Source organism: Chionomys nivalis, chromosome 16 (assembly GCF_950005125.1).
Source record: "Chionomys nivalis chromosome 16, mChiNiv1.1, whole genome shotgun sequence".
Taxonomy (NCBI): Eukaryota; Metazoa; Chordata; class Mammalia; order Rodentia; family Cricetidae; genus Chionomys; species Chionomys nivalis.
In genome coordinates, this window is record NC_080101.1 from 8,007,649 (window position 1) to 8,151,827 (window position 144,179).

General features: G+C 42.2%; 1 protein-coding gene across 1 annotated transcript; it reads right to left on the reverse strand.

Moving 5' to 3' along the window:
- Window positions 1-12,112: 12,112 nt before the first annotated feature.
- Rab2a (RAB2A, member RAS oncogene family) lies at window positions 12,113-83,159 on the reverse strand. Its single transcript, XM_057790952.1, has 8 exons — window positions 82,853-83,159; window positions 61,630-61,701; window positions 53,129-53,196; window positions 42,108-42,190; window positions 41,599-41,691; window positions 32,773-32,884; window positions 15,287-15,355; window positions 12,113-13,406 (listed from the first exon to the last, which is right to left on the reverse strand). The coding sequence occupies exons 1-8, from the start codon at window positions 82,896-82,898 to the stop codon at window positions 13,311-13,313; spliced, it is 639 nt and encodes a 212-aa protein (XP_057646935.1). The 5' UTR covers window positions 82,899-83,159; the 3' UTR covers window positions 12,113-13,310.
- Between the last annotated feature and the right edge of the window lie 61,020 nt (window positions 83,160-144,179).

Genomic DNA, 144,179 nt, shown 5'->3' on the forward strand with positions numbered 1-144,179 from the left:
GGCAAGGAGAACCTGAAACAGCTCATGACATCTGCCATCAAGAGCAGATACTGAGTAAAAACATGCTCACTCACGTTCAACTCTTTCCTTACTCCTAATAGTATAGAATCTTCTGCTTAGGGAATGGTGCCGCCCACACAGGATGGGCCCTCTCTCTTCAATTAATATAACCAAGACAGGCTCCCCCAGGCCTACCTGATCCAGACAGTCCCTCACCGAGACTCTTTTCAGGTGATTCAAAACGGTATCAAATTGATAATTAAAACTTGCCATACAACTCCGCACCTTGTCTGCTTGTTACACAGATGTTTCTTTAATCCATAAGCCACCTCCACTCTCTCCCATCCCGAAATCTCATATTTCTCTCCTAATGTAAAATACAGTCCAACTTCAAAAGTCCCCATAGTCTTTACATATTCCAGCACCTAAAGATGATAAAATCTCGGAGCCTGGAGAGAGACCTCAGGGTTCAGAGCCTTGCTGCTCTTACAAAGGACCAGAGTTTGGTTCCTAACACCCACCTTGTGTATAACCACATGTAACTCCAGCTCCAGGTTGTGTCTGACTCCCTTTTCTGGTCTCTGAGGGTACCTGCAGATACTTAGACACACACATGCACATAAATAAAAAGCAATTGTTAGAAAATTCTTAACTGCAAGGACCTATAAAATGAAAAGTGACACAATTTCAACATATAAGGGCACAGAGGAAACTTTCTTGTTCCAAAAGGGAAGAACTTGACATAAAACAGTCATGTCACAGCAAAACCAAAACCAAGCAAGGTAAACACAAATCCTAACATTCCATGTCCAGCATCTGGGGCATGTGATCTAACTGGCTGGGCTCTATGAGGCTTTGACAAAAGGCAGTCCCAACTCTCTGTTGCTGCTACGTAAAGCACACACAATTTCTCTCTTAGGCCTCAGCCAGCTCCATGCCAAACTTGCTGCTCTCCTTGTTAACGTCCATGAGTCCTAAGAGCTCCAGTAGTCTGCTGTCTCCAACCGGAGGTCAAGCTTCCCCTTTAGGGCTTCATACATGGCAGGGATCTAAATCAAGTGTCTGTCCCAAGCTGTGCTCTGTGACCGTCCCCCCCCCCCCCCCCCCCCCCGCCTCAGTCTTGCATCTTTAGTGCCTTCGAAACCACGTGGGCAATGTTTATGGCATTGCCAGGTTCAGCTGTCTGCTGAACATGTAGCCTGGTCCCCTTAGGCCACCGTGGTATTAACTTCTGCTGTGGGCCCCGAGAAAACACTTCCCCAGGCAGCTGATTTTGAGGAGCAGGAAGCTCCTTCAGCTTAGACTTCATCCCATCCGAAGCGGCGCTTTGGTGGGGCTGTCAGGACATCCCTCCTCCCATCCCAGTGCACTGCAGGAGGCTTCACCACAGGATGCTGAGCTCTTCATCAGTTACAGCTGCTTCTTATGAACCAGCCTGGAAACCATCCTGTCTTAAAACTTCCTCTGTAGACCAGGCTGGCCTCTAACTCACTCTGTAGACCAGGTTGGCCTCTAACTCAGTGATCTGCTTGCCTCTGCCCCCTGAGCACTGAGAATAAAGGCCTGTGTCTCTACTACTTAGCCAACCCAGAGCTCCACGGTAAGATGAAAAAGCATAAGGCAAAAGTCACAGTCAGTACATGTGACCTGCTGGTCACCAGAGTTCTTCTAGTTAACTTTCTGTTGCTGGGATAAAACACCCATGACCAAGGCAGCTTATGAAGAAAGAGCTGTTTGGGTTTTGCTTTTCTTTTAAATTTCCTTTTGTGTTTTGGCACGGGGGAGGGGGTTAAAAGGGCAGGGAGTGGATGTGAGGGGACAGGGAGAGGAGTGGGATTGTAATACATGATGTGAAATCCACAAAGAATCAATAAAAGTAAAAAAAAAAAGAAGAAGAAAAGAGTTTCTTTGGAATTCTGGTTGCAGAGGGCCAGGAGTCTATCATGGTGGGAACTCACGGCAGCAACGGCAGGCACTGAGGATTCAGGTTCGCGTCATCAGATGATTTTCTCTCGAGATCCCCTGCTAGCTTTGAGGACTGCAGTTGATTCAAGACTCAAGTTGTCCTTTCCAGCCTTCGTGTGTTTAAGTAGATCAAATCAAATCCTTTAACTGGTATTTACATGTAAGCATGCTTTTCCCGAACAGTGCACAGACATATGCTCCTGAAAGTTCAGTGAATTAATATTGGTAATATTAAAATGCAAACTATTTAACCATGTAATGCAATCTCTTCATTAGTAGCAAGTCCCCCCCCCCCTTGTTTTATGGCAAGTAAAAAGATTTACTGGGACATGTCCTTTCACTCTCTCTCCTTTCCCGTTGTAAACTGGAAAATGAAGATGGTGGGGAGCTGGGGTGGTGAGTTTTCTACCACGTGATTCCACCGTCTGTGTTTTGGATGTGTGTGTGGGGGGGGGGACTGACTTCTCCCAGCCCTGCCTTATGTTTCCCTTGCTCCAGCAGCGCATTTTCTGTAATTGCCTTTCCATATTTGCCAGGAGTCTCTTTCCTTTTAACATTCAACATGTTTGACAGAAGTCCCGTACGGTTCCAAAAATAATAAAGCCAGTCCCAGGAATAAAATGGCAAGCGGCACATTGGTTTGTTTGGGTTTTGGGGGGGTGCCGACAGTATGGCTTTGGTTTTGTCAAACTCTTTAAAACTGTTTTTAGTGTCACATCATGTGGTATAAACAAAAATATTTTCTCCACAGTAGCATGAGCAGAGATGTGATCGTTGGGTTGTGCAGGAGTGGCAGAGGAGGGCGTCTGTCCCTGGAGGGTGGTGGAGGGTGGCTGGCGTGGGCAGTCACATGGTCTGCAGGAGACTCTCTCAGTGTGGAGTGGAGAGGTGATTACACAGACTCCGGGGTCCCGGGAGGAATGAGAGTTTCCCCATGTGTGATGGATCACAAGAACTGTTTGGAATCCAGTGAAATCCATTTCTCTCCTTGTCAGACAGGAACATAAAAAGCAACATTCAATTATCTTTTTATCTTACCCGATGTCACTCCTAGCAAAACAGTCAAATTGTCCCGACAATAAATTTCTGGGCTTTAGTAATTAGATGTTGACAAGTTAAACAGATTAGGCTTCCTTTAACAATGTTGTTTCATCAGAACATCGCAATTAAAGCGTTACTAAGTGTTCAGGGTGTCTGGGCGCTTTCACCAGCACAGAGAGAGGCTGGGAAGCAGGTAACTGGGGAACTACCAGCAAAATCTTTATGTTTTTGTGTGAAATATTTTTAAACCTTCTTTCAGTAGTAAATTGGAGTTAAAAAAAAATCTGATGAAGGAATGTGCCCCTTAGGCACTGTTAGGAAGCATCCCTAGCCAGTGAGAGTCCGTCAGCTGATCCACACTGCAGCAGCTTTGCCCCAGACCCGTCCCCAGATGAGCAGGACCAGGATGTGGAGTGACAGCCTGACCCAGAAGCAGGCGCAGTCACACAATCGCAGTCTCCGACCTTCTTAACCAGAGGGTACATCTTTTTCTTTGTCTGATTTTCCAGACAGGGTTTCTCTGGTTACAGCCCTGGCTGTCCTGAAACTTGCTTTGTAGACCAGGTTGGCCTTAAACTCACAGAGATCCGCCTGCCTCTGCCTACAGACTGCTGGGAATTAAAGGTGTGCGCCGCCACACCATGCCTGAGTGTACATCTTAAGGAGATACAGGGGCTGGTGAGCACACCATGGTGAGGATGCAGGCAGCCCTGTCCTGTGAGGGGATGGCAGCCCTGTCCTGTGAGGGGATGGTAATCCTGTCCTGTGAGGTGATGGAGCCCCTGTCCCCCTGTGTGGTGATGGCAGCCCTGTCCCCCTGTGTGGTGATGGCAGCCCTGTCCTCCTGTGAGGGGATGGCAGCCCTGTCCTCCTGTGAGGGGATGGCAGCCCTGTCCTCCTGTGAGGGGATGGCAGCCCTGTCCTGTGAGAGGATGGAGCCCCTGTCCTGTGAGGTGATGGTCGTCCTGCCCACGATGTCTTCTTAAGAGGAAACTACATTGGATGGCTTTACAGGCAAGGAGTTTTGCCACATAAGGTCACATGGCACAGTATGGAGATTGGGACATCAGTATGTCCTTATGGTGAGCACAGCTCAACCCTTAAGAAAATTCTCTTCTGGTCTCTACAGTGAACTTCCACACATTCTTACCAATTATAGGGAGAGCAAGCAAACTAGTGATCTTAGAGAAAATAGTCCCTAACTCCATGTGAGACTTGAGGAGCTAGATGTGGGCAACGGGCTTCTGGTTCCCAGACACCAGCTTCCATTCAGAACCCATGGCCCCAGGATGTCACCCACCAAGTGACAGGCACCCAGAGATGCAGTTTCCCTTGAACCCATGACACGGACATCAGGATACGTGGCAATCCCCAACCCTGGGCATTAGGATGCAAGAGCGGCCGCCAACACTCCCCAGCCCTCAACCCTGGTCCAGCACGCTTCAAATATCCATGTGGACAAGCGATTAGAGGACGTGAGAAAATGAGAGCAAAGGTGCAGGGAAGGAGGAGTTGTTGTTGGGTTCAGTGTCATGAGGGACACTTACCTTTATGAAGTCATACACTAATAAACCCTCATCAGATCATGAGAGCCAAGTGCATGTAAGCCACCCGATTCAGTGCTTTGGAACTTGGGAAATTGAACAAATGTAGGATATTAATATTGGATTTTTTGTCCTTGCCAGTCATTCATAAGGAACTGGGATTGGTAAAATACTCAGGCTCCAGTGGTCTTTTACCCAGAACATGGAGCTCGGAGAGAACAAAGTGCCAAGGGTGGCCTCTGGGCAGGCTTGCTAGAGGGGTTCAGCTTTTCTGCAGATTCCTGGGGCTCCTTCCATGTTGCAGCTGTGGGAGCCCTCTGCTCTGTGGGTCTGTGTCTCGGACAGGCCCAACTCAGAAGACCGCAGGGCTCAGCAGGCTCTGCAATCGCTCCGCTCATCTTGCTTTGGTTGGTCCTGTGACACAAGCCCATGATCATCTATCATTACACATTTCCTTAGGAAAGATCCGAGGAAGAAGGTTTCTGCCTACAGCCTTTGGCAGAAGCGTCAGTGGTTACAGTCCTTAGGAATGCTCACACTATCAATCCCCAAAGACAGTGTGAAAATGACGGCTTCCACACACAGCACCCACCAATTGAGGGCACGATTGGAAGGGAAGGATTATGCCTCAGACCCAGACTGTCCCCAGTTGGTATCAGTCTGCAAGGGGGCGGTTGATGGTTGGTTGTGTGATCGTTCACTGTATTCCATAGTGTGAATTCTCTGCAGCACGCTCTCTCTGCGGGATGGTAATGTGGCTATTTTAATTTAAAATTAATTGACAAACGTAAGACTGCATTGGCCTTCTCCAAGGTAGTTATCTCCACTCTTGTCATTAATGCCTGTGACTACTTAGCAGTATTTGAATCACCCCAAAGGAAGTCAGGATCTCAAATAAGAAACATGACATGCTTAGCCCACAACCTCTTACCATTCGTTCATACTCCTTTATTCCTGCCCCGGGATTGAAATAACTTCTCCATTGTCAATGTTATTTTCCTCATACTCACGTGCATTTTACACTGTGCCTTACAGTCATAAAAAAAATAATGCCAGGCGGTGATGGCACATGCTTTTAATCTCAGGAGGCAGAGGCAGGCGGATCTCTGTGAGTTCAAGGCCAGCCTGGTCTACAAGAGCTAGTTCCAGGACAGGCTCCAAAGCTACAGAGAAACCCTGTCTTGAAAAACCAATAAACAAACAAACAAATACTAAATAATAAATGCTGGTGAGGATATGGACAAAAGGAAGCCCTTCTACACTGCTGATGGAGATGTCAACCAGTCTAGCAGAGGTCAGGAGAAGGTTTCTTTAAAAAATGAACAACAGCGACCATACTCCAACCCACAACCCTGACTGAAACCCCCTGCTTTACCAGAGACCATGCCGTACCCAGAACCCCAGGTAACCCTATGCTGGCTGACCACAAACACCCTCAGAGCCTGACCAACCTTCCCCCAACAGTACCCCCTCTTCTCATCATCATATCCCAGCCCAAATTCTGGATCATCCAAGAGTGACCCCCAACCACAAAATCTTTGTCCTAGCTACAATCTGTCCTGCCTGCAAGACGTGCTGGGGCAAAGGGGGAGCAGAACTTGTGGGAGTGACCAATTCATGACTGGTCCAACTTGAGGCCCATGCCATGAGAGGGAGTCCATGTTGGATACTGCCTGGACAGCCAGTCCCAGAGTCCATGTCGGACACTGCCTGGACAGCCAGTCCCAGAGGCGGGACAGTGCAAAGACCCAGAATAGAGCCAAACATGAATGGAAAAAAGGTCAATGAAATGATTCCTAATGATTTATCCTGCTATACTGATAGGTCAGAGACTAGCCCAATTGTCTTCGGAGGGATGACGTCCAGCAACCAATGGGAGCAGATGCAGAGACCCATAGCTAAACACTAGTCAGAGCCAGGGGAACCCTGCAGAAGATGGGGAGGTAGGGGTCAAGGACACCATGAGAACATGATCCATAGAATCAGGAAACATAGTGGCTCATAGGAGCTTACAGAAACTGAAGTGACCAACCCTGATGGGTCTGAGCCAGGTCCCCTGCATATACCTTATGGTTGTATAGCTTGGTGTTCTTGGGAGACTCTCAACAATGGGAGTAGGGATTGTCTCCAACTCTTCTGCCTCCGCTTGGGGCCCTTTTCCACCTACTGGGTTGCCATGTCCAGCCATGAAATGAGAGTTTGTGTCTAATTTTGTTGTGTCTTGTTAGGTCATGTTCAGGGATATCTCTGGGAGTCCTGCTCTTCTTATTGTTGTTGTTTTGAAGGGGAAAAGGGGAGTTGATTCTGGGGAGAGGAGAGGTGGGAGGAGGACTAGGAAGAGGGAAGGGAGGGAAACTGCAGCACTATTAACTATAGGGAAGCCATGGAACCAGCCTAGGTGCCCATCAAGTGAAGAGCGGACAGAGAAAACATTTGCTTTTTATACAGAATGGTAATTTTTTTTTTCAGTCATAAAGAATGGAAAAAATGAGACTAGAGATGCCCGTGAACATGAATTAAACCAGTTCTGGAAAAATGTCAGGTTTTTGGTTGCACCACCAAATAGGCCATGTTTAGCAGGTCCTAAGGACTTCCCTCCAGGTCTTTGCGGGTGTTCACAAAGTGAGCAGGGAATGGTCATCACGGCTCAGGGGTTGGTTCAGCAGGACATCAAGATGATGACCATGACGGGTCTGCAGTGGCCGCAGCTGCACCAGTGTGGTGGACTGTTCTCGGCTGTGATGCTGCAGCTCCACCTCCATGACAAGCTGCTCTCTCTAGTTACTGTCAACTTTCTGGTTCCGTGTTCTTGCTGGCATTGCATCAAAGGCATACATACACACACACACACAGCCATATTTGTGCATATGTATGTGTGTGAAATGTATTACTATGTCTCTTTTTCAGTATTAGGGATTAAATCTAGGACTCTGTACATGACAGAGAAGCACTCTCTCACTTAGCTACATTGCAGACTCACCTTTAAACTCCATTGGAAGCAAGGTCTCAGTCACTTAAGTACCCAGCTGACCTTGAAGTAACTCCGTGGTTTAAAAACTCATACTTGATATTCTCCTGCTTCAACCTCCCAAGCAACCATGATTACATGCTTGTGTCAGTGGCCAGCTAAGTTCAACTTATCTCAAAAGGTATTTATCAAGGAATCATGTGTGTGTTGGTTTAGGGGATCCCACCCAGAGCCTGTGTATATTCGACAAGTACTATGCCAGTGAGCTATATACCTCAAGCCCCAAGTTCAGCTGTTTCTGCTGTTGTTCATAGACAGACTCTTGACAGGGAACCCAGGCTGTCCTTGATTTCACCATCTACTTCTGCCTCCTGAGTGTTGATCACAGGCATACATCACCCTGCCTGGATCAAGTTTAAGTTTTAATTATGCAAATATATTTGATGATACAAACTGCAGAGTAGCTGCCTAATTTAATTACAGAGGTCTATAAAACGTTTTCTGTTTTGATCTTTCTTATACCCAACAGAAGTTACTCATTAATTTTATGTGTATGGGTAAATACTTTGCTTGCATGCATGTTTGTGCACTGTGTGGTGGCAGTGGCCATCAAGGCCAGAAGAGGGTGTCAGATCCCCTGGGACTAGAGTTACAGATGGGAGTCACCATGTGAGTTCTGAGAAGGGCTTTGAATCCCTGAGTCAGGGGTTCTCAACCTTCTTAATGTTGCAGCTCTTTAACAGTGGTCCTCAGGCTCCCTCATGCTGAGACCCTTTAATAAAATTCTTTGTGTTGTGGTGGCCCCCAATTATAACATTTTAACTGCTACTTCATAACTGCAGTCACTCCCAGCACCACAGGGTATCTTGTGCACACAAGCTTCTGTATTGCTATCAAGGTGGGGTCTCAGAAGAGATCTGAATTGCTGCTACAATAGCAATATAAGGGGGCTTTATTATCCAAGTGATCCATGGACATCTTGTGGGATTAGTTCTTGCCTTCCACCATGTGCAATCTGGGATTGAATTTAAAATGGCAAGCTTGGTGATAGGTTCCTGATGTGGAATATTATTTTAACTGGGCAAGGATGTGTTACATTTGTTTATGTTGCGCTCTCTTTAACTGTGAAAAGGTGTGTTGCATTTGTTTATTTATGCAAAGATGTGTTGCTGTTTTACCTTGCCTGCCTAAGGCACTTGACTGATCTAACAAAGAGTGAAATGGCCAGTGGCTAGTCAGAGAAAGGATAGGTGGGGCACATTGGCAGAAAGAAAAAGCAGGAGAGGAAAGTTAAAGAATGAGAAGAGAGGAGAGGAGGAGGGAGATGCCTGGGGCCAGCCGACATAGAGTAGGACATAAAGACAAAAAGCCCCAAGGCAAAATGTAGATAAATAGTTAAAATAAATCTGAGCATTCATAACTAATAAGAAGTCTCCATAACATGATTTGGGAGCCTGCTATACGTGCCTTTACAAGATGAACCATTTTATTGGTCCTCTATCTGAATTAAAAAAAACAAAAACTCAATCTTGTGTAATAAGGTATACAATGTACGGAAGCTTGAACGTAATTGGATCCCATAATCTCATCGGGAGTGGCACTATTAGGAGGTGTGGCTTTGTTGGAATGGGTATGACCTTGCTGGAGGAAGTGTGTCACTGTGGGAGATGGTTTTGAGGTTTCCTATACTCAGAATACTGCCCAGTGTCTCAGTTAATTAATTTCCTGTTGCCTGCAAGCCAAGATGTAGAACACTTGGCTACTTCTCCAGAACCATGTCTGCCTGCATGCTGCCATGATCCCTGCCATAATGGACTGAAGCTCGGAACTGTGAAAGCCACCCCAAATACATGTTTTCTTTCTTTTTTTTTTTTTTTTTTTTTTTTGATTTTTCGAGACAGGGTTTCTCCGTAGTTTTTGGTTCCTGTCCTGGAACTAGCTCTTGTGGACCAGACTGGCCTCGAACTCACAGCGATCCGCCTGCCTCTGCCTCCCGAGTGCTGGGATTAAAGGCGTGCACCACCACCGCCCGGCTGTACATGTTTTCTTGTAAGAGCTGCCATGGTCATGGTGTCTCTTCATAGCACTAGAAACCCTCAGATACAAAGCTAGTAGGGTAAAAATATTAATATGAAGTAAATCAACACACCCATTAACTTACTTTATATTTAAAAACATTTTTTTGGGGGGGGGGTTACCAGGGACGAAACTCAGGCCTCACATTTACTAGGCAGGAGCTGTATCACTGAGCTACATACTAGACTCCATGTTTGCATTTAAAGTTATATAAAATTAAATTTAAATAAATTATTGTTACTTTTCAAGACAGGCTTTGTGTGTGTGTGTGTGTGTGTGTGTGTGTGTGTGTGTGTAGCTTTGGCTGTCCTGGAACTGTCTGTAGACCATGCCTGACTGCCTCCTGAGTGCTGGGATTAAAGGCATGAGCCATCACTGCCTGAGTTAAACTTTCTAAAAAAGATTTTTTTATATGTGTAAGTGTTTTGTTGGTATGTATTTATGTGCACCACTATGTGCCCACAGAGGTCAAAAGAGAGTATCAGATCCTCTGGAACTGGAGTTACAAATGGTTGTGAGGGGCCTTACGGGTGCTGGAGTGGAGCAGTAAGCACTCTTAACTGGTGAGCCATTTCCCCTCACCCCCACGTTCACATTTAAAAGGTATACAATTTCCTTTATGAATTATCAAATTTCATTTTTTTCTCAGATTTTTGGTTCTTTGCCCTTTAATATTTAGGAGCAAGCCTCATGTCTACAAAAATAATGAATACTACTATGTATTCTGGCATTTCAAGTAAAGTTGCATAATCATGACTTCAAACAAGTCAGTAATGTTTTCTATTATATGGCAAAGGCAGGAGCCATGCTGGGCTGGCTCTATTAATCCCAAAGCCCATCTAAACTGCTTGCCTATCTACCTCAGTTCAAAGAGATTGTTCCTAAGCCAGGAAAAATCATTTTCCCGAGGAATCAGACCCATTGTGGTATGGTTTACCCCACTACCTGACCCTTTCATGAACATGATTACTTTCCTGTTTTACAGTTCTGTTTTAGTTTTATTTGCTGAGAGATGATGGCAGGCACATGCAGCTCACACTGCATGTGCAGAGAACAGGGGATAACTTTGGGGGAGTGCATGTCTTTTCTTTCCACCTGTTGAGGTGGTCTCACTTGTGTGTTACACGCTAGACAGAACATAAATGCCCAGGCAATTCTCTGGAACTGAACAAATGGCAAGCAATTTTGTTTATGAATTTATTTTACTGACCCACATTTTCTGTTAACTGGTTATTTTAGAATGTCCTTAAAAGCAAATAGGAAATGCCAGCTGGCTATGGGTACACACAACTGTAATTCTAGCTAGCCAGGAGACAGGTTGTGAGTTAACAGCTAGCCCGAGATGCAGAGAGAGAGAGAGAGGTTTCAAACAAAACTGAAACACAGACTCAGCTGGACAGCACCTCTATTGTATGGGACTCCTTCATCCAACTGACTCAAGTCAGAGGAAAAACGGCCACAAGGTCTTCATTGAAGACTCTAATTTTGGATGCTACGTGCTGACCACTAGAGTTGCATTTGTTTCCATGCCTGATTCTTGTTATTAAAATATAACCATATATGCTATAAAAATTGATCAAAAACCAAACAAAAGCACAACTATAGTTTGAGTCAACAGGGTCCCAATACTACATTAGTTGTAATAGGCACAGAAGGCTAGCCAAGAGTGCAGAGCACAGACAACACTTCCTGTGAGTCACGAAGTGCTCGGGTCATACTCATTCCTTGGTGGTCGGCAGAGAAAGGCAGCAGTCCATCAGGTGCTACTGCCTCTGCCTCTGGCAGGGACTAGAATACATGAAATACCAAGTCTTGTTTACAGCCATCGTATCACATTTGATTTAGGAAAGAATCGTGGTTAGAGAAGGGATGTAAAAAAGCACCTCAATTTCTGACAAGTTAACAAAGCTGTCAATACATCCGAGGGCCCGTGGAATACAGTGGGCTTTTGCTATGCAACAGTAATGAGAAAGCAGCACCGTCAGTAGACTGCTATGCCCACTCTGAGGGGAAAGAGCTCAAATAAAAAATGCTCATAAAACTACAGATCCTCGTGGCATAGTGGTATATGCCTTTCATCCCAGCACTTGGAAGGCGGATCTCAGTAAGTCTGAGGCCAGCGTAGTCTACAGAGAGAGAGTTCTAGGACAGTCAGAGCAGCACAGAGATACCCTGTCTTGGTCAACAAAAAAACAAACAAACCCTACAAGTTCTTGCTCCCTTCTCTGTGCCACACAACAGCATTTTAGCAGCATCTGGTGATTCCCCATGAGAGCAAGGACAAGCCAGGACAGGGCTGTTGGATCTCTAGGGAAAGCCAGCAGGAGGTAGGAGCGCAGGGTCTCACTCCGAGCTTAAGTTCTACGGGCACACATGCTCTTTTGTCCTACCAGTGAGGCCTTCTACACTTTCACAAGGGTTACACATTCCAACCTTCTAGGAAAATATGCGGGAACTCATGTAAAAGGTGTTAATGAACTATCAAATATATTTAAAAACGTGCTCATCATGAAAAGGACACTTTTATACACAGGATTTTATTTTGCACTGCTGAAACAATTCCATTCTAGACCAAGGGAGAAAAAGAAAGGATAAAACCACCACAGAGAGTAAACGACTAAAGCTTTTCTACTTGAACAGGATTTCCATCTGTAGATTTATTTTCATCACATCCCCTCAGAACAGACAGTAAGCTTACCATAGTTGAAATATTATAGATAGGTTGCCACTGAAAAGAAAAATTTTACACAGTCACTGTACATCAAGGCTGACAAACTGTCCTGCGTGAAAAATATCCTTAGAATTGTGTGACTGGAAGGGAACATGATGTGTCTAAGGGAAGGTAAAGTGGCATGGCGCACCCTCTCCATGGACTCATCTCGGAGTCGCTTAGTGTTGGGATTTCTGCTTCTGCCCTTCCCACCCACCACACTGTTTTTACCCAATAGCACTCATTAAGGCAAACAAATCCTTCTGTGAAGCCGTCTCAAGAAATTGTGGACAAATAGCAAACTTTTGGCATTAAAACAGGTTAACACACACAGCCTTTAGTAATACAATAAGCTTATTTTTCTTGGACTAGTGACAAGAAGAGATGAGCATGCTCATTAGCGATGTCAAAAAGTTTACAAGTCAGTGTCCAAGCAATTCCTAACAATGCTTCTGTAGCTTCAAGCTCCGAACAGTGTAGGGTTTATGCAAATGCATTAGACTTCAAGCTTGGCAAATCACACCCAAGCAGGTTATTAAACTATATATACAGAAAGCAAATGATAAATACAGAATTCAAAGAGTCCTTCTGCTTTTCCTTATATCCTTGAACTGACAGACCTTCTGAGGACAGTCCTAGCATATTAAACATTAGGTAACCACAGATGTTGGGAAACCTAACTACACAAACTGATTTAAAATACTCACCATGACTTGTAGTGTTTAATACAATTCAGCTCGTAGTCAAGGGCACAAGACAACATTTAACAAAAATAATCACATCAATTGACCTAGAAATCAAATGCAAATAGATATGAATACAATCTCCAAAATCTGTCTTTTTAAGTGAACATTAACCATTTATTCAAAGTTATACAAGAATCTGAAGGATTAAAGTCTCCTGTGACATAAAGCCATTTCAGATAGTTTCATGTCTCAGCTGGGCACGAGGAAAGAGGGGGACAGAGTGCGTGGCTCCACTGGGCAGCTAGCCGGTGACAACGGACTCAACAGCAGCCTCCCCCCGCCTGCTGTCCGCCTTGGTTGCCTGCATGTGTTGCATTGGTAGCAGCGTGCTGAGGGCCAATTTTAATGCCATTTGCCTAAAGTAAAAGAGAACAGGACCATAAATAAAATCAGACCCATCCAGGAAGTAGACTAAGTAGATTTTTCTAAAAAATTCACCTAATTCAGAGTGATTTAATTTTGCCAAACAACTCTAAAACATATTTCAAGTAGATTTTTGAAACCAGGTGGTTCCTTGTTGTGAAAAGAAGACAGAGGAAGGAGGCCTGAGAAGAGTTTGTTACAGTACCAGTCAGTGGAGCCCAGATAACGCTGCCTGTCAGAGTTTCATAATGAAGACATGGAATAATTAGTACAGGGGATGATTATTAAAGGGTAAAAGTATCCAAAGTCTTTGCTGCCTGGAGGACGTAAAATCTTCCCTCTAGACAGCATTCTGCTCCATGCTGAATCAGCTGTGCAGGCTCAGGGGACATGAGTGTTCTGTGTCGTCAGTAATTTCTATGAGCCCCGAAGACATGGCACGTTGCCAAGAACCCACACACAGAGTGGTTCTTTCATTCATCAAACTCACACCTATGTCTCAACCCTCACTCCCTCAAGTGGATTTTACCTAAAAATACAACACTTTGAGAAAAGTAATACAGTAGCTCCAGAAATTAAGCTGTTAAGGAAACTTTGCGTCACAGTAAATCTCAGATTTATGGTGTTTGGCAGTTACTCTGCAGCAGTAGCAGCCTTGGGGCTTCTGGCACTGGCTCCATATTGACAGCGGCTGATGTGGTTTCTTTTCGCTCTTTTGACTCCTCTTTAATAAAAAGCATGCCCCATGGCTCATTGGTTCTGCCCCCTCTGGGCTGCTAGCAACTTCTTGAGGAATCAAGAAGTCAATCTTGGCATCAGGCCAAATACATAGCATGGCCTGTTGGCTCCTGACAGCACATTACAGTCAAAGCCACAGAAGACACAGCAAAGCAGTCAGCTCCTCTAGGAAACCAGACAGAAACAACATGTGTGCCCTGTAAACAGAGGCCCAGTTACTGTTCAGTTTATAGGGCATTAGTCTCTGAATGGTGTCACCTTTAAATTAACTCAAGAAGTATTGCCATGTAAGTCTAAAGAAAAGATTTAAACCTGTGCTATTCCTCATTAAAAACATTAAGTACTTTTTGGAAAGCTAAGGCGTGCAGCTGATTGCCTCGTGAAGTACAGGCCAAGAGCATCTCTTAGATGTCGTGATACAAAGTAACACAATGCTTATGTGAAAGTAACAACATGCTCTATTTGCATAAACATTCCGAAACAAGGATAAACGCAGAGAGGGAGGGGAGTTTAAGTGAAAATGACAGCTAGAGGACATTGTCAGTCATCTAAAATGTCACACTTTATCCTAATCATGTTGACCAAATTATGCTCAAAATAACACTAGCGAAAGCCATGCCAACTATTAATTAATTATATGCATTTATTTGGTCTCCTGAAAAATGTGTTTTGCTTTAATAGTCATTTCCAAATTGGGAACTGCCTTCTTTCCGGCTAGAAGAGAGAAGGCTGCACCAGTCCACAGGACATGGAGTTACACGCTAGGACGGCATTCCCCAAAGCGTAAGCACATTTGGATAAATGCAGGTTTTCTTTACAACTAAGGGAATTTACATTATTTTTCATTGTTTGCAATGAATAGTCAGGGCCATTTCCTTTAATCAAATTTCATGAAGCCACCCTCTACTAGAACATGTACATGTAACTGCTGAACTATGCACATAAGGTAACATAAGCACCTGCCTACTGTAATGCATGTCCCAGGCTTCTAGCTACAGGATTGCTATAACTAATGTGGCAATGAGTGATCAATGCACCCATTTTAGGAAAATTAAACAAACAAACAAAGGCTTCAATACTAAGTAGAAGTCAACTCAAAATTAATGTTTGGTCAACAATATTTGCATGTACATACCTCATTATTAATGTCAAAGACCCCTTCTTGGATTTTTTCATAAATTTCTTTTGCTGTGTTAATAAATGCCTGAAAAATAAAGTAGAGAAATAGGTCTGTATGATTCAAAATCACAACAGTAAAAGAACATTGTATGAAAACTCTATGGGGACTGAAGAGAAAGCTCATGGGTTTAAGAAGCTTGCTGCTTTTCCAAAAACACTTTTGGTTCCAGAACCCATACTGGGTTGTTCACAACCACTTGTAACTCCAACTCCATGGGATCTGATGCCCTGCATGGGCACCCTGCTCTAACCATGCTGATGATGGTGATGAAGAACTCTATAGGACTAGAGCTGGCTTAGAGGGTAAAAGTACTTGACATAAAAACTTGACAAACTAAGTCTGATTCCTAAAGTGAGAGAACAAACTGCTGGAAATACTTTCCGAACTCTATAGACAAGCGTGTGTGCATGTGCAAGTGTCCGCGCAAACACGCATGTGCGCGCGCGCGCGCACACACACACAATGTTCTTGACACTACATAACATTGGCACACGAAATTATTTCATATCCTTAATACATGGCAAAAACCATGATCATCTTAATATAACAAGATAACACAGCGGTCCTCAGCGTCCCTAACGCTGAGACCTTTAACACAGTGGTTCTCAGCCTCCCTAATGCTAAGGACACTTTAATGCAGTTCTTTGTGTTGTGGTGACCCCTAACTACAAAATTATTTTGTTGCTACTTCATAACTGTAATTCTGCTACTGTTATGAATTGTAATGTAAATATTTGTCATGCATCTCCAAAGGGTCATGATCCCCAACTGCTGATCTAAGACAAGGCACATCTGACAGCATCCTCACTGGTGAAGATTGCAAGTTTTTCCTCTAACCTGAGGGAAGCAAGGATGCATGCCAAACCTCATTTGCATCATTAGCTCTGTTGTTCATAACAGCCAGAATACAAGAACAACATGAGCTTTCACCCACAAGTGAGTGGAAACTAAAACGTGGGCTAGTGAAATGGGGTTGAATTATATGTGTTTTACGCAGCATGTTTTCAAGGGTCCCCCATATTGTAGCCCAAACTTTTGTCCTTTAGATGGCTAAGTGTCTGTTATATCACTAGCCCACGTTTCCAAGTCAACAAGGTATCTTACACGTGCCAGCATGTTTGCACTAGCTGACTTTAGAGGCACTGCTTCTGCCAGACTATAGAGCCTGAACGACAGAGTCAGAGGCAGGCCAGGAGATGGTGCAGCAGGACAGAGTGTTTGTCAGAAAGACTAAGCACCTGAGCTCAGTCCTGGGAATATAGTTCAAAACCCAGATGTGGTGGCCCAGCACTCCAACAGTGAGACCAAAGGGAGGGCGCATCACCTGGGAGCTAATGTATGCAGCACAGTGGCAGAAACTCACACATTCTCTCTCACACATTCTCTCTCAATAAATCTTTAAAAGAAAGAGGAAAAGAAGGCGATTCAGATGGCAAAGGCATACTGTTGGTGTGGAACAGCTCTGCTCTCTCCTACCCAGTTCACTACTATACTATATTCAGGAAATTAGTGTGAGGAACTATTCACAAAATTAAGTCTGTAAACTACTCACAAGTATCCTATGTTTATGTAGACTATTTAAGGTATTTTATGTAAATATTACCAGTGCTACAGAGGGCATACAAATTCTGGTAGGGTCTAAACTATCAGATTTGAGAGAAAAATAGATTAGAGTATTAATCAGTATTCTGCAGGAAGGCATCTTCAAGTGGCATCTGATGAAAATTCATAGGTTTCTTCCTGAACCACCAGTACAGATTTGACGGAAAAGCCGAGAAGCTAAGCGCTCATGGAGAGAACAAATCATAACTCCCCTCTTTTCAACACTGGAAACATTTGACTGCTGAAGTTGCTATCATAGCTTTTGTTTCCCAATTAACAGGACTGATACATTTTCACCTTTAAAAGCCTCACCACTCCCTGGAGTAATCAATCTACTACAGCTCAATTACTGTACCAAGCACACCCCAGTCAGCAAAGGAGATCGGAATGACTGTGGCAGAACACAGAGGTATGAATATGCATAAATTCTAAGTGGCTGTGTGAATCATCACAGAGGGTCATGAGAATTTGCTGCAAAATGAGAAGGATTAATCACTAATGATCCACAGGCACTTAGGACGTCAGCCTGCTTTTCACGTGTGTTCTGGCATTGCAGTGGTGGGAGAAATCGCCTTTCAGTCAACTAAGAACTGATTCGTTTTCTTCAAAACTAATGATATCCCTATCCCTATAAAAAAGTAAAACCTGAACTTTATTTCTAATAGCAAGCCAATTACAATAATGGCCTCAGAAACCTGGCTAACTGAATCAAGAGACAAAGACTCGTGAGGCTGCAACCCCTTCTATAGAGCACTATGCATGTGCATGCCACCAATGCCAGACTGATTACAAGGTCCCATGTATGTAGGGTACCATGTGTGTAAATGCTAACACTGCCAGACAGACTACAAGGCCTTATATATGTAGGGCACCCACGTGATGATGGAAGTTACAAAATAATCCCACACTAGTTCAAAATTACGTATAATAAAGGGTTATTTATTTGGGGAGACTCACAGATCACTGTCCTAGATCACAGTCCTCTGCACGAATGGGGAACAGGAACAGTCTAGCAGCCGGAAGCGAGAGTGAATGCAAGCTTTATAGCAGCATTTATAGTATAAGAGACCACGCCCAAGTGGGCTGCTATCTTAGGGGCTACTGGCTGAAGGAGCGGAAGGTGCTCCCACAGCACCCATGTGTGCATGCTAACGTAATTCCAGACAGACTACAAGGTCCCACTATGAAGGGCACCATGTGTGAGAATGCAGTATTAGTATTGCTAGACTGAACTATGTGGTCCTGCATATGTGTTGTAACTTCATAGAAACAAACAACTCTAACCCTAACCTAGTATACAAAGACTCACTGAGGTTAAGCGAATTGTTGTTTTATCAACTCAATGAGAAATCATTTAAAAACTGACATAAGAAAGCTATGCTATGTAAAATTTATCATTACCATATTAACTTTATTCCCTAAGCAGTATTTACTACCTTATTAAGCACTTTTAAGAACATAGTTGTAACACATATTTGAGATGTATTTTATATCTGGGAGGCATGAAATTAATTTTCTTTGAACTGAAATATATAGATGGTTATGGTTTTTCATTATAATTCAGCCTGTAAATGGAGCAGTCTTTGGATAATGCCACCTTTACTCTGTAATTCTGATTCCACACTGAAGACACTAAAATGTTTTCTACCTTTCTGAGTACAATATAGAGAATACTTTTAGATACTTCAAATAAAAAATATAACATTTACTGTATATTATTAGGCAACTACTAAGTGGTTTTAATGATTCCTTACAATGTGGAATCCAGCATGACAAATGCAGACATCAGCACACCCATTTTAAACTACACAGCTACAGGCTAAAGTGGGAGATTCCCCAAATACAATGAAAATTAAGCCAACACTATTAAGGCTCATTGGTGGTCAGTTAATAGCACTGGGATCACAGATAAAATCTATCCTTTCAATATATAAAAATTTCAGTAATAAGAAATAGACAGTGATTTCATAATAATCTGGCTGGGATTAAAATGGTAATTTTAATGGAGATGGTTCAATTCTCAGAACCTACATGGCAGCTCACAACTGTTTGTAACTTCTAATTCCAGGGAATCCAGTGTCCTCTTCTGTCCTCTGCAGGTATCAGGCACAGACACGGTAAACATATACACATACATGCAAAACACTCATACACTTAAGAATAAATATATGTTGAAAAATTCTAATTTTACTCTTCATTCCACTTCAGTTGTCTTGGGTATTTTCCAAGTGTTGGTTCATATTGTCAATCTGACAAGATTTAAAATTACCCAGGAGACAAACCTCTGGGCAGGCCTGTGAGGGATAATCTGGATCAGGTTAGACTCTGGGCTGGCCTGTGAGGAGTTATGTAGAGTAGTTTAGGCCCTGGGCAGGCTGAGAGGGGTCATCTAGATTAGGTAGCTGAGGTGGGAAGAGCCACCATGACCTGGGCAGCACCATTTTACAGCTATTGTTGTGAACTGGATAGAGGAAAGGACATACAGCTGCAGACTGATTCTCAGTGAGCACCAGGATTGAGCTTATAGAGTGGCAGGGCTGCCTCAAGATTCTGTCCCCTAACACCCCTGCGAGAATGCACTTTCACACTGTGTGCCCGAATAAACCCTTCCTTCCTTAAGTTGCTTTTGTAAGGCAGTTTTTCCTAGCAACACAGGAAGTAACTACAAATATAAACACCGTTTTTGGCTTTGTTCTGTGAGTCAGGGTCCCACTAGGCAGCCTTGCTTGTCTCCTACTCGTGATTCTCTGTCTAGTCTCCTGGGACTACATTCAAATGGCACAGTGCCTGGCTGAACTGTATGTCTCTTTGAGGGAAAATTCGTTTAAGAACTTACTAAGAAGAAAGGGTCAAACAACAAGGAAAAACTGATATTGCTATTGGGCAAAGATTAGCTGAGAAAATGATGACAGATTCACTCTCTGTAAACCAGTGCTCTGCACATACGTGCTTATGAACACAGACAACGTCTTATAGCCAGTGGATTTGGAAATCCGTGGCTCCCGTGCAGAGCACCCGGATTCAGCACTGGAATCTTGAACGTTCTCCATCACCAGTCTTTGACTAATTGCTACAATCAGTCCGTTACATTCATTTTCTTGTCTTCTACTTCAGGCACTAATCTTTCAACCCTTGGCAGCAGTTAGCTGAGTGGTTTGCCTAGAATAAGGCAAATGTTCAAGGATTGTACAGCCAGCACAAATTAAACATATAAACCACAGAACATGATGGATGCAGGGGTGTGGTGTGGCAGTTGGGAAGAAGCATGCCTAGCGTACACACTACCCTGGGTCTGATCCTCAGCACCACATACACTGGGTACGGTGGTCCCTTTAATCCCAGCACACTGGTGGTGGAGGCAGGGGGATTAGGAGCGGAAAGCCATCCTTGGCTTTAGAGCCACTATAAATGAGGCCTAGGGTCAGGTACAAGCTCAGCTAACACACAAGCTGAGCACTGCACACATCACTGACAAGGGCATCTGGTAAGTGTCGAGCACAAGATACAAACAAGAAAGGACATAGTTTCTGATGGTTGGGAGAATCTGAGCACAAGAGCTCACAGTTTAGGCCAAAGCAGTTAAGAAAAGGGGCTTCCTGCATTAACTGACAGAAGCTGAGTGTTGGGTGGCAATGGGTCCTAGCAGACAACATGCAAAACATTCTGAGAGCTGACTGGAGAGAGGCAGGGACGTACAGCATATTTTTATTATGGCTTTACAGCTTTTAAGTTAAAACACTGAAAATAAAGTGTCTTCAGCAGACTAACATTGATTTCCTGTGTACCATACTGCCACCTGGTGGCAGGACAGAAATGACATCATCTGCTAAGTCTGACTTCAGAAAAACTCTTCAAGTACCCTGAGCAAATGCTAGAGAACAAGGTGTACTGCAAGCAAATGACCTGTAGTGTTCCCTTTGAGCTGGGAAACATGATGTAACCAAAACTGTTGTTTAATTTTCTTCTCAAATGCTAAAAGCAACTACATGTATCAAATTGCCTGTGCTAATAACCAATAATTATGAAGTGCTTACTATGGGTCACTACACTGAGTATTTTATATTGTATAATATATTTAGCTTTATATTGTTTCCTAAAAGAAATTCAAGTTATGTCTAGAAAAATTTAAAATTTAAATTTCTTTGAAGAAAGCTTATGGATTTGGGATGTAATTACGCCTCTGAAACTAGTATACCACGGACAGCAGAACCAGGCTCTTCTGGTTCAAACTTCAGCACCATCCCTCACTAGTGTGTGGCTTGAGATGCACTGCTCTACAGAAGAAACCCTGCAAGTACTGCAGAGTAAGTGAGTGGTGGGCAATGCTCTTCAGCCAATTAAATACCTTGATTAACTACAACAAACATTAAAAAGTGAATTAGCTGCAAATCATGCATAATGTGAGCCCTAAAGGGTAAGACACACTGAGACAGGACAAACAGACATTGACAGGGTAGTCCTATAAAAACACCGGGCAAATTTTACTATTATGAAGCTTAAATAGAGACCTCCTATGAATTCTGTAACTTCATCTGGATCCTGTATAATTTACTCCAAGAGGACTCAGAACACCGTGGCTTTCAAACCCTAGCAAAGGCAGTGCTGCTGGGGCCACTCTGGGATGAGGTAGAGGACGGACAACCACTGGAGGCTAGAGCCAACCCGCCTTAGCTTCTTCTGGCTTCCTGCTCTTTCCACAGTGGCCACAGTACTCTACATTCCAAGCAGCAGTGGAAAGGATCTTTTCTTCACTAGCATTTGCTCCATCTGTGTCATGAAGATCAAGACAGAGCACGTAAGTCAAGGTGCTCCTTTCCACAACTCTAAGGGTTTCCCTGTTTTTCTAATTTCTAATTTTCTAGGTAAAATGAATATATGGGAGAAAAAGAACTAACAAGTAGTAAAAAGACTAAGAAGAAAACTGGGCAGTGGTGGCACTTGGGAGGCAGAGGCAGGTGGATCTCTAAGTTCGAGGTCAGCCTGTCTACAGAGTGAGTTCTAGGACAGCTAGGACTACACAGGGAAACCCTGTCTCAAAAAACGGAGGAGAGAAGAAGAAGAAAAATTAAAACTTCTCGGAGACTCCCAACCCTCCCCAGCTGAAGTGCCTAATCCTAAGAAAGCCAAAGGCAACACACACTGGTGATGTGGGGAGGAGAAGCCTTACCTACCGCTGGCGGGCAGGGGAACTAGACGGCTCCTGTGAAACTATTATTGGAGGTTTCTCAATACGCTAAAAACAACAAAGATGTGACCCAGGCAAAGGACTCCTGGGCACATCGCAAGGTCAGATGTACTTACTTACTCGTATGAACGCTTTGCCTACATGTATGATGTGCACCACATGCCTGCCTGGTGTCCAGAGAGCTCAGGAAAGGGCATCAGATTGCCTGCTGCTAGATCACAAATCACTTAGGCCAGCATGTGGGTGTTGGAAATAGAATCCAAGACATCTCTCTGCAAGAGCATAAGTGTTCTTAGTCACTGAGCCATTTCCCTGGCCTCCAAAGAATGTTCAAGTTCTACCAGAGACACCTGCACACCAGTGTTTATGCCGCACTGTTCACAACAGCCAGGTAATGGACCGCCTTAGATGTCCACCAACAGAAGAATAAATGAAGAAAATCTGATAAACAAATGAAGTTTTACTCAACTATAAAGAAAAATAAAATCATGACATCTGCAGGATACAAATGCTGCTTATATAAAATATTTGAATGCTCATATATTTCACCAGGAGGTAGAACTCTTCGACAGGATTAGAATAAGTAAGGTATGTCCTTGCTGGAGGAAATGTGTTATCGGGGGTGGGCTTTGAGGTTTCAAAACCCCATTATCAGGCCCAATCTCTCTCTCCTGCTGCCTGCAGATCAGAAACCAGAACTCTCAGCTACTTCTCCAACACTATGTCTGCCTGCCATGTTCCCCACCATGACGACAATGGACTAAGCCTCTGAAACTGTAAGCTAGGCCCCAATTAAATGCTTTCCTTTTAGGAGAGCCTTGGTCATGGTGTCTCTTCACAGCACTAGAACAGTGACTAAGACAGACTGTAAACCTTCGTCTTTTTATAGCCAATGCACTTCCTCCCATGCAACACCCTCCTGGGCTCTGGTAGTGACTCATCTGTTCTAGGGACTCTAATTTCATCACCTCAAGGGAAGAGGGCAGGAGGAATCACAGTGTACTAGGCTTGGTGTTTGACTTCAGTGAGCTCAGGTGCCCGGAGGTTCATCCAGTATTTTCATATATCAACAGTTTTTCCCATTTTATTTTTTAGTAAGGAAGTTTTCTTAGACCCAAAGGTACCAGGTTATTTCTACCTTGGGACTATTATGAATAAAGCTGTTATGAATACCAATCTCTGGTTTTCTGTGTAGATACTTTCTCCTGAGTAAGTGCCCAGGGGTATGACTGTTAGGTTGCTTGGTAACTCCATACTAATGTAGACTGCTACAATGTTTTCTAGGGTGGCCATGTCACTCAGTCCCACCAGCCACGTGTGAGTCATGCAGAGTCTCCGTTCGTTCCCCACCGGCATTTGGGGCTGTCACTCTCTCACTTGGGCTATTGGTAGGTGTAGTGCTATCTCCTCGAGGACAAGGTCTCATTATGGAGCATTATCAGACCAGGAACTCACTCTGTAGACCAGGTTGGCCTTGATTCAGAGATCCGCCTGCTTCTGCTTCCTGAGTGCTGGAACAAGGGTGTGAGCCACCACCATCCAGCTGAGATTTTAATTTTCATAGTGTAGATTATATAATCTTTTATCACGTCTGGGCTTAAAGAGTGCTTTCTCTTGGTGTACAGAGCTGATTTTTTTTTATCTCCTTAAGAATCTTTTACAGATAGCAAGTTCTGGATGGTCAATTTATTAATTTTTCCTTTTAAGAATTATTCCTATGAGAGTGAGATTATTCCTTTGGAGGCAAGTATGCCTAGGTACCAAGTGTCCTGCCTTTCTCTGTTTATCTTTTGATACAGCTGAAGATTTTATACTTGATTTACTGTCCGCTCCCAGGACTTGCCTTCAGCCTCAGCAGTGCCCTTTGTTATAGGAGGTCTCATCACTGATGTGCCCTGCGCCTTTGTTAAGTCAGCTGAATCTGTGAGATTTCTAAGCTGCAGAGGTTTAGTCCATTGTAACCATGGTGGAGAACATGAGGGTACACTGGCAGACATGGTGTCAGAGAGTACTGAGTGCTACACCCAGATCTGCAGGCAGCAGGAAGATAGATACTGGGCCTGGTGTGAGAGCCTGAAACCTCAAAGTCTACCTCCAGAGACGCGAGTCCTCCAAAAAGGCCACACCTACTCCAACAAGGCCATGAGTCCTAATTCTTTCAAATAATGTCACTCCCTATGAGATTACAGGGGCCATTTTCTTTTTTTTCTTTTATATTGTTTTTATTGAGCTATATATTTTTATCTGCTGCCCTTTCTTCCTCCCTCCTCTTCTGCCCTCTCCCATGATCCCCACGCTCCCAATTTACTCAAGAGATTCTGTCTTTTTCTACTTCTACGGGGGGGGGGGGGGTGAGGGCATTTTCATTCAAACAACCACAGTTATCACTAAGAAGCTAAATATTTCCAACAAGGATCACACTATGTTTCTCCATCTATTTAGATCTTTTACTTTTTTAGTTTTTGAGGTTTTACACACACACACATTTAGTTTTGTGTGTTTGGTAATATGCACATATGGGTACATGTGAGTGTAGGTGTCATCACCCTCAGCTGCTTTTCCACCTTAGTTTTTAAGCTTTTTTCTTTTCTTCCTCTTCTCCCCCTCCCCTCCCCTCCCTTTCTCTCCCCCCCTCCTTTCTTTTTGAGATGGGATTTCTCTACGAAGCCCTGGCTGTCCTGGTGTTGGCTATGTAAACCAGACTGGCGTGAAACTCAGAGATCCTCCTGCCTCTGCCTCCCACGTGCTGGGAGTTAAGGTGTGTGCCACCATGCCCAGCTCCATCTTATTTTTTTTGAGACAGTATCTCTCACTGAGCCCAGTGCTCAATGATTTGGCTAGATTAGCTGGCTCCTGGGATCTGCCTCTTTTTATGCCCTCTCCAGCCCCCAAAACTGGGGTTGCAGGCATGTTTGACAGTGTCTGACTTTTCTATAGGTCACACTATTCACACTCAGGCCTTCTGTTTGCCAAGTCAAGGCACTTTACCCACTGAGCCATATGCCAAACCTGCTATACAGACTTTCAGGTTTACATCTTTGTGTAACTATAGGCAGTACTTCAATTTAAAGTTCATGTTTCCATTGCTAGTATTTAAGAGAAATATAATTGATTTTTGTGTTTATCGTGAATCCGCCAACCCTGCTAAACTACCTTAATAATTCTAGACTTTTACCTTGCAACTTTCTGGAGATTTTCCCACTGATGTAATACAGTTTTATTTGTTCTGTTCTGAGCTGCACATCTTCATTTTTTTCTAATAATAGTGTGCAGGCTAGGCCTTCCGTCAACATGTTCAGTAGAGCAGAAACAAGTATTTTTTTCCCGTTTCTGAACTAAGGGGCATGACATTCGGTTTTTTTTTTGTAATGAAGGATACCATCAGCTTTAGTTGTATGTGATGTGTGTGTGTACGCACTCTTTAATGATTTGAAGAGATTCTCTTCAATATTATTTTCTGAGATTCCCTCCCCCTGCAAAAAAAAAAAGGGAAAAAAAAGAAAAAAGAAAGAAAAGAAAAAAATAAAATGCATGGGTGAGTGATTAGTTTTATCAAATGCTTTCTCTGCATCAATTGCTATGATCAGGTTATATGATTCAATTTTGGATGCCGAGCAAGCACCAATTGTTTTAGAGAAATTCATTTGGCCATGATCGTATACATTTTATAAATATGCACATACATGTATACACACTGAAATTCTACTTGCTGGAATTCTGTTGAGGACTTTTGTCTATGTCTGTAGAAAGTATTAGTCTGTATTTTTCCTTTACTTGTATTGTCTTTGGTTTGGTGTAAGAGCAATGTTATTTTCATAAAATAAAAAGCAAAGTTTTACTTTCTGCTTTCTGGAAGACAGTCTAGAACTGGTATTTCTTTCTTTCTTTAAACATTTAGAATTCTCCAAACAAAACAAAGCAATCTGGCCATACAGATTTCTTCTGAGGAAGTCTTTTTTGTTTGTCGATACAGGGTCTCTCCCTGGCTGTCCTAGAACTCACTATATAGACAGGGACTTCAAACTCACATAGTTCCACCTGCTTCTGTCTCCTAAGTACTGGGATTAAAGGTGTGGGTCACCACACTTGGCTCCGAGGAAGCTTTTAAATTATGAATTCAATGTCCTTAACAGTTTAAAGGACTACTCAAATTAGTTACTTCAAGAGCTTCTGCAGTGCTGAGCACATGAAGTTCCTGGATTCTGGTGGCGGTTTCTACCTTTCCCTAGACTTTGAGCTATACACTTCTGCATCTACCGCACCGGTTTCCCTAACAAATAATTCCACGTTTTTGTTAAGTTAATCATAGTGAAAAATATGCAGTCAAGAAACTGTAGCTGTGGCAAGGACTACCCACAGTTCAACAATTCCTGCTAGCACTCACCCCAGCACAGCTCTGTATCCCACAAGGGAGTCAGAAGTCTGTACTGGCTCAGTGGTTCCTACGTTCTGGGTTTCCCAAGACCATATTTAAACCTCTCAATGTCACCAAACTACTGTGGGATATTTAAGTTCTGTTAGATATGATCACAAGGCTGAGGATACAAGGACTGAAGAGAGGAACAGGATAGAGAGGAACTGGTTCTTAATGATGCTGCTGGGCTGCTGAATCGTGGCCAGGAACCACTCTATCTGAATTTACAGGAATGGGTGGGTTGAGATGGTTTGCTTAAAGAGAAACTGGTTCACTTCATCTGTGTTGTCATCTCTATGTGGTATGACTATTTACAGCACTCTTTTATCTTTTGTACCTCAAGATCTACAGTAAGCCAGTCTTCTGTTTGTTACAAATGCTGGTAGCTTTGTGTCTCCTGGACAGTCTTGCCAGAAGCTTGTTAATTTTATTGATGCTTTAAAAAAATCCAGCTGTTTGCTTCACTGATTTTTGTTTTCAATAAGATTTTGTTTCTCCCTCCCCTTCATATAAGATTATACTACACACCTGAGACTGGCCTTGAAATGATTATCCTCCTGCCTCAGTTAGGGAGGCATTTGCCTACTTTTGTATCTTTATTTTCTTTCTCTCTTATCTTGCACTGAGCTCTTAAGGATCAAGCTTTGAGACCTTTCCTCCTTATGTGTGCATTTATGGTACACATCATCTCCTACAGGGCTGCTTCAACAGTTTGCCCCAAATTACCACACTACAGTTGTATTCACATTTAGTTCATTATGTTTTTGTATTTGGAGAGCTCCTCTTTGCTCTTTGACTCATAGATTAGAGCCATACTTCATTCATTTACAAGTGTTTCCAGCTATGTGCTTTTGAGTTCTAGTTAAATTCTACTGTGATTAGAAATTATATTACATGGCTTTAGTACTTTAAATTCTATTTTTTATTTTATGACCTAGTATTTTGTCTACAGTCTGAAGGCCCTGTAAGGAGCTTATATTTTCTAACATTAACATGAACATGACTAGCTCTCCTTTCAGTTGTACCGTTTCTGTTTTAGGTATCTTAAGCTATGCCTGGTAAATATAGAAACGTCTATGTCTTCCTGATGAGCTGACTTATTATGGAGTATATCCCCCTTTGTCTCTGGCAAATATTATTTTTTGATCTTATCTTTACTTCATCTGTTACTAATATAGCCACTTCCACTTCCTTTCCTTCCTCCCCAAGCCCCCAAGACAGGGTTTCTCTGTGTAGCCATGGTTGTCCTGGAACTCACTCTGTAAACCAGGTTGGTCTGGAACTCACAGAGATCTGACTGCCTGTGCCTCCCTGTGCTGGGATTAAAGGTGTGTGTCACCACTGCTCAGCTTCCACTTTCTGTTATTAATTTCTAAATATAATTTTCTCAATTACTTCAGTTTCAGTCTCCCTATAATGTTATATCTGAAGTTTCTTGTAGATGCTTTGTAGCTGAAATATATTTCTTAATTCTCTCCGCTTATCTCTCTTTTGATTAAGTTTTCTATTACATATTATTGACATATAAAGTCCAAATCTATCACCTGCCCCCGACCCCTTCTCTCCTTTCCATGTTTCCTGTGTGTATGTGTTTAACCAGGGCTCATTACATTAGGCAAGAAATTCTACCATTATGCCAGTTCTCTGAAAACCCTTTATTTTGAAATAGTGCCTCCCCTAAATTATCCGAATTGACTGTGATCATCTTGTGTTAGCCTCCCAAGAAGCTGGGATTATAGGAATGCATGACCACATCCAACTTCCCTGCTTCCTTTTGATTTAAACATTTGTTAGACTTAAATTTGATTTATATATTGTTTCTGGTGTCTCTTTATAAAATCTTTCAAGTACAGCACAAGGTATTATACCATACAAACATAATTAACCATTATCTACTAGGGCCTTTGTTTTACCAAACCTAGTAAAGTTTAGAGACCTTACTTTCTATAATGTCCCTTCATTATCTATGGGCTAAGAGTTGTTTTTTTTTTTTGGGGGGGGGATTTCGAGACAGGGTTTCTCGTAGCTTTTGGTTCCTGTCCTGGAACTAGCTCTTGTAGACCAGGCTGGCCTCGAACTCACAGAGATCCGCCTGCCTCTGCCTCCTGAGTGCTAGGATTAAAGGCGTGTGCCACCACCACTCGGCAGGCTAAGAGATTTCTACTTGCCTACACTGATAACTACACTGAGCAGGCAGGGTTGCTTCAACCATCAGACACACTTTATAACACTCAACAGTGTGTCATATTCAGCTTTATTTTTTACTATGTTTTTCTTTCATTACAATGCTCTGAGATAGTTTTTCTTTTATCGTTTCATTTTCTATAGACATTCTTCTACAGTAGATCTGCAGTTGACAAACTTATTTATCTGACAATGCCTTGATTTTTATTTCATTCCTAAAAGTCATTTGTGGTAGGTAAAGTATTCTAGGTTAACAATTCTTTTTATTTAGTTCTTCAAAAATATGTCACTTTCTTTTGGTTCCCAGGAGTTCTTCTGAAAAAAATCTTATGTATATGAGTGTTCTGCCTGCATGTACACATGTGGACCACATATGTGCAATACTCATAGAGGCCAGATAAGGGAGTGGGAACCCCCTGGAACTGGAGTCACAGATGGTCGTGAGCTGCCACATAAGTGACAGGAACTGAACCCTAGTCCTCTGCAAGAGCGGCAAGTGGTCAGAACCTTGGAGGGCTTCTGATGAGAAATCTGCCTCTGAACTGTTGTGTCCCATACTCCAAACAACCTGCCATATTGTCTCTCATTGTTTTAAAGTTTTCTTTTTCTTTTACTTTCAAGACATTTGACAATTCAGAGCTTTCTTTGATAGGGATTTATTTGGTGTTATTCTGTTTGGGTCGGCTTGGCTTGATTCTGTATGTTCCTGGCCCCTACAGTGTTTTTTTGTTTTGTTTTGTTTTTTGAGTATCTTTTCAGAGACACATTCTTTTCCTTCTTCTTTTAGGACTAGTGATACATGACTACTTTTGTTATAATCCCACATGTCTATTTGGTACTATTCATCTTTACCCTCAGCCTATTCTTTTCCTGCAGTTTCGAAGCCTCTTTAGAACTTATTTTTTGGGATGCCAGGGTTCAAAGCCATGCGAGGTGAATGCTATATACTACGAAGCCACATCTCTGGTCTATCTCTGAAGTTTAAACTGGATACTTTATATTGTTTAAAAAAGATTTGTTTCTATGTTATGTATAGGTGCTTTGCCTATTGTAAGCCTATATGCAACATGCATGCACTATGTACAAAGGCCAGAAGAGGGCAGCACATTCTCTGGAAATGGAGTTAAAAGAAGGTTGTTAGCTGCTACATGGATGCTGGGGATGGAATTCAAGTCTTCTAGAAGAGCAGCGAGTTCTTGTCACCCCTGAGCCACCTCCCCAGCACGAGCTTCTGTTGTTTAATCATGCCATTGCTATTTCTTTTCTTAATCACACCCCTATCAGACTTACTAATTTCAATTACTATACTCTTAGGTTCTAAAACTGTTTAGTTTTCGGTGGTCATATCTCAGGCTTACTTATGGAAGCAGCATGTACCCTGGCTTCATGCAGGCAGCAGTCCTGGGTGACACCAGTCCTCTATCCACGTACAGAGTCTTCAAGTGACTAAGACTGAGCAGGAACCAAGAATGCTGGTAATTCGTGCTTCTCAGGTGTGGGTGGGTGATGCAGGCATGCTGACTGAGCTTATGACTGATAACCTGGGGAGTCTAAGAGCTTTAGCACCCCCGTGGGCTTTATGAGACACACATCTTATGCCCTTGTTGGCCTGTACCTCCGTTAGCTATTCTTCCTTACACTCTTGGCGTATGCATATTCCTCAGGAACTCAGGGTCCACCTCAGTAATTCTATCTTTTCCACCTCAGTGGTCTTTTGCTTTTGTTTCAGGCAGGGTGTTACTCTGTATCCTATGCTAGCTTGGAACTCACTCACCAGTTCACACTGGCGATCACAGAAACTCTATTTCAGTCTGCCGAGCACTGCAATCACAGGTGTAAACCACCACACCCAACCTCTCTTGCTCATCTAGCATAAGACCTTCCTGGTCTAGGTATACAGAGAACCTTCTACTAGAACCTAGGCATTTGAGGACTATGTTGTGAGACTTGGGACTACATTTAGGCTTCTACTTTGGTGGGCTTCCTCTGACACTGCTCTAAGTGGGAAATGGTGGTACCATGTCTTCACTGTTAGTAATGCTAGGAAAATCTCAGTCTAGTGCAGGTGGATACGGCACCTCTTTTTTTCTGTAACATAGATATCTGGGTAGTGAATTTTGTCCCCCCCAAAGATCTATTTACTTATGTACTTTATGTATATGGTGTTTTGATGCATGTACAATTGCACACCAGAAGAAGCATCAGATCCCATGGTTACAGATGGTTGTGACCTGCCATGTAGGTCCTGGGAATTGAATTCAGCACTTGGAAAAGCAGCCAGTGCTCTCCATTTCTCTGGCCTCCTCTTGTTTGTTTTTGAAATAGGGACTCACTATGTAGCAGACTGGCCTGATGAACTGGTATTACAAGTGGATGTCACCACTGACTTCTCTCCCTCCCTCTTCCTTTCTTTCCTAGCAGTACTGGGGATCTAGCCCAGGCCCTGTGCAAATCAGACAAGCACTTTATCATGCCCTAGCCTAGAACAGCACCCTACGGCCCACAAACCCCTAAGAACTCTCTGTTGCATCAAGGTGCCCCTTTCCTGGGACTCTGGCTTCTTTTTCAGTTGCACTTGGCAGCAGGAAAGATTAAGCTGGTCTATCTTCTCAGTAGCTGAAGTTAGACACGAGGTCAGTCTCAGACTCAGGCAATTCTGAGTCAGGCTTCGAGTGCTGGGATTACAGGCATTAGTCACTATGCCCCAATAGAGTCCACATTTTTAGATCACAATATAGTCACCATCTTAAAGTACTTCATCATAGTATGCTTAGCTTTTGGAAGGCAAATTAGTTTTCATTGTTAAGGAAAATGTCATTCTTATAAGTAAGGCAAATTCTTGCTCAGATAAAATTTAAACAATTAGTCTATAAATCATATAGATTTTTTTGTGCTGCTCATCTACTCCAGGAACACAGCATTTATTTAAATTCTCAACCAACAGGACAACAGCAATTTACTACAATGGACATTGTTTGTTAATTAAGAAAAAAGTACACAAAGACATTAGAGACAGAATTAGAAGTCTAAACTTTTCGCATAAATCAAAGCCTTGTTATGTGACCTCATGGTGTGATTCTTCATTAATGCAGATATGCTTCAGATATCTTGAAATCCTACCCCACCAAAGACTCGCCTTTATGATTTCAAATACAATACCACTTGAAAGGGATAGCTTCAGATATATGTGTGTATTTCTACTGGAAGACACAGAAAAGGGTGGAAGAGATTTCTCACCAGTGTTCTGTGTGAAGGGAAGAAGTATGTTACCAAGCTGTAAACACTGTCCCTAACAAGCACCTGGAGGAAACACATTTAGAATCATCACAGGGTATCTCACCAAGTATAAATAAGTGTATCTTACCAAGGAAGATGTCTTCATTGAATAAACCAGTGCCACAGAATTACTATAGTTAATTTCTGAATTCAAGGCTTAATCAGAAGAGCACCAATTATTAATATTTACTACTGAGATACTATGTTTAAAGTGCTATGCTAGCTGATGCACAGACCCTTCCCTTGGCTATACTTAAAACAATGAGCTTTTCCAGACACTGTTTTCCTGGGTCTCTTTCATTTTTATAATTTTTTTACACAGGAGGCAGAACTTCAGCATTACTTCAAGTAAACTTCTTTCTTAGTCTCAAATTTCCTCTTTTGATAAAATACAGACTATAGTAATTCTGTTCGTCTATGTATAGATGTATATCCAAATGATATAGCATAAAAATGTGTCCAGAAAACTAACAGTTCAGACTGATTAGCTCAATAAAAAATATGAGGTAATGTAATTTTCACCCATTAAAGACAGCAGGATTCTCACACAGTGCTCAGAGATATTCTGGCACATGCAGGCTACAGGGCTTCAGAAGACAATGCAAGAGCCGGGCAGAAAATACACATCATAAAGAATTTCAAAGAAAACCAATTGTTCTATTTTATTATTTTCAACAACTACTAGAAACTTAAGCTCACAAAATAAAGACCAGTAAATGCAATGTTGAGGATTATGGAATACAAAGCCTGCAGGCAAATGGAGGCCCCTCACTTACTTACCTCTTCTACATTGGAAGCAGTCTTGGCAGAAGTTTCCATGAAGATAAGTCCATGCTCTCGTGCAAAAGCTTCACCTTCTTCTTTTTTCACTTCTCTCCTGGATTCTAAGTCACTGAACACAGGAGAGAAGGAGTCAGATTAGTAACTAACCCAGTGCAAAGAGGAATCAGTCAGCAGAAAATGCATCATGGGACTTGACAGTGACCACTTCGTCAACAACTGCACGCATACATAAAAAGCTCATAATTAGCTGCATTATTCATGATGTTGTGAAGGTCAAAGTGCTTGAAGCACACTGCCTACTTTCAAGTGACTGAATTCCGGCAGAAAAGTATTCCAAGTCAGAGTTCCAGAGCATTAATGCTGAGCGCAGGAGTGGGAAAGCAGCGAGAGGACAGTGCTCCATTCTCAATGCAGTGGTTACCAGAGCAGAAGGTCACGTGGCTAAGAGTAAGTTTCAACAAGAAAGGCTAACCTAATCTCCTCATCCACCAGCCACAGTGTCGCAGTTTCTAATGGAACCAAAACATCTGCCATTCAATTTCCCCCATTTATAGGACACTTTGTAAAAGCAAAAGTGTTAAAGAAATATGAATTAGATTATTTATCTTGGTTTAATTCTCACAGCAAAATCACTGGGAGATGGGTAGGGACAGAAAGAGATCTAAGCTATGAGGCTGGTGTCTTCTTGCAGGTTTTTTTTAATATGTAAAGGAAGGAAGTTTGTTTTTTTTTTTATTTTTTTTATTTTTCGAGACAGGGTTTCTCCATGGCTTTTGGTTCCTGTCCTGGAACTACCTCTTCTAGACCAGGCTGGCCTCGAACTCACAGAGATCCGCCTGCCTCTGCCTCCCGAGTGCTGGGATTAAAGGTGTGCGCCACCACCGCCCGGCAGGAAGGAGTTTCTTTAAGCATAGTTTATCATAAAAGTTCAAAACTGTTACTAGCACTGTCTATGTAAATGCATGCACATGGTTAGCTGGTTACCTGCACTGTCTATGTAAACGCATGCACGTGGTTAGCTGGTTGACCTGCTTTACGGCCTTTCACTCAGCATAATTATTCTGAGTATATATCAATAGTTCATTCCTCTTTATTAATGAGTTACATTCCTGGTTTTACTTCTGGGCTACCTCACAGTGACTAGTTTTTTTGTTTGTTTTGCTAACAGCTTCTGCCACAGTGTAGTTAAGAGCTACTGCATTGCTGTAGACCCAAAGAGAGAGCACCAAGCAATCTAATGGAACTTTTTCTCACTTGAATTGGATTTTCAGTCAGGCATTTTCTCATAATAACAATAAGAGATGACTAAAGTACTAATGTGATTTATAGGAGCCTTGCTATAACCCTTGCTGGGCAGGGTGGCACATACCTACAGTCCCGCATTAGGGAAACTGGCAGAGGCTCACTGAAGTTCAAGGATAGCATGTTGTCTATAGAGTAAGTTCTAGCCCAACTATAGAGACTTTGTGAAAAAACAAAACAAAAACAAACAACCAGACAACAGCCCATTCAACAACACATAACAACAAAAATCTTAAAATCTCTATTAGTAAGACCAGTAGATCTTCCATTTTGTTGGAACTATGTCAAAGTTGCTATGGTTAGATTATATTTTCACATTAAAAAAAATTCTAAAAACAGATTGTAACTAAACCCCTTAAAAATCACAAAATTTTGGTTGTGGTTAGAATAACTTCTAAGACAAATGTTGAGTATGGTGGCTCATGCTTGTGTTCCCAGCATCTGCAGGGTGGAGAGAGGAGAGTAGGAGTCATTCTTGGCTACAGAGTGAGTGTGAAGCCTTCTTGAGTGTGGTGGTTTGAAAGAAAATGGCTCCCAAAGGGAGCGGTACTATTAAGAGATGTGGGCTTTGTTGGAATATGTATGGCTTTGTTAGAGGAAGTGTGTTACTGTGGAAGTGGGCTTTGAGGTCTCATATATGCTTAAGATACCGCCCAGTGTGACCTACCACTTCCTCAGCACCTTCTCCAGCACAACGTCTGCCTGCACACTGCAGCCTTTGAGCAGACATGCTTCCCGCCGTAATGATAATGGATTGAACCTCTGAAACCCTAAACTGCTACCTGAATTAAATGTTTTCCTTATAAGAGTTGCTGTGGTCATGGTGTTTCTTCACAACAATAGAAACCCTAATAACTAAGACAGTGAGGTACACAAAACTTGGCTACAAGACCCGTGAATGTGCAAAACAGTTACAGGTAGATCTGTAGCAATGTTACAGTTTAATTTCTGATTCTGATAATGTGGTGCTTATCTATTTTACTTATTTTCCAAAAATTAGTTTTTGGAGCCATGCATGATGGTTTACTCCTGTAATCTTATTACTAGGAAAGTTGAGACAGGAGGATTGCCAGTTACATGGTAAAAACCTTGTTCTCAAACTCCCCAAACAAAACCACTAGCTTTCAATGTCAATGTTTGCCTTTTCTTTCTTATGTTAGTGTTTGTTTTAAAACAGGGTTTCACTGTGTAACCTGGAGTGGCATAGGCTGGTGATCCTACCACTTCAGCCTTCTGCAGACGGGGACTGTAGGCACATACCACCACACTCACCCAGGTTCTCACTTTGATAAAAAGATATGATTCCCCCCTAATATATACATTTAGTGTTATAATCTCCCTCTATTGTCACCATATTTCACATTTTTCAGACTGCAGAGACAGAGGTTTATTTGTGGAAATGAATAATAACACAATAGTTGCAATGTTGGAGGCGTGAACTACAGTTATCAGCCCGTGAATAGTCTTCACGGTTCATCTGTCTGTAAATTCATCTGGTGGCATTCCTTATCTGACTAGCTTAGTACTCTGAGTTCTCTTTTAAACTGGACCTATATCTAAATGGTTTCTTCACTAATTAATGAAATAAAAGCTTTAACAAGCTTGTTATTAAATGAGTTAATTTTTTTCTTTTCTAAATATTCTATTTGCTTACAGGATATACTTTGAAACAAGAACAAACTGCAGATTCTCACCGTTCCCCCTCCTCCAAATCCAATCCTCTAGTCTCATCCCTAGCTCTGCAGACCACCTGCCGAGGCCACCTACCCCTTCTACCCCTATCTCCAGTGGATCACACGGATCTCCCTCCAAAGCACCCTCTCCTCATGCACTGCTTTATCGCAGCCCCCAATGCCAGGAGGCTTCCTGGGAAGGCACAGGCCTCCAGCAAGGGAAGCAGGCGCCTACCTGCAGCTCTTCACCCCTCCCTTTACTCTCAGACTCCAGCCCCCGGTCAGCAGCAGACCATCTGTTGCAGCCTTCCCTCCGTTCAGCTCCACTCCCAAGCAATGGTGGAACACCCTACTTTCCTTTCTCCTGTGGACCCCTTCAGTCCTCCACTAGCCCATCCCCATTCCTAAGTGTCAGGTCACAATACCTAGAAAGACATTTTACTTAGAACCTACAGCGGCTACATCTAGCAGGACCCCATAGGTATGGCAACACACAGCCACCACACTTTTCTAAGAACCAGAGAGGGAAACAGAAACCAAGGAATAAAAAAAAAAAAAAACCCACCAAAACAAAGACAAGAGCAGATATCAGCACCTATGATTATAGTCTTATCAAACCCAGGCACACAGACCCTAGCATAAAAACACAATAATAGCCATGCCAGTATGTGACCACTAGAGCCCAGCAACTCTACCACAGCAGACCTTGAATATTCCAACATAGGTGAAACAGACACAAAGACCTTTAAAAGGCTTTTATGAATATGATAGAGGTCCTTAAAGAAGAAATGAATAAATCTCTTTAAAAAAATCTATGAACACACAAAGAGTTGGAGTAAATAAGTAAAACTGTTCAAGACATGGACATCAAAATAGAACCAATAAAGAAAACCCAAACTGAGGGAATTCTGGAAATAAAAAATGTAGGAACTCAAACAGGAATCTCAGAGACAAATCTCCCCAACAGAATGCAAGACATGGAAGAGAGAATCTCAGACACTGAAGACACAACAGAAGAAATGGGTATCTATGTCTAAGAAAAATTTAAATCTAAAAAACTCCTAGGAACAAAACTTCCAGAAATCTGGGACACTATAGAAAGAATCCAAATCTGAAAATAATAGGAATGGAGGAAGGAAAAAAGACCTATACGTCAAAGGCACAGAAAATAATTTCAGCAAAATGATAGAATAAAATTTTTCCTAACCTAAAGAAGAACATGCCTATAAAAGTACAAGAAATATACAGAACACAAAATAGGCTGAACCAGAAAAGAAAGTGCCCTTGGCACATAATAATAAAAATATCGTATATACAGAACAAAGAAAGAACATTAAAAGCTGCAGGGGAAAAAAGACCAAGTAACATATCAAGGCAGACCTAACAGAATTAAACTTGACTTCTCAATCTTAATGGAGAGTGTAAAAGCCAGAAGGTCTCTAACAATTTTAAGAGATCCCAATGCCAGCCCACACTGCTAAACCCAGCAACACTTTCATTCACAATAGATGGAGAAAATATACGTTCCATGATAAAACTAAAGTTAAGCATTATCTGTCTACAAATCCAGCCCTACAGAAGGTGCTAGAAGAAAAACTCCAACTTAAAGAGGTTAACCACACCTAAGAAAACACAAGGAAGAAAGACTGAGACCAGTAAATCAAATGAGGGGAAACTTACTTCTGTCTGTCTGTCTGTCTGTCTGTCTGTCTGTCTCTCTCAATATCAATGGTGTCAATCCCCAAATAAAGAGACACAGACTAACAGAAGAGATGCGAAAACAGGATTCATCCTGTTGCTGCATACAAGAAACACACCTTAATATCAAAGACAGACAGCACCTCAGGGTGAAAGGATGGAAAACAAGACTCCAAGCAAATGGACCTAAGAAGCAAGCTCATGTAGCCATTTTAATATCTGATAAAACAGACTTCAAAACAAAACTAATCTGAAAAGATGGGGAAAGATACTATATAAAGGAAAAATCTATCAAGAGGACATTGCAATTCTCAGTATCAATGCACCAAACACAAGGGCACCCAAGTTTGTAAAATAAACACTACTATAGTTCAAATAACATAGTGACCCTCACTCCCACCAACAGACAGGCCGGACAAAAACTAAACAGAGAAACGTGCTGTGGGAAAATGCTCTTGTATACTATAAAGATTTGTCACTCATATTGGTATAATAAAACACTGACTGGCCAATAGCCAGGCAGGAAGTATAGGCGAGGCAACCAGACTAGGAGAATTCGGGGAAGAGGAAAGGCAGAGTCCATTGCCAGCAAGTCGCAGAGGAAACAAGATAATGCCTCACTGAAAAAAGTACCAAGCCACATGGCTAAACATAGAGAAGAATTAAGGGTTAGTTATAAGAGTCTAGTTAGTAATAAGCCTGAGCAATGGGTCAAACAATTTATAATTAATATAAGCCTCTGTGTGTTTATTTGAGACTGAATGGTTGCAGGACCAGGCAGGAAAAAACTTCAGTCTACAGAAATGCTTGAGCTAATTGATGTTATAAACCAAATATACCTAACAGGTATTTATAGAACATTTCACCCAAATACAACAGAATACACCTCCTTCTCAGCACCTCACAGAACAAAATTGACCACATATTCCATCACAAAGCAAGTATCAACAGATAGAATAAAATTGAAATAACACCCTGCATCCTATCTGACCACAGATTAAAGCTGGATATCAACAACAACAGAAACAACACAAAGTTTACAAACTCATGGAAACTGAACAACTCTCTCCTGAATTAATAAAATGGGCCGGGCAGTGGTGGTGCACGCCTTTAATCCCAGCACTTGGGAGGCAGAGGCAGGCGGATCTCTGTGAGTTCGAGACCAGCCTGGTCTACAAGAGCTAGTTCCAGGACAGGCTCCAAAAAAAACCACAGAGAAACCCTGTCTCGAAAAAACAAACAAACAAAAAAAAAATAAAAATAAAATGGGTCAAGACAGAAATAAACAATTAAGTTAAAAAAATAAACACTTCCTAGAAGTGAATGAAAATGAATGCACAATATACCCAAATTCATGGGACACAATGAAGGTAATTCTAAGAGGCAAGTTCATAGCACTACATTCCTACATTAAAAAAAAAATTACCCTAGAGATCTCTTACTGGTAATTTAATAGCACATCTGAAAGTGCTAGAACAAACAAACAAAACCACACCCTAAATGAGTAGATGGCAAGAAATAAACTCAGGCTGGAATCAATACCATACAAATAATAACAGAAAATAAATCAATTAAAAAAAATCAATGAAATAAAAGAGTTGTTTTTTTGAGTAAATCATTGAGAAAACCCTTATATAAATTAACTAAAAGAAGATTACCCAAATAAACATAATTAGAAATGAAAGTGGTGCTATAACAATAGATACTGGGGAAATCTAGGATCATTAAGGACATATTTTAAAAACTTGTACTCCATAAAATTAGAAAATCTAAAAAACAAATGGACAATTTTCTCAATATTTACCAAAGTTAAATTAAGATCAGATGTGCAATTTAAAGAGATTTATAACCTTTAGTAAAATAGAAGCAGTCATTAAAAGTCCCCCAAACAAAAAAAGTCCAGGGCCAGATAGATGGTTTTAGAATTGAATTCTCCCAGAGTTTCAAGGAAGAGTTAATATTAATAATCCTCAAATTATTCAACAAAGTAGAAACAGAAGGAACACTGCCCAATTGTTTTATGAGGTCACAGTTATCTTGATATTCAACCACATAAAGACATTAACAAAGACAAAGGCCAATTTCCCTTATGAATATAGATGAAAAAAACTTCTTAAAAAAATATTATTTATTTATTTATTTATTATGTATACAATATTGTGTCTGTGTGTATGCCAGCAGGCCAGAAGAGGGCACCAGACCCCATTACAGATGGTTGTGAGCTACCATGTGGTTGCTGGGAATTGAACTCAGGACCTTTGGAAGAGCAGGCAATGCTCTTAACCTCTGAGCCATCTCTCCAGCCCCCAAAAACTTTTAATAAAACACTTGTAAACCAAATCCAAGAACACCTCAAAAAGATCATCTAGCATGATCATGTAGGTTTCACCCCAGAGATGCAGGGGTGGTTCAACATATGTACATCGATAAATGTAATCCACCATATAAACAAACAGAAAGACAAAAACCATGTGGTCATCTAGTTAGATACAGTGATTTACAACAAGTCCATGCTAATACCAACTTTAAGTCAAGAGAAATTCAAAGCAGTTCCACTAAAATGAGAAACAAGACAAGGCTGTCCACTCTTTCCATACCTGTTCAATACAGTATTTGAAGTCTTAGTGCAATAAGACAACTGAAGAAGATCAGGGGATAGAAATGGGAAAGGAAGAAGTCAAAATAGCTTTACTGGTAGATAAGACAGCACATATGAGTGACTGTCTGAAGGTTTCAATTGCTGTGAAGAGACACCATGACCGCAGCAACTTTTATAAAGGAAAACATTTAATTTCAGTGGTCCATAGTTTCACAGATTTAGACCATTATCATTATGGAGGGAATCATGGCGGCATGCAGGCAGACACGATGCTGGAGAAGGAGCTCAGAGTTCTGCATCTTGATCCACAAGCAGCAGAAGTGAACTGTGATACACTGGAAATAGCTTGAGCATAAGAGACCTTAAAGCCTACCCTCACAGTGACACACTTCCTCTAATAAGTGCTACTACCTTTGGGGATATCTTTTTCAAACCACTATGACTAAAAATTCCACCGGGGAACTCCAACAGTTAATAAACACTTTCAGAAAAGTAGCTAGATACAAAATTAACTTAGAAAAACCAGTAGTCCTCCTATATACAAATGTCAAACAGAGAAAGAAATCAGGGAAATAGTACCACCTGTCATAATAGCATCAAGTATTATAAAAAATATCTTAGGGTAACTCTAAACAAGAAAGTGAAAGACTCATACATTTACTGAATAATACTATTAGCGCTTTAGGACTTAAGAAATACATCTAACTAATCTACTAATTACTGTACTAACAGATATGATGACTATTATTAAAACAAGAACTATTTTTCTGAATTCTGTACAGACACTTATTTCTATTTTTAACTATTTTAAATGAATGGGATAATACAATTATGAACATGTTATTTTTCAAGTGTTTTGGAAACAGGGTCATGCTATGGAATGATTACTGCTTCAGCCTCTCAGATTACTGCTATGAGCCATCACACCCAGCCTAGTTTGAATACCTTAATAGCTACTTGTCCTCCCAACAAATCACTGGGTTTTATTTTATTTTGTTTTTTTGAGGTAGAGTCTCACTAAGCAGACTAGGCTGGACTAAACAGAATTCAGAGATATGCCTACCTTTGTTGAGTGCAAGAATTCAGGAAATTCCTGGGGCTGTTTTTAAAATGTGTACCTTTGAATAAATCATATCTTAAATAATAATAATAAAAACAACTGCAATAATAGTAAATTTGGGGACTGGAGAGATAGTTCAGAGGTTCAGAACAATTGTTGGCTCTTCCGAGGTCTTGGACTCAATTCCCAGCATGAACATGGTAGCTCACAGCCACAGTTCTAGGGGACTGATGCCTTCCCCTGACCACCTTGGGCACACACATGGTGCATGTAAACACATTCAGGCGAAACACCCATACATATAAAATAAATTAACTACTAAATAGCTAAACATAATGGTAATATCTAAAGAAATATCTTAGGATATAAATGAAACTTTAAACTTAAGAAGCTAGTACCTTCATGCAGACAAATCTACAAGAGAAGCAGTCACATCTGTAAGCACAATGTTCACCATGATTGCAAGTTAAGCTCTAGGTCAGTTCTTTTACCTTTTATTTCCAATAAGCATGATGACCATATTGGAATTGGAATGCTGACGGGCATCTTCTAACCAGGTTGTCAAGTGGTTGAACGTGTCTCTCCTAAACATAATGAATGGTATGTGATTTCAGTTTTCAGTATTTCTCTTCAAAGTGCACAATGAACAGCATACACACCCCCAACATTAACCATGTTAGCCATAGCCACTTACACTATGAGAACCATACTTAAAGCAGGAAATTTGGGTTTAGAGCTCACTGATTACATTTCAGTTAGGATAAACACAACTGTTAGTATAGTTTAGAAAGTTCCAGTGACTATGTAATACTACCAAGTTGGTCAATACGGGGGATTATTTAAATTGAGCTGCAGACTTTGAGAATAAATTTAAATTTGATTCAAGATAGAGTTTTAAGGGTGAGTAGCTAGAGCATAAAGGTATATACCATTATTACAGGTAACCACACTTATTTAAAGTACTCTCCTTGTACTGAGACGAAAACATGACAATACTCACCTTGTAATATCATACACTAGTAAAGCCCCTGCTGCACCTCTGTAATATGACCTTGTGATAGAGCGAAAGGACTCCTGCCCTGCCTGTGAAGAACAAAAGGTTGAGAAGTTTCCTTAAAACAAATATCCTTTACATTTTCATATCACACCTACACTGCGCACGGAGAAAAGGAGGTCATGAAGAGAGGAGAAAACTTCATCAGTCTTAGGAAAAAGTCACAGAACAGCACCAGTGCCAGTCACCAGGATGCACAGGCAGCCATTCCCACTATCCTCCTACCCCCAAACAAGACCCCTAACCCTTTTTGGCAATCCCTGACAACCCAATTTACTGAATGGCTTCACAATACATGAATCATTATTAGAGCACAGAATGGACTCCTAGCAACTAAGCTCTGAAGACAAATTTGAAAGGAAGCAAATAACCCAGAGCCTCACATTTGAATTCAGTAACCCACTCCCCAGGGCAGCTGTTGACACTAGAATAAATAAAGCCCATTGTAAATAAATGATGAATGACATCTTTACGCCCACCATCTGCTGGTGGAAAGGTTGTCAGAAGGCCAAGGATGCAGATCTGATCAGTTACACCATAAACTGCAGTGGGCTTTCAACAGCTTCAGGATGGAATTCTTTGAGCAATCATTTTATGAAAAACAGAAAAAGGTTCTGAATTGAATTTATATAATTTTTCTTCATACAATCAATTTTCTCGGCATTTGATATACAATGCCTGTCAAGAGGCAACCAGATGTAAAAGTCATCTTTATATCTTGTGAAACAGGCACCAGAGATTATGTCATATTCAATAATTTTCTATCTTGCGGTATTAACATTCTACTAAGAAAGGCTGGGGAAGACTATGAGTATAGCAGTAATTTTGTACTTAAAATATATTAACTTGAAAATTTTTCAGAGTTTCCATGTTCCTAGTCCTGATTTTCTGATGTAAATATAAAATCTGTCATATTTTGCTTTGTTCTAAAATACAGTCAGTATGTTCCAGTATCTTCTCTTATTGACCCTCCAAGAAAATTCTCCTTCTCTAATATCACCCACTCTTAGTGCCTACAACTGGGTCTTGGTATTCATGTGGCACTCAGAGAAGTCTGTCAAACTGTATAACCTCGTGTCTCAGCTACACGCACAAAATGGTTAGTATTCCACTGCACACACCAGACACACTTCTCATTCAATGACAGTAACTCCCAGATCTAAGTTAACAAGTCTTCTCCCAGGAGCCAGTTCTAATAGTTAAATGTTTTATGCTGAATGAGAGGACAAAAGCCATTGCACGATAAAAAAACAACAAAAAAAACCAAACCAACAAAAAACAACTTGTACAAACAGCCTGTTCCTTTCCATAGTCTGAGGTTAAAAACAACAAAACAAAATCTAGAAAATAAGCCAGTTACAGGGGTTCATGCTGTTATCCCAACACCTGGGAGGCTGAGGTAGGAGGAGGGCTATGAGTTTAGGCTAGCCTCAGCTATGTAGGAGGGCATGTCTCAAACATAACAAAAACAAAATAAAACATAACAAAAAGATCCTAGATGGGCTTACAGGTGCATTTACTGAGATGTGTGTTTCAACTCTATTTAACAATGAAACTGGGAAATCTCTTCAATTGCTTAGCATGGGAAAACTAATTATGTCTTTAAAACATTCATTTTATTGTGAATCATGTATACCGTGAAAGAAGTGTATGGCAAATACAAAAATGATACGTATTACAATTTCAAAACAAAAGTTGTGTGGCTAGTGACAGCTTAGAAGTGTGAAGACCAGAGTTCAGATACCCAGCACCCACACGAGCTGACAGACTGCCTATAAGCCCAGTTGTTGGTAGGAAAAGACAAGGGGATTCCCAGGGCAAGCTGGCTAGCTAGATTAATTGCATCCAGCTCCCAGTTCGGCAAGAACCTTGCCTCAGTAAAGAAAGCAGAGAGCCATCAAGGAAGACATTCAACATCAACCCTTGGCATCTTCATGCACACATGTAGGCACATGGATGCTCCAACATAGGCACCTATTCAAGCATGCATTCAAAAACCGCAGGCAAATACACATGTAAAAATAAAGTCCCATTTAAAACAGCAAAGAAAAGCATTCTTGAAAACAGTGGTTCTCAACCTGAGGGTCACAACCCCTTTGGGGACACAAATGACCCCTTCACAGAAATCCGGCATATCAGATATTTACATTACGATTCATAAGAGTAGCAAAATTACAGCTATAAAGTAGCAATGGAATAACTTTATTTTAGGGGTCACCAATACATGAGGAACTATATTAAAGGGTCTCAGTACTGGGAAGGTTGAGAACCACTAGCTTTAGAATGATTTCTTTGGAACATTCTGTGGAATGAATAAAGATAAACATATTGATAGAAAAATATTACTATAAGCAAAATGGTCAAACTTCAGCTTAGGCAAGATACAGTCAAAAGGAAATAAAATTAAGCATGAAAGCAAACTTCTATAAATTATCCCCATTCCTCTCAAATTGCTTTGCAAACAACGGGTTCTCAACAGTAGTTGATGTAGGTTGATGGAGGAAGGTCATTGGTTAAAAAATAAAGAAACTGCTTGGCCCTCATAGGTTAGAACATAGGTGGGTGAAGTAAACAGAAGAGAATGCTGGGAGGAAGAGGAAGTGAGCTCAGACTTCATGCCTCTGCTCTCCAGGTCAGACATGCTGAATCTTTCCCGGTAAGACTGGTGCAACACAGATTATTAGAGATAGGTTGATCAGGATATGAGAATTAGCCAGTAAGGGCTAGAGCTAATGGGCCAAGCAGTGTTTAAAAGAATACAGTTTGTGTGTTGTTATTTCGGGGCATAAGCTAGCCAGGCCGGGAGCTGGGTGGCAGGAACGCAGCCTGCAGCTCCCACTACAGTAGGTGGGTCTTCTTTCTATGTGTTGCTTTCATTGGTTAATTAATAAAGAAACTGCTTGGCAGGATAGGTCAGAACATAGGTGGGTGGAGTAGACAGAACAGAATGCTGGGAAGAAGGGAAGTGAGGCAGAGGCCATGCTTCTCCTACTCAATACGGACAGTGGTTAGAATCTTCCTGGTAAGCCACCACTTCGTGGTGATACACAGATTATTAGAAATGGGTTAATCAAGATGTGAGAGTTAGCCAATAAGAGGCCATAGATAATGGGCCAGGCAGTGTTTAAAAGAATACAATTTGGGTGTTGTTATTTTGGGTATAAAGCTAGCCGTGCGGTAACCGGGCAGGACGAAAAGCAGATCGGCTCACCTCATCACTACAAGTAGTAACTTGTATAATTTGCCATTTCACACTGAAGTCACACAAACAAGAAAACACATCATACTCAAAGACTACCAATACATCTTTGTACTTTATCATGTTCTAATAAGCAATTCTTATCTTGTAAGTTTTTTGAGTTTTGATACCTGACTCACAACAGAAAAGTCTGAGAACACTCTGACATGATCTCTGGAAATGGCATTAGCAGCTGTAAAATACATGTGGCCTCAAGTGTCTTATTATGGCTTTTCCAATTATAAACAAACATACATACATTAATGGCATAAAACTAGCCCAATGGTTAGTTCTCTTGATCCTATTAAAGCAAAGTAATCTAGTTTTAAAAAGTAGTTTAATACTTAACAGTCTAAATTCTAAGTGAACTAGGAAATACACGTCCTCTTCATAACTAAATAGGCCAGAAGTTTTTTGTAGTAAGGGATTCATGATAGGTAAAACTATAAAAGGGAATGACAATTTAATCAATCATTTACCACTCGCTAAGTGAACTGCACCACCAAAAAGCAAAACCCAGTCACATGGGTTAGATATGGGGACTAAAGACCAGGAGTTTCAATTAGTTCACAAAGCAGCTGACTTAAAAAACAATCAAACAAAACAGCCAAATATCTAACTATGTAGGAGGGGCAGAGAAATGCAGGATAAAGTAGGAGCAAAGGGAAAGTCAGCCAGACCTGATACTTGATAAGCTAATTCAAAACTAAAACATAGCTAAAGAGATTGCTTGTCTGGTAAAGGCATTTGTGACACAAGTCTAAGATTTGAGTTTGATCCCCAGAATCTACAAAAAACAAGACTTGGTGGCTTGTGTTTGCAACTCCCACAACAAGTGCCTGGAAGCTCACAAGACGGCTAGCCTGGAGTACATAGCAAGTTCCAGGTCAGCCAGGGCTACAGGGTGAGACCCGTCTCAAAAGATTTCATAAAGTTGAAAAGAGGCATTCTGCATGAGTAAATAAAAGTGTCCTATTCAGAAGCCACATGTTACTAGGCAAAAAACCCAGTGCCAGGAGTGGCCCACCTCCAAAGGAACTGTTGGTCAGAGAAGCCCCTGAAAGAAGACAAGCTATTGCCACAGCTGTTGGCTACCCAACATAACTAGATGGCAAAACCATCTACTGCTAAAGATACCACATGCTTCTACTGTAGGACACAGAGAAGCTGCCTCTCTACTGGCTGGCCCAGTAGCAGAAGGTGCTATCTATCATCCCCTTCAATGTTTGGGAAAACTGCAGACGATGGGGAGGGAAGAATATCAGAGCTGGAGGAAGGGGTGGAGTGCTGTGTGTACCTTCTCTGGATGTGGCACTGCACTCCCGAACTCTCAGCAGCTGTGGCTGTCAGCACATGGCTACAAAGACTGAACCCACTACTATATAGAGTGGGTAGGATTCACAAGGCCCCATCTGTCACTTAGGATATAAATGTAGTCAGTGGTTGCTACAAAGAGAGACAATTTCTTCACTGGTATAGCTACTGTTAAGATGCTCATGCTCCTGTAAACAGATCCTTACTCCGGCTCCTGCCAGCAACCTCTATTAAACTCAGGGTGCACCCTGCTTCCCTCTCCCTCACACACATAAATGGAGATACTCAACTACAGGGGAGGGTGAATCCAATAGAGCAAGCCTAATTTCTTGAAGAAAAAAAAAAGAGAGAAAGAAAGAAAAAAAAAGAGAGAGACACTATGATTAAGGCAACTCATGTAGAAGAAGGAGTTTATTGGGGTTAGGGTAAGAGCACTAGTTCATGTCCATTACAGTGAAGAGCATAGCAGCAGGCATTCAGGCAAGGCACTGAAGGAGTAGCTGAGAGCTCCCATGTCGAGACAACAACCATGAAGGAAAGAGAAAGAACTAACTGGGAATAGCATGGGCCTTTGAGATGCTAAAGCTTACTCCCAGTGACACACCTCCTCCAACAAGGCCACACCTCCTAATCCTTCCCAAACAGTTCTATCAACTGGGGCAAAGCAATTAAATACATGAGCCTACGGGGGCCATTCTCACTCAAGCTACAGTGATGTTTTGTGGGAAGAGCACAATCATGGACGCTTGCACACAAAGAAATTCCACAGCTGCTTCTTTCATGAGAGGATTGCTAACCCAAAGAAGCTTGACCCTATGCTCCATTAAAAATTCTCTCAGGGGGCTGGAGAGATGACTCAGAGGTTAAGAGCACTGACTGCTCTTCCAGAGGTCCTGTGATGGAGGTGGGTCTTGTATTAATCTGTTGCTTTCATTGGTTAATTAATAAAGAAACTGCCTAGGCCCATTTGATAGGCCAACCCTTAGGTGGGTGGAGTAAACAGAAGAGAATGCTGGGAGAAAGAAACCGAGTCAGGAGTCACCATGATTCTCCCACTCCAGACAGACGCAGGTTAATATTCTGTGCTACACAGAATATTAGAAATGGGTTAGATAAATATGTAAGAGCTAGCCAATAAGAGGCTGGAACTAATGGGCCAAGCAGTGTAATTATTTCGGGGCATAAGCTAGCCATGTGGGCGGCTGGGTGCTGGGGACGCAGCCCTGCCGCTCTTATTACAACAGTCCTGAGTTCAATTCCCAGCAACCCACCATCTATAATGGTGCCCTCTTCTGGCCTGCAGGCATACATGGAAGCTGAACACTGTGTACATAATAAATAAATAAATCTTTAAAAAAAAATTCTCTCATAAGCTGGGTGGTGATGACACACACCTTTAATACCAGTTCTCAGGATGGGCAGAGGCAGGCGGATCTCTTTGAGGCCAGCCTGGTCTACAGAATGAGTTCCAGGACAACCAGAGATACAGAGAAACCCTGTTTCAAATGAAAAAGAAAATCAAAAAACAAAACAACCAAACCCAACCAACCAAACAAACAAACAAAAACACCTTCCTTACAATACTCAAATACTCCCCAGAATAGGCTTTCCCATGTGTCTGAGTCTTCCTGTTGACACCAATTTTGTAGTAACCAGGATGCCCACGGTGGCAAATTTAGCAGCCTTTCCTCTACTGAGTCTGTGAAATAAAACTTTATATGCGTTATGATACCATTTAAAGATTCATAATAACTCAAAGCTCTTGAGAGTCTGACATCCAGTGGTCCCTTTGTTTTCTTGTTCAATGTCTTACAGCTGGGTGTGGTGCTGACGACCTGAATCCCAGCTTCAGAGCCTAACACCCAGTGTGGTCTTTTTTCCCAAGTTCAATCAATGTCTTACAGCTGAGTGTGGTGGTGAAGGCCTGCAGTCCCAGCTTTTGGAGAAGGGGCTAAGGTAAAAGGAGTGTAAGGCCAGTGAGATGTCTCAAAAACACAAGCTGAATGAATGGACACACACACACACACACACTTGCTCTGGCTCACAAAGCCAATTTCTTCCTACTGGTATCATCACCAATATTCTGAATATCCCTGACTTTGTTTCTCTGGTTAATTTCCTTCCTAAAAATCCATTCCCCTCCACCTATCCATCTACTTTCTGTTTCCTCAGAGCAGCAGATCGAAGCGTCCAGGTTTGCACAAAGCTGAGGGAGGGACCTGTCTACTCCACTCCACACGTCAGTCTTTCTCCTCACGTTTGAAAGCCTGCCCATGTGGTTCCGCTCAACACTGTCGATGAAATGAGATGGACACAGTATGCAAATATACTTTCCTGAGTCCCATCAGGACTAACCCACCTTTATTTATAGCAGACACTTGAATGTGTTATTTTGTTTCCAAAGAGCTATCCATTCAAAATGTTATGTTTATGAGAGTCAATGTTACAGTAATACTTATCTCTGATTGTTAGCCATTCATCTAACAATGAAACTTTGGCAATGTAAAACAAAAACAAAATTAAAAGAGAAAGTAAAAAGGACAGAAGGCAGACATGTAAATTTTGTAGGGACAAGTTATTTTTAAAGTTTGGGAGGCTAGAATGGACATATACCGAACAACATCCTAACACTAGGTGACTTGAACATGGTGCGCAGACAGAACAATTTCTTTTTATTTTGAGTCTCCCATAGCCCAGACTGACCTTGCACTCCTGATGCTCCTGCTCAGCTTCCTGCATGTTGATTATAGGTGTAATCACCAGTAAGTAGAGCAGGATATTAACTTTTTAAGATTGACAAAACAATGCACAGCCTTTACTTTTCCACAGATCACTCCAGTTTTGAAATTATTCTGGATAAGAAAGACAGGGCTCTAACCACTACAAATATAGCAAGTTATCCAAATAAACAGATGCACTAAGAAACATTTATGACAGGGAAAGCCTTGTTTCACTCAGTTAAGTGTGGGATCACTCTTTTTTCTTATATCATTCACTGAATATTTTTGCAATTCAAGTATGAAAGAAAGAAAAAAATCATAAAATAAGAGGAAAAGACTGACTGGGAACTAGCTCAGTGGTGGAGCACTTGCCTAGTATGCACAAGGTCCTGAGTGTAGTCAAGTAAGAGGCACTGGGGGTGGGGACACACAAAGACACTGAGGTATTAAGAGTATCTGTAAGGCAAAACCTAAACAGACAACATATAGGCTTATTACACTTATTAATTTAGTGTGCAATGGGTGGGCGTGGGCATGCACTGGCACATATGAGGTCAGTGGACAACCGCAGCAGTAGCTTCTCTCCTTTCACTATGTGGGTGATAGCCATCAAACTTAGGTTGCTGAGCATGGTAGTGAGGGCCTCCATCTACTAAGCCGTCTAGCCAGTCTTTCCCCACTTTTTGAGTGGGTCTCATTATGAAGCTCAGGCTGGTCTTGAACTCTTCATTTCCTTGCCCTGAGGTCCCTGGGTGCTGCTGGATGATTTTAGCCAGGTGAGTCAATACCACATTTGGCTAAGTTATACATTCAAAAACAAATTAATGAGCTTTCAACTTTGGAATTCTTTCTTAATGCTTATGATGTCTCCAAGGCATCAGACTCCCTTGTGAAAACAGAGGGAGCAGACTAGCCCTCTGTCCTGCTGGAGGAAGTGGAAACACAGGGTTTCTTCTATTTTCCTTTCTTCCTTAAGGTATGAGGGCATGCTTAGGAAATATAGCAGTAATCAGTCTAGCTCACACTAGACTGATGAACAATGTATGTCATTAAAGATAGGTGTGGAGGCCCACAGATGTGGCTCTGTTCCACCTTGACATAAGGTCAGAGAGTTTGAGCCTATTATTGACCTGAATGTACAGACCAGTTGGCTGGACTAAGACAGTTATGTAAGCACCCTACTTTGTGTAATGCTTTAAAAGCAGAAGTAAATACTTTCTTTTGGTTGGACTTCATGCTTTTAAGTCTCTAGGAGAGATCTTTATCGTGCTTTTTTCCTTCCTACCCCCCCCCCTTTTTTTTAAAGGCATAAGGGGTGGGACCCAGTTCTTATGCATGCTAGGCAAGCACTTGATCTATGAATTAGACTTTCAGGCCCTTCTTCCATGTAGGTTTTTGTTTGGTTCTGAGACAAAGTCTAATGTAGTCCACCACTAGCCTCTAGTTCACCATACAGCTGAAGATGATCTTCAGTTCCTGATCTTCCCACGTTCACCCCTGCCCAAGTGCTGGGATGGCAGGTGTGTGCCACTGTGCCCAGGCTTTCCTAGCAGTTTTGATTGAAGTTATGTTGCCCAAGAAAAATCTAAATCAAAGTGTTGGGCCAGTAACCCAACTCAGCTGGTAAGGTGCCTGTCACACCAAGTAAGAGGAGCTGAGCTCAGATACCCAGTCCTCATGTACAAAACTGGGTATGGCGCTATGTTTATGACAATGGTACTTTAGGGGTAGAGGGAGATGTGGACAGTAGAGCCCTGGATCTCACTGGCCAGCCTAGTACAACTGACGAGCTCCAGACTCTGACACAAAAAGAAACCAATGTGGACCATGACCAAGAAAAACACATGGCAATGACCTCTAGCATCCCCCAAAACACACATGTACATCAACATGTACATATATCATATGCAGCGCTAAGACTCTTTAGGCTCATAGAGGAAAGTCTTAAGAAATAGATAAGCGGCCGGGCAGTGGTGGCGCACACCTTTAATCCCAGCACTCGGGAGGCAAAGGCAGAGGCAGGCGGATCTCTGTGAGTTCGAGGCCAGCCTGGTCTACAAGAGCTAGTTCCAGGACAGGCTCCAAAGCTACAGAGAAACCCTGTCTCGAAAAACAAAAACAAAAACAAAACAAACAAAAAAAAGAAATAGATAAGCCAGCTCTCCACTGATGAGGGGTGAGAAGGTCTAAGAATGCACAGTCCCAGGGAACTCTAAGACGGAGCAGATAGAGTTAGTGTTTATCATATGAAGGACAGCTGTGGTACACATGGGAAAAAACAGGAAATCAAAATCCCGCGACCACCTTCAGCAACTCGCTTGGTCTCGACGATGCAGACTTAGACTGGTATCAATTTCTCAATAGCTTCTGCACTCTCAAGTGAGAAACTAGAACTAAGTGAATAGAAGAAAACAGACATGGGTATATGATAATTACATCCCCTGTATTTCATAAAGTCTTGTGCCAACTTGTGATTTAGCCATTTACTTGCATGAAACTTCAGCTAAACACATGTCACACTTGATGCAGAAGGAGACTAGGGACTCCAGTATGCTGTACTAAGCAAATAGAGAAATGTTCAAAACTTAACACTATATCAATCTTTTCACTAAAAAAAATAGCTGATTATTTTTGCTTTGGGAAAGTAAGATTAATATTCACAAGTGCTGTATTGTTTATCCTAATTAATAAACAGCTTATTAATACTATTTTAAGACGAGGACATAGCTCAGTGGTAGACACTTGCCTAATATACATAAAGTCTTACAAGCAATGAAAGCAAAAAGCCCGAGTATTTAGTAAGTTTCCAATTTCCACTTTAATGTAGCACTAACTATACTGATGCTTCATAAAAGTTAAGTGCTCTGTGCTCCTTTTTAAGTATATAGGGGTCTGAAAATTGCTGCCTTTATGGCATCCACTGTAACTTCATTTCATGCATCTAAAAAAAATTCACTCATAAAAAATTTTTAAGAAGGAAAACCAGGTTACTGAGTATACTACAAGAGGGCTCACAAAGCTGGGCAGTAACCAGACTAGTGTTTGCAGTTTCAAATCATCTGCTTATTCTGAGTTCATATTAGGAAACATCATTTCAAACTATCTAGATGACATGTAATATTTGCTCATCAAATGGGGATAGTGATGGAAATAGGATATTAAGTTAGGAGACTTCAAGTGATCAGGATGAATCAAACTTAAATTAGTAAATGAAGTTTCCAGAATAAATAGCTATATAATTGTGGTATTTTTATTTTACATCACATTTACTTTTTTTTATTTAGTTCGGTGATTATTTTTTTAAAAAATATAATTTCTGGGGTTGAGAGTAATTGCTGCTCTTATAGAGGACCCTGAGTTTGGTTCCCAAACTCTACTTGTTCTAGGGCAGCCAATGCCCTATTCTAGCCTCCACGGGTGTATACTGCATGTGGGCGGTGTACAAGTACTCATGCAAATTCACAGAGACGCACATGCATCAGAAAGCATGTAAAAGCGCACTACTAGCCGACCACAAAGGAGTCGCTCAGACTGTCTACCAATCCTCAGTTCTTGCAAGCACATCCACATAGCGAAATCACTAAATAAGAAAAATCTTATCTAGTCCATGTCATTTCAGGGCTGTAGAAATTCTATGTCTAATATATTTAACATTAAATAAGCATGCAAGGTATTTTTATAAACGCTACACTTACGGTATCCCAGATCTGGAGTTTTATCTGTTTCCCATCAATCGTTATCATTCGAGCACCAAACTCTACACCTGAATAGAACAGAAAATAGTATGTTAAGGGACTAGTGAAATACTTTACATTCAGCTACTAAAACACAAATGTTTGTTCAGGATATGTGATAAACAAGCTGCTAACCTTGGAAAATATAGAAGCTGAGTCAGAGGTACTATGTGAACTTCCTATCACTTAACTGGAGTCACCTGACTCTAGATAGTTCAACACAGGTCAGGAGTGACACTCAGGCCTGTATTCCCAGCACCTGCTGTGAGTTTGAGGCCATTTTTAATTGGATCATTTGAAGTGGGAGATCTACTTCTGATCTGGATATTTAAGGTGTAACACACACCTTTAATCCAGATCTTCTGAAATATGAAGATCCACCTTTAACCTGGACCACATCTTCTGCTGGAAGCCTATTTAAGGACAAAGAAGGAAGCCTTGCTCTTGCCTTTGCTAGCAAGCCCATTTCCTTACTGGCATCAGAGCCTACTTCTTCAGTATTCCAGCGTATACTTAGGATCGGCTGAGACCCCCAGCCTCGTGGACTGAACAACTACTGAATTCTTGGACCTTCCGTTCATAGCCACCCATCTGATGGATGAGCTGGATCACAGCCTGTAAGTCATTCTAATAACTGCCCTTTATATATATATATATGTGGAGATTCATTCTAAAGAACTCTGACTAATAAGCTAACCCAATATTTTATTTCCTAATTCCCTAATATTTTACTTTCTTTCTTCTATCATTTAATATTTAACAAAAGGATGATTTGTGTGTGAATGTGTGGGTATATGAGTGTATGTAGTATATATGCAGATGTGCATGCCTGTGTAGGCATGGAGGTTCAAAGACAGTATCAGACCCCTCAGAGCTGGAGTTTCAGGTGTCTGTGGGTACTGGGATCGAGCTCTGGTCCTCATGACTGTACAGCAAGTACTCTTAACAATGGAACCACCCCTCAAGACCTCTAGCATTTAACACTTTCTTGGTTACAGTCTTAGTTACTGTTCTATTGCTGTGAAGAGACAGAATGAGCACAGTACCTCTTACTAAAGAAAACATTTGACTGGGGGTGTGCTTACAGTTTCAGAGGGTTAGTCCATGATCATCATAGTAGAAAGCAGATAGCCATGGCTCAGGAGCAGTAGCTGAGAACTTTACATCCTGATCCAAAGGCAGCAGGCAGAGAGAGAAAGACTGGGCCTGGTGTGGGCTTTTGAAACCCAAAGGCCATCTCCAGGGAAATACCACTCCAACAAAGCCACACCTCCTAGTCCTTCTAATCAAACAGCTCTACTTTCTGGTGACTAAGCATTCAAATATATGAGCCTACGGGGACCGTTCTTATTCAAACCAGCAAAGTTCAGTCCAAGCTTAAATAAGTCATTATCTATGCATGAGGCAAAGGCAAGTACACAACAGAGTGAAGACACTTAGCAAACTCTGCAATCCACTGAATGTAGTTTCCCTGAATACAGTAGGTAAAAGTCGAAATGCCCACATTCATCTTCCATAAGATTTATGCTGGCTTTTTAGGGGAAAACAATTCTGATCATAAAGTTTTAAAGCATGACTTATTCACTCACCACCTAGGTTTCAAAAGCCCTCTCCAGGATTAATCTCTCTCTTTTCTCAACTTTCAAATTGGTATGAAACTCTTAGTGGCAGATCAAATACCATGTCTGCCTGTCTGCCACCATGCTCCCAACTGTAGTGTGAGTGGCGGGGCTGCGTTCCTGCCACCCAGCTCCCGGCCGCCTGGCTAGCTTATGCCCTGAAATAACAACACACAAACTGTATCCATATAAACACTGCTTGGCCCGTTTCTATTAATGTGTGTAGCACCACGAGGTGGTGACTTACCAGGAAGATTCTAGCCTATGTCCACCTTGGGTTGGAGCTTCATCACGTCTGCCCCAGAGAGGAGTGGCATGGTGTCTGCCTCACTTCCCTTCTTCCCAGCATTCTATTCTGTCTACTCCACCCACCTATATTCTGACCTATCAGGCCAAGCAGTTTCTTTATTAATTAACCAATGAAAGCAACAGATAGAGAAATGACCTTCCCACATCACCCAACAATGATGATCATGAACTTACCCTCTGAAACTGTTAAGTAAGCCCCCAATTAAATGCTTTACTTTTCTTTCTTATGCTGTTTTGTTTTTGAGAAGGGCCTTACTATGTAGCTCTGGTTGTTGTGGAACTCATTTTGTATACTAGGCTGGCCTTGAACTCACAGAGATCAGTCTGCCTCTGCTTTCCAAATGCTGGTATTAAAGATGTGTGCCATTAAACCCCTGTGGTGGTCTGAAAGAAAATGCCCCCAAAGAGAGTGGCACTATTAGGAGGTGTGGCCTTATTGGAGTAGGTGTAGTCTTGTTGGAAGTGTGTCCCCATGAGGGATCAGCTTTAGTTTTTGTTTTTCTCAAGCTTCACTCAGTGTGACAGTCAGTTGACTTCCTATTGCCTGCAAGATGTAGGACATTTGGCTATTTCTCCAGCACCATGCCTGCCTGCTGCCATATTCCCTGCCATGATGACAATGGACAGAACCTCTGAACTGTAAGTGAGCTACAATTAAATGTTTCCTTTATAAGAGTTGCCGGGTCATGGTGTCTCTTCACTGAAATAGTAACCCTAACTAAGTAAGACAACCCCACTAAATAAATTTTATTTTATAAATTGCTTTAGTCATGGTGTCTCTTCACAGCAATAGAAAAGACAACTAGCTAACATTTAATGCTTAGGGAATTATGATGGTAATTACATGACTATGCATCTAAATCTCCACCACCAGGACAGAGTTGGTAAGAAAAGCAAGCTGATCCCAGGCCTATGGTATGAGCTGACCCACATCTGTAGTTCCCAGTTAATAAGAGCTATTCAGTGGGTCCCTCTACCAAACTGAGGCAATGTTTCCCAAAGAACTTGGCTTTACATTTATAAAAACCTTTAATCTTCTGAACAATACAACTTTGGAGCTGTTCATTGTTAACTATTTCTTGCCACAGAAACAGGAAAAACAAAAACAAACAAACAAACAAACAGAAAAACCACTGGGAATAGGCAGAGAGAAGCATAAAGTGGGCATGAGGAGAACGGGTGGTGTAGAAGCAGAAGTTCCCACCTCCTTAAAAGCTTTATGGCCCTCTTCTGGCCTGCCCCCAGTTTCTCTGGTACACAAAAGAATACTTAAAGCAATAAAGTCTCAATTTTGCTTAATCTGTGAGGTGGATTTTGCTGCATAAGATGAAGTCTGAAAATCCCCAGGACCGACAACTCTGCACCCTGAGGTGCCAAGGCACACAGAACAACACGAGCTGTTGCTGTTGCTCTAGGATGCCCACCAAACTTCAAGAGCCAGATCTGATTACTCAGACATCAGATACTTTGGTGACAGGACATGACCTGGAGGCTTCCTTCCTGCTGACTGGCTCTCACAGTGCCAAAGGTGCTACGAAAGCTGCTCAGGAGAAGTTATCAAAATCTGAGCCAGCTGTGATTACTGCGAACTACAAAAATCCACTGGCTGACAAGATATGCCCACTGACAAAATAGTGTCATGAATATCTGTGGAAAATCAAATGAGGAAATTCCTGCCTGGTATTGTAAACCTGGCCAAGAACATATGCCAAGGGAAATCATGGGCCATAAAGGAGAACCAACTATTATTATTTTGTTAAGTAGACATAATATCAAACTCTCTCCTAAATATTTACATTTATACCTATAGAATGGTGCAGCTTTCAGCCAGTCCCTAATAGAGAAGGTTCTTTTTGCAGTGCATAGGTTAAGACAGGGACTCCCCACTGATTCAAGGGCAGAGAACAAATGACCTTCAGAGGGACCTATATACCACACCACTTATAAGCCCCAGGGAACACTCTGGACGGGGTCCGGAGAAGACTGCACTGTAGCAGAGTGCTGGAAAGAGTATTTTCTGGACATGAGACAGCTCATAGACTCATGAACTAACTGCAGCTGTGCTTACTTGTGTAAGACTGAGCCCATCAAATTTCTATCAGGGAAGAAGGAAGGGCTCAGGAGGCCCCAACCCTCCCGTAAGGGCAATAATGGTGGCTGGAGGCAGGGGTGTCACATTCTTAAGTTTAATCACTGATAAGCTGCCCCAGTTCCAGTAAATAACCTCCCACCCATGCTTATGCAGGCAACTTTATTTAAACCCAGTGGGCTGATTACACATAAAAAGAAAAAAGATATGAAAGTAAGAGGGGCTGGCTGAGAAGGGTTTCAACAAGAGAAGAGGAATTAAATGGATTACGGTCAACAAAGACTAAAATTCATCATACACACACACACACACATCTATCCATCCATACGTACATACGTACATACATACGTACATACACCTATCAAAGAATAAAAAACAACTTTTAAAAAAAGTAGAAAAACAATTGTGAAAGTTAGATGTGAAAAGGAAGGTACACTAACCAGAGTCTTAGTCAAAAGTGCCTAGTGTACAGACTTGGTTCCAACATAGGAGGAACCAAAAAAGAGGTAGGAACTTGGCTCAGAGATGAGGCACAGCAGGAACCTGCTGCTGTTTCTTGACCAGGACACAGGGAGAGATTGTAGTCAGAGCTCAGGAGCCACACACTCAGTGGCTTGCCAGGCAAGGGACAGGAGCTGGAGTAATGGAGAATAAAAGTCAACCGAGGCTAAGAGTGAAGTACAAAAAGATCCCTGACTGTTCTTTTCTTCTAACCTCCAAGCTCCCAGCATCTCCCATAAGCGACAACCCAGAGTGAAGCCTGCAGCATCTGTACTCTCTTCACAAGCTGTGCGCTCATGCACAACAGAGTGTACTTCTGACAAGTCAGGGTCATTTGCTTTGGGGCACACTGCAGCAATTAAGATATTTATGCATAGGACTCAATGAAAAGCAACAACAGTTTTTTAGAAAACCTCTTAGAAACAATAATTTAGGGAGTCATTTTAGGACATACTCCTTTCCAACAATTGGCTACCAAGGTTTCAAATTCATTGAGCAAAGCAGAGCAATGAGGGGGAAGTCATGGAACTAGATTTAAGCAGTACTACCAGTTTCATCATTGTAGAGACTTGAAACTATCAAAACTTGCTATAAGGCTTTTCTGTTGTGTAGGTCTGAAGGAGAATGGCCTCCACATGCTCATATGTGAATACTTGGTCACTAGGGGTATAACTGGGATGGATTAGGAAACATGGCTTTGCTGGAGGTGTATTACTAGAAGTGGGCTTTGAGATTTCAAAAGACTTGTGCCATTCCTAGTGTACTCTCCACCTCCTGCTTGTGGTTCAAGGGATGAACTCTGAACTGTTCTTGCTATCATGCCTCCATCCACCATCAGGGATTAGAACCTTCTGAAACCATAAGCCCACTCAAAGGCTTTCCTCAATAAGCTGCCTTGGGTACGATGTTTTATCACAGTAACAGAAAAAGCAACTAGTACATCATTATAAAAATGTTTATTTATTCTTTGATAATTTCATACATGTAAACAATGTTTCATGATCATATGCACCCCCAATTCTCTTTCCCCACTACCAAACACATCATCCCCATTTCAGATACATGTCCTTTTTTTAAAAAAAAACTTCTGACTGAGTTCAATTACTTTAATGCTGCCTATTGGAATGCTGACTAGTCTTGTTTGCTTGAACTTATGTAGGTCACCACGGCTGCAGGGAGTTCAGGAGAGAAATGGCCAAGTCATGTCCGTCTAGGAGATTACTGCCTCCTAGCAATCCTCTTCACCTCCCAATTCTAACATTCTTTTCTACCCCCTCTTTTATCTAAAGAGGGTGGGGACAGGGTGTGTGATACAGATGTAACATCGAGGGGTAAGCACTGAGAGCCACTATTTTCTGGGCTTTGACTAGTCATGAGGCTCAGCATTAGCTGTCAAGGGCAACACTAATCTATCTGTATAACTATTTAGACAGCTTGACACTATGTTCATCTAACAAGAGAACAGTAATATGCCCTAAGGGGTCTAGGGCTTATGACCTCCCTAGCCATGGGCTTCTGACCAAGTTTATAGTATCAGCTATGAATTCTCTCCTGTGGAGCAGGCCTCAAATCTAATCCCAAAGTATATAGTTATCACCAAAACCCTTGTGCCACTGCTGTACGTATAGGCACAACTTCCTGGAGAAAGAACATTAGGACATGCAGGGTTTGCTGCTGGTTAATAGCACCGATAGCTTATTTCTTCCAGAGGCTTGTATAGCATCTTCCAGCTATGAAATTAACCAACAGGTAAGAAGCTCTCAAATCTGTTCCAATTTGATTTTTTTTTTTAATGTCCTGCAACAAAAGTGAGTTGTGTCTTTAGTAGCGGGGTAGTCATACATTTGATAAGTATTTTAAAAATCCCTGCTAGTGGGTCCGTTCACCGATGCAATAAGTCAAATCCAGTTGAATTATAAACTCAGGTTTTATAAACAGAATAAAGTAAAACAGAGGGAAACAACTCCTGGTTAACTCTCAGGAAGGCAGGAGAGAGAGCGCAGTAAGGTAGATCTAGTAACCAGGTCTTGAGTAGCTGGGAGGAGAGGGGAGGACACACCCTTGGGAGAGGAGCAAGGTCTGGAATGGGAGGACTGCGGGCTGGGATCCCAAGGAATGTCTGAGGGGAGGGGGGCTGGAATGTGGAAGAGTGAGGCTGGAGCAGAGCTTCCAATTAAACACTATTAAGTTTTGGTGGGCAACCAAGAACAACGGCAATACCTCTGGAGCCTCCTTGACCAAAACATAACTCACAGGGAAGTATTCTATGCCTGATACTAAGATTTTCATTTAATCACCCAGATCTTCTAGAGAAGGCATTGTCTGCCCGTGGAGGATACCAGTGCTTAAACTCCTTAAAGAGCAGAGAAACAACAACAATAAAAACTTTACTGGGGCTGGAGAGATGGCTCAGAGGTTAAGAGCATTGCCTGCTCTGCCAAAGGTCCTGAGTTCAATTCCCAGCAACCACATGGTGGCTCACAGCCATCTGTAATGAGGTCTGGTGCCCTCTTCTAGCCTTCAGGCATACACACAGACAGAATATTGTATACATAATAAATAAATAAATAAATAAATAAATAAATAAATAAATATTTAAAAAAAAACTTTACAAAGTAGTGGGTTTCTAAAAGAGTTTTTCATACAACCTTAGTTTTGGCTGAACTCCTCTTGTTTGTTTGAGACAGGGCTTCCTGTTGTCTAGACTAGACTCAAACTCACTACTAGATGAGACTGGTTGGCTTTGACTCCTAGATCCTCCTGCATTTACTGTTAACAAAGCACGGATCAGTAAAGTAACAGAATCTATGACTTAAAGGACTGGGTGTGGTAGAACACAACTGTAACCCCAGAATTCAGGAGGTGAAGGCAGAAGGCAAATTCAAGGGCCACCTTGAACTACATCTTGAGATCTGTCTTAAACAAACAATAACAAAACAAACCCAGCTCCCAAATAGAAATGGATTTTCAACTACTCCTTTGATATGCAGGATATCTGATATGCATCCCCTGTGAAAGGGTCCTTTGACCACCAAAGGGGTCAGAACCCATTGGTTGAGAACTGCTGCTCTAGATTATCTGTCTGTCTGTCTGTCTGTCTGTCTGTCTGTCTGTCTGTCTGTCTATCTATCTATCTATCATTTTTTTGTAAGAGACATCTTGCTACATAGCCCTGCCTGGCCTGGAACTCACTATGATGACCATGCTAGCTCTGAACTTGTGGTGAACCTCTTGCCTGTTTCTCAAGCACCGGGTTTACAGGAGCATGCCATCATGCCTGGCCATCAATGTATTTTTTCAAACAAACTGTGACTCTCTAAAATTCTTAGTTTTTTTTACTCATTTTAAATTTGCAGTTTTGTATACTGACAAAATAGTAGTAGTAACACTATGCAAAATAACAATAATTAACACTGGATGTCTACTTGTTACTAGTACCTACCTCATTTACAACTCATACTCTGCTGACGGTCCTGGTTAATAATTACAGCAAGCATGCTGGATTTGCCACACTGCAGGGCACTGTTCCTATGCTTTACACTTACTGTTCATTTCCTGATCACAGTAACTTGGTGGAATTCTTAGTGTTACTCTCACTGTAGAGACAGCAAGGCTGAAAATACGGAGAGGTGAAGCAGTTTGCTCAGTTACTGATAGACCTGATTTAATTCCCAATGAGTTCCTACTATGGTGCAGTACTGTCTCTTAACAGTATGATTCATAATCAAATCTAATTAAAATCTTAAGTACTAATGTCTTTTGCATTTTAACCCTGTATAAAAAGTTAGTTAATATCTATTTTTACTATATGTATCTCTAAAATGTAACAGAGACTAAATTTTGCACAACAAATCTAGTTTCACTGCTTTTCTACAGTGGACCCACTAGCACACAGCACAAAAGCTATTGAAAACTTTAAATGTCTTATTCTTTTCTAAACTTACCAATTGTGAGGTCATGCACTGGCTGGAACCTCTTGTCTGTAAACTGTAGCAATAAGCACGATTTACCAACACCTAGAAATTAAAAAAATGAACAAATAATCAGAGGAAAATAAAACCACAGAAATTAAGACTGACCTTACAAAAGCACAGAAGAGCGGCAGCAAGGGTTTCTGCTGCTGACATCCAGTCAGCCACTATTTACAGTTCTCCAATTTTTAAAATAACCCTTTTGCCCTTCCTTATTCATCAGTTTTTCATGCAAAGGAGGCTGGCACATAAACTCCTAGAATAGAAATTAGGTCTTAGCAGTTCCCACCAAAGCACCACCCAGGAAGCTGGAGAAGACGTGTGTCCTTTCTGTCATTTACAAAATGTGGATTAGAATGCATCCGTGTCACAGGGCAGGGAGAATTAAATCAGCTAAATTATAAAGTACTCAGGACACAGAGTAACTTTAGAACTCATTTATTATTCTATTTAACTAAAAAGTCAAAATCCAACAGATTTTTACAACACTTCACCTCTTCTCTCTAAGCTCCCTCTTAGCTGTGCCACCTGAGTCCTTTCAGCACCACAGCAGTGTCCCTTTCCTTTAAAGGTCGGGCTCAGCCTTTGCTGTAGGTCCTGAGAACTAGCCAGCCCTTTTCAGCTCATGCTTATGCTTCTCTATGTATCAGATCCTCTTCTTCAGTGGGCAAATTTTCAAGAATCTCACATTCAAAACATACCGGTGCCTTTTAAAGAATTTAAAGACTAAGTTCTTTACAAAAAATTTAGTCTGGTTCAGCAAACTCAGAGCTCCCACATGTAGCAGTAAGCTAACCTTCAACCTCAGCTTTGTCTGAGACGGCTTCAGAAAAAGGGAAAAGTCTAGAACAGCAGGACTTTGAGAGTGCAGAAAGGATGGGTGCGTTCAGAAGGCAAAGACACTGCTTTCCTTAGCAACAAAACACTACTGCCCCCTCCCACCGCTCCCTGAGCTCTGTGGAGCCAATCACCTCCATTCACAAAGGCCTTTCTTCCATTAGCTGGATGTGATCTGTAATGGACTTACTTTTATTTCTGGAAAGGCATTTATTACTAACATTAATGTCTACTATCGTTATTTAAATGTCTATTTTTATCATTTTTATAAACAAAGTTCCTTGGGGACAAGATCTGAAATGTATTCATCTTTTCTTCCTCCAAAGCACCTGATGTGGTAAACACTACTGTGCTGTGTATGTGCACACACGTGAAATGTGTGTCATGGCATATGTGTGCTACAGCAGGGCAGCTTGCAGAAGTCCCCTTTCTGCTCCCTCCCACCATGAGGGTCTGAGACATCAAACGGAGGTTAGCAGGCTTGGTGGAAGGTTAACACCTGCTGAGTGTTAACTGGATAATCAATCCTACACCTTCAGGCCTTGAGTTAGGCATCACCTCCTCTCTCCATTTAACACAAATGATACATCTAGCAGTGCTGCTACCATCAAGTCTGTTTCTTCTCTTTCCCTGCCCTGGCTTATGTAGCACAGGTTGGGCTTAAACTCAAAATAATCCTCCAACCTCAGCCTTTTACTTTTCTCTTTTTTAAACCCAGGGTTCAAGTCTGTTCCCTCTGTAGGACATAGTACTGTGAGAACAGAGTACCTAAAGACTATGTCAGTAGCAAATACTTAGCATCTAGGCATGCTAAAAATCAGAATCCTGAATCTCCACTGCAGAAAATCTGTAGGTTAACCTACTTAGTCCTCTAGAGATTTTTAGGAAGGAATCCTTTGCAAAGAACAGGGGAATAACTCCTAAGACCCCAATGAGTCATTTTAGGACTCTGGTAATCTCAAGATTCTTAAAAATTGGTGAGAATTCTATTTTTTGTAATTCAAACAATTTTTAAGGGGGGGGGAGTCAAGGGTATGGGAAGTACCAGTGCCAACTGCTAACTAGAGAAGAGGTGCCAACAACTATGGTTCTACAGGAGAGAAGAAAGAAACGAAAGAGTGGCGCATGGAAACACTCCTGTGAATGAGCAGTCTAGCCTGGGCTTAACTTTGTTTGATTTTGGCCTCGAATTCACAGAGATCCATGTGCCTCTGGCTCTCCAGTGCTGGGATTAAAGGCGTGTGCCACCACTACCTAGCTCAGACAAAACCTTTTTTAGGGACAATCTCACTCTATATAGCTTCGTTATATTAAGTATTCATTATTCTTTCCTTTTAATTTAATTTTAATTAATTTTTTAAGTTTTTAACTCAATTCTTGAACAACAACAAAAAAAGGTGTAGAAATTGAGCTCAATTTTCCTGTCTCTAAAATGAGAAAAGAACACTGCATCAGGGCTATGATTTGGTGGCGCAGTGGTAAAGCACTTTCCAATATGCATTAAGCCCTTGATTTGCTCGCCAATAACATGAACATATACCTGCGTGCATGCACAGACAGAGAAAGAGAAAGAAATCTAAAAAGAGAAAACAGTGCTCCCCCTCAAAGGAGTACCACAAGGTCCAATAACAAAATGTAAGAGTATGCTGAAAATTTAACACTTGCACTAAACTCAAAAATTCTTCAAGATGAAGATTGCTAGGACAAAAAAATTTCTTCCCAAATTTATCTGACGCAATCAAAGTTTAGGCTTATTTAAGAATTTCTTTTAAAAAAGTGTCAATGTTGGTGTCCCTGAAAACTATTTTATTTCTATTTTTCTTATTTTTAATAAAAATATTCTATTTCTATTTTTTATTTATTTTTAATTTTTTTCTCTTTTTTTCTTTTTTGGTTTTTCAAGACAGGGTTTCACTGTTTAGCTCTGGCTCTCCTAGAGCTCACTCTGTAGACCAGGCTGGTTTTCAACTCACAGAGATCTGCTTAAATCTGCCTCCAGAGTGCTGGGATGTGCCACTCCCACCCCCACTTGACTTTACTGCTCAAAGTTAAGATGAGTACTGCTTATACATATTTCTGAGCCCTAGGTTAATATGTAAAATGCCCCTTATTTTGTGCCTTGTCTAAAGGAACCTTGGAAGAACTGGCGAGATGGCTCAGTCAGTAAAGTACTTGCAGTGCAGACAGGAGAGCCTGAGTTCAATCTCCATCACACACGTAAAAAGGCCAAGTATGCTGGCATGTGCTTGTAAACCCAGCACTGGAGAGGCAGAGACAGGAAGAGCTCTGGAGCTGCCTCACTGGCCTACCAGCCTTGTCTAATCAATTCCAAGCTAATAAAAGATCCTTTATCAAAAAACAAGGGTGGTTCCCATGGAATGACACCCAAAATTACCATCTGACCTACACACACACCCCGACAGATGCTGTGCGGTTTTGAAACGGCAGCTTCTTGGTTCATGCTAGTTGCAGGAACAGTTCTGGCTCTTTCAGGGGATTGAGCATTTAAATGGGGTTTGTGAGTAAAGTGCTACAACTTGCTTAATGGCAACACAGACCTACTGTGTGCCTAGAAATGGGGCTTGCAGAGCTGGCATTAAACAAACCTCTGCCATGTTGGACTGGTCAGAGCCAAAAGGCAAAGCACCCTTAGTCCTAGTCACACTGCTTAGTATTTTAAGAAGCGCTCTTGGACAGAAAAGGATTACATATACACAATAGGACAGATTCAGACATAAAAGACCTCTAAATGAGACACAAGAGTGTTTAAAAAATGTATGTAGGTTTGGGAAAGAAAAAAAAAAGAGTATAGAGAGTTATTTTTAAAAAGTAAATCATTTTTTAAAAAGATAAAACAGTCTTTAAAGAGACAGAATATAGACAGTCATAAATTAAAGGAGTAAAAATATAAGCCACATAAAAATGAGATATACATAGAAAGTCTAGATTATGTATATTATTGTGTTTTCTTTAAAGTTTTTGACTTTAAATGAGCTAAGTACAGAGAGACATTTCATTGTATGGGCTGCTAAGCTAAAACAATATATACATACATACATACATACATACATATATATATATGTATATATATATATATATTTTTTTTTAAAGATATCTTGACCTCAAGATTTGGGTCTAATGACATGTTGCTTTGGAAAAGAGGTTCTGCTTTTGTTTCTACAGAGGATGAGAACCTGTGGATTCCTTCCAGGCTAAGGTGGTTTAATGTACTAAGACCCCCCCCAAAAGGTCTCCACAACCCCAAAATTATTCCAGCCAACAAAAAGCATTTTGGACAAAACTATGTCCAAATTTCCAAAATTGTTTAAAATTTTTTGTTTACATTTAAAGGGGGATATGCTATAGAGATGAATACTTTGCATTGGTATGGATTTTGGTTTACTGATACAAATTTAATGTCAATTTTGTTATATTTATAGCTCTGCTCTTGATTAAGGCATTGTGTTTATCCAGCTCATTTAAAAATGTAATGTATAATTAACAAATACAGGTTAATAGGTAGTCATCTATAATAGTCAAGCTTGTAGTCATGTTAGTTAGGTTTTCTAGATGTATAAAGATATATTTCAGATAGATAAGTAGTCTTTAAACCTTTCAAACACTAACAGAATAAAGCATTTAAAATGTTTTAAGAACTTAGGACTTTTCATGACAATGAGACACATCTGCTCCTGGCAGCACCAATCTACTTCAAGAGGATGATGGGCATCAAAGAGGCTTCTTATGGAGTTTGTTAGCCATTTGGACAAGAAACTGTTCTTGCCTGGCCTGCTTGACGTTATGTTGTATGAACTGGACATGCAGGACTCACAGAAAACTGACTGCTGAACTTACCTAAAGGTGAGACAGTCCTTCAGGATTCCTGCTTCATGAAAGAGTCTGCCAGACATTCTACAGAACCCAGAAGAAAGTGACTGACAAACTGCCGGTATAGGCAGAACTGTCTTTGAAATTTTTTGTCTCATGAAAAAGTCTGCCAAATGCTATGGGCCTGCTGTAGGCTGCAGATGGATGCCCCAATGTTTCAGAAGAATTTTAGGTGACTGTCCAGGCAGCAAGATGTCTCTGTCAATTCTAGCGTTTCAGAAGTTGCTTACAATGCACTTCCTGTTAGGTAAAATTATATCCTTCTGGAGTCTTTGATGAAATTGAATAGATTGTTATAATTATAGTTTTTCTTAGTTATGATAAAAGATAAAGTAGATATAAATATTGTAACTATAATTCTTGTTTGATAACTGCTTTGTTATATGTAATTTTACTATGTTAAAGTTAAAACCTTCCTATTTAATTGGACAGAAAAGGGGAGGTGATGTGGGATTCCCCTCTGTTTGATGTTAAAATGTTTATTGCAATTGGTTAATAAAGAAGCTGCTTTCAGCCAAGGGTTTAACAGAGTAATGCCAGGCGGAAACTCCAGAGATGTACAAGACAGTAGATGGCGTCAGAGAGACACTACGTAGCCACCAAAGGAAAAAGATGTTTGTGTGCCAGTACTGGTAAACCATGACCCTTGTGATAATATATAAAATAATAGAAATGGGTTAATTTAAGATGTAAGTGTTAGCTAGAAATATGCTTAAGCTATTGGTCAAACAGTATTGAAATTAAAATAGTTTCTGTGTGATTATTTCGGGTCTGGATGGCCAGGAAACGAATGAACAGCCTCAGCCAAGAACTGACCACCCTGGAAATAAAAAAAAAAAAATTCAACGCATAGCTAATCAAAGATGCCATCCATACTATTTTTGCTATGATTCATGATAAAATAAATCGGTCATGAGGAATCTACAACACTTCTCTTTTTCTTAACTGAAACATCAGTTGGGCAGCATAAGTGTCACTTCCTGTAAGCCCAATACCTGGGAGGCCAAGGCAGCAAAACTGCAAGTTTGAAATCTGCCAGACTACATAGTGAAATCATATCTCAAAAATAATAGAACAGAAAAAAAAGTGTGTTCTACTATAGATCTCTTAAATAAAAACTAACAGAGTTAAGAAATAAAGCAAAGGAAACAACAAAAAGTGTGTTCAGCTGGAACCTCCCCTTGACCTCACTCCTCCCCTATTCCAAACTCCATCCTTCTCAGAAAGCCCTCCAAGCAGTGGTTCTTCCCCTGGAGTTGCTCGTGACCATGCCAATAGGGAGGGTATTTAAGCTCTAGTCCTTAGACCTGCTATGTGATTTCTCCTCCTCCCTCCCATGCCTCAATTCTGAGGAGCCTGAGAGTCACCTAGGGGCAGTTCTCTCATTAAACCTTGTCTTTTTGATTTGGCTTGATCTGGCCTATTGCATCAGTGGAGAAACCCACTACCAGGGATCCAAAAATACTTTTCCACTACTGAGGATCCAAAAATACTTATCAAAGTGGATGTGAAGTTCCATTCCTGTAATCTCAGAACACAAGAGACAGGGTAGAAAGGATCATTAAGGTCTCAAGGTCAGCCTGGGCTACACAGAAAGACACTGTCTTAAAAGTAGTTTAAATAAAAATTTTTTCCATGATGCTATGGAAAAAAGGTAGATATATATGTGCAATATTATTATTATTATTAAATTATTATTATTATTAACAAAATCTACTGCACATGACCTATAAAAATGTTACGTCATAAGTAGTTTGTCACAAAATTAAAAGCTGTAAGCAAAGTAAACTATTTCATGTAATTGACAGATTAGGCTAATAAAAAGCAAAAGAGTAACAAAACAAATTGCTGAATTAGGAAAACACAGACTAGGTAACTTTTTCTTTTTTTTTTTTGGTACCTGTCCTGGAACTAGCTCTTGTAGACCAGGCTAGCCTCAAACTCAGAGAGATCCATCTGTCTCTGCCTCCCGAGTGCTGGAATGAAAGGCTGTGAAAAGGTTCAACCACTGCCAGGCTGAAAAGAACCTTTTCAAGTTTACTGAGTACAAAAGATATCAAGACCAAAAAAACTACTATTTTGTGATTAACATGTGATCTTGTTTTCTTAAATTTAAGTGGTTTGAAATCAGCGAACTAAATAACCTTTTTGAATAGGAACCCCCCCCTCCAATTTAATTCTAGGAAGCTCAATGAAGGGGACAATTAGCTTTAAGTACCATTATTAGTAAACCACTTTGTCGTTTATAAGGCACCTGTACATAGTTTTACATCAAGCTCAAAAAACAAAACAAAACAAACTAGTAAAGTCAGCTAAGCCTGGCATTACATGAGAAAACAGAAGATGAAGAGGTCATACAATGGAGACACCATACCAATCAAAATCTTCTAATTATAAATAGAGACTCTTGGAAAATGTTCAAGAGTGAGGTCTAGGTCAAAATAATCCAAGATGGACTTGTGATACCATTTGACTTCTAGATGCATAGTAATTATTGCTAAAAATGAACTAAAGCCAAAGTCTTCTACAAATTTTATTTAATTAATAGTAATTAATTCATTTTGAGATAAGGTCTTAATATATTCAGGCTTGCTTGGAACTTCCTATACACCCCAAGATGACTTCTAACTCATAATCTTCCTGTATCAGCTTCTTAGATGTTGAAACCACAGGCACATGTCAACATACTAAGCATGAACATACTACTTACACTAGCACACCAGCAGTAAATAAATAGCACACTTAACTGCCACCTGAATTTCAAATACCACTGTGAAGGTAGAGAAGAAATGGGTGTTTGAACAAGCACTTGGCAGACATTATACCAATTTTAGAGAGAACTGAGAAATGTAATGATTTAATTCCACAAGCAGTAGCTGTATCAATGTTCCATAATGCACAGGTGACAACACATCTTGGGAAATTTGGCATTCACATTGCTTCTTATGTGGGATGTGCCTCTATAAAGGCTCAAGATGGGCATGCTTGTTTGTCATCTATGTCTTGATCCTTTCCTATCTGACTTAGCCAAATGGAACCTAATGGCAGAAATAAATTCAAATTCTTCAATGATTGCAATATATATGAAAACACTAAAATTTTCAAATTATAAACTCAAAATGAATTTTAAAATATTCGCAATAGATTATACTAAAATTACATATAGGAATTCATAACTAGTCAAAATGTAAAGAACTGATCATGAAGTAAGTACCCAGCCCCAACTGATACAACTACAACATAATCCCTATTGCTAAGGCTCAGGGGTCATCACCAAAAAAGGGAGCAGAAAGACTGGTAAGAGCTAGAGACAAAAATGTCTGCTGGGAGACACTGTCTTCTATATATAACAGGAGCTAATCCATAAATTTTTTTTTTTTTTTTTTTTTTTTCGAGACAGGGTTTCTCTGTGGTTTTGGAGCCTGTCCTGGAACTAGCTCTTGTAGATCAGGCTGGTCTCGAACTCACAGAGATCCACCTGCCTCTGCCTCCCAAGTGCTGGGATTAAAGGCGTGCGCCACCACCGCCCGGCTAATCCATAAAATTTTAACTATTTGTTGACTAAACAGGATCCGAATAATACCGCCAGCTGAAATGCAAACGAAGATGAGAACATTCTCACAAGACTCATTTACCCTTAAGATGAAGGAAACTAATGGTGAGAGAGAGAGTAAGTCTTCTCCAAGGACAAGCCTAATTGGTTATCTAACACCAAGTGCTCAGCTCTAAATACATACACTGGAGCAAAACTATATGGATCCAGCAGGTTGTACATATATTTATGTATGCATATAAAATGTAATGAAAGTAATTAAATATAAAGTCTGAATCTGAAAGGGAGTTGGGGGCACAGAAGGAATTAGAGAGGAGAGGAGGGGTGGAAATGATATATGTTAATACTGAACTCATGTATTCATAAATTTTACTTAAATCATATGTATACACACACACACACACATTCTATTTTTAAAAGATATGCTTTGACATCACCACCCCTGACTTGAAGCTATACTACAGAGCTATAGTAATAAAAAGAGCTTGGTATTGGCATAAAAACAGAAATGTGGATCAATGGAATCAAATCAAAGACCTTGACAATCCACACACCCATGAATCCCTGATTTTTGACAAAGAAGTCAAAATTATACAACGGAAAAAAGAAAGCATCTTCAACAAATAGTGTTGGTATAACTGGATGTCAACATGCAGAAGAACACATAGATCTCTATCTATTACCATGCAAAAAACTCCAGTCCAAGTGGATCAAACATAAATCCAGTTACACTGAACCTTACAGAAAAGTAAGTGGAAGTAGCCTTGAAAGCATTGACACAGGAAACTACTTCCTAAATAAAACATCAGTAGCACAGACGCTGAGAGCAACAATTAATAAATGGAACCTCCTAAAACTGAGAAGCTTCTATAAAGCAAAGGACATGGTCAACAAGACAAAATGGCTGCCTACAGAATGGGAAAAGATCACCACTAACCACACATCTGACAGAGGGCTGATCTCCCAAAATATATACAGAACTCAGGAAATTAGGCATCCAAAACCAAAGATTCCAATTAAAAAATGGGGTACAGATCTAAAGAGACTTCTCAGCAGAAGAAACTCAAATGGCCAAAAGACATTTGAGGAAATGCTCAACATCCTTAGCCATCGGAGAAATGCAAATCAAAACAACTCTGAGATACCTTCTTACAGCAGTCAGAATGACTAAGATCAAAAACAGTGATGACTGATAGCTTATGCTGGAGAGGATGTGGAGTAAGGGGAGCACTCTTCCACTGTTGGTGGGAATGTAAACTTGTACAGCCACTTTGAAGATTAGTATGGCGGTTTCTCAGAAAATTGGGAATCAACCTACTGCAAGACCCAGAAATACCATTCTTAGGCATATACCTAAAGGAAGCACACTCATACCACAAAGACATTTGCTCAACTATGTTCATAGCAGCATTATTTGTAATAGCCAGAACTTGGATACAACCTAGATGCCCCTCACTTGAGGAAGGATAAAAAACATGGTAACTTTACACAATAGATCATTACTTGGCAATAAAAACAGTGGCATCTTGAATTTGCAGGCAAATGAATGGAAGGAACAAGAAAAAAGCTAGTAAAAAACGTGAGGTAACCCAGACCCATAAAGACAAACATGATGCATATTCACTCTTAAGTGGATATCAGACATAAAATAAAGGATAACTAGCCTACAGTCCACAACCCCAGAAAACTAAGAAAAAAGGAGGCCCCTAAGACAGTTATGCATGGTTGTCCCTGGGAAGGACAATATTTTGTACAACAGCCATTGCAAATAATTCATAATCAGTTTCCTCAATCTGTAATTTACCATTATATAGCTGATATCTTACTAGCTGATTTAGAGGCAAATACCTTAGAAAAATGCTTGAAGAAGCAAAAAAAATTTTTTTTTCATTGTTGGGAATTACAAATTGCTCCTGAAAAAAATACAAAGAGGAGACTCTATTAATTATTTAGGATATAAGATAGGTTTACAAAATACTCAACCCAGAATGTACAAATCAGGAGATTGAGAACTCAAAGATTTTCAAAAAGTTCTAAGACGGGATTAAAAACTTGAGAGCTAAGTAATTTTTTTCAAAGCTTACAAGTTAAAAGGATTTAAATAGTTCAATAAAATTATCAGCTTAGACTGAGAGACAATTGGCTTAGGTAGAAAAGAAACTACAAGATGCATATGTGGATCACTTGAATCCATAGCTTGATTGCATCTGGGTCAAACTACCTTCTATGTATTTTGCTACAGGAATTTTTACGCAGAGAGAAGATAATATTTTAGAATGGATATTTTTTCCACACAGAGTAAAAAATTAAAGAACTATAGCAAAAAGGTTTCTGAATAGAATCTGAAAAATTGTGACTTTATCAATTAACATAAATAGACCCAAGCAAAAATTGTAGTTAAGTTTTTACTACTGCTGAAATTGCCTCATTATGAACAAAAAAAAATGAACACTGGCAAAGAGCTTGTAGTAATTTCTTCAAAGATTAGAACAAATATCCCAAAAGCAAGAGAATTCAGTTTATAAAAAGAACTAATTGAATTCTTCCTCACAGAATGTGAGCAAGAATTTCTGGAGCCCCTATATTCTAACAATGATGCAAATAAATCAGTAAAGGATATAAGTCAGAAAAATTAAGTAAAGTGGCTCAAAGTTCCTATGAGTCTTTTCAAAAGTCAGAATTATATGCTATTCCTATAGTATTATTAGATTTTCCAGAACCTCTTAATATAGTTACTGACTCTCAATATGCAAAAAGAATTTTTTACATATAGAAGCCACTGAACTTAGATAATTAAGATTAACTTTGTCATTTATTCAATTACAAGAAATAATCAATAATAGAAACTATTCCTTGCATATAACATGTATCAGATCCCATTTGGGTCTACTCTCTACCACAAGGTAATGATGAAATTGTTCAGCTACTGGTAGAAAATGTGTTGGAAGACTCAGAATTTCAAAAGAAACACCATGTAGCAAGGGTCTGAAGAAAGAGTTTTCTATCACTTGACAACAAGTCAGGGAAATTAGGAAATGTCCTGCTTAGTCTTTGTATAACCAAACTCCACTATCTGCAAGAAGTATTCCACAGGGTATTCAAGGAAATGAAATTTGGCAAATAAATGTTTTGCTCTGTTGAGTTATGAAAATTAAAGTATGTGCACCATACCACATATACATATCAGGATTCCAAAAGGCAAAGCTCTGAGCTCTGAGAAAGCTGATTCTATAACCACAGACTTGTGAATTATGACCATTAACGGAGTATCTGTACAAATTAAAACTGACAATGCTCCAGCACGTGTCTCTAGTAAAATAAAACAGTTTTTTGCATATTATAACATTAAGCATATTATAGGTATACCACACAGTCTTACAGGGCAGTTATAGAAAAATCTAATCACACTGTAAAAGATATTTTAATTAAAAAGGGGGGATAATAAAGACCCCCAGGGATAGAATGCACAATACTTTATTAATTTTAAATTTGTTTTGTTTTGTTTTGGTTTTTTGAGACAGGGTTTCTGCGTAAGAGCCCTAGCTGTCCTGGAACTAGCTCTTATAGACTAGCTCTTATAGAACAGGCTGGCTTTGAACTCACAGAGTTCTGGAATTAAAGGCAGGCACCACCACTGCCTAGCTTAATTTTAAACTTCTTAAATACTAATGAGTAAGGAACCATAGTTGTGGAGAGACATTGGCTAGTAGAAAAAAAAAAACCAAATTAAATCAGCCTGTATACTTTAAGGATGTGTTGACCTCAGAACGGAAACCAGGATAAGTGCTACATTGGGGAAGAAGTTTTGCTTTTGTTTCCACAGGAGAAGAAAGGCTATGGATACCATCAAGATTGATTAAGATTAGATTTGAAGACACCTTTAATCTCAGCACACGGGAGACAGAGGCAGGTGGATCTCTGTGAGTTTGAGGTCAGCCTGGTCTACAAGAGCTAGTTCCAGGACAGGAACCAAAAGCTACGGAGAAACCCTGTCTCGAAAATCAAAAAAAAAAAAAAAAAAAAAAGATTAGATTTGAACAAGAGAGACCTCTTGATGAGAAGCGGTAATAATTCATCAAACAGCGTGGCTATTCAACCTGCCAAGAAGGAAAACTCCCCAGAGTTAAGGTTGGGGCATGGTTTTGTTTTTGTCTTTCCATGAGAATAAAATCATGGAACTAAGGAATCTAAAGACTACTGGACAAATAAAGACATCTGAAGGACAAATCATCCAGAAAAAAATACCCCCCCCAGAGTAAAATGGCCTAATGGCATGGCACTGTTCTCTTGCCACTAATCTCTTTAAAACTCTTCTTAAGGTATAAATATTATCTCTAAATTTTTAAGATTATATATACTTAAACCTTCTGCTGTGATATTAATGGTCATATAGAGTACTAACTAATTCTAGAAATAAGCTTTATCTAGCTTCCTGTAAGTGGTTTTAGGCTTGAGTCTGAAGGAGGCAACTAAGAATACAGTGGTCCATTAAGCTCTCTGCTATCTGATCATATGACATTTAAAGTGTTTAACTTTTCTGCAGTGAACTGTAACCATTCCTAACAGAAACTTTTGAAGTCTCCAAAAGGATATTGGGGCTCAACAATGATAAATCCACCTGGATTGTGCTAACTCCAGTGAGCTGAAAAACACCACCCAAAATTCATCTTTGGACTACAAACTGCTCAGGACAACTCCAAAGTGGTTAGGTAAGATGGCCCAGTCTCATAAACTATTCCAGTCAGGACTTCAGATAAACTCTGCACTTTCTCATCACACAGAGACTGGACAACAGGTAGCTCTCCCAGAACTTGAAGATTATATCCCAATTTTCTCAGGGTCCCCTAAAGATGCCATTGTCCACAGACAGCAGGAAGTAATTTTAACAAAATGATGACCACATTCCTGAAAGGTGGGTTGTGTGGTTTTTGATCTTTGGTGATTTTATAGATGTTTGACATTGTTTGGTGGGTTAGTTGCAAGTTGTTTTTGGTCATGGTCAGGGAGAAAACTAAGCAAGGGAGGTTTAGATTCTGGAATCCCTTTCTGAACAGAAAAAAAGGGAGATACAGAAATGACTGAATAAAAGGGTAGGTTATGGGATCTACTTTTAAGCTAAAAGAGCAATTACGAGTCTCAAGCATTTTACATTGGTATGGATTTCTATATATTGATACAAACAAGGTTATTTTGTTGTACTGTATATGTTTCTACTCAAGATAATTTTGTATACTGATAAAAATTTAAGCTTATTTTTGTTCTTTGTGTTACATGTTTTTATGTCTTGTTTAAAGTATTGTACTTATGTAGCTCATTTAAAAATGTAAAGTTCTAGTCCTTGAAAGCTATTTGGGATAATAAAGAAATACAGGTTAGTAGTTAGTCATCTATAACAATCAAACTTATAGTCATGTTAGGTATGTTTTCAAGGTCAATCAGAGATATATTTTAAAAATAGACCGTCTTCAAACACTTCAGAGATCTACGGAATATGGCATTTTAATGTTTTAATAACATAAGGCTTTTCATGACAGTGAGACTCATTTGTTCCTGGCAGCACCAATTTACTTCAAAAGGGGATGATGGACATTGAAGAACCTCCATATGAGGCTTGCTATCATCTGTAGCAAAGTTAGCTACTGGGCAAAGAAACTGCCCCTTCCTCGACTGCAGACAGTATGCTGTCCAAATTGGACAAGCAGGACACAAAAGAAGGCAACTGCTGAATTTTGTCAAGACAAGTCCTTCAAAATTCATGCTCACAGAGTAATCTGTCAGATACTTTAGTCCCACAGGCTGAAGAAAGACGCCCTAATGTTACAGAGGAACCTGGGGTGACTGTCCAGACAGGTAGATGTCTCTGTTATTTCTTAGTTTCAGAAGTCACTTGTTCTGCACTTCCTGTTTATTCAGTTAATAGTATGTCCTTCTCAGGTATCTGAAGGGGTTGAACTGATAGTTATAGTTACAGTTTTCCTTAGTACTGATAGAAAAAAATTAGGTACAAAACTTTATACTCACCAAGATAGGATAGATAATAGAACATTTTCTCTGAATTTGCCAAATACTAATGGACTGGACATTGTGTATGTATGTATTTTTCTTCTTCTTTTTTTCTTTTGTTTTTTTTTTTTTTTTTTTGAGACAGTGTTTCTCTGTGTAACATTGGTGTCTGTCCTGAAACTTGCTCTGCAAATTAGGCTGGTCTCAAACTCACAGAGATCCATCTGCTTCTGTCTCCCAAAGTGCTGGAATTAAAGGTGTACACCACTACTGCCCAGCATGAATGTATTTGATAATTGTTCTTATTATATATAGTTTTACTATGTTAGAACTAAAATATTTTCTTTTTATTTAGACAAAAGTGGGAGATGCTGCAGCACAATTGTTCTTACAACCATTCCATTATGCTGATAAAGTCATCTCGAGTCAAAGGATGAAGTCAGTTGGACTGGGATTAGTCGTAGAGGTGTTGGAGAGTTGAGGAAGTTTGCTAGAGAGGGATGGGAAGAGAGAAGAGGGATTTCCAGGTTTGGTGGATAGGGGAAACATAGAGAGAGGGTCAGCCATTCGACTCTCCGTTGTTCCTAAAATTTATCAGGTCTTTATCTCAATTTCTGACTAATGAGTTTTTATTATATTCAAACAATTTAGGTATCATTTCACACAAATACCTCAGGATCAAGAAAAAAATACTTTCTCAGTAAACAAAGACCCACTTACAGTTTTTCTTGGGTTCTATAAGCCTATTTTTGGTAGTATTAGTTTTAGTGTTAGTATTATTTTGAAACAGTGTTTCACTATATAGCCCCAGATGACTTCAAATTCACAATAAACTCAGAATGTCCTGGAACTCCTGATCCTGCCTCGATGTCAAACCTTCTGGGATTATGGGCATATTGCACCCTGTGCTGTGCTACCACTTTTACAATTTAGTTCCTTTACTCAGCTAGTTGAAGAGGGTTTCTATTTCTTGTAACCATTTAGGTCTGTCCTAAAATAAAATCCTGACTCTTTGGAGAAAAAACAATCACTAGCGGAAGCTAGGAAGACAGCTCAGCCAGTAAAGTTCTTGCCAAACAAGTATGAGACCTCATATGGTGCCAAGTGTGTGTAATATAATGCTGAGGCAAGGGCAAGGAGAAGTAGACAGCAGAGATGGAGGATCCCGGTAACTCGCTGGCCAACCAGCCTAGTCAATAAACCAAAACACACTCTCCCAGGAAAATCTTAGGTGAAGAGAGATAAAGACATCCAGCACTAACTTCAGACTTCAACATGCATGTGCACATGTACCTACACAGGAATAAATGCACACATTCAGGAAAAGAAGCCACTAGTAGAGCTGGAGATGGGTAGATGGATGGACGGATGAACCAAGATGAACAGATACAAAGGATAAAATGATGGTTAACAAACCACCTTAATATAAGGAAGCTTATACAAACCATCTAGATAAAAAAAAAAAAATGGAAGCAAAAGAAAACACAACACAGGCTAGGAATGCTAAAGACAACCCATAGCAGATTATAAAAAAGTACCACTTGGCCATAAATAAGCAAGGTAAGCAGAAATGTCCTGGGGCAGGGGAGCTGGTGAAAGAAATTCATGTATTAAGACACATAAAGGGCAAAATAACTTTTTTTTAAATCTGTATTATTTGGATACTAGGCAGCATGGTCAAATCTGGATTGGTTTTTAAAACAAATATGAGATAATTACAGAAACATTCAAGGAAACAAAACAAAGTGGTGATCGGCTATTACTATTTCTTATGCAATTCACAGCCACATATTTTGAATGAGAAAGGCACCCACTGGTGTCTACTTTGAATACTTGGTACTCAGTTGGTGGAATTCTTTGAGAAGGATTATGATTAGAAGGATTGTTTGAAGAGGTGTTTGAAGGGGCAGTGCTCACAAGCTCTCTGTAAGGTCTCAGCTGTTTTTGCTACCATGCCTTTTCTCTGTCATCATGAACTTTAACACTGAGATAGTAAGCCCAATTAAACATTTTCTTTTATAAGTTGCCTTGGTCATGGTGTTTTGTAACAGTAATAGAAAACTATCTAATCTAATGTCTTCATTCCCATGTTATAAAGGCACTAAGACTCAGAAAATTTGCACAGTAATAGATGCAGGTGTTGAAAGTCCTTGATCCTAGCTTTGGACAGACCTACTCTGCCCTGACTGTACACTGTACTTTCTCTTTAAATAAAGGACTATGCAGCACTCAGCAGCAACTCTACAAACCAAGAGATTAGCAGACCCACAGCAGACAATTTGATAAGGAGCTTAAAAGAACCAAAAGAATCTGCACAACACAGGGGAGAGTGCAGACTCTGGAGTCAGAAAAACCCAGGTTTAAAATCCAGCTTAGTCAGTTATTAGCAGTGTTGTGCTATGGCAGCTTCCCATTCTCCAACTAAAAAAGAGTCTCTCCATGGATGTTATTGCTCAGACACAATGAGTTACCACACAGAAAGACTGCCTTAGACAACCAGTTACAGCAGCTGGACATGGTGTTAAATGCTTCTAAATCCAATGGTTGGGAGGCTGAAGAAGGGGGACTGCTGCAAGCTCAAGAACAGCCTTGACTACATAGTGAGACCTAGAAAGAACCAACCAACCAAGAAAAACAAAACAAAAGTCAAGACCTAGGGAAGAAAAGATTATTTTTGTTATCCAGTTGAACCCAACCTAATTACATGAATCTTTAACAGTGGGGACTCCTAGATTAACCTGAGATGAGAAGACATAAGAAGATTTAGAAAGATAGGACACAGCCCAGGCATGGTGGCACAGACCTTCAATCCCAGCACTATGGAGGCTGAGGCAGGTGAATCTCTGTGAGTTTTAGGCCACCCTGGTCTGCAAGATGAGTTCCAGGACAGTCAGGTTTGTTACACAGAGAAACCTTGTCTTGGAAAAACAAAACAAAACCAAAGACAGGACACAAGAAAAATGTGGACAACTGTCTGTTACTATCTTTTAAAAGAGAGAATCAGTGCCCCCCGTGTTTGTTATGCATATATGGATATGTAAAGAACCAGTGCCCCCTGTGTTTGTTATGCATATATGGATATGTAAAGAACCAGTGCCCCCCGTGTTTGTTATGCATATATGGATATGTAAAGAATCAGTGCCCCCCGTGTTTGTTATGCATATATGGATATGTAAAGAATCAGTGCCCCCCGTGTTTGTTATGCATATATGGATATGTAAAGTTGCGAAAAGCCCTCAGATAACATCTCGCAAAGAGACAGCAATAGGAGCCCCATAGCTACAGCTATTGGAACTAAGCCAACAGCCTGAATGAGCAAGGACTCTCCAGAAGAGAACCCAGCCTTGCCAAAGGTTTGACTTTTGCCAACACAGACACGTCATACATCTGAACTGTAGAATGCTAAGATAAATTTGTCTTCTTTGAGCTGCTAATTCTTGTAGCTTATTACATAACAATAGAAAATTAATATAACCTATATCCTTCATTTATATAAAACTCAATTTCTGTGCCCTTTACCATTTCTGCAAATGAAAAATAATTTGGTAAATGCCATGCTGCCTGCCCAGCAAAACCTACACATCACATTTATCATTCACGACAGTACTGACTGTGCCAGGCACCATCCTGCGCCTGCCTTCAAGAAGTTGGCTGCAATAAGACAGCCATCAATATTCACTTTCTTTCTCTCTTCCAACTTGGTCCAGACAGTCACCATCAGCTATACCTGAAGATGAGAATATTTAAGATAACTTGGAGAAACTTAAGTTTTTTGTTTTGTTTTTCAAGACAGGGTTTCTCTGTACCTTCGGAGCCTGTCCTGGAACTCTCTCTGTAGACCAGGGCTGACATCAAATTCATAGAGAATCACCTGCTTCTGCCTCCTGAGTGCTGGGTTTAAAGGTGTGCGCTACCACCGGCGAAACCTAAACTTTATCAAAGCTATAAAGAGCAAAACTGAGGAATCTTGCATGGTGGTACACCCCTTTAATCCTAGCACCTGGGAAGCAGATGCAGGTGATCTCTGTGAATTTGAGGTTAGCCTGGTTATAGACCAAGTCCCAAGTCAGACAGGCCATTTTCATTTCTCAAAGAAGAACCAAAGGGAAAACTGAGGTAGAAGAGGGATGCCATATGAAACAAAGCCAGGTCACTAGGTATCACAATATAGTAGACAGTCCGAGTTCTTTGTTCTACCATGTACTAAACATAATTCCTTCTAAACAACATAGCTTGCTTTTCTTTATATGTAAAACAGAAATCTAGCAAATTTGTTGAAGGATTAAAAGATAAAAGACTCAATGGAACAAACCAGCGTTCAGAGACAAGAGGATCTGAAGTTGAGGCCAATTTATGAAACAAAACGGAGGCCATAACTATAAACAAAACCTCCAGAAGGTGCCAAGTGGTTCACGAGGATCATTTCAACATCATCCTTCCCCACACCAAGAAACAGAGACCTGCCTGGGCTATGTGAAATCTGTCTATAAAACAAACAACAACAAACCCAAAACAAGATCCCCCAACCAAGAAAAGTTCGAAACAAGGACTAAGGACTAGATGAGCCTGTAATCCCAGCACTGAGTAGAAGAATTATTCGAGGCCAGCTTGGGCTATGTAGTGAGATCCTATCTCAATAAATAAATAAGCAATAAAATAAAATAAAAAATTTCCCAAACCAAGGGCTAAGGGTAAACCACATGACACTGATATTACGTAGAAACTATAAATAGCGTGAAGAATTTTTTATGGCATCACCAACTAGAAAGTGCTAGAAAACTAATGTGATAGATAAGTCCACATAAACCTAGTCTTGGTATTCGTTAAGGAACACTCAAAAAACAAAACAAAACAAAAAACCCAAAACAGAAAGTCTATCAGCAAGAAAAGAAAAACCAATTCAGAAAATCTATTACAAAGGACCACTGCTGACCAGGATCGGTATATTAAAGTACTACTGCTGCTAACAAAAACTTTTAAGAATAAAAAGCCATTATGGAACCAGCAAAACATCCTCAGAAGAGAAGACCCAAGTAATGGGTCTGAGTAAGAAACGGGTGCAGGAACTAAAAGGGAGTGACTATCTGGCTGTGGCAACACAAGGAACTCAACATCTTTTCGGCAAACATCTTTTACTTACAAACAAAGACCAACAGCTAAAATGTAGTCTATTTTAAAGCTTGTAAATAAGCAAAGTGATAAAATCAAACGGGAAGGTTTAACAGAAAATTAGAAGTTAGAGATGAGATGAGGAGTACTTTAGAGTTCACTGAGGGTCAAGCTAAAAAGGCAAAGGCATGAATGAGCAGGGGTTTGCCTCCTGACACAGGTATTTCAGGAAATTAAGCTCATGCTAAACTGTACTAGGTGAAGAGGAGTGTGGGCAAAGTGCAGCTCTACAGCCCAGTGTCAAGCATCAAGTGCCTCAGCTAGGTCAGAACAGAACGCCTAGAGAAGAGTGCCTTCCCTTAAAGCACAGAACTGTTGTGGCATGGGGACAAACGAGAACAGAGCACCAGCTCGCCCACATCTGTAGCCACATTATTCCCTGAATATTGTTTTATTAATAAACAGGAGATCCCCAGTAAAAAAAAAAACAAGACACCGTGCAAATTCTAAACCTAATTTTCGCTACTGCTGAGACAACCAAGTAATCAGTCATTTCTGTTCCTGGCTACGATATCTCCAATTTTATTTTTTTATATCTCAGTGGTCTTAGAGTCCTCCCTTTCCAAATAGTTTACAAAATATGGCTTTACCCAGTACCTTGCATAGAAAACGATCATGTTTCTGTACACTTACACACACACAAGAACCTTCCTGAAAAACTGTATTCACAGCAGGAAGATTTTATTTTAGGCAGCAATCAACACACTTCCAGTTACTTATAGAACCTACTGCATTACAGGGCCACCTCAAGTTGCTTCTATATCGCCGAAGTTGTGCAAAGGGTCCAGGGTTGTACAACAGTCACCACTGAAATCAGACTCCGGTGTATTAATAGTTTTAACACCTGAACAAGCTTTAGGCTTATTATTAGATTCGAAGTATGGCCCAAATCGCAGGTATTCGAATTATTTCATAAAGGCTTGTTAATTTGTTTGAGAAATGTATTAGGATCATATCTTTAACTGAAAATTGATTTTTTTTTTGTTTCAAATGCACACGAGGTCACCTGAAAATCAGCAACTGTGACTCGACACAACTGGTAAAAAAACGTCCTCAATCAGCATATCACGGTATGCTCACGCCCTGAGCACTGACCCGCCTTGCATTACTATCAATTCCAATAGCCCCAGCTTACACGTGGCAAAAGTCGCCAGGGCTCTACAATGCTTTAATGACCCCGAAAGGAACAGCCCTGCCATCAAGTCATGTGACCTGACTTATTCGGACTTGGAAGTTGAGAACGTTTCAAAAAAAAAATTCTTTTTAAAAATAATCTCTCCGTAACAGGCTGTCCCACTTCAGGGTGCGCTTTGCGCAGGCCTAGGCGGAAGCGTGCAGGTCGGGGAGGTGGGACCGGGGACAAAAATCCGGACCGGGGCCCGTCACAATCTGATTCGCTAGGCTTCCCTCTCCCTTCTCGGGCCGCGGAGACAGTCCAGGCCCGGGTCCCGGGCATGACCGCCCTGCTGTCACCCTCTCCGGGAACCGCAAACGGCTGCCCTGGGCCCGGCTGCAGCGGGCCCGGGCCGAGCTGGGAAGGCCCCGGCCAGGCCGCGACCGCTCGCAGCGCCCACGTCATCAGCGCCAGCACTGCGGAAATGGAGCGGCGGCCAGGGGACCGAGGGAGGATGGGAGGAAGGGAGGCGCCGCGCCGCTCCGCGCCGCCCGACCCGCGCCCGCCGCGCCACCGCCGCCGTTTGCCCCGCCTGCCCGCCCCGGCCCACCACGGCCCGCCGGCGGCCTCACCTGTGTCGCCGATGATGATGTACTTGAAGAGATAGGCGTACGCCATGGCCGCGGCCGCTCCGTGCCAGGCTCACGGCTCCTCCTCCCGCTGTGCGCCTCCTCCGCGCCCTCACCGGCGCCGCTCGGCCGCGAACCCGGGCCCCGCCCGCCGTCGGCCGCCGTCAGAGCCAGCAGCAAGGACCCGAGGGGCAAGAGGGACGAACTGACAGCGCCGAGCGCGGATCGCAGCGGCCCAGCCCTTCGGAACAATAACAGCCGCGGCGCCTCCGCCCCGCCTCCGCGCCGACCCGGAAGTGCTGCCGCCGCCGGCGCCGCCGAAGGAGAGGGGAGGATCCGGGGCCGCGCCCGCCGCTCGGAGCCCCGCCTACCACGGAGCTCCACCCACACGCAGCCCCGCCCCCCAGCCGGGGAGGTCGCAGGGAGACCGGAGCCGGCTGGGGTTCCGCCGCCGACCCGCGTGACGGGAGGCGGAGAGGGCGTTCGGTGCGGGGCAACTCAGTCGGGCGGAAGTAATCCTGGTACGTCCCTGTCCCGGAATACTATGCTGTTCGGCTGCTCCTACACCTATATAAAAACCAAAGCAAATCTGTATGAATCTTCAAGTAGATGTCCATGTGCATGTACAGCCGACCATGATTCTAAGCGCTGTGTAGTGTGTACTTATATGGCTTAATTACGCTCTATGTATGAAACACTGAAGTATGTGCAATATGAAAAGAAACACCTTTCTATGATGGAATTGGGGGAAAGTCTTTTCACTGGTTTTGTGTGTGTGTGTGTGTGTGTACAGATTTGAAGGTTTTTTGTTTTGTTTTGTTTTTTGCCTTTGAATGTATTCTGTGTATATTGCCAGTAGTAGCAACTAGAGACAGACCCATTTCTTAAAACGCCCAAGCTTTGAAGAAGGTAGAGGACAGAGTTAAAGTATCTGAATAGTTTTTTAGAGAGATCATGTCTGAAACAGATATGAGTAAAAGTGTATCAAAAGAAAAAGGTTGCTACAAGCCAGCCATACATTTATAATCAGCACTTGGGATAGAGGCAGGAGGATCAGGAGTTCTAGATCATTCTTTACTACATGGGGAGGGGGGTGTCTAGCATGAGACCTTGTCTCAGAAACGTGTATTCCCTCAAATAGCTGAGCAGATAAAGTACTTGCCATGCAAGGCTTACTGTCTGAGTTCCTTCCCAGGAAACCACAGTGGAGGGAGAAAACCGCCTACACATGCGCACGTGCGCACATGCGCGCGTGCGCAGTGCGCATGCACACTCAAGCATAAATAATAAGCAGAATATTCAAAATTCATAACGGAGAATTTAAAGTTGTATAGAGAAGCTAATTTAATGGCTCAATCCCTCTTCACTGGAGGAGGGATGAGTGGGGTTTAGTGGCCTGCTTTCTGCTAACTGATACTCTCTCCCTTTGGGAAGAATGTCATTCTGTGATTACGGTCAATAAGTGTTGCATTCTCTCTAAAAGCTACTTTAAAGAAACAAAGGTCTAATTACTACGTGAGTTCATGTTTAAAGTCAGTTTGGAAGACGGGCGTGGTGGCACACATCTGTAATCCTGCTCATGGAAGTCTGAGGGAGGAGCTTGGGTTGGAGGACAGTCTCAGTTACATAGCAAGACCCCAGTCTCAAAAGGAGGAGGCATTCTTCCTTCTGTGTCTTTTTTCCGCCATTTATAATGTTTTGTTTTATTTTCTCCAAACATATACATTGCCTAAATCTTCTTGTTAGTGGAGATACAAATGCATGTCACATAAATGCCATTTAAGGTATTTTATTGGCCTATATAAAAATCAAATGTATTTTTAGACTTCCCCAGACTAGGTGGTAGTAGACTTCCTGGGATTTTCCATCAAATCTGATTTTCAGCTACTTTGGTTCTCTTGGGAATGAGTCCCAGTAGCCTCATCTCTTAGTCTCATATTCATGCACGGTGGTTTGAAGATCAAAATTGTAGGATTTACAGACTATCATAACTAAATAACGACTCCTTGTTCAAGTTCTCTTCATAATACTAGGTTAGAATTGTGTATTTAGTGTCCCAAAACAAAATTTTCTGTTTCTATTTTCTCTGGGTTTGAATACCCTCAGATTCTGAGAAAGTGAAAGAGGAATGTAGACTTTGGAGGAGTGTGGAACATTGTAATTTTCTTCTCAAAATAATGTATATTTTTCCACCTGTGTAAAATTATGGGAGGCATTCTTGCAGAAGACTATGACCCAGGAATAACAAGAACCATGTGAAATGGCTTCTTTGCGTCGTGTCTAAGTAACTGATGGAAATGATTTTGTAGCAAATGTTTGATAAGCTCGGCGCCCATTGTGGAGGAAGAATACACACAAACCCTGACCTCACATCTGTATCTGTTGAGCAAGCTTGGATAGAAGGGCCTAAAATCTAAGCCTGCATGAAACCATGTACATGAATCTACATGGTTAATCTACACGAAACCTTTATGTGAAATGTCTACTCAAGGTAGAGCACACTAAAATAGAAGCACTTATTCAACACTGAAGCCACCCCGCTTCCTGTGTTCCTTCTCAGTTGTCGCTAAGAACTATAGGTGTCAAATGAGCCCACCAAAGAGCCTTCCCTAGAGTATGCTAGGGTCTCCCTGCACAAACCTTTGGTGGCCATTCTCATGCAAGCCACCTCACGTCCCTTCTCATGACCTATTGGAACCATTTTTCTGTCTACTGCTCCATTTTGCTCATCCTTCAAAAAGCCTATTTGAAAAGCCCTGTGTGTGTGTGTGGTTGTTTTTTTGTTTTGTACTGCTGGAGGATGGACCCAAGGCTTTACACACATAAGCAATGGCTCTACCACCAAGCTACAACCCCAGGTTACAATCAAAAATGGCAAATTCATGTCCTTAGTCAGTGTGTTCAGACAGATAGGGAGGGTCAAGACCGCTCCCACAGGGACTGCCCCCTAGAGACTGAACACGTGGTCTCCTGGTTTTCCGTGGTCTTTAGGTTCTCTGTTTTCCTCTCCGTGTTTTTTTGGGGGGAGGGGGCACCCGGGAGTGTTGCCATCCATTAAACCTGGGTGTCTTCTAATTTGGTAGGATTTGGTCGGATTGGAATTATTTGCGTTGGTGGAGAGGTTTGTTGGCTAAGAAAAATACTTAACAAGTAGACACTGTGATGATCAAAAACGTGGCAAGATTTATCATCTAGAGATAACTACATGATAAGGTAAGCACTTCCAGGAATTTCATTAGGAACTCAGGGGCAGCTATGGTCTGTGACCGTGTTGAAGGGTGGATTGGAAGGGCTGCAGATACGAAAAGGCAGAGGAGCGGGCCAAGGTGTCACTTTGAAGGAAGCCAGCTGTGGAGGACAAGAGGAAACATCTTAGAGAAAGGCACACCTGTGTTAGCGTGGAGGAGGGTGGGCTATGTGGAAGAGGTCTGGCCAAACTGTAAAGCGCAGGAAAGGGAGAGGCTGGAGGAGGCAGGACAAGAAGGTAAGCAAAGGAATCCATGTGGTTCAGAAGGGACTGTCTTCTGTGGAGAAAAGGAAACAAAACCATGAGAAAAAAAATGAAAGTCTTAGTTTATTTTCCACTTATTAGAAAATACCTTGAACAAAAGTGATTTCAGGGAAAAAGGGTTATTTTTAGTCCACAGTTCCAGGCTGCTGTCCATCATTATCAGGGAGTCACAATAGCAGAATCTCGAGACAGATGGTGATATTTTATTTAGGTTTTAACAAATAAAGCTTGCCTGAAGATCAGTGTGCAATGCTAAGCCTCTAGGGTCCAGGGAGTGGTGGATGCACACCTTTAATCCCAGGACTCAGGAGATGAGCCCTGGGCTACACAAAATTGAATCTGTCTAAAAGAGAAACACAGCTCACACAAAGGTGATCCCAGTACTTGGGATCCCACGCCTTTAATCCCAGCACTAGGGAGGTGGAGACAGGAGTGAGATGGGGGGGGGGGCGGATATAAGGTGGGAGGAGACAGGAGCTCAAACAGCCTGAGGTTTGGTGGAGACAGATGGACTATGGAGATGCTATCTGAGGACAGGATCTTCAGCTGGTCACCCGGCCTCTCCAGACCAGAGGCTGAGAATTTTGTTAGCCCTCAACTGTTTCTCATTTAGCCCAGCCCATTCAGTGGTGCCACTCCCTTTGAGGGTGGGACTTCCCACCTCACTAGCCCTATTTAAAAAAATCTCTTGCAGGCAGGTCCATAGGCCAAGCTAATCTTGACAGTCCCTTATTGAGACTTTCTTCCCGATTGATTCTAGCAAGTTGACACAATCAAAGCAAAGAAACACACAACAAACAAACAAATCAAAACTGACAGAAAGTTATGATACTTTGAAAGTACAAACATCTTTATTTATAAATCACAGGCTGGGATAACCTGAGCTGGGAGAGACAGAGACAGAGACAGAGACACAGAGACAAACAGAGAGAGAGGCAGGCCAGGTTCAGCCCAGCACTCAGAAGGCAGGAAAACAAAATGAGCTTCACACCCCCCCCCCCCCCAAAAAAAAACAAAAGAGGCTAGAGAGATGGTGCCTTAGTTAAGATCCCTTGCTGCTCTCTCAGAGGACCCAGGTTCAGTTCTCAGCACTCACATCAGGTGGCTCATAACCATCTGTAACACAAGTTCCAGGAGATTTGACACCCTCTTCTGGACTCTGTAGGCTCTGCTTGTATATGGTACACATACAGGCAAACAGGTACACAGGTGTGCATGTGAAATGTATTATGTTTTTCGTTTGTTTAGTTTTTTGTTTTATGAGACGGTTTCTTTGTAGCTTTGGAGCTTATCCTGGAACTAGCTCTTGTAGACCAGGCTAGCCTCGAACTCATAGAGATCTACTGCCTCTCTCTGCCTCCTGAGTTTTGGGATTAAAGGTGTGTACCACCACCACTGATCTGAATTATTATTATTTGTTTTTTTGGCAGGGTGGTAGCAGTGAATGACTTTAATCCCAGCACTCAGGAGGAAGAGGCAGGCAGATCTCTCTGAATTGAATGCCAGCCTGGTCTGCAAATTGAGTTCTAGAATAGGTAGAACTGTAACACAGAGAAACCCTGTTTGGAACCCCCCTAAAAAAATTAAGCAAAAGCAAGCAGACACAAATCTCATGGAGTTACACTGTAGTCACAGTGGTTACTATACCATTGTGTGTGAGTGTGTGTGTGTGTGTGTGTGTGGTGTGGTGTGTGTGTGTGTGGTGGAGTGGTAGGGCCATTTAAGCAAGTACGTTTAGCTGTCCCTTTGTGGGATGGTCTCCAGAAGCAGTTGTGTGAGCACATGAGAGAAAGGTTTAAGTAGAAATCTCTGCTTTCTGTCCCTGTGAGGCTGGTGGCTCAAATGAGCATGGTCTCTAGGCAGAAAGACTTAGGGCTTAAGTGCCCCATCCCTTTTTTGAGATGGTCTCAGTGCAGGCTGACTTTGAGCTAGCTCTATAGCATAAGATGACTTTAAGCTGGACCTTCCTCCCTGTGCCACCCCTGCACAGGTGGTACTGGGGACCAAGCCCAGGGACTGTGCAGGCCTGACAAGTCACTTACCAATTGAGCTTCAGGCTCAGGCCAGGCTTAAGGGCCATAAAAGGGAGGAGTCAGGTAAGGTATTTGTCTTGTTAACAACTGAAAGCCCTGCACTGGGAAGTTACTATTTACTTTCTTTGCTTCAATAATATGGTAAATTGCTGGGTCATTCACCTGAAAAAGCTCAAGGATGCCTGAGTGTTTGCTGCAGGCCTCACAACTGTCTTCTTGAGAGGCTGAGCCTGCTTCTAGCGTGCACTTCTTGTCCAGACTGGTGATGGTCTCACTGAGGAATTGTGTGTTTAAATACCACACACAACCCTCCAGGGCTGAGTAGCTGTTTCAGGTTTACTCTATCCAGAGTGCTCAGCGTTGTGTACAGGGCTCCCCAGCAGACTTTTTCTTACATCTCATTGGTCCAGATGACTTTCTTATCATGGACCATTCCTTGCAGCAGAGAAATTCCTTTTGACAGTTGGTTTACCCACTACCAGGAAAATCGCTGAATTCATCTTTGGCAGAAACCACAACTCACCCTGGGGAGAAGGCATTGTTTGGTTGGAAGCAAAACACTGGTGTGCAGGAGTGGGTGGGCATCTGGGGGTTGGTGAAATGAGTACAGCAGAGTTTGGGAATGATAAATATTTCAAGGCGCATGGGATGCTCGTGCAGAGGGAAAAACTGAGCAGCTTCAAATGTCAGTTGAACCCGTTGCTAAGAAACACCCTGTAGGCAAGAGACCCACTCTAGAAGGTAGCCCACTAGCTGCCTGGAAGAGTCTAAAATAATGTCTAGAGAGAACAGAAGCATGCAGAGAAGGCAGCCAGCAGCACCCACCGCAGAGATTACAGATTTTGGAAGACAGCATCCTGGAGTTTTAATCTTGGCTCTGCGTTTTTGAGCTGTGTGATCTTGGGGAAGTTAATACACCTTGAAGGCCTTGCTTTCTGGAGTAATAAACATGAATACTATACCTACTCCTGAGATTACCAAGAGGATCAATGGATAAGAGACTGTAGAAGACCCAGTCTTAGAAGGGACTGAGGGAATGTTGCTTTGTTTCTTCCCGCTCACATGGAGATTCCTTTAGGTTGAGTTGCTTTATACAATACAGAGCGATCAATATCTTGCCATTTGCAACAATTTTTTTTTGAGGCACTAAAATCTTCTAATGAGGGCATGAGCCATTCTTCAAACCGTTAGATTAGGAACATTACAGATGGTCTGAGCACAACGAGTTCATGGCACAGATGGCTCATAACAGCAAGTCTATATTAGCAAGCAAAACCAGAAATAACAGTTTTAGCTCTGGGCTTTCATCCTGCTATTACTATACAAAATAAACATGTATGTACATGTGCTTATATGTTTGCCTTTCTATGTGTTCCATATAAGCTACATGACTTTTCTTTAAGGTATCATCTTTCCTTCTGACACAGGCATTTGCTTTCCTGGCCTGAACTGAGCTCACATTCCGTCAGATTCCACGCAAAGTCTTGATTCCCTGTAGGAAGACTTTTTACGCCTCCAGACAAGCAGCTTCTCTCAGGCTCCTCAGGTTTCTGTTCTCACGGTCTTGCGTTTGTGTGGTTCATTGTTGTTTCATACTAATAGGTTTTCTGTAACAGGATAATAGTTTTCTCCACTGAGGCAGAAAGACAGATCAAGTCAAAATGAAAAAGTAAAAGATTGGGTTTATTTGAGCAAGTCCTCCAGTCTCAGAAATTGGGGTTGAAGAAGTCAAGCACCGAACTAAAACAGGGACGTTATAAAGCCTACAGGTAAGGAGTGACGATGATATGTGGCTACCACAAGCTGGATTTGTGTCAAAGTGTGGTCAAAACCTGACAGCTTTAGGCAGGGTCTTAGGCTACTGACAACTTCAAGGGAAGGTCTGCCACGGCCACCAAGAATATGGAACTAGGGCCGGGCACTTATGCTTAATACCTTTAATCCAACACTTGGGAGGCAGAGGCAGGAGAATCTTTGTGAGTTCAAGGCCAGCTTGTTCTACAGAATGAGTTCCAGGACAGCCAGGATTTTGAAACCCCGTCTCAGAGAGAGAGAGAGAGAGAGAGAGAGAGGAATGAGAGAGAGAGAGAGAGAGAGAGAGAGAGAGAGAGAGAGAGAGAGAGAGAGAGAGAGAGGAATGAGGCTTTCCAGATCAAGCAGGAGTGAACGAGAGGCTCCAGCTGACCATATACCACTCCAAATATAATTTCCTATGATTCTTGTGGTTGGTCTTTTGGTGTTGGCTGGTGTGCTGAAATAGTTGGGTTATAAGACTGGTAGATGGTGCTGAGTGCCTGCTAGGAGCTCTCTGGGATTGCTGGCAATTGCTGTTGGGTTGTTTTTCACATGGACTTACATGTGGTTGTTGGGCTTCTAAGAAGAAGCTAAGATTACTGAATACGAAGTAAGCCAGACATAGAGAAATCTTCCAAAATTAAATTCTTTGAGAAGGAGATTATACTACTATAGAAAGGCATGCTGTATATAATGGCCACACCCTGGATTTATGCCATACAGAAGTTTTAAATACTTGGGACAGAATTTGAGAAATAGGAAAGAAAATTGAGTTATTTACTAAATTTATACAGGGCCCAAAGGAAGCGTTTATGGATTTCTTACAACGATTGACATCAGCAGTCAACAGAATGATGCCAAATTCAGAAGCCAGACGAATACTAATTGAATCTCTGGCTTTTGAAAATGCTAATTCTCTATGCAAGAGCATAAATAGGCTGTTAAAGGTGAGGTCAGCCTCTTAGGAGGACTGGATTTGAGATACAATTAATACTGAACCTCATGACCATGATGATGCAAGGATAGGAGAGGTGATTTCCAGAGGTTTGAGGAAAAATCAAAATGTCAGATGTTAAAATTGTAGCAAACAAGGTCACCTTAAAAGGGATTGTAGACAGGGTGTTCCTAGAAACAATATTTTTCTAAGAATAATCCATTCAGAATGCCCCTCCCTTCTGGATTGTGCAGAAGGTGTGGCAAAGGGAGACATTGAACTAATGAATATAAGTCAATGAGGAATATTCAAGGTAATCCTTTGCAGTCAGAAAACTCTGTGAGGGACCTCTTTCGGGCCCCTATGCCAAATCTGGTTCAATCATTTCCTGCCATTATACTGGAACATTCTTCCCAAAGCAATTAAAGGACCTAATGCCTATTGTAAGAAATCATACTGCTCTGGGTAATAAAATAGCTATAGAAGAGAGAACAAAATATTCAGGAGAAACCATAAGGCAAATATTTTGACAAACTTCAATAAATGAACAAAGACCAAAATTAAAAATGTGAATAAATGACATTGTCATTGAGGGTCTGGTAGACACAGGTGTGGATGTAACAACAATTTGGTCATTCAATGGGTTATAGATATTTGTCATTGTTTAGGATAGTTGGTTACAAGTGGTTATTGGTTATGGCTAGGAGGAAATTTGAACAAAGGAAATTAGATTCAAGGTTTTTGTTTTGAAATGAAAAAAATGGAGATATAGATATGATAGAATAAAAGGATAGATTATTGAACATACTTTTAAAGAGCAACTACTAGTTTTAAATGTTTTACATTGTATTGTTCTTTAATATATTGTATACAAGTTTTGTATATTGAGACTAATTTTGTTAGATCATAGTTTATATACATTTCTACTCTTGTTCAAGGTATTTTAACTATAGAACTCATTTGACAATGTAATGCAAATTTCTAGTCCTTGAAAATTATTGTTACCAACTGTTTAGGATAATAAGAAAATGTAGGTTAGTAGTAAATCACCTATCATAATTGAATTTTCAGTAACATTAACTATGTTTTCAAAAGTTAAAAAAGATATATTTTAGATAGACAGGTTATCTTCAAGCATTTCAGAGATCTACAGAATATGGAATGTAAGATGTTTTCATAACAGGCTCTTTTTTTTATGACAATGAGACATGTCTGTTCCTGGCAGCACCAATCTACTTCAGAGAAGATAATGGGCATTGAAGAAACACCACATGGAGTTTATTTTCTTTCTTTTTCTTTTCTTTTTTTCTTTTTTTTTGTTTTGTTTTTGTTTTGTTTTGTTTTGTTTTTCGAGACAGGGTTTCTCTGTGGTTTTGGAGCCTGTCCTGGAACTAGCTCTTTTAGACCAGGCTGGTCTCGAACTCACAGAGATCCGCCTGCCTCTGCATCCCAAGTGCTGGGATTAAAGGCATGCGCCACCACCGCCCGGCTGGAGTTTATTTTCTTTGTAGCAAAAGTAAGCTACTGGGCAAGAAAATGTCCTTGCCTCAACTGCTGATAGTATACTGTCCTACTTGGACAAGCAGGACACAAAAGAGAGTGACTGCCAAACATTGTCAAGACAAGGCAGAACAGCCCTTTGGAATATCCTGCTTCACGGAAAAGTCTGTTGGATCTGCTATACCTGAAAGGCCAAAGATGGAGATGCCCCAACATTGTAGAGGAACTTTGGGTGACTGTCCAGGCAGTTAGCTGTTTCTGTCATTTCTCTCATTTTTTTAAAGTCACTTGCTTGTACTTCCTGATTACTCAGTTAATATTGTTTTCTTCTTGAGTCTCTGAGAGAGTAAAAGACAAGATAGTTATTATTTTCCTTGTTTATCATACACAGAAAACAAGTTATGATAGAAAGTAAATTAGGTAGAAGACTTTGGACTCACCAAGATAGCATAGATATGAAGTATTTTCTCTGAATTTGTCAAATGCAAATGGTCTTGATATTGTTGGTGTACTTATTGCCTGTATATATTGTGTATAGTTATTGTGTTTATTGTTTATAGTTTTTCTTACATTAGTTATAGCCTTTTTATTTTAGACAAAAAAGTGAAATGTAGTGACATTTTATTTGTATTTTAATAAATAACACTTGCCTGAAGACCCCAATGCAAAACAGCCAGACTAGTCAGCCATACAGGCCAGGCAGTGGTGACACACTACTTTAAACCCAGCAGCCACACTAGTTAGCCATAGCGGCTGGGTGGTCAGGGTGCAGGCTTTTAATCCCAGCACCAGAGAGGAATATAAAGTAGGATGAGACAGGAACCTGCCCTGTCCTGGGAGTTGTATTGGTCCACACTCCAACTCCCAGCCTGCCAAGTGCTGACCCCTCTCCAGGGGAGGGTCAGGACCACGCCCACAGGGTACTTACTTGGCTGCCTAGAGAAGGAACACGTGGTTTCTGGGGTCTGAGTGGGCTTCTCTCCCTGCCATGCTGTCTCGGTCCACCCGAGAGTGCTGTATTTATTAAATGCGGGCATTTTAATTTGGTATAATCTGGTCTAATTGGAGTTATTTGTGTTGGCAGAGTGGCTTTTCTAAAGATTAAGCCAAACAGCCCTCTCTTTCAGTCTAAAGATATCATAGAGGTAAGAGCTCTCTAGTGGCTTGACTCCTTTGCTTTTCTGATTTTCAGTTTGAACGCCAGTATCTGTCTTTGGATTTTTAATATTAATACTTCAACTATTAGCAGTTGTTGGCCTTGAATCCTTCTGGCTCAGTCTCCCTATAGGTTTGCAATTATACATCTCATGTAGCTACGTGTATCTTGTCCTTTAAAATATAATATTACTGCAAATAACTTTCTGTAGCAAAGGATAAGATCTGAGGAGGTTATGGAGTCTTTGGATTTTCATAGTCCTTAAGAAGTGAGGCTATTCTGGGGACCTGACTCTTGGGTGTGAGGACTGTCTTATAGAGGACTTTGTCTTTAACCTGTAGAGTCTCTGCCAAGTCTGTACTGTCGATGTCAGAAATGAATTATACACTCACCTGACATTCTCTAGTTGGAGTTGAAATGAAATGTAGTATAATTAGTCATCCAAATATTAGTTGTTTAAATTGCTTGAAAATAAATTTCTCAGATGACTGTGGTGGTTGGAGCTGCCTAGCTGGAGATGATGCTCAGGTTCCCAACACTATGACCTCATGTGTGGATTAAAGAAGAGCCCATCTGTTAGGGAGAGCTTGTAGGGTGGGTTCATTGTCTTTTGTTCAGAAAGAAGAGCTTGTCCTTTGCTGCCTCTTCACCTTCTGTCCTATGAGGACACAGCAGTAAGACACTGGGCACACTCAATTTGATCTTAGACTGTTGAGAAATGCTTTTCTGATTTTTGCCATTTACTCATTTTGTGATATGCAGCTATAATTATACAAAATGGGGTGAGACAGATGGGCTCTTCTTTTCCTTCTTCTTACACGCCTCATGTATTTGCCTGTCATTACTCATCTGCAATAAAGATCATCACTGCTCTCATGACTTCAGCTACCAGCTTGAAGCTGGAGATCCTCTGACTCACATAGCCGTGGACCTGTTACAACACCTATGGGAGGTAACCAGACAGGCTCTGTGCTTCTTTCAGGCTCCCACTCACCCATACCCAGAGCTGTAAATTTTGTAGTAAAGTTGATTGGTTCTTCTTTGTGTTGCTGTCTTGGGAGTCTCCTATTTCCACTGTAAATGGATTTTTCTTTGGGCCGCCAGCTCACAGGAAAAAAAAATGACATGGAGGTTTATATTAATTCTTAAAGCTTGGCCTTAGCATAGGTTTGTTCCTAACTAGCTCTTATAGCTTATAACAACCCATTTCTATTAATTTGCTTTCTGTCTTGTGGTTTTATTACCTCATCTCTGTACTGCCCATCCTACTTGCTCTGCCTCTCCTGGTGTCTCTACCTTCTCCTTCCCAGCATCCTCTCTGCCCAGAAATCCTGCCTAGTTATGACATTCAGCTTTTTATTAAATAAATCTGAATGACACATCTCTACATGTACAGAAAGATTATTCCACAATATTCCAGCCAACTAATATCAACATCATGGTATGAAAAAGGATCCGAAAATTATGGGAAAGCAGATTGGTTATATGAACAAGGTACACAAAGACAATTAACTGTTTACAACATTGACAGTTAGTAGTTTCTAGGTCATTCTGATGGAGGAAGGTCATTGGTTAATTAAAAAAGAAACTGCTTGGCCCTCATAGGTTAGAACATAGGTGGGTGGAGTAAACAGAACAGAATGCTGGGAGGAAGAGGAAGGGAGCTCAGATGTAGGGCAGCTCCACTCAGAGCCAGACGCGATGCAGCCAGCTGCCAGGTCAGACATGTTGAATCTTTCCGGGTAAGACTAGTGATACACAGATTATTAGAGATGGGTTGGTCAGGATATGAGAATTAGCCAGTAAGGGCTAGAGCTAATGGGCCAAGCAGTGTTTAAAAGAATACAGTTTGTGTGTTGTTATTTTGGGGCATAAGCTAGCCAGGTGACCAGGAGCTGGGGCGACAGGAACACAGCCCGCAGCTCCCCACTACATCATTCAGCTATATGAAACACAGTTCTTTACCATAATTGCATTTTTATATCTAAAAATGAACATCTTTGGTCTGATCAGACCATCTCTTACAGTGTATACTGACATGGCATTGAAAATATAAACACATTAATAGCTGTCTTTGTATACTGAAAAACAGACATAGATCAGAAAGACTGTTGGCATAAAGTGGAAAAAAATATAGTATGAATACTGTTGAAATGAATTTTACCTATATTGTATTTACACCTGAGTTAGGTGTGGTTAGGAAGACTTACATTTTAGGAATGATTGTGGTTTCTTTTCTGTAATTAGTTTGTATCTGGAGCTAATCTAGTAATCAGCCCATTGTTTAGTGTCTAAGTTCATGGGTATACCTTGATTTGGCTCTCACAGTCTGATGCTGAGGTCAGTGAGGTTCTACACTCAGTGACTGGGCATGTGAAGAATCCTAAGGAGTTAAAGTTAGCCCCAGGGAGAGTTGCGGCAGTGCACTGGGTATGTCAGTAGGATCCAGGCAGAGTGGTAGAATACTGGAAGGAAAGGGAGGGGTGGGAGAATATTCCAGAGGGCCAGGAAGGAGCAGAGGCTTGGAGCAGGGGTGTCCAGGAAGTGTTGCAATGAATAAGCCCTGAACTAACACAAGGGTGTGTGCCAAGGAAAAACTGAGCAAAAGAGTGGGCGGGATTACCAGACTTTCAGAGCATCTGTTTGGTGAAAAGGGGGCTCTGTGTGCGCAGCCCAGTCCTGCTCCCTGTTGTTTCCAAGGAGTGCTGTGTCAGGCCCTGCCTCTTCCTAAAGGAAAAGGTTCCAAAACCACAACCCCCTGCCTAGTTCTTGATTCATCATCTTCCTTAGCTTTTAAAGAAGCTGAGCCCCACAGAATACGATAGAAGCTGTCTCTATCTCTCTAAATGTCTGTTTTCCCATTTTCTCTTCCTCCTACCTCTTTCCACTTACCCCATTCTACCCCATTCCCCAACTAACTCTCCAAATGTCATTTTTATTTCAAATGATCAGTATTCCTTATAGACTAAGAGCACATAATATCTCAATTCGTTGTCACCCAATTCAGTGATGTCAATGACCTCATAGCAGGCAACATTCTTTTGGAATAAAAAATATGACCATGATTTATTTAGAAGAACCTTTTTGTTTGTTTGTTAGACTTGTCTATTTATTTCGTGTTTTGTCTGCATGTATGTCTGTGCGCCACAGGCATGCAGGCTACCCGCAGAGGTCAGAAGAAGGCATCAGATCCCATAGAATTGGAGTTTCTGATGGCTGTGAACCACCATATGGGTTCTGGGAACTGAACCTGGTCCTTTTAAATGAAGAGCTATGTCTATAGCTCCTACTCAGAAGATTCTTAATTAAGTGTAAATGTTCAATTTCTTGTGCCGGTAGGCTCACTCTGGAATGCTAACTTTTCATGTTGGAGGTGGTGGAAATATACAGCATATGACAATGGATAATTCAGATGTCAACCCACCAGAGGAATGACTCTGATGGAGGTTCATCCCGTCCAGGCAAGGCCTGCAGAACCATCAACTCTGGAATCTGATGTTCACTTTTGCTAAAGCAGCTTGGTATCTCCACAATACCTGCATTCGTAGTACATAATCTCATATGATGTGCATATGTAATCTCAAGATTACAGCTCAGTCTTATAGGCATATATGTCTGTGGGTGGTCAAGAAGATGACTTTTCATTTACTTATATAATATATATATATGTATATATACATATATATATAATCATAATTATACACTAGGTCATGCTTCATAACTAGATCTATTTGTCCCATGAGGACTGTAGACACTTAAAAGCTTGATTTTGCTCAAACTAACTGCACATGATTAACTCACTTTTATCTCAGAGGAAGTTCAAACTAGACTAAAGGCTTTTTGAAAATAGATCATAAATTTAAAACTTTACAGCTATGTACAAGGTCAGAGTTGTAGATGTCCAACCAAGGTTGGTACACAAAGTACCCTAAGAAAAACACACCAATTCTTTATTTGCCAAGTCTGCTAATAGTAGACTTATGTCTCAAAGTTTGTCACTCGTCACTGTGCCCCACCCGATCTGGTCGTGGTCTTACTTCTGAAACCTTGAAACCCTTGTGTAGCCATGGTGAATGGCTTGGCTCCTATATTTGCCTACCCTAAGAATGTGCTTTTGATCAATTAGAGGCAAATCTTGAAATTTTTTTATTATCAATTCAAGTCTGTAAGAGAGAAAGTTTGGAGGCTTGAGAGGAAAAGAAGCTAGGAAGAATTAGACGTCGGACAGAATTGGAATAGAGGAAGAAGAATAAAGAAACATGTTTGAAACAACATTTGTGTGAGGGGGTTCATCTGCCTTCAGATACCCAAAGAAAAAGTTTCTTTTGCTTGCTGTAGTGTCCAGTCTGAACCCTGAAGAGGATCTTGGGGCTGGACCCCAAAGGCCCTCATTATTGGAAAGCCTAAAGCCTTACTTCCTCATACTTTACATAGTTAAACCTTGACTGTTATCTTTTAATTCTTAGTTCTTTGCTAAATATTATTACTGAAGATAGTAAATCATTGTCACTGTCATTTTTCTTTTTTGAGACAGGGTCTCATGAAACTCAGGCTGACCTTAAACTTACTGTGCCATAGATGATGACCTTGCACTTTTGACCCTCTCTCCTTTACCACCTGAGGACCTGGGTGTGGATCATACATCTAGTTTAGATGGTGCTGGGGACTGAACCCAGGGCTTGGTGCATGGTAGACAAGTATTTCTATAGTTAGGCTCTAGGTTCAGCCCTAAAATTTTTATTAGTGTATATTAATTTAATAAAGCAGTGGATTTCATTGACATGTTTTCACACACGCATATAATATGTACATGATGTATTTTGATCACATTCAATTCCCTGTGTCCTTTTGTTGGCAGAGGCTGCTCACTCGTTCCTGGCCACCCAGAATAACCACACAGAAACTGTATTAGTTAAAATACTGCTTGGCCAATCACTTAAGCATATTGCTATCTAGCTCTTATATCTTAAATTAACACATTTCTATTATTTTATATTTTACCAGAAGGCTCAGATCCCAGGGTCTGTCTCCTTTGGCAGCTACAAGGTGTCTCATTGACCTTGCCTACTCTCTCTTCCTCTGTCTGCTTGGAATTCCCACCTTGCCCTATTCTGCACTGTAATAGGCTCAAAGGAGCTTCTTTATTAACCAATGGTATTCACAGCATACAGAGGGGAATCTCACATCACCCTCTCCTGCTTCTTTCTCTCATTTAATCTTCTCCCTCTTCCCTAATTGACACCCTCAGTACCTATATTCTGTATTAATTAGTTTCCTCATTGCTACAATCAAATGTTCAACAACAGGAGGAAGATGGGGGTTCTGGCTCACAGATTGAGGGTGTGGTTCATCACAGCAGGGAAGACATGATAGCAGGAGCTTGAGGCAGCTGGTCACAGTATGTCCCTAGTCAGGGAGCACGAGAGAGAGGAATATTGGTGCTTAGTTTGCTTTTGCTTTTTCAGCATTCCAGGACTGTTCCCCACAGTCAGAGTGGGTCTTCCTACCTCAGTTAACCTGTTCCTGAACAGAACACGAACAGTACAGATACTAAGACTGATAATTAAGAATGTGATTTCACGAAACTGAAAAGCTTCTGTAAGATAAAGGACACTGTCAATAGGACCAAACAGCAACCTGCAGAATGGGAAAAGATTTTCACCAAATCCATGTCTGACAGAGGGCTAATATCCAAAATAAATAAAGAACTTAAGAGTCTAAACATTAACAAGCCAAATACCACTTAAAAATGGGATCCATATCTAAACAGAGAATTATCAACAGAGAAATCTCAAATGGATGAGAAACACTTAAATATTCAACATCTTTAGCCCTCAGGAAAATGCAAATAAAAACTACTTTGAGATTCCATCTTACACCTATCAGAATGACTGACTAAGATCAGTAACAGAAGTGACAGCTCATGCTGGAGAGGATGTGGAACAAGGGAAACACTCTTTCATTGCTGGTGGGAGAGCAAACTTGTACAGCCACAAATCAATATGGCAGGTTCTCAGAGAATTGCAAACATATCTACTTCAAGACCCAGCTATACCACCCTTGAGCATATGTACTCAAAGGATGCTCCATCCTTCCACAACTTTGTTCATAGCTTGCTTAGCTATGTTTATAGCAGCTTTATTCATAATAGCCAGAACCTGGAAACAACATAAATATCCCTGAAACAAAGAACGGATAAAGAAAACGTGGTACATTTACAGGATGGAGTATTACTCAGCTGCTAAAAACTAGGACACCAGAAAACTTGCAAGTAAATGGATGGAACTAGAAAAAAGATCTTCCTTAGTGAGGGAACCCAGACCTAGAAAGACAAACAGTATTACTCACTTAAAAGTGAATATTAGCTGTTAAGTATAGGATAACTGTGCACAGTTCACAGCCCCAGAGAGGCTAGGTCATAAGGAAGGCCCAAGGGGGGGAGGGGACACTTGGTACTCCCCGTGAAGGGGGAATAGAATAAATTTTGTGTGTGGACTTGGGGTGAGTGGGATGGGAACATGAGAGATTAGATGTGTGTGTGGGGGGGGGTAAAGGGGGAGAATAATGAAAGAGACGCCTGGAGAAGGGGGACATTTCCGGGTGAGGTAGAAATCTAGGGAAACTCACAAGAGTCTATAGGGATGACCCTGGCTAAGACTCCTAGCAGTCGGAGATGCATATCTTGAAGTGGTCAACTCCTGTGACCAGGCAGGACTCCAGAGGAGAGACTGGACACCTACCCAGCCACATAATCTTCAACCTACAGTCTGCCTGCCTCTGGGATGTGCTGGGATAAGGGAGGCCTAGAGACTGAGAGTCCAGCCTAAGACCCCTACCATGAGAGAGAGCCCACCTATAGTGCCAGGGCCCAGAGACTGGACAGTCCAGAGACCTCGGGTAGAGCCAAACATGACTGGGGAAAGAATGCCTGCGTAATGACGCCTAATGACATTCTGCTATACTCACAGACTGGTTCATCAGAAAGGCTCACCAAAGCTGGGCGGTGGTGGCGCAAGCCTTTAATCCCAGCACTCGGGAGGCAGAGGCAGGCAGATCTCTGGGAGTTCGAGACCAGTCTGGTCTAAAAGAGCTAGTTCCGGGACAGGCACCAAAAGCTACAGAGAAACCTTGTCTCGAAAAACCAAAAAAAAAAAAAAAAAAAAAAGAAAGAAAGAAAGAAAGAAAGAAAGAAAGAAAGAAAGGCTCACCCAGCTACTTATGGAAATAGATGCAGAGACCCACAGCCAAACATCAGGTCAAGCTCAGAGCATCCTGCAGAAGAGGGGCAGGAAGAATTGTAGGCACCAGAGGGGTCAAGGACATCAAAAGAAAACCTATAGATTCCACTAACCTGGGCTCCCAGGGGCTCACAGAGACTGACCCGACAACCAGGAGTCTGCATGGGACTGCCCTGGGTCCACTGCGCATGTGCGACAGCTGTGTAGCTCGGTCTTCTTGTGGGAGTCCTAACAGTGGGAGCAGGGCCGTCCCTGACTCTGTTGTCAGCTCGTGGGACCTTTCTTCATAATGGGTTGCCTCTTTAGCCCTAATATATGGGGAGATGCTTAATGTTACTGTAACTCATATGCCCTGTTTTGTTGATATCCATGGGAGCCCTGCCCTTTTCTAAATACAAACAGAGGAGGAGTGGATGGGGGGGGAGAGGATAGAAGAAGAAGAGGTAGGGAAAGCTACAGTTGGGATACAAACAGATTAATTAAGAAATATACTAACATAAAGATTAGAATGAAAAGGGAAAACAGAAAGGGTAAAAAAGAGTATCATAATTCTTCCTTTCTGGGTCCTCTGGACATAGGGACTGCTGGATTTATGCACAGTCGTGGGCATGACCTGAACTTGGATGCTGCTACTGACTGTGCACCGGACCACTATCCTATAGACGCTATAGTTGTCTTTACTTAAGAACCAGGAGCCTCTGCTGGCCTCCCTTTGCTTTGCAGCTTGTGAGTGGGCAGGTTTCGGGTCTCCTGAGGTCGGTCACGCTCTCCTATACTGGCTGGCAGGTGTGCTGGGAATGTGGGAAGTAACTACAGCATGAAGTCTGCGCAGGGGAAGCGCTGTCTTTGTTCTTGAAAGATGTCAACAGTATTAATCACCTTGCTGGAGGGGGGCCCTTCAGAGTCCTCAAGCTTTTCAGTGAGTGACAGATGGGTGATGTCAGATGTTGGTCCACCTGCTGACTGCAGGCTCAGCGCTGTCAAACTGGGTTCCTCTCAGTTGATGAGGTAGACTCCTGGTTGACAGTGGCAGGAACATGCCTGAGTAGAGCCTCTGAGGCCTGCACTTCTCAGCCTCTCAGGGTCTACCCTTGTAGTTCTCTCCATCCGCCTTTCTCTACTATCTATCGTGGTGTGGTGACAGCAACAGAAGTTTAGGGTTTCTCTCTTGTTATTCCCTGTTCTCAGACCCAGAGTAACTCACTGTTAATCAGGAGAATTCTTTTCAACAGGGTGTCTGGCCACTGCCCTGAGTCAGATGCAGAATGCCAATCCAGATTCCTCTGCACTTTTGACCTTCCCACCAAGCACCCACAAACTCCACGTCTGGACCCGAGGCTTGTGAATGCCGTGGGCTCCCTGGAAGGCAGGCTGCTCTCTCTTTTCACCACAGCCACTTGGCTTCTTTTTGTATGGGACTTCTGTTTCCCCTACGTGTGCACACACAGCCAAGCAGCTGGAGTTGCCGTTGGCTTGGCTTTTCTGTGAATCTCTTGTCTTTTCTGGGCACCTTCCAGTGGTTCAGTTAGCATCTTTGTGGATTTCTAGAGCTCTGTTTCTTTGTCTTTGGAACAGTTCTTTTCTTCCTCCATCCCTCCCTTTTTACAATTTTACATGTATGAGTGTTTAGCCTGCACATGTGTTTACCTGTACCACATGCATGACTGGTGTCAAGTGAGGTTGAAAAAGGTGCAAAATCCCCCGGGACTGGAATCACAGTCCTGAGCTGATACATAGGTGTTAGGAATTGAAATCAGGTCCTCTGGAAGAGCAGGTGGTACTCTTAACCCCTAAGTCCTTTCTCCATCCCTTCTCTTGTTTTTCTTCTTTCTTAAATGTGTCTGAGGTGCTGGGGATCAAACCCAGGGCATTGTGCATGCAGAGCAAGCATACAGCTGCTTTCCCAGCCACAGGTCTGTTCTTCCTTACACAAACTGTCCATCTTAACCAGTTCTTTAATATTAGCACTTGGGAGGCAGAGGCAGGTGGGACTCTTTGAATTTGAAGCCAGCCTGGTCTACATAGAAAGTTCCAGGCAAGTCCACTGTCTTAGATACTGTTCTATTGCTGTGAAGAGGACCTCAGAGCTCTTATAAAAGAAAAGATTTAATTGGGGCTTGCTTACAATCTCAAAGGATTAGTCCATTTTCATCATGGTGGGAAGCATGGCGGCATGCAGGCAGACAGGAGATGTAGTTGGAGTTCTACATCTGGATTCACTGGCAGCAGAGAAGAGAGAGATTCTGGCCTTAGAATGGGCTTTTTGAAACCTTAAAACCCATCTCATTAGCATATTTCCTCAAATGAGGCTATGCCTCCTAATTCTTTCAAATAGTGCTATTTATTCCCTGGTGACCAAGCGTTCAAATATGTCCCTAAGAGTACCATTCTTATTCAAACTACTATAGCTACCTAGTGAGACCTGGTCTTAGAAAAACATCTAAATAAAACAACAGCAAATCCAAACAAACAAAGAACCTCAAAGAGAGGAATTTTAGCTCCTTGACTTCTCATTTGCACATCTGTGCTCTTCTGACTTAACTACATCTTTAGAGCTGTGATAAAGAGACGATAGATTTACACACAGGAAGTTTCCAGGGATGCTCAGGAAACACTAGCAACCCAAGTTACAGGAAGGCCCACTGCTAAATAAATAACCATCCTAGGTGAGCTCTGGTCCAGGATGGGAATTCCAAGGTAAACTGAATGCCCCAGAATTTTCTTTTAAAGGGGACCACAAACACAAGTTGAGTTTACTTCCCTATGGGAGACCCCCCAAGGGAACTGAATATTTCAGGTTTTTCCTTTTTCTCCCTTTACCTTTTCTTTTAGGAAATACAAGCTCAGAAATCTCTGTATAAATTAAAAAGCAAACAAATAAAAAAATAGTTTACCATAAATATTTAAGAGTAGATTTAGATTTAATATATTTGTGTTTTATGTTCTTTTAGCTTCTTGTTTGTCTGTATTCATGATAAATATTGATTTCCTGTAATTACTTATGTGCCATGTTGTCTGTTGGTCTAGTTGTTAGTCTGTATCAATGAGTTGATAGTTTTGTTGCATGTATGTACTTATATTTAAGACTATAATGTGGAGGCTTCTGCCTTTTTGTAATCATCTGGATTTTTTTCTTCTAAGAAAATCGATTATTCAAATTTGATATCTCAATCCAGTCCTAACTAAATTGCAGACATTTGAGAGTTAATTATCAAGCTATCTTGGAACTAAGGAAAATAAATTCCCCCGAAGAGATATCTTAATGTAAAACTGGTTTACTTAGGAATAAACATAGGATCTTAATATATTTTGTTCTGTCATACATCTGAATTTAATGCTCCTTTAAAAAACTGGTAGATTTGTTTTGCTCTCTTATTTTGTTTTATGAATAAGGTTCAAATTTAAATGTTATATCATCTGAGTTTATGGATATATATTTTTGTATGTTCTGTTTAGATGTATACTCTGTGATAAGCACATATGATGAAGTTTTCTCCAAAGAGATTTTATTCAAATTGTCTTACAAATAAGTGAACACTCATGGGGCTGGAGAGATGGCTTTGTGGTTAAGATCACTGGTTCTTATTCTGGACGACCTAGGTTTGATTTCTAGTACTCACATGGTGGCTCACAACCTGTCTGCAACTCCAATTCCAGGGCATCAAATATCTAATACTGGCCTCCTTAGGCACTGCATACATATGGTATACAGATATGTTTGCAGTAAAGATACCCATACATAGAGAATAAAAAAGTAAGCCCTTAAATAAAAGTATCTAAATCCATTTTCATTTACAACACTTGCACATGTCTTTAACAAATAAGTTATATTTGCTAATTAGATAAAATAATGTCTCCAGGAATGTTGATCTATGTTTTGCCTGCATTTATGTTTACAACTGTTAGATGCTTAAGATATAATATCTATGATTTGTTTCTCTTTTTTTGTGTATGTGTATGTGTGTTTCACTTCCTGGATTTTCATTGAGATACAAATAACTATCCTATTCTTCTAAAAAAGTACTTTTTACTCTAAACTTTTATGGAGAAAGATCATACAAAAGGAACCATTAAGATAAGACATTAAAAAGTTGTATATACAAAAGTATATTTTTGGTAAAGAAGGTTAAAGAGAAAGGAACTACTTTCAGATGAGAAAATATTTTATAGTATAAAATATTTTTGCCCTAAAAGTAAAGGAATTAAAAAATGGAAAATAAGCATAGTTGAAGATAAAGCCAGAAAGCTTAATTCCATTGCAGAAAGTCTTATTAAGTTGTAAGAAAGTTTGCAAAAAGCTTAACTCAAAGATGATAGGTCTTGTTGGGGGGAGGTCGCTTGGTGGTTCCCAGCTGCTCAGCCCCAAAATAATCACACAGAAACCACATTATTTAAAACACTGCTTGGCCCATTAGCTCTAGCTTCTTATTGGCTAACTCTTACATCTTAATTTAACCCATTTCTAGTAATCTGTGTATTGCCACATGGCTGTGGCTTATAAGATAAAGTTCCATCTGGCTTTAATGGGGCTACATGGCTTCTCTCTGACTCTGCCTCCTTTCTCCCAGCATTCAGTTTAGTATTCTCCACCTAGCTCTGTTCTACCCTATCAGGCCAATCCAGTTTTCTTTATTCATTAATGGTAATCACAGTATATAGAGGGGAATCCCACATCAATATCCCAGCACTTAGGAGTTGTTGGCAGGAAGTCAATGAGTTTAAGATTGCCCAGCAATACATAGTGAAGTTCAGGTAAGCCTGGACCTTATATTGAAAGCATGTCTCAAAAATAAACCCTACCATCAATTTCTTCATATCCTTTTTAACATGTACTGTGAAGGCTAGTCTTACGTTAACTTGATAAAAAGCTAGAATCATCTGAGAGAGGGAATCTCAATTGAGAAAATATCTCCATAAGATTTGACTGTAGATAGGCCAGTCTGTAGAACATTTTCTTAATTGGTGATTGATGGCGAGTTCCCAGCCCATTGGGTAGGGCTACCCTGGCTGATGTCCTGTTTCTATAAGAAAGCAGGCTAAGTAAGCCATGAGGAGCAAGCCAGTAAGCAGCACTCCTCCATGACTCTTCCTCTTCCAGGTTTCTGCCATGATTTTCTTCAATGGTTATGATATGGAACTGTAAGAGAAAGAAACCTTTTCTTCTCCAAGTTTTTGTTTATCTCTGGCTTCTGATATTTTGAAGAATATATTCAGATTATTCCACATAGAGATTAGAGTATAGGTGCTTTGGGATACAGAATTTATTTCTCTTTTGCCCTTGGCCTCCAACCCGTTATTCACTCAGAGTACAGTGCGAGAGCGTTCAGAAAGACTTAGAGTTAGAAAGAGTTAGAAAGACTGAGTTTGGCTGTTCAAAAGTTACAGCATCTCAGATTACTGCACAATTTCTCTTGCGTTCTTATCCCAGCAGCTCCCCCTACTGGCTGCTTCCAGTGCTTACACAGGCTTTGATTGCAACTTGGTCCCCAAGAATGCAAGCATCTTGTCTGCTCATGAAGGGGTGGCCATCCTGCTCTACAGCTTGGTTATGTTATACTTCACTGCACTCAGAGCTTTACAGTAGCATTAAGAAAAATAATTGGCTTTTATTTATTGTTGCTGTTTTCTTGTTTTAGTGGGAATGGCATTGTTCCCCCACTCCATTCTAATCTTCATCTGAGGCAGAATCCAGGCTAGATAGGTGCTATGCTGCTATATGAGTGTGTACGCATCAGCATGCGCACATACACACTCACGCACACACGCGCATGTGCATGCACTCATGCTCACGCCCACACATATTTTCCAGTAATTATGTTTCTAGTTACTAAGCTTAGATTTTTTTTTTTGCCAAGTCTGTCCCCAAATCTCCTACTCCCCAACTTTAGACTACACATTACAAGCACATGAAAACGGTTTTGGTGTTCAGAATGACCTCGTATGCTACACTGAACCTGGAAATAATTAATTTCATAGTCTAAAAGAGATAGTAGCTGATACAATCCCTTTATTAGCTGCAGAAAACATTTATGGCACATGTGCAGAAGAGCCTTTTAAATTCTTATTTGGGAGAAGTTTAGGTCCCGAGTCTGTTGCATGATACAAATTTGGACAATTATAATCAAAGTGCAGAAATCCTGAAGTAGTGTGCAGCTCAGTTATGAGTTAGAGGATGGATGAATACGGCGTGAAGGAAGAAGATAGAAGACACAGCTCAACTCAGCCCAGCACAAACTGCTATGTAACTACATCTGCCCAAGAGCCTCAGCACCCTCCCATGAGGAAGGCTGACTCAGAAATACTGAACCAGTCTCTGTTGCCACGTTTTCATGTGTTTTTGCTATTTGTATTTTGGATATATGCATATATTCAAGCTGCTTTCAAATATTTCATTTATACCTACATCGCGTGTCTATAATCCCAGAACTCAGGAGGCTGGGGCAGGAGGATTGCATGTTTGAGAATAGCCTTAGCCGCCTAGTGAGACTGTCTTAAAAGATGTTTTTATTCAGTCATTTAATCACTGAATGAGCATGTGCATTGTTTCAGATACCCACAGCTTGTTTCAGAAAGCGGGGTGTTTGGTGCCAAAGGAAACCATAGTGCATTCTTACCCTAATCATGCGTATGCGCCTGATTCCACAGTAACTTCCTTTTATTAATCCTTTTGCTTTCCTTATAAAATCCCAATTTTTGTTTTCATGTGCTGTCTTCATAGCCTGTTTGGGACGAAGCTAGATATAGAGATTTATAAAATGTATACTCTTGCACTGGGCTCCGACAGAGGAGACTGAAAACCAAAATGAGTCAGCCACTTGAAGTGCCAAGTCACCAAACTGAAAGGAAGCTGTCCCCTGACCCTCCGAGAGGCCAGGAGAGAGGACACAGGAAAGGTGCACAAACCTCTGCTTTCATCTTCATTCAAAAAGCTCCCGGGGGTGGGGTGGGGGCTAGATGCTAAGCAGGGTGACGGTCAGTTTCCATGCTCCCACTTCACAAGGAAAGGAAGTCGGAAGTGCCAGATTCTCTTTTGTTGTGATTCTGCTTTGCCCAGCTTAGCCTGCCTATGAAACCAACCTCCTCCTCTCAGCTCATTAGAACACTTACTTTACGAAATGAAGTACTGCCCCATTCTAGAATGCCAAATAGCAGCAATTAAGATCTGTATGGTAAATTGCTGCAATTTTGTCTTTTGACAGTAGCTATCTTATAATTTTCATCTGTGTAATCAAAACCTAGAATGATTCATTGCTCCTGGACAGCTAGGAAATGTTTGTTGATCTTATTCAATGGTTGTTGTTATGACACGGGAGAGTCGTATTTGTCAGCAAACCTGACATCTACAATACATTTTGTCCTAGGTATATGGGTACCTGTGGTGTTTATCTACTTGGAGAAGGTGGTATCTTGTGCAAGCCATTTCATGTAGCGCTAGCACTGCACCAGGTATCCTTATGGGATGCTTTTGGACCCCAGTTTATTTATGATAATACAATTTACAATGTGCAGGCTGTATACAAAGAAGCATCCAGACAGAACAGCAGTCCTGGGCATGTAGCAACCTTCCTGCCCATTGCAAATAATACCAGCTCATTGCTTGTCCATGATTGTCCTGTGCCTTTTATTATTGATGCTTTTTGTTTCCTGTATTAACTTCACTGTCTCCTATAACCATACTAACTTAGCTAACTATAATAAACTTTGCTCTTTCCAAGGTTCCTATTCATCGTTTTATCCCACACCTCAGCAACATAATATTTTAGATGTAGCGGCTATATCCAAGAAATGCCCGGCCTTCATCTATCTCTGTTTGCATAAAATCCATGAGTCCTTTGAATATCTTTTTTTTTTTTTGAATTTTCGAGACAGGGTTTCTCCGTAGCTTTTTGTTTTTGTCCTGGAACTAGCTATTGTAGACCAGGCTGGCTTCAAACTCACAGAGATCCACCTGCCTCTGCCTCCCGAGTGCTGGGATTAATGAATATCATTTTTGATGGGGAATTTGATTTGGGGTATAGCATTCACAGTGTGGGCTTTTGTTCATGGCATACCACCTTTGTCTAGAGATAAAAGGTAGCTTGACCGCTGGTCAGCCACATGGGTAATATGAGCCATGATACATACTGGCACCAGCGGCTGTGACAAGCTTCTCTGGTGGTAAACATTCTGCATGTTGTCATATACATTATCAAGGAGGAGATAATGAACTCCCATGAGAGGACAGTTGGATGTGCTCGAGTCTACCTTTAGCAAAGGACACTTGGGACGAAGAGGCGGGAGGCTCTCTGATATACACATATGGAGACTGTATCTGAAAAATGTAAGAGAGACAACTGAAATAATACTTTAACATAAACACTGGAGTACTTTTATAAATTATTGTCCTCCTCTAAAGAAAGTTTTATGTCTGGACTCTCCATTTCTTCCTTTCTCATATTGGCCAATTACGAACAGCCTTGTTGGCCCTGTTCCATGCACACACTCTGTGTGCACAGATCACAAATGCTATTTTGTAACTAACTGAGCATATGTTTATTTAGTGCCATTGCAAGTCAGGCATAATTTTGGGACCTGGATAGTCAGTGATGACTGGTGTGGAAGGTCCTTCTGTATATGTGTTGCTTTTATTGGTTAATGAATAAAGAAGCTGGCTTGGCCTGCGATAGGGCAGAGTGTGGGGGGAAACCAAACTGAGTGCTGGGAGAAAGAAGGCGGAGTTGGGAGACGCCATGTACCTGCCAGAGGAGAAAGACGCGAGCTGCTAGCTGGGACCTTGTCAGTAGGTCACAAGCCTTGTGGTAAAATATAAAATAATGGAAATGGGTTAATTTTAGGTGCAAGAGCTAGCTAGCAATATGTTTAAGGGATTAGCCAAACAGAATTGCAAATAATATAGTTTCTGTGTGGTTATTTTGGGGCTGAGCAGCCAGGAACAAACAAGCAGTCTTTTACAACAGATGACCAAAAGACATAATCCCAAACTTGCTGGCAATTAACAGTGCAAAAGAAATTCAGACAAGCACACAGTATGTTTTGGAAAATCTGAGAACCATGGCCAACTTATAGGGGCCCAGTTCTTTGTAGCATTTGAACCTGCCCAGTCAGGTTCTTCCTTTCTCTGGTGACTTCTAATTTTTTTTTGTGTGTGTGTTTTCATTCCCTTACTTGCTTCCAATTATTATTTTATGAGGGTCTCAGTGTCACTTAGCTTAGCAATGAACTCACTTGACCTAGCTTCCAAGTGCTGGGGTAACAGACATGAACTGCCATTCCTGGCATCTATTTCTGGCTTACAGTTTCCTCTGCCTGCTTCTAGGACCTTCTGCTTTCCTGGCGCCTGGGTTCAGCAGTTTCTTCTCTCTCCCTTGGTGATAAATCTTCTCTTTTCCAGCTGTAGTTCTGCGCTGGATGTTCTCACATTTGTAACTTTCGCAGAGGCGATTTTCCTGAACTGGAAGCATGAATCACCAATTCCCTTCTGGGTGCATTTAATAATCCTCAAGGGAACAGCCCGCCACTCCCTTCAAAGAGCTCTGCCCTCTGGGTTTCTTACCTGATGAATAAATAATGTCCCCATCCACTCAGACTCCCAGGCCGGACACCTGCTCTTAGGCCATGCATCTCCCGCTTCATTCGATCTCACCCGGCCCCCAAGGTGCTTTGTCCTCACGATGCCTGAAACACTTTCTAATTTCTTGATGGCTCAGCGTCTGACTCACCCTCCTCTTTGTGGGAGGTGCTCTTCGGCCTCACACAGCAGCTTGGCCTTCCACTTTGGTAGCCAGGTGTTCACTTTTCCATCACCAACAACTGTGGTCGGTGGTTCAGGCCTATAGTGGGAGACTGAGGCAGGGGGACACTAAGGTCGATTGCCTGTGCTACCTACTTTACTCAAGTCCTCACTGGGCACCTTGGGGTACTGTTTTTAAACTGGGGTGAGGGTAGCAAACAAACAGGGCCAAGGACATCGATCAGGTAGAACTCATCTAGCATGTGTGAAGTCCTGGGTTCAATCTCAAGCAAAAAACACATCATACATACACCATACACACACACATACACACATACCACACACATACACACACACACAATCACCCCCTGTTCAAAAATTTCTAATGGCTTTCTGTCCTTTAACATGAAATGTCAAACTTGGTATCTGTTGTGGCCCATCAGATCCTGCACAGTCAGCTGCTTGTCAACTGTCCCCCTCTCAACCTGCCTCGTTGTTCACCTCGTTCTAGATCCTGGTTCCTACCATTTGTTGAGCACATTCCTGACTCTGTCTCTGCTCCTTCTCACCAGCTTTCCCATGGTGTCTCGCTTCTCAGACTCTTACTCGAATGCGTAATGTTTGCATCCTGGTATGTTCAATAGCCACAGCCCAGGTCCCTCTCAGCCTCTCTGAGAGAAGGGGCCGTGGCCTTTGCCGATTCGGACTCTCAATTTGCAGGCGCCTGTGAACTGACACTTGCCTAGCCCAGCCTTGAGTCTGAGGGACACTTGTTATCCAGGACCATCCCCGTGCTATGGAAGGGACAAATCAGCAGCACGTTCTTCCTCTGCAGTTCATTTGGGGTAATCAAGGGACATCTACTCCTTGTTATTGCCCATGACAAATGAGGCTCTGGGCTCAGTCCTAAGCTGTGATTTTAAGGAGAAGGCCTTCCAGGTAGTGAAAGCATTGCTCGGCGATGTCACGATTTTAGTGGAGGTGACGGGGAGGCCTGTGGTTCTCCGCTTGCTCCGCACTGATGGAGAAGACTTTTGATTTTCTGCAGTCGCCAGACTGGCAACATGCTGTCATTTGCAGCCAATTTAGCTGCTTTGTCCAGGGACCTATGTAACCCACTCATTCACTGATGTAATTAGTGACATCCGTGGCGCTGGAACTCCTTACCACAAGGTTCCCTTTGTGCCTGGTGTCTTTCTGGCTTTGGCATAGCTTATTTGCTGGCTGTGACCTTGGTCAATTGTTCTCAGCCCTGGCCATTTGATGGATTCATGTCACACAGAAGACAATTCCAGTCCTCCTGTCTTTTGTTTGCTTTTGAGACAAGGTCTTGCTCCGCAACCTAGGCTGGCCTTGACCTTGTGATTCTCCTTGCCCCCACCTTCCCAACACCACCACCCTCAATATAAGTATGCACTGCTTCAGGCCTTTTGTGCCCATTATTGTGCCTTTTTTCCTTGGATTAGGGCACAGAGAAACCTGCAGGACTCTTTCCCTGCCAGTGCATGGTGAAGACAGGTGGCGGGACCTGAAGGCTTTCGTTCTTTTTACTAACCCACACCCTACCTATCGCCCTGTAACGGAGGTGTGAACATATATATGAGTTCTTGCCTTGTAGGCTCGTGGCAGAGTTGTGGCCTTACCACAGTCCTGTTTTAAACTCAGAGGATTCTAGAACTCATTGAAGGGCTCAACAGGCACTAAAATATAAGATAAAATAGAATAATCGAATATAAAAATAAAAGCCGTAATGCTCGCTTGCAGAATTCCTTCAGCTTTGTGCGTGTGAAGGTCAGTGTACTAGCATGTACTGGTGAGCAATGTGAAATCTGTTTACCATTGCACTTTGGAGTCAAGTGGAGAGGTACACTCAACTTTGAGGTGATGACGGTCACTGGACAGCATGCGTGAGAAAGGTGCTCACTGCCAAGTTGTTGGATGGAAGGGTCAGGGTGTATGTGTGTTTTCAAACTTCCCGACTGATTACGACATAGCTCTGCCCATTCCACATGCTCTCCTGCTGGCGTGTACAGCCACGTTTCCTCTACTGGGCCTTTCTGAAGGGGCGTCTAGCACCGAGAGGGCCCTCGGCAGATGCTTGCAGCTGCCACACGGGAGTGTGAGGGCGAAGCAGAATCTAGGTAGCTTTCTTCCTTTAGGTTCAGCATATATCTGGCACCTGGTGACTGCCACTTGGCATGATGATAATGACTCATGGAAAGTAAACTCCGAGAGTCCAAGTGACGAGAAGACACAGGTGTGGTGAGCAGGCAGCCACACTCCCCGGCTGGCCTTCTCTGTAAGAGAATTGAGCTGTTTCTCCCTCAGTGCACTTGAACAAACCAAGCCAAGCCAGGAAACCTCAGGAAAGGAGTGGCTGTCACCTCCCTAAGCAGCAGAGCCTATCTCCTCTTAACCCTCGTGACCCTCAAACCCCAGTAAACTCCTTCTTTTATCTATCGCAAATCCTTTCTACTACCTCTAAGCCAATTTTCTCTTGTACTGTATTCAATGGGAATTGAAAACAGCTGGCCACCATCTGCTGGAGATTAATTCTTCATGTACTTGAAGCCTGTAATTAGGTCATTCCTCAGCCTTCTCTTCTCCAGGCAAAATAGCATCTTTCCTTTAACCCTTCCCTGAAGGTTTTGTTTTCCAATTGTTTATTTGTTCTTTGTGGTGTTGCCCCCAATCTGCACTCTCCACACCCCTCCAGGCAAGGCAGGAGATCACCGTGGAAGCTCAGGGCTGTTGAAGTCACCATTGCCACTTTCTGTGAGTCTTTTTCTGAGTTTATCTTCAGAGGGCCATTTATTTTTTTCAAGTTTATTATTACTTAATTTATCTTATTTTTAATTAAAATATAATACATTATTTCTCCCTCCCTCTCCTCTCATGTCCCCCCATCTAAAATTCATGGCACTTTTTATATTATTGTTCTACACAATAATATAAATAATTATACGTGAATAAATAACACATACATTCATTCCACTGAGTCCCTTTGCTATTGCTTGTGTATATGTTTTTCGGACTGAACACTTGGTATTGGGTAGTCATTAGGGTGCTTACCCTTGGGAAAGATTATTTCTCCCTCTCTCTTTGCCATTGTTCATTGCTTGTAGCTCTTCATCTAGGTGTGGGACCCTGTGAAATGACCCCCATTCACATTGGTATGCCTGTTGATTTTATCAGTGTTCGGGTCTTGTTTAGCCAGCCATGTTGTGAAGATTTCACGGGGCAGCTTCCCTATCATATAGAGAAGACACTCTCAGTAGACTTCCTTGTCCACTGGCTCTTACAGACTTTGCCCCTCTTCTCTGATGTTTCAGAGGTCCATCTACAGAGGACACAGCAGCCTTCAACTCAGCAGGCTGCCACCATCTTGAAATGGGAACAAAGAGGTCAGAATGTCCCATGTTGCTCTCCTCCCATGGGAAGAGCTGGAACACAGCATGGCCTTTGCTTCTTGGTGTCTGTAAGCTGCTCAGTGCTGACCCTGAGGCACAATCCTCCTCTCTATTATGAATACAGCATTGAAATAATACTTGAAAAGATTTTTCTTTTGAATGTTTTTATAAACATATATTAAATAAGCATAATAATGGGCTTCATCATGACATTTTCATATGTGTATATAAATACCTTGATCATATTTACCCACCACTACCTTCTCTTGTCCACCTGCCATTCTCAATGATCCCCTTCTTCCGAGCCAGTGGGACTATAGCAACGTGTCACCATGCCCGGCTCATTCTTCCTTTGAAGTCCTGGAAATGTACTGATATTTTCCTGTCACCAATACTACTCAATGCTTTGTGGGAGACTTAGTTGGCTAGCAGGCTAGATGGGACAGCAGTGGCCCAGATCCCTTGTTTCTTAATGTGGAAATAAGCTATTGGCTAAGGAGAGAGCAGGAAGATGTCACCTAGAAACACTTGCTGCCTCACCAGGCAAGTGTCTCCTGAGGAATAGAGCCTAAACTGAATGATAAACAGCCATAATTTGAAATCCTATTACAGCATTGCATTTGATAGTGGAAGTAAAGTGAAGGGGTAACCCCTTGTTGTGATGTCATAACTACATAGTTGTAGTGTTGTCTTGGTAACACAGCAGGGGAATTACAGTCAAGAGAAACACAAACAGATGGGCAGGGTGTCATTTCGTTGATAATGTAGGGGACATTAAAATGTTTCCAGAAATGAGCAGCCTAAAAGATATGTGACATACTGAGCACAGTGGCAGAAGATGAGAACTTGAAGACCTGGTTCTCTGAATAGATTTTAAATCTACAAAATATATTTTGACTATAGCAATAGCAGAAAGCTCGCAGATATCTGAGAGAGTCGAATTCTATAGACCTCTCTTGCAAGCAGTTCTCTAGCAAATCACACTTTGCACCAAATGCTCATGGTACATGGGAAAATAGTATGGTCTAAACACTTAAAAGCCAAAGGCTGCCGGGCGATGGTGACACACGCCTTTAATCCCAGCACTCGGGAGGCAGAGGCAGGCGGATCTCTGTGAGTTCGAGACCAGCCTGGTCTACAGAGCTAGTTCTAGGACAGGCTCCAAAGCCACAGAGAAACCCTGTCTCGAAAAACCAAAAAAAAAAAAAAAAAAAAAAAAAATAAATAAATAAATAAATAAATAAAAATAAATAAAAGCCAAAGGCTACAAACATAACCGAACTGTCCCTTGACCTCAAGGGATAGCAGGTCAGATTCAGCATCACAATGGTATTTATGAGACACAGAAGATAAATGCAATTTTGAGGGTTCATACATATTTGTAATTGTATTTCAAAGTTACATATGTATATTATATGTAATTATATAATATTTATAGACTAATGTATGCATGAGTTTATGTATATGTTTATTTTGAGACAAGGCCTCACTTTGCAGCTCTGGCAGGCCTAAAACTTACTATGTAGACCAGGCTAGCCTCAAATGCAGAGATCTGCTGTGGGATAGTGCTTTTGTGCACTATAAAGATTTGTCACTAATATTGGTTTAATAAAATGCTGATTGACCAGTAGCCAGGCAGGAAGTATAGGCAGGGCTACCAGACCAAGAGAATACTGGGAAGAGGAAAAGTAGAGACATAGTCACAAGCCAGATGCAGAGGAAGCAAGATGAGAATGCCTCACTGAGTTGTAAGGCTAAACATAGGCAGGAATTATGGGTTAATTTAAGTTGCAAGAGCTAATTGATAATAAGCCTGAGCTAATAGGCTAAGAAGTTTATAATTCATGTAAGTTTATGTGTGTTTCTTTAGGACTGAATGGCTGTGGGACTGGCAGGACAGAAACTTCTTTCTACAGAGATCTATACCTCTGCCTCCTAAGTGCTGGAATTAAAGGCAGGTGCAACAACAATCCCCAGCTGGGCAATGTTTTAAAACAGCTCAAAATTTGAATTTTGTATTTTGACAGTAGCTATCCATTCAGTTAAACACAACTCAGTAGCCAGTGTTGGCCTAAACTTCGGAAGTCTGCCCCTGAGCAGTTTATTGTAGGCATATTTAAGTGCAGAACAATTTGGTGAACATGTTCCTGGTGATAACTAGCTCAAGCTCATGAGCCTACTAAATATTAAGATGTAAGAACACTGAGACTCTCTGTAAAGTACGTGTGACACTTTTCATAAAGATGGGGTCTATAGATTGATTACATGTCAATATAAGGATAGGTTCAATACATTGACAAGCTCATGACAAGGGTGTCGGGGAGGATCTGGTCTCAGTGACATGGATAGCACAAAAATCCCCCGACTATTAACCGCGTTTTCTGTTCTGCTCTGCACCTTCTTGTAGAACAGGTTATTCACCTGTTTGAAGGAACAGCCCTGTGGGTTAACATTCCTGGTTCCTCCAGTGCCAGTCTGTGAGCACAGGAACTTTTGTGTCCCACAGGATGTCTTGTTATTCCTGAGGATTCCATTAATTTCAAATAGTAGAAGTAGATTTGAGTTACTCCAAAAAAAAAAAAAAGGAGGCTTTATGGTGAGGGAGGGAAATAAAAGGATCAAGGCATAAGTTACAGCACTTGGTGCTGAGGTGTGTTTCCTGCATCACTAATTCATTCAAGGCTTTTATCGTTGAGGGATGCGGAACATTGTCAAGACCTTTTCTAGATTAAATGAGATGACCCTGTCATTTCTGCCCTTAAGAATTTCCATGTGATAAATTGTTTGGCTTACAGACCATCATCAAGGGAAGCCAAAGCAGGCTCTTTAATCAGAAATCACAGAAAAACTGTTCTTTCTGGCTCACTTCCTCTGGCTTGCTCAGCCTCCTCCTTATAGACCTCAGGCATACCTGCTGAGGGATGGCACCATTCACAGTGGACTAAACTGGGCCCTCCCACATCTGCCAGCTATTAGAAAATGCCCCAGGCCCAACTGATAAAAGCAATTACTAGAGTATGTCTAGGCTTGTGTCAAATTGGCAGCCGAAGCAGTGACATGGGTTTAAAATCAGTTACGTCTCACTGACACATCATCGATGGACAAATAGGTAAAAGCTGAAAGACTCTAGATGTGCTAAGAAGTTAGAAATTCCTTAAGGTAAGCGTGGAAATTACGAGTGCCCGAGACAATGCCCGAAACAAAGGAAAGAGGCAGGTATGATGACTAATATCGATGGTCACCTTGATAGGCTCTAGAATCCCCCGGAGAACAGCCGCGGCCCATGACTGTTATGAAGCATCTAGACGAAGATAGTTGAAGAGGGCTGTGGGCAGCAGTGTGCGGTGAGCTGGGAGTACTGTATGGATCAAAAGGAAAAAGCGACCTGATATTAGCATTTCTCTGTCTTTGCTTCCTGACTGTGGATGAAGCTGTTCAGTTTCCTCAAGCATATGCCTCTGTTCTTTCCCCACCATGATGGACTGTATTTCCACATGGAGCATCAAAACAAACACATCATTCTGTAAGCTGCTTTTATCAGAGGAACAAGACAAGTAGCTAATACACCAGGGAGCGGGACACACAGTGGTGAAACAGGCTGAATAAATGAAAAAGGAAAGAAAGAATAAAAATAGAGGTGGAAAAGCCAAAGATTTCCTGATACCAAAAAAGGTCAAAGTCAGATATAAGAAATATATAAGAAGGTGCACGAGGCCCCCAGACTTTAGCACAACTGCCTCCAGGATAAAAGTACCATTTGGGTTGTAAATCTCAGTATGTAGACAGCACCACCTGCCGAAAAGAAAACAAAGGCCTCATTTATCAAAGTCCATAGTTCTGGCAAAGTTTCTAAGTGTACTAACCTTACTTTTTAGTTTCTGTGGTTCGTTTCTGGCTAAGTGTTCTTGTTAATGGACGTATGTCAACCCAGAACATGTTTTTGGGGTAAAATCTCACCCCAAGAAAGGCTAGGGCCGGCACTGAAACCCTGGACCCCCGGTGTAGTCACAGCCCCACTAATAAAGATTTTCTACTGACTTAAAACCATGTGTGAGCAGTCTTCTCTGGTGACTACCCCAAAACAGAGTGAATAGGAAATAAAACATAAGAGTATCTTAAAGGAAGTCAGTAAAACATACTCAACGTACTAGATGTAGGGATGTCATAAGAATAAAGTAACTCTGTAGGCAAAAGATAAAAAAAGAAACTAAGGAAAAGAAAAAATAAAAATAAAATACGGCCTCCAAATGGGGAAAAAAAACAAGATTAAATAAATGAAGGAAGGGGGATAACAAATAGAAGGATGACAAAAATACAGTAAAAATTCTCCTTCATCTGTGTAAAAATGAGGTGCTCCCAGGGACTTCAGACTGGAGAGCCCAACTCCTAACAGAACGGAGTGGGGTGAGAGCCAGCGGCTGCCGAGTGTCTGGTGTCTGCCTGAGCAGTCTCTACAGCAGCCATTTTCCTGTTCTGTGTGCATCTGGGGCCTCAGCTGACTTTGCTTAGCTTTGCCTTCTGGGGATGGGCTGTCTCTCAGCCTTCCAAGACTCTCCAGACAGTAGTTTCTGGGGCGTCTGTTCCAGCTGGACGTTGTCTCCCATATGCAGGGGCAGTGTGAGAGGCCAGCGCAGCAGTGAGATCACACAGATGTGTGGGCTGCCCTTGCGCTCTCGAGGGCCCTGCTGAAGAGAGAGGCCCCTGTGGTGTCACGGTATCCTGTGTGCACCTCTAACGTTTCAAGGCCCCCCAGCAATAAGTAGCAAATCAGCAGTAAGGAGCTCCAGAATTTGATCCACCTGATGACTTCAGGCTCAGTGCTGTCAAACGTCAGGCGAATTCGCAATTGCTTAGATCTATTAAGCCACAGGCCACTGAGGAGGAGGCTATCCTTCTGTACGTACTGCCCAGCTGCAGCCAACTTCCCATACATATTGGGAAACAATACAGAGACCCACAACTGGACAAGGTGCAGAGAGGATCCAACAACTCAGTCGTTGTTCAGTCCATGAGGCTGAGTGTATCAGCTGGTCTTCAGTATACACAAGAATCCCAAAGAAGTAGGCTCTCATGTGAGAGAGAGAGAGAGAGAGAGAGAGAGAGAGAGAGAGAGAGAGAGAGAGAAACAGAGAGAGTAACAGAGAGAGTAACAGAGAGAGTAACAGAGAGAGCAATCTTGCTTCTTCCATGTCCTTTACATAGGGTGGCAGAAGGTGGTGTGGCCCAGATGAAAGATGGATCCTCCTACCTCAACAGATCTGGATCAGACCTGGATTTTCTCATTTCAAAATCATTTGACTAAGAAAAACAAATTCCTTACAGATGTACACAGCCACTTGGCTTTTAGTGAATTACTGATGTAGTCAGGTTGACAACCAAAAACAACCACCAAAAGGGCCTTACCACCAGTTTGTGGAAAAGAACCGATAGCCTTGGCAGTTGTGGCGCACCACGCCCGTCTGCGCTCTATGCGCTACCATACAGTTCATGAACCGGGCAAGGGGCTGGAGAGTGAAACACACAAAGACACACAGACAGAGACACAGGCCATCCTTGAAACCAGAATGCCCCTTTTATTGTGTCCAGGGGCAGCTTATATAGGGATCCTTAACTGATAGCCACGCCCCAGCCAAACACAAACCACTCTCCTGCCATCAGGAACTTCTGAGAGTCTAGTGCTCAGAGCAGTTGTAGGCTGTCTCAGAGCAGAGGTAAACAAGTTGTTTACAAGAAATTCAGGATCTGGGGGTTCACAGTTCCCAACAGGCAACAGCCTGAATTTGAGGGCTTCCATGGGGCCACTTCAGCCAACAACTTACTTAGACATAACCATTTCTGGCACTGGTGTTTTCATCTGGCAGCAAGAGTTCTAGCTGCAACTTTGCCATGCCCATTATTTGGTGTACACATATACACACATCATGTATTTTGAGACAGGGTCTCTCACTGGGTGTTTTAGGGTTTCTATTCCTGTGAAGAGACACCATGACCACAGCAACTCTTATGAAGGAAAGCATTTATTTGGAGCTGGGTTATAGTTCAGAGGTTCAGTCCATTGTCACCATGGCAGGAAGTTTGGTGGCACGCAGGCAGGCATGGCGCTGGAGAAGGAGCTGAAGGTTTTTACATCTGGATCTGCAGGCCGCAGGAAGTGAACTGGCTTGAGCTTCTGAGACCTCAAAGCCCACCTCCAACAAAGTCACGCCTCCTAATAGTGCCACTCCTTTGGGACCAAGTGTTCAAACACATGTTGCAGTGTATTTGACCACACTGTGAAACTCTGGGACTGTTAATAAAATTAACTTTGGATCGGTGGGTAGAGCCAGCAACTAGTTGACAAGAATTAGTCATAGAAGAGTAGAGAGAACTCAGGGAGATGGATAGAGAGACACACAGGAAACAGCAGGGAGGGGCTTAAAAATTTCACACTCTTTTTGGTCTCTGATCGAAAAAGAAGGTCAGTTGGTTGCCTTTTGGCTTTTCTGATCTAGCAGATTTTCCACCCCAATATCTGACTCCTGAGTTTTTATTGATAAACAGAACAATAGAGACTTGGTTAAAAGTTACATATCACACCATGGCAGAGCTGGGGCCATATGGTTGTGGGACTGGAAGCCTCTATGGGCAACAGTCTTAGCGCCTGGCTGAGTGCTGGCTGTGTAGTAGTAGGGCTGCAGATAGTAGTTAAAGTATCAGTAGATTCTGGGGCAGCTTCTAAGCTAACAGAGAAACAACACACGTGCCTATGGGAGCCATTCCTATTGAAAGCATCATATCCCACTCTCTGGCCCCTATAGGCTTATAGCCACACCATAATACAGAAATGCATTCAGTCCAACTTCAAAAGTCCCCATAGTCTGTAACAGCCTCAAACTTATTTAAAAGTCATAGTCTCTTTGGAGATTCATGCAATCTTAACTATAATCCCCTGTAAAATCAAATGAAAAAACAGGTCACATGCTTCCAACATATAATGACACAGGATACACATTACCATTTTAAAAGGGAGGAAAAGGGAGCAGAGCAAGGAAATGCTGGACCAAAGCAACATGGAAAACCAGCCGGAGAACTCCAAATTCTGCCTTTCCATGTCTGATGTCAAAGGCATCTTTGGATCTTCAATTCCTTCCAGCTTTGTTGACTGCAACACACACTTTTCTCTTAGGCTGGTTCCACTCCCTGTTAGCAGCTCTTCTCACCAAGTACCTCACAACTCTGGCATCTCCAACATTTTGGGGTCTCCAAGGCAACCCAGGCTTCACCTTCACAGCTTCATACAATGGCCTCTCCAGGCCTCCATGCAGGGTTACCACTGGCACACCGCCTGGCCTCAGCAGCTTTACTTAGCTGTGGAATGATATTCTGTAACCGCTTTCTCCCGTCCTTGACTTTAATGCCAGAACTGTGTGGCTCAAGCTGCCAAGTTCTGCTAGCTGGGGCTGGAACATGGCCTCTCCATTCAATTACATCTTACCAACTTTCTGTGAATGATGGTTTCTTTACTGCTTAAGCTTGGCTGTCCTGAAACTTGATCTGTAGACCAGGTTAGCCTCAGAATCAGAGATCCACCTGCCTCTGCCTCTACAATGTTGGGATTAAAGGCCTGCACCACCTGGCTTTAAGCTTTTCTTTAATTCCTTTTCACAAGTTAGGAGATTAGCTGGGTGGGATCTTGCTCTGAGGTCATCACTCCCTTTCTTCCATTTAACATCAATATTTTCTTTAATCCGTTTATCTTCCTGAACACAAGATTTAGCTTCATCCCATTTCCTCGTGCCTCTTTCCTCTTTGAACTCTACTCTTTGTGTTTTTCCTTGTTCAGCTTGCTCCTTTTCATTATAAATGTGCATATGAGTGAACATTAATTGGACAGTAGTGGCGCACACCTTTAATCCCAGTACTTGTGAGGCAGAGGCAGGAGGATCTCTGTGAGTTCAAGACCAGCCTGGTCTACAGAGCTAGTTCTAGAACAGGCTTCAAAGCTACAGAGAAACCCTGTCACGAAAATCAAAACAGAAAAGAAAACAAAACAACAAACAAACAATAAAAAACCAAGAGTGAGTACTGATAACCACATGACATCATCCATACCTGGTAGTTTTGAGATTCCCTCTACTGACAAAATTAATAATAATAATAATAATAATCTGTGATTTAGCCCCAGGTAGACTCTTTGAACAAGGGTAAAAACAACTACATTCTTTACCAAAATATCACAAGAACAGTCCCTAGGCAGAATACTATAATTCCTCTTTCCTGAAGCCCCTTGAGCCAGGTCCCCACAATTCAAACCACCCTCAGCTCCACTGTCTCTCATGTCCCTACAAGTACGGTCCATTAAGCCCCATTTAATGCCTTCCACTGCTTTCCTAACCCAAAGTCCCGAAGTCTACCTTCTTCCAAACAAAAGCAAGGACAGGTCCGTCATGGCAATACCCCAGTCCCTGGTACCAATTTCTGTCTTAGTTGAGGTTTCTGTTGCTATGAAGAGACACACGACCACGGCAACTCTTATAGGTTTAGTCCATTGTCACCATGGCAGGAAGTTTGGTGGCACGCAGGCAGACTTGGTGCTAGAGAAGGACCTGAGGGTTCTACATCTGGATCTGCAGGCCGCAGGAAGTGAACTGGCTTGAGCTTCTGAGACCTCAAAGCCTATCCTTTGATGACAAACTTCCTCCAACAAAGCCACACTTACTCCAACAAGGCCATGCCTCCCATAGTGCCTCTCTCTGTGGACCAAGTATTTAAACAGGCGAATCTCTGGGGGCCATACCTATTCACACCACCACTCTGCGACCTGATGCGAGGCAGTCAGGGATCTCTAGGTTCCCACCAGCGCAGGTATTCCCAGTGTGTGCCACCACATCTGGCTTTGTATCTGGGTGCTGGGGATCAAACTCAGGTCCTTGGGCTTCCACAGAAAACTCTTTACCCACCAAGCCATCTCCCCTGCCTCTGAATATGTTCCTTTTCTTTCTTAAATATGACTTTTATTTGTATTTTATGCATTGGCCTTTTGCCTGCATGTATATCCGTGTGAGGATGCCAGATGACTTGGAGTTGAATTACAGACAGTGGTGAGCTGCCAGGTGGGTGCTGGGAATTGAACCTGAGTCCTCTTCAAGAGCAGCCAGTGCTCTTAACCACGGAGCCGTCTCTCCAGTGCCATCTCTGAATACTCTCTAAAAAAGTGATCTGTTGCTCTTTTGTGACCATGTGTACTTCAAGCATCTTTCCAATTGTTATGAAATTCTAATTTTGAAAGTCATTTCAGAGGAACCAAAATCTTTCCTATAGTCTAGTTTGACCCGTCAGTTATAATATGGTTTTTTTTTTTTTCCCCTGACTCTTCCAATGGCATCAGCGGCTGTGGGTTCTTAGATGATGACCAGAACAGCATCTGAGTTTTGGTGCACATGGTTTTAAGTTGTTAAGAAACGGTGACATTTTAGCAGTATTGCAGAGGACCTGCAGGGACAGTTGCCAGAGCTGCTCAGAAAATTGGACTCGTTGCTAGGCTCCCACGCCTGAGCTTTTCTGGAGCAGGGTAGTCTGTGACCTGATGTACTGACTGTATTTGTAGCAGTTCAAACACCCCAAGTCCCTTCCTGCAGCACGGAACTGGCCCGAGACAACCGTTCGTTCCAGCTTCCTTGGTTTCACGCTGTTTACAATGTGGGGCATTTGAAGTGAGTTGGCACATGCCACTCAATATTGCTATTTGTTTAATTTATAAGATGGCATGCGGTCTCAGCGGAGTCTTAACAAGGAAGACTGGCTCTGCCAATGCTCACATGGTACAGAGGGTGTTGTTTGCCCTCTGGAGGATCTCCCTGGTCCCAGATCAGGCCCCCAGGCCCTCAGATTGAACATGTAAAACACTAAGTATCCATAGTGCAAACCCAGTTCTTTATGGCAGATGCCCCTAGCCACGGTGTTGAGACTGATGGAGAAATCAAAGCGAGTTAGTTTGAGATGGAAATTCTAAAAATTCTGCTGGCTGAGACGCTTGTCATTAAAGCATGGGATTTCTCTTGGCAGCTTCCCTAATGTGGCTGGATATGGGATTAGAGCAAAGGGAGTACTGGTCCTAAAACAGACAACCTGTGTGTGTCTGTGGTCAGGAGCCCAGTGTGTGTCTGGGGTCAGAAAGAATCACATCCATGCCTGAGATACTGAGTCTGTGAGCTGGGTGACTTTCTCTTTCCATCAGATTGAGGTAGGCATTGCTCCTTTTGAGGTCTTTAATGTTACTCTGCCTGAGGTTGGCAGGGTTTTCAAATTCAAGCATATTTTTTTTTCCTGACTAACTTCTACAGAGTGGAGCAGGCTTCTGGCTTCCTTAGTGCAGCTTTCCAGCCCCTTAGTGGGCATTTCAGGAGCTTTGAAAACATTTAGACAATTGGCCTCCTAGTCCAGGTACAGGCTCACGGGTTCAACTTGTCAAGGCCAAGATGTTCCAGGGGCTTAAGTGTGTGGGGGGTGTGTGTGTGTCGGGGGGGTCGTTCCTTCATGCCGGCTCTATGTGTGGTCCAGAGAAAACCAGGGTTGTTATAGTTTGAGTGCGAAACGACTCCCACAAGCGTGTGTGTCTGAGCATGTGTCCCAGCTGATGGTGCTGTTGGGGAAGGCTACAGAACCGTTAGGAGGAAGAGGGGTCGCAGGAGGTAGGTCGTGAGGATTTCTAGCCCAGCTCCACTTCCTGTTTGTCCTCTGGTATCCGATGACCTTCGGATGCAACATGGCAAGCCCAACTGTTCATGCCCTTCCGAACATGCTGGAAAGCGTGCCCCTGGAACTTGCCCCAATAAACCCTGTCTTTAAACCTCTCGTTAGGTGTATGGCCACAGCAATGAGAAGACCAGCTCAGAAGATGAGCTTGCGTTGCTTTGAGCACCTTCCCATACTTTCGATTCCTAGAAGCTCCCCACTTGGGAGTTTTTGGATCCAGACTTGGCCTGCATCCTTTTCCTTGGCCAACGTTGTTTTGCAAATTTGAGGCCTGTTCCTTCCTTGGAGGGAGTTCCCCATGGGGCCCCTGAGCAGAGGCAGAGGACCAGGACCCGCCCGTGTGCTCCGCCAGCTCCTGCTGCTCCAGCTCAGCCGAGTCCCTGCTCTGTTCCAGATACAGACCTTCTGCCTTTCAGGCCACCCTGGTTGTCCCCTTGCCTGGGCCTGGCGCTGGCTCCGTGCCTGGCTCATCAGCTCTGCCAGCTGCTGTGTGATTGATGACACTCCAGAGCACATTAGCAGTTCGGTCATGTCCAGGATACTCCCAATTAAACCATAGAATAAAATATGCCTGGGGATATGATGTATCTCTTAGAGGGAAACCTTAAATACTTTAAAATCAAATACTTACCTTAAAAGGACTCATTTCAGAATGTGTCACAATGCTTAGTATAATTATTTGGAAAAATAAACAAAATAAGCAAATAGGGTAAGTGAAAATTATAGAAGTAAATAGCTTTTCATCATAGATATAAAAATGTAGCTTATTGTGCATACATGCTGCCTCCAAACAATGACATTTTTTGTTATCAGAACTTGCTATCAGGAACTTGTGAAACTTAGCAAATGCTGCAATTGGGAAAATGATTTTCTTACACAATAGATTAAATGATAATGATGCACATGAAGTTCACAAAGGAATTGGTGAAATAATAGACTTTTAATAAAATGTATTATTGATTGTGTATAGTTGTTACACTATTATGAAGGAAGAGTTTAATCACTGTCATGGATGGTGATAGAAATAAGGACAAAGCCTGTGAAAAACATCAACTTGTTTGGGCAAACATTGTCATCATATCAGCTAGATGGTTTTTACACATGTTGGCTTGAACATCTTTCTAGTAGCACTGAGCTCAGAAATTTAACAGCATTCATTCAAATTTCATTCTATCTGAATTCCTGAAGAGAAATGATGAAATAGAAAAAGTGGTTGGGCCAGAGAGAGACGGCTTAGTGGGTGCAAAGCTTGCTGTGTAAGGTGGGGACTTGAGTTCGGATCCCTAGCACCAGGTAGAAGCCGGATGTGCCTATAACTCCAGCACTTAGTACATATGTAGACGGTATGCAGAGCTCAGGTAGTTCCTGGCTGCCCAGTCTAGCCAAAAATGGTAACTCCATCCAGGTTCAGTGAAGAGACGCTCTCTCAGAAAACAAGAGGACATACTTAACATCAGCCTCTGTCCCCCAGAAGCATGTGAGTGGGAGGTACATGTTCCCACCACACACACACACACAGACACACACACACACAATACCTAATGTGCCTGAGAGTATTTATGTGCTTTCTATTGCTGTGATGAACACTGACCAAGAGCAACCTGAGGACAAAAGGGTTTATTTCAGCTTACAGTTTACAGTCCAAAAGGAAGTCAGGACAGGAGCTCAGGGCAGGAGCCTGCAGGAAGAAGTTTAAGCAGACACCATGAAGGAGTGCTGCTTACTGACTTGTTCTTCATGGCTTGCCTAACTTGCTTTATGTACACAACCCAGGACCACCTGTCCATGGGTGGCACTGCCCTCGGTGAGCTGGACTCTTCTATATTGAACATTAATTGATAAGTTGGCTATAGGCAACGTGATGGAGACATTTTCTCAATTGAGGTTCTCTCTTCCAGGATGACCTCAGTCATCAAGTTGACAAAAAAACTAAGCAGCACAATGATAGTGTGCATGTCAGTTACTCGTTTGAAAACACCCCATTTGATAATGCAAACACACTCAGCATTTGTTTGATAATGCAAACACAAATAGCCTTTGTTTAGCACGTGCAAGTACACAAAGTACCTTCCAGTCTCCAACCTCTGTGCACCATAGTTTCTTGTGAAATAATCCATTCTTCATCATTTCAGACTGTTCTTCTGTGTGGTGGCCACCCCCTGGAGCAATGCTGTCTATATGTAATACACATGCCTTTAACAATTTAGGCAGCACCCCCCCCCCCGCTCTTGTAAAGAGCCCTTTGGGGCTGCCATAGCCTGGTAACCAATTACAGAGAAGGCCTCTGAAAGGCTATTTACTCTGTGGCTGAGAATGTGTTTTGTGTGTGTGTGTGTGTGTGTGTGTGTGTGTGAGAGAGAGAGAGAGAGAGAGAGCACATGTGTATAAGGTTCTTCTCAGGGGTCTGCTCTTTCTCTCCTTTTTCCTAGGAACAATGCTTCCACATCCTCTGACTTCTTCCTCCTCTGGGCAAGAAGAATCCCTGGCAAGGGACGAGAAAGCGGAGTAAGGGACAGAAAGGGCCTTTCACCTTCCCACCTGTCTAGTCTGGCATCTCACCATGAAGAAGCAGCTAATTCTACCATGCCACGTTAACCACCCTGCCTCACAATGGCTCCAGCTGCTCCTAGTGACTTTGGATTCTGGGCTCTGTAAGACTACCACCTTCCTTTGTTTCTACAGCAACTAACATCTGTGCTGTTTGCCTACTTAGAGCTCTGTCCTCCACGGAACTAATCCCCTGCCATTGATTCTGCCTGTTGCAAAGACCTAGGGTGGTTGGGCTATTTCCTGACTTCCCGATGCTGTCTCAGTGTGTGTCATGTTACATTTAACCTTTATCACCTGTACTCTCATGTGATGATTTTGGGGGTGACCAATGATGTATCCAAGCTCACACAGTGTACAGGTAGAGGTTAGGGAACACAAATCTAGCAGTCTTGTTTTTTCCCCAGTGTGTCGCTGACCGAAGTGTATCATGCTACGCCCCAGAGTCTAAGAGTGTCTATACATAGCACAGGACTCACGACTTCCCAGAGCCAGTTGAGGGAACCGACTTCAGAGACATCAATTTGTCAAAGGGCAGACAATGGCTTCAAACTCAGCCCCGAGCCTCTTCTCCTGGATCTAGTTCTTTCAAGAAGTTAGCATGTTTGGAGCCATGATGTACAATGCTCTTTCACTATGCCTTCCCATTTCCTGCTTCTAGAAACTTCCATTTAATTCACTTACATGGGGCCCAGGGATGTGTCTTTTGCACAATTGTCCTTGATGCTGAGGTTCTCCAGAGCTTACTCGGTCTGTATTCTATGTGGTACTTGTTTGCCTCTTTGTATTGGACCCTGTGTTTGTATCTGTGCCCTGAGGGGTTGGATGAGATAATCGGCAGGGTCATTCCTTGTTCTTGTACACACTCATTCCGTGACAGCAGGATGCGAGGAGTCCGGTTGCTACCCTGCATCCGGGGCCCTGAGCTCGGATGAAACCCTTCTTGAGAGCTGTTTCCCAGGAATTCCCATGGATTGTGGGGCCCCACAGGGGCCCTCTGACTTGAGGGTGAAGGGATGCCCTGTTTGTTGGTTTGCAAGAGTTGGCAAACTGGCATTTTTAAAAGGAAATGGACTGTGGGGTAGAGGGTTTAATTCAGGGAAATATTTGGAGAGCTCAGCATTTGCTCCGAGAGGTCGTCAAATAGGCTTTGTTCCCACACTCTCGGGAAAGATGATGCTTCATTAAAATGGCAACATGAGGTGTAGAGAAAATGGTGGAATCGGGAGCTCTGAAAAGATACATTCACTAGATCCCACTTAAAATGTAGAAAGGGGTGGAAAGAAACAAATGGACATTTTCTTGAGGCAGCTGAGCGATACAAAACACAGGCATCTTTGTCTCCTCCCTGAAGACTCCCACAATGCTGTCTCCTTTCTTGCCTTTGACTAATCTGTACTTCTGAGAGGTGTTGAGTTTCGGCCAAACTCTCTGCTTGGTTCGCATCAAAGGCTGCCCTCTCGTGAATAGTCAGCTCTCACCTACTCACTCCTGACCAGCGGACGCAGGTCAGTCCCCATAATAATTAGCTCACAGACAGAGTTTCCAGGCCGCTCCAGGGGCATCAATCACAAAAATGAATGGGAAGCCCGTGTGTGGGAACCACAGGGGGAGCCAGCGTCTGCGCACGGCTGCCCTAGCTTAGCCCCGAGCCTCGCTGCCTTTGCTCCATTTACTCTGCAGTTGGACAGAACACGCCACACAGGACACTAGATAAATTGGGAGGCTTCCTGTCCCACAGAGGGTGGGACAGGAAGTTCTGGCTAAATTCTGATGTGACACCGTATTTCTTCCAGGGTTTTTTTTTTTTTTTTTTTTTTTTTTTTTTTTTTTTTTTTTTTTTAACAAATGGTGTACAAGCGAGATCTCTAGTGACTGACTTCTCCGGTTTCCTTCTCATCTCAACAGGAAATCTTGGAGAGGGAAGTTAAAACACTCTCCCTAAGGCTTACCTGCCTTTTGCTCTCTCCTGACACAGACTGGGGTCCTTGTCTTCCAGGCCCCAGGTTGTACAGTCCCGGCCCTCGCATAACTTGAATTAGCACCTGTACAGATCCGGTCGCAAGTGGTACTTCTGTCCACAGCTGTTATCTGGGATCGGCTTTGACCAGAAACTTGGAATTACCATCTAGCACCATATAGAAAGACAATGTGCAAGGATTTGCTACCAAGGGTTTCTGGGCAAGGACTCGGGGAGAACGTTTAGATTCTGGTGACGGAAGTCTTCAGTGCTGTTTGGATCTGGGCAGGATCTAGTGCAGGATCAGGTCTATGCTGCCCCCTGGTGCTCATGTGTTTTACCACACTCAATATTCTAAAATTACAATCCTTCGTGGCCATAAGTCTAAAGCTACAAGAATTCAGTGCAATGAAATAATAAGTCTCAATAGTCTCATTGGGCATAAGACTCTTTTTACCATGAGATATATCCTATTTTTATCTGGAAACCAGCAAAAACTTATATGTGATGTGAGGATACAAATAATAGATTTGATGACTTTATGTCGTTTTGACAATGAATGGTTAAAAGTGTATTTGTTTAATATGTTTTGGATTTTTAATTAAGATTTATTTTGTCTTCCAATAAATTTTTACTGTTTACACTGGTCAGTGGAGGAAAGAATACAATATTTGTAAGCACACATATACGTATACATGTGTACTTATATGTACACACATATATATCATGTGGTATGTTTGTGTGTGTGTGTGTGTGATGTGTGTTCAGGTCCTCTGTGCATGGACCTGTGGCGTCTTCTTTACTTTACTCTCTGAAGATGCGCTCTCCCGAAACTCCCTCTTCTTGAGCTGTGCAGGTGGCCAGATGCCATGGAGTGCCTTTCCCAGCAGGTATTTGGGTTACAGGTGTGTGAGACTGTGCTGGGAGACTGAAGTCCTCACGCAATGGGGACGCTTGTCCACCAAGCCACCCCCAGCCCTGGAGTATTTTAAATTGGTATTTCATCCCATGAAAACCAAAACAGAAGCCTGAAGTTTCTGCAAGTCGATTGAAGCTTTAGGTTGAAGCTCTCTGGTTTTCAAGTCAGAGGTCAAATGCGAGGCAGGTAGGTCTGGGGGCAAGCCTCGGAGCTTTACTTCTGCCTTAGGGCTCCCCCAACCCCACCTTGTGGGCACACCGGGAGCATTTTGTCTCCTGTGTTCACTGCAGCAGACATTTTGCTGTCTTCTTGAAGTGTGTTCTTCATGAAGCCTGAAGGCGAGAGTCAGTGTTGGCAGTAAATGAAATACAAGAATCCCAGCAGCTCTTAAGAGGATGGATTTTCCCAAGTTCCTCAGACACATTGGCCGAGTGCTGACTACAGCAATGGTGACGCGCACGGTGCATACGCACCCTGTGTTGCTGCTGAGTTGGAGAATTCCATGGAAGATGGTTGTGCCAAATCCAAAGGTGACGTCATCAATGGTGCCATGCTGAGCTGCCTGGGTGGGGAAGCCATAGGCGATTGGCCCAGTCGCAGAAGGCATTTATAGAAACTTCGTTCAGATGGTGACCACAGCGGACTTCTTCCCAGGAATGCTAGCTGTTCTGGGAACCAGACTTCGATCGGATGCCTGCAAGCAGCAAGTTTCCAAGGGATGTGCACACCTAGAATCGAAGACACATTTGCTTAGCTTCTTCATCTTCTCTCTACATCTCTGTTTACGGGCTGAGTTAGACACCCTCCATCCCCACTTCGTAGGTTGTAGTCCTGGCCTCGAGCTGCCTGAATGTGACTATATTTAGTGATGAGTTCTTTAAACGGGTAATTAAATGAAAACGAGGCTATTGCAATAGAACCTAAACCAACGTGACCAGTGTCCTCATAAGGAGGAGAAACTGGGACTCAGAAACAAGAGCAGTGGGCGAAGACAAAGAGGATGCATACACCTGAGTACCATGGAGAGAGGCCTAAAGCACTCAAATGCCACAGGCTTCTGGACTTCAGGCTTACAGCCCCCAGAATGTGGGGAAAATATATTCTGTTACTTAAGCCTTGAGTCCTCCTTTGAATTAGGGAGGCACAGCAAGATGACCTCCAACTCAGCATTAACCCTCAGCACACGCACACCATCCAAGGCCACACTCTGCAAATAGTCAAACACTGTAGGAGATGCAAGAGTGACTTGTTTGAATGGCATCCAATACCTTTAACTAGACAAGATATATGAGCACGGTTCCTGGAAAGAAGCCCAAGTCTGTGCCTAAGATGTGTAAAACCGCCATTAGAAGCAAATGAACAAACATCTTTGCTTCTTGTTCTGTGGTGTCCTGTGGAAGGATTCCAAAAAGTTTGAGAAAATGTTCAAAACTAATTGGGTCTTTCTTTTGGGGGTGGTGCTGGGGATTAAGCCCGGAGCCTTAAGCATAAAAGGCCAGCCCTGTTCCAGAGCTGCACCTGAAGCTTTTAACTCTGCTTCTCAACCTGGGGATTGAACGACTTTTTCACAGGGGTCGCATATCAGATACCTTGCATATCAGATATTTGCATTAAGATTAATAACAGTAGCAAAATTACAGTTGTGAAGTAACAATGGAAATAATTTTAAGGTTGGGGTCACCACACCATGAGGAATTGTATTAAATGGTTGCAGCATTTAATTAGAAAAGTTAAGAACCGTTGCTCTAACTGAATCTTGTAGCCAAGTCTCACAGAGCCAAACTATACAGTGTTATCAATTGTCACAAGAAACAATGTTTCACTTTGTTACTCCTGTTTTTCCTCTTCCCAAACACCCAATGCTTAGCTTACAGACTATGTGATTTGACACAACTCTGCAAAAGGGTTAGTGAGCAAAGAAACCTTCGCCCTGGAGACTGAGGATTCAGTTCCTCTGTGTCTTCAGGGACTATTCTCGGGAGAGGGTAAGGTAATTAAGTCAAACTCCACTGAGCACTCCATGGAACAGGCACTAATTAAGTAGGACTAGAGATCTGACACATCTCACTTATCACAGAAACGCTGGAAGAGGACACTGCAATCAAAGGACAGCTCAGTTTCCCTTCCATTCGGCTACCCAACCTTCAGCAAGCTGCTTCCTGTGTTCCTTGGTCTTCTCACGTGTAAGCGCTGCTGGTCACGCACACAGAACGTGAGAGGCACCTGGCTCTGACCACAGATGCAGGAAGTTTGGGCTGCCAGGATCTCGACATCCTCAGATGAACACGAAGGACATTTAAGGGGTGCAGCTGCTTACTTGGTGCTTCATGTCCCATGGAGGAGAGCAAGTCTCAGCGGCACCTCAGGCGTTATGCAGCTGGGTTTCTGGGTGCCTTTTCTTCCAGCATGTTGCCTCTGCAGACTCTTTTGAACGTAGTCCTACCATGATGCTAGCTGCAATAAGTATGGCTCGTGTTCTTTTATCTCAGATATCTCAATGTGGGCTTTCTTAAAATATAATTTCTTAAAATATATTTTTTGGCAACTTTGAAAGATTTTAATTTTATTTTATATGTATGGGCATTTTGCCTACATGTATATATGTGTATCATGTACATGCAGTGCCTGTTGAGGGCAGAAGAGGGTATTGAACCCTCCTTACAGATAGTTGTGAGCCTCTATGTGGGTGCTGGGAATTGAACTTAGGTCCTTTGGAAGAACATCTAAATGCTCTTAACTGCTGAGCTGTCTCAATGACTCCTTTGACACTTTCGTTCGTGTCTGTGTATGTTTGTACCTATACCACATCTAGTCCAAACCCTTCTTCAATGTGGGCTTTATAAGACCTAAGATACTTGCTTATAGAACCACCACAAAATTTAAAAAGCAACATTGATATATGCATATCTAATTTATAGAACTTATTCAAATTTTACCAACTGTTTTTTTTTCTTTTTTAAAAAATCTATTTCTCTTATAAGAAAGGAAAATATCTCATGTCTATGGTACTGTTGACTGGGGGGTTTCTGTCCTGTCCGGTTCCCACAGTCATTAAGTCCAAAGAAATAGAGGTCTACATTAACTATAAGCTGGCCCATTAGCTCAGGCTTCTTATTAACTCTTATAACTTATATTAGCCCATTATTCTTGTCTATGTTAGCCACATGGCTTGGTACCTTTTTCAGCGAGGCAGTCACATCTTGCTTCTTCTGTGGATGGATCAGGACTGTGTCCTCTTCCCAGAATTCTTCTGTCCTCATTGACCCTCCTCTACTTCCTGTCTGGTTGTCCCAACTGTACTTTCTGCTTGGCTACTGGCGAATCAGCATTTCTTTAAAATATAATTGACAGAACACAGACCATTGTCCCACACCATCCAGTGTTCCCTAATTCAGTTAGTTCTCATCTATCTTTAGTTCCCCTTCCTTCTTTCCTTTTTTCTTTTTTTCATTTTCTGAGAGTTTCAGTGTAGCCCAGGCGGGCCTGGCATGCTCTGTCTTACTCCCTGTCCCACTCTCATGAGCGTCTATGGAATCTGCCACTTTATGTTTAATCCTGAACAAGTCCCTTAGACTCTCTGCTTTTACGGCCTATTAACTTTTAAAATCCAGATGAAATGGTTTATGGACTACCCCTCAAATTTGAAAATAGAATTGTTTTTAATTTGTGCTTTCTAGTGTGTTTACCAAAAGGTATTTAAAAAATTGAGACCATAACAGACATCACATGGGAACATTCTGGGATAAGTTGATCTTCTGAGTAACATTAAAATCAAACTATGTTGGTGGAAATCGTGGCTGACAGTTCTGTGAAGGGCATTGCCAAGTGAGATGCCTCAAATTACATATTTGAGCTCTGTGGTTACCAACATTCTGTGTAGCTTTGGGGTTCTTGTGACATATAGTTCGAATGCATTATCGGTGATATCAATACACTTCTCCACATTGCCTTTCCATGCTCAGGATCATCTTTGTTCATCTTGCTTAGTTTTCTATTCCTTCCACAATTTACACTTTTTGTTCTGTGTCCTTCATGTGTCCCTGGGCCTTATGTGAACTTGTTTCTACCAGGTAGCTACTCTTAGAATGTATGGAATGTGTCGTATCCTAGGAGTGTGATTTCAGCCTCTTCCTCCTCCAAGGATGTTGTTAGCTGTCATGGAGCAGCTGTGTATAGGTGCTTAGCATAACCCTCTGCCCAAATAAATAAACAAACAAACAAATAAATAAATAAATAAAAGAAAGAAAGAAAAGAAAAAACCAACCAACCAACCAACCAACCAAAAACAAAAGCAAAAACAGAGGAGCAGTATGGGTGAGAGGGTGACTGTCATGCCATTGTTTTCTGGGGAACAATTTTTTTGGTGCATTTGGTAATTTTACTCTAATAAAATTATTTGCTCATGTTTACTTTTTGAAGTAAAAAAAAGAGGCGCATGTGCACCAGAACTCTAGACTCTGAAACTTGGGAAGAACATATTCCACACATACTGACATTGTGAAGGCAGGGTGATGCTAGATGCTGTTGAAATGGCAAGGACCTTGTTATCTTCTATAAAGGTAAGGAGAGGACCCAGGACAGAAGAAAAGCTCGAATTCCAGACAGCCAGTAGAACATGATAATGATAAAATGAATCAAAACGGACCAGTTTATGTTTTATGAAGCACTTTCCAATATCCATATTCACTCATATCCATCCACCCATCTATCCTCCATCCATCTGTCTGCCCATCCATCATCTACCCATCCATCCGTCCGTCCGTCCGTCCATCCGTCCATCCACTCATCCATCCATCCATCCATCCATCCATCCATCCATCCATCCATCCATCCATCCACCCACCCATCCTGTCTGTTCATCCGTCCATCCATCCATCCATCCATCCATCCATCCATCCATCCATCCACTCATCCATCCACCTACCCATCCATTATGCATCTTAGACCTAGAGAATGCTGATGTTGACAGAGGGAAATCTAGGTCCAATCAATGGGGCAAGTATCATAAAAGATAATTAGAATGCACTCTGGCAATAGCTGGGAAGAAATTATTAATGGGAAATTAGGAAGTAGAGATGAAGACCAAGCAAGAAACATAGGGAGCAGGAACATTTACTTTTGGCCTTGCAGAATGTGCAAAACTTGCTGTATGAAAGAACAGGAGCGACCCAGACCCACAAGAAGGCCTGGATTGGCATTCATAAGGAACATGTAGGAGCGGAAGAACCTTTGATGGATTCTGACCATCTCTGTGCACATCCTGCCTGCCTGAAGTGTCTCTGAGAAGTCCACAGAAGTCTAAGGAAGTGGGAAGGGAGGAACCTGTCTGAGGGACCCCCTGAAACTATCGAGGTCGTAACTAGCTTCCCACCAAAATAGAATGTGTCAAATCTGAGAAAATCACTAGAAAACACCAGGTATTTCAGACCTTCACACTCAGAGGTTTGGGATGGGCCCATGTTAACCTGCCTGGCAGGGTAGAACATCTACCATGTGTGTTTCCCCATTGAGAAGTATCTGCTTGGAAGAAAGGATACTATCTCTGGAGACAGGGTCTGTGCGCTTTCCAGAGGACCCTTTGTCCTGTGCTCTTTCCTTCAGTTCCAGGGCCAGCAATTGGACAAGGCCTGTCAAGGCAGCCTCTTATCACAGGCTACCTCCCTCCTTCCCTTCCTCCTGTCTTCCCTTCCTCCCTCTCTTCTCTTCTATCTCTTTCCTTCCATCTCAGTTCTCCCCCACCATCTTACCTCTGTTTTTTCTTCTCTCCTTCCTTTTCTTCTTCTCTTCCCATCTCCTTTTTAGAGACAAGTCTTATTATATAGCCCAAGCAGACCCAACCCTTGCAATCCTCCTGCCTCCACCTCTGCAGCACTGAGATGACAAGTGTTTGTCGTCACGCATAGCTCCAGCAGACACTTTCTTACATTAGTGTGTCTCCTCTTATCTCAGTTTCTACTTACTATAGTCCCTTGTCGACTTTTTTAGTCAGCCTTTACTGCTATAGTAGAGATGGGGATGACTGTCCCTGGCTTCGGAGAGCTGGCATTGCCAGCCGTTGTGACCAAACCCTGATCACGGAGGTGTGTTTGTGATGTCAACATTTTATCAAGCAGTTCTCTAACTATTGTGTACTTTCCAGTGTCTATGATCAAGTTTAAAAATAACCGAATATTATGAGTTATATTGTAAAGTAATCTTTTCTCCTTCTTAGCTCAATCCCTGAAGGGTGACATATCCCAGCTTGGCTTCCACCGAGGTTCTGCCAAGGATGTAGCCCAGAGCTCAGGCGGGGACAAGGGTCACCTGTGTGTGAGAAGCCTCAGTGGATGCGGGAATGGCCTTCCTGGATTTCCTGACTTTTGTGTATTGATGGTGTCACTCACAGACTTGCAATAACCGAGTCTCATGGACTGAATGAAACCATTGGCAACTTTCTGGCTTGTTGGTTTTAGTTTTTTTTTTTTTTTTGAACCAGAGCTGAAGCTGGTAAAGGAGCCAGGCATTCCCAGGCGTTCCCAGGCAAGCTTGGAGAAACACTGGGACTCCTTCTCCCACATCTCTGTCCATCTGCAGGCCAAGTGTGCACCGGTCACAGGCAAAGTCTGAATGGATCTTTGTGATGGGCAAAAGGAACAGTGCAGTGGCGGTGACATCTGCAGGGCTAGGTTCGTCCCTGTCTGTAGCAGAATGTGTGTGGGTATCCTTTATGTGAGCAAGCCACTCGGAATAGAATGGGCCTTTTGACATCTGTGGAGACCCAGCGTGCCTTACAATAAGAGGCTTGTTGGTCAGAGGGGGACTATGTAATGAACTGAGGGTCTGAGGCCAGCACTGGCCATCTGCACAGACACCCAAGAGCAGCTCCTTTCGGTAAGCAGCTACACGGAGACCACTGCCTTCAGAGAAAGCCACTGTGCTCAGAAGCGCATGCTCCAAAGCTGTGGGCTTCAGTGTGCTTGTTTTGTGTATGTTTGATGAAAATCATAACCAGAGGTTAGATAGCACCACATAATTAGTTCATAAACCCGGAAAAGTGTCTCACCTGACTCCAAGGTCAGTGATGATAATGTTTGCGTCCATCCACAGGGCATCAACGTTCTACCAAGGACATAGAAGTACTCTGTAGAAACAAAACCCATTGAAGTCCTTAATAGTCGAGTTGCGAAGGCAGGTGCTCCTGATTGACAGCCCTTGGCAAGAGGAGCCTGTGAGTCTCGCCTGTGAGTCTCAGGAAGGACAATGGTTGTTGAGCAAGGTTGAGCTGCAGATGGGAGGTGGGGCGGATAGTTAACGGTGTCCTCTGGCCCCCAGGACTGGGAAAGGACAAGCCATTCTTGTTTGACTTTTCCTGGCAGCCTCGAGATACCCAGCCGGAATGCAGGTGGCACAGTTGTGACTCCTGGCATAGTCTTCGGAGCTTCAATGACAACCTCCACCGGTGCCAGGCACCAGCTGAGTGTCACTGTGCACTTCCCAGGCTTAAGCGAGGCAAGCGAGGCTTCCAGAGCAGCTTCTCCTCTATTAGTGATGCTGGAAAGAGATTGCTCGGTCTACCTGGCTGCTGGATTCTAACAGCTGTGCTGTGGAGGGGATTTTGGAGGGAGCTTGCTTTCAAAGTGCCTTTCAGAAGGTGTCACCTTCAATGGGAGTTTCTCTTCCGTTCCAGGGGGATAACCCGTGCTCAGAAACTCAATCATGCAAGAAAGAATTTAGCTTGTATTTTGATACATACGGCCTGTTTTGGCAAATGTGACTTTACACCACCTCCCTCAGCCCCACTTTTATTGGCAATGGCCCTAATGGAAGTTTTATGTCCAATGTTGAGGATCTTGGAAAAAGTCCTGGGTCCTGCACAGATAGCGCTGCTTAGCCAGATGCTAGAGACTCGAAGTTGGCTGGGAGATCTCGAGGGTCCCTTTTGTTATGACTCCAGAATTGATCAGTCTCAACTTATGAAGTGAAGTGATAATGACTACCATGGACAGAGTGGGGGTTTTCTGCATTCCAGGCCCTGTGCTGGGATCTAAGCATCACACTTCCAAATACAAACAGCATCGCCACCTGCATGTTATTCCTGTTTTACAAATGAACAAGTTGGGGTTTAGGGAAGCTTGAAACTTGTCCAATGGCACAAATTTCAGATTTAGCTGTTGGCCCCGGGAGATTCATTAAAGACCATTATGAGCCTGGTCTGGAAACGCACATTTGAATCAGAATAAAATTTAAACACCTCGTGGTCATCGCCTCCCTTCTTTTTAGGTTAGTCTGTGATTTCCGGCCTCCAAGGTAGTGAACCGCAATTTTTTTTTTGTCCACAAAACCTTCACCTACCATCAGAGATGTCCCCCCATGAATATCTCTCTGCTTTCTGCTAACCAATAGACCAGGGGTCAATGGCATCCGGTAATACAAATGTATTTGAAGAGATAATGCATTAATTGTCACCCACTAGCTTGACTGTGTGAATTAGCATGGATTAGCAAATGTCCAGAGGGAGTAGAGTCCAGCTTCCTGGGTCCTGACTTCACTGAGAAGGGGAGGGTAGGCCTGTATTGTGGGCCCCTCAGGAAGTCTTTCTCAGTGACTCCATACAGGTCCTGTTCCGTTGACTCATCTGCCCAACGTCTAACATAATGACTCCTTTGAGTCAAAGTGTGGAGTTAATTAGAATACTTAAAATTCTATATGGAGAACACATGCAATAATAACACTATACTTTATTTTTAAAATGTGGTCTGAGCAGCGGAGTTTCATGTAGGTGATAGGTAATTAATATATATTTACCCCAAGAAGTAAGTATAAACACATACTTCCTCTGTGTGTGAATAAAGCCATGCATGCAGTTGGATCTCAAGGGGGTCTTATGCTTGAGCACGCAATAATAAAGGCGTATGTGTTTCTGGCTTCCCTCTGCTTGCTGAGGCTGTGTGCTGCTCTGAGTAATTCTAGCTGTATGTGCTTCGAGACCTCAGAAGTCGCTTTGCTCTTCAGATATGCCTTAGACATTTTATTTGAATAAAGTGAAGCACCCTTGTCAGAAAGGAGACTCCAGCAACGACTAAAGTAATAAAGCCATGTGAAGTATTACAGGAGCCGCCTGACACTCGAGCTGAGAAACACAATAAAAGTAATTCACGTATTTCAGGCTGTTTCAGCTTCAAAAGTTCTGGTATGGCAAGTGCACACTAGGTATTGCAGGGAAGTGTGTTTCAGTTAGTCGTTTGACGCCCATTGCAAAGATGAACACCGACGGCAGATTTCATCCAGGAAGCTAACATTTGCTTAATTTTTTTCTATACGAAGACTTATAAAAGCTTATATTGTGTTAAAAAGTACATTGGAGTTCATTGGGATGCTTCCTAGTGACACTGCCGCCTTCTGGTCACCCAGAACACAAGGTTATATGAGCTCCGCTGGATGCTGTCCTCATGGCCTCTTGCAATGCTAACCCCACCCTCCTCCAAAGTGCTGCAGTCAAATGCTTATAACCTGGGCCCTTTCTGCAAGGACATCACCGAGGCCTCACAAATCATGCAAGAACAAACAAAGCATGCCAAATCCAGGGTGTGTCTCTCCCACTGGTCCTCTACTATTTGAAAGATATCACAAAAACTTCAAATAGATGCGCAAAAAGGTAAAGTCTATTCCATCTTTAAGACCTACGAACTATGGTGATTGATGATTATATATATATATACACATATATACATACATTTTTTTTGAGACAGGGTTTCCCTGTGTAGTCTTGGCTTTCATGGAACTCTCTCTGCAGACCAGACTCACAGAGATCTGCCTGTCTCTACCTTCCAAGTGTTGGTATTAAAGGTGTGCACCACCACTGCTCAGCACATTTTGTTTTTCTTTTCATCAGGCAAGAGAAGCATTTCTAGCATGCCACGAGTTCCTCTAAACCCATTCTCAGGAAGGGAAGTGTTTAAGTATGATACAGAAAGAGATGGAGGAAAAGCAGCTGATCTGGAGCTGGGGTTATGCAGCACTGGTGTCTCGTATGTACCTTTTGCATCTGTGGATCTAACCAGCCGCAGACCAAAGTATTTTAAAGATTACACCCGTGGTAACAAGGTAGCTGCTTTCTTCTTGGTCTTATTCCTTAAATAATGGACAGCTGTTTACATAACGCTCGCACTTACATTGTACTAATAGTAGGTTTTGAGTCCTCTAGAGGTGATTTAAAGTGCACAGGAGAGTCTGCTTGGATTACATGCAAATATTATTACATATAAATAAGGGACTTGATTATCTGAAGATTTTGTTGCCCATGTGACCACACATTCCCCTGCTCCTTACCCCTCCCAGCCTATGAACTGGAGGTTGAAATTAGGTCCTTGTGTATGCTAGGTCCCTGACCTTTGGCTATTTCTTGTCTACGACATAAACTGCCCATGTTGGCTTTGAATTCACCATGTGGCCCTTGAGTTTGCAATTCTGCCTTAGAGTGAGGAGACCAGGAAGGAGACAGGGGTTATAGATCTGTACCCTGTGACCTCTGTGTCCCTGCTGATGGTACCGTCGTGGAGTTTAGGGCCCACCCAGGATAGCTAAGGAGTTAATTGGCTTTCTGTTACTACGGTAAATACCAGAAACAATCAATTTATGAGAAGAAAAGCATCGTTTTGGTTTCTAATGAGGCATCACAGAGGGAGTACATACAAGAGCTACACCTTATGACCAGGAAGTGACAGACGACGTAATGGAGAGAACGAGAGTCCACAATGTCCTTCCAAGGCCTTCCCCAGTGAACTGGGGACCTTCCGTGAGGTCCTACCTTTTAAAAGGTTCCATCTCCCCCAATAGCACCATGCTGAGGACCACTCCCGGATCAGACCGCAATAATCCCCAAAGACAGCATTTCAGTTCTTACAGCCTCCCAAACAAGGGCACAAACAAAGACATTCAGTGTTGGAATATGGATATTTTTTGGAAATGCTCATAAATGCATGTTAGAAATGCTTCTCTTGCCTGTTGAAAAAAAAGTGCTGAGTGGTGATTGTGCACTCCTTTAATCCCAGTACTCAGGAGGCAGAGGCAGGCAAACCTGTGTGTTCAAGGCCAGTCAATCTACCACTTGGAAAATAAGAAGGGTCTTTTGGTTCTTCTCAATTTGGAGTTCGAAGGCCTCTCTGAGGGCCTGTAGAAGGTGAAGATGGCATCTCTAGACTGTGGGAGTAGAGTGTCCCAGGAATCAAGACAGACATTCTTGCTGCATTTTGTAGGAACGAAGAGGTCAGTTTAGGGGTGGCATTGTCAATCCAGGTAATGACAGATTTCTCCTACAAACGCTGCAGAGAAGCCAGCCAACTGTTACAAGTTCAAAACTGACACCACATGCCAATGAGAGAATGGATGACAGATGACAAAGATAAGGGAACCTGTTCAGACGTGATGCTAGCATGGGTGTGGATGGTAGCATGTACTGTGGTGGCTGCCACAGCAATGGGGAGAAACGGTGGACTTACGGGCGCATCTTTAAGATGTGGCCGGGAGCACTTGCTTATGGGCCAGAGGTGGTGGGAGGGAAAGAGTAAACACAAATGTTGGTTTGAGTTACTGGAAAAACTCGAGTTGTTCTGTTTGGAAATAGGGCTGCAGCAGCTTATCTCAGGCCGACTTAGCTGCGTGGAGCCCCTAGGTCACCTAGATTCAGGTCCTGGGGGGTCCCTGGGTGTGTTGAGTCCACAAGACTCAGTGATGTCACCAAGGGAGAACTGGGCTTTGTGTCGCTCCAGTGCTTGGGGATCCAGCTGCGGGGTGGGGCAGGGGAAAAGCAGGAAGCCTAGGGAGCAGAAGGCACAAGGAGGATGCCAGACGCTTGTTCCCTCCTCTACTTCCTCCCACTCCCAGTGTGGTTACTTCCTCCTATCAGGCACTTCCTGTCAGCTTCCTGCCCCTTTCTCCTTCTCCTCCCTTTCTTCATCTCTCACTGGGGTAGAGCCTTGGTTTCAGTTTGTGGTACTGACAGTTGGATCTCACCGGTCCAACCTCATCCGCTGTGAGGGCACTCACTGGTCGCTCTAGTTGCTCATACCAGGGTTGTTTCCTCTGAGAGGAGGGTCTGTGAGCAGATGGCAGAGGAGCAAAGCTGAGCTTAGTTTGTGGGATGAGTAAGCTTGGAAGAAGATGCAAGCAAGATGGTTGCTATATTCCAGGCCCTAGACAGGGAAGGGGCACTCTGTGGCAATGCAGCTGGGTGATGTATATTCTTCTAGTTCACTTGTCCTAATTTGGTGGGTGGCATGTAGATTCACAAGCAAGAGCAGGGGGCTTGGCTGAATGGTTAGAGGCCTGTAAGAAGAAATTTGGGACCACCAGGGGGCAAGCAGGTACGGCAGAGTACCGCTAGGCATGAAGGTCTTTGCTTGTTTTTTTAGTAGTTACCTGGAAGCATTTGCCATTCATGGTGCGTGAAACACAGAAGGAGGAGCCAGCCAGCTCCTCCACTGGCCACGCCAGAGCTGGACACTACTTCTGCAGATGGAACCGCTGTGTGCGGCATTGAAGGTGTGTATGGGACGCTCATCTAGGGTACAGAACTCTGAATTTGCACTCGAGGCCAACACTGAACAAGGAGGCAGTTCCGCGGCTTCAGGAGGCTTTCTGAAGCACGTGAGTCCTACTAAAGCCACGCCATTGTTCCGAACCTTTTACTGGATGCTGGATACTCTGCCCTTCCTGGAATCACTAATCTCTTGAATAGACACATTTTCATGCGGCCTTACCTAGAAACCCGACCTGAGACAGGCAAAAAGAGGCATGATAAGAAGAAGAAAAACTACAAAAACTTCCTACGTAAAGTCACTGCTGCGTCAACCTCCCGTCACTGTTCTCAGAGTCCAGCTGCCTCAAGACACCACCTCTCCGTTTTAATCCTAGTAACATCGAAAACTTTCCACCAGGGGGCGAACTTGTCTCAAGTTTGCTGCTCAATTTGGGATGCCCCTGGAGACAAGGGAGTTGATTTATTTTTTTATTTAACCATTACTGAAATAAAATGATGTGTTTGAGCCAACAACAAGATGCATTTATGGTACTTGTTAGTGACCTACATCACAGACCTAAAAATGTTCTTTAGAAGTACATTCTTCTGAGACTTTAAGGAAAAACAGGGAGTGTGTGTGTGTGTGGAGGGGGGGGGCAATCCCACCTAACCACTCCTGCCAAATGCTGCCTCTTGGTCAGTTTGCTATGATTAATTCTAAGCTCTCTTAAAATTTCAAGATTGCATTTTCTTCTTTAATTCCTAGAGGCATTGATTACAAGATAACTACAGACTAAGGAAATAATTTCATCTATTAAGGGCTTTATCCACCGACGAATTCTTCCACAGGCTCAGTTTCAAACACTAGGTAAAGGATTTCTTTTCATATGCACAGCTAATCTTGCTGATTATTGAGAGGGTTTTATATAGGTCATAGGATGTAGGTTAATAGAATTTACTATATTGAGAGCTCCTGGTTGCAGTACTGAATGTAGGAATGTGGCCCCAATTCAGCAGCCAGCCAGCTCCACTTTGGAAATGTTGAACCAGGGGTACCTGTGGGCTTGTGGGTCACAAGTCTCTGTCCTCATTTCTGGCCCTGGTGCCCAGTACGTGGGCAGCCTGGTGTTGAGAACCCCGTGCTCAGTTCAAATGGGAGTTAGTTAAAATAGTCTAGACCTGGTCTCCAGAGTTTCAGAGCAGAGGTGGGCACATTACAGCTGTGGGGTGGATCCCTGTGCTGCAGCCATTAAGGTGTTCAGGCTGAGGAGTTCTCTCTCTCTCTCTCTCTCTCTCTCTCTCTCTCTCTCTCTCTCACACACACACACACACACATACACACACACACACCCCTCTGCAGCCCTTTGT

What these genes read in the sequence shown, in the direction of transcription:
- Rab2a (XM_057790952.1), bottom strand. Translation starts at nt 82,898, where the DNA reads ATGGCGTACGCCTATCTCTTCAAGTACATCATCATCGGCGACACAG. An exon ending in CATCATCATCGGCGACACAG is followed by an intron (nt 61,702 to 82,852) that starts GTGAGGCCGCCG and finishes TTTAATTTCTAG; the next exon opens with GTGTTGGTAAATCGTGCTTA. An exon ending in TCTTTGACATTAATAATGAG is followed by an intron (nt 13,407 to 15,286) that starts GTATGTACATGC and finishes CTTTTACTTTAG; the next exon opens with GCAAATGGCATTAAAATTGG.